The 126836-nt window shown below is 47.8% G+C and overlaps 49 protein-coding genes across 49 annotated transcripts in view; 25 read left to right on the forward strand and 24 right to left on the reverse strand.

Moving 5' to 3' along the window:
• Positions 1–50: 50 nt before the first annotated feature.
• BDV27DRAFT_145030 (putative RING finger domain protein) lies at positions 51–576 on the forward strand (the record flags this gene model as incomplete). The annotated part of the gene is made up of 2 exons (XM_032070348.1): positions 51–274; positions 393–576. 2 exons carry the CDS (start codon positions 51–53, stop codon positions 574–576), a joined length of 408 nt encoding a protein of 135 aa, XP_031927779.1.
• Positions 577–818: 242 nt separating this feature from the next.
• BDV27DRAFT_157552 (putative C6 transcription factor) lies at positions 819–2790 on the reverse strand (the record flags this gene model as incomplete). The annotated part of the gene is made up of 4 exons (XM_032072529.1): positions 819–1187; positions 1248–1539; positions 1602–2025; positions 2082–2790. 4 exons carry the CDS (start codon positions 2788–2790, stop codon positions 819–821), a joined length of 1794 nt encoding a protein of 597 aa, XP_031927780.1.
• Positions 2791–3294: 504 nt separating this feature from the next.
• Positions 3295–5686, reverse strand: BDV27DRAFT_111277 (major facilitator superfamily domain-containing protein). Its single transcript, XM_032064535.1, has 8 exons — positions 5200–5686; positions 5099–5129; positions 4807–5001; positions 4580–4745; positions 4425–4526; positions 4238–4367; positions 4077–4189; positions 3295–4015 (listed from the first exon to the last, which is right to left on the reverse strand). Exons 1-8 carry the CDS (start codon positions 5408–5410, stop codon positions 3455–3457), a joined length of 1509 nt encoding a protein of 502 aa, XP_031927781.1. The 5' UTR covers positions 5411–5686; the 3' UTR covers positions 3295–3454.
• Positions 5687–5979: 293 nt separating this feature from the next.
• Positions 5980–7253, forward strand: BDV27DRAFT_172148 (phytanoyl-CoA dioxygenase family protein; the record flags this gene model as incomplete). Its single annotated transcript, XM_032075778.1, has 4 exons — positions 5980–6405; positions 6469–6643; positions 6717–6935; positions 6994–7253. The coding sequence occupies exons 1-4, from the start codon at positions 6232–6234 to the stop codon at positions 7251–7253; spliced, it is 828 nt and encodes a 275-aa protein (XP_031927782.1). The 5' UTR covers positions 5980–6231.
• A 388-nt stretch (positions 7254–7641) lies between these two features.
• Positions 7642–8563, forward strand: BDV27DRAFT_111316 (HD domain-containing protein). The gene is made up of 3 exons (XM_032064536.1): positions 7642–7824; positions 7915–8128; positions 8246–8563. The coding sequence occupies exons 1-3, from the start codon at positions 7686–7688 to the stop codon at positions 8499–8501; spliced, it is 609 nt and encodes a 202-aa protein (XP_031927783.1). The 5' UTR covers positions 7642–7685; the 3' UTR covers positions 8502–8563.
• Positions 8564–9109: 546 nt separating this feature from the next.
• On the reverse strand, positions 9110–11277 carry cdcA (phosphoprotein phosphatase CDC14). The gene is made up of 3 exons (XM_032064537.1): positions 11143–11277; positions 10499–11036; positions 9110–10448 (listed from the first exon to the last, which is right to left on the reverse strand). The coding sequence occupies exons 1-3, from the start codon at positions 11189–11191 to the stop codon at positions 9203–9205; spliced, it is 1833 nt and encodes a 610-aa protein (XP_031927784.1). The 5' UTR covers positions 11192–11277; the 3' UTR covers positions 9110–9202.
• A 2210-nt stretch (positions 11278–13487) lies between these two features.
• Positions 13488–14907, forward strand: BDV27DRAFT_128002 (uncharacterized protein). Its single transcript, XM_032066889.1, has 5 exons — positions 13488–14160; positions 14223–14435; positions 14487–14558; positions 14615–14665; positions 14715–14907. Exons 1-5 carry the CDS (start codon positions 13977–13979, stop codon positions 14753–14755), a joined length of 561 nt encoding a protein of 186 aa, XP_031927785.1. The 5' UTR covers positions 13488–13976; the 3' UTR covers positions 14756–14907.
• A 666-nt stretch (positions 14908–15573) lies between these two features.
• Positions 15574–16255, forward strand: BDV27DRAFT_128003 (CTAG/PCC1 family protein). The gene is made up of 2 exons (XM_032066890.1): positions 15574–15733; positions 15806–16255. The coding sequence occupies exons 1-2, from the start codon at positions 15690–15692 to the stop codon at positions 16098–16100; spliced, it is 339 nt and encodes a 112-aa protein (XP_031927786.1). The 5' UTR covers positions 15574–15689; the 3' UTR covers positions 16101–16255.
• Positions 16256–17696: 1441 nt separating this feature from the next.
• BDV27DRAFT_172150 (ergosterol biosynthesis ERG4/ERG24 family-domain-containing protein) lies at positions 17697–19393 on the forward strand (the record flags this gene model as incomplete). Its single annotated transcript, XM_032075779.1, has 5 exons — positions 17697–18315; positions 18421–18535; positions 18594–18745; positions 18783–19088; positions 19158–19393. The coding sequence occupies 5 exons, from the start codon at positions 17697–17699 to the stop codon at positions 19391–19393; spliced, it is 1428 nt and encodes a 475-aa protein (XP_031927787.1).
• An 864-nt stretch (positions 19394–20257) lies between these two features.
• Positions 20258–21543, reverse strand: BDV27DRAFT_172151 (uncharacterized protein; the record flags this gene model as incomplete). The annotated part of the gene is made up of 2 exons (XM_032075780.1): positions 20897–21543; positions 20258–20826 (listed from the first exon to the last, which is right to left on the reverse strand). Exons 1-2 carry the CDS (start codon positions 21441–21443, stop codon positions 20258–20260), a joined length of 1116 nt encoding a protein of 371 aa, XP_031927788.1. The 5' UTR covers positions 21444–21543.
• Positions 21544–23136: 1593 nt separating this feature from the next.
• BDV27DRAFT_157560 (uncharacterized protein) lies at positions 23137–23503 on the forward strand (the record flags this gene model as incomplete). Its single annotated transcript, XM_032072530.1, has 2 exons — positions 23137–23221; positions 23280–23503. The coding sequence occupies 2 exons, from the start codon at positions 23137–23139 to the stop codon at positions 23501–23503; spliced, it is 309 nt and encodes a 102-aa protein (XP_031927789.1).
• Positions 23504–23761: 258 nt separating this feature from the next.
• Positions 23762–24521, reverse strand: BDV27DRAFT_157561 (uncharacterized protein; the record flags this gene model as incomplete). Its single annotated transcript, XM_032072531.1, has 2 exons — positions 23762–24060; positions 24227–24521. The coding sequence occupies 2 exons, from the start codon at positions 24519–24521 to the stop codon at positions 23762–23764; spliced, it is 594 nt and encodes a 197-aa protein (XP_031927790.1).
• A 2901-nt stretch (positions 24522–27422) lies between these two features.
• On the forward strand, positions 27423–28772 carry BDV27DRAFT_172153 (epoxide hydrolase; the record flags this gene model as incomplete). Its single annotated transcript, XM_032075781.1, has 5 exons — positions 27423–27656; positions 27717–27787; positions 27821–28409; positions 28451–28579; positions 28613–28772. The coding sequence occupies exons 1-5, from the start codon at positions 27463–27465 to the stop codon at positions 28770–28772; spliced, it is 1143 nt and encodes a 380-aa protein (XP_031927791.1). The 5' UTR covers positions 27423–27462.
• A 97-nt stretch (positions 28773–28869) lies between these two features.
• BDV27DRAFT_157564 (formyl transferase) lies at positions 28870–29793 on the reverse strand (the record flags this gene model as incomplete). The annotated part of the gene is made up of 1 exon (XM_032072532.1): positions 28870–29793. The coding sequence occupies one exon, from the start codon at positions 29791–29793 to the stop codon at positions 28870–28872; it is 924 nt and encodes a 307-aa protein (XP_031927792.1).
• Positions 29794–30148: 355 nt separating this feature from the next.
• BDV27DRAFT_172158 (UDP-glucuronic acid decarboxylase family protein) lies at positions 30149–31383 on the forward strand (the record flags this gene model as incomplete). The annotated part of the gene is made up of 4 exons (XM_032075782.1): positions 30149–30202; positions 30257–30396; positions 30467–30657; positions 30731–31383. 4 exons carry the CDS (start codon positions 30149–30151, stop codon positions 31366–31368), a joined length of 1023 nt encoding a protein of 340 aa, XP_031927793.1. The 3' UTR covers positions 31369–31383.
• A 35-nt stretch (positions 31384–31418) lies between these two features.
• On the reverse strand, positions 31419–32469 carry BDV27DRAFT_128010 (pyridoxal phosphate-dependent transferase). The gene has a single exon (XM_032066891.1). It carries the CDS (start codon positions 32270–32272, stop codon positions 31436–31438), a length of 837 nt encoding a protein of 278 aa, XP_031927794.1. The 5' UTR covers positions 32273–32469; the 3' UTR covers positions 31419–31435.
• Positions 32470–33293: 824 nt separating this feature from the next.
• On the reverse strand, positions 33294–34714 carry BDV27DRAFT_172160 (Alpha/beta hydrolase family-domain-containing protein; the record flags this gene model as incomplete). The annotated part of the gene is made up of 4 exons (XM_032075783.1): positions 33294–34216; positions 34272–34380; positions 34452–34572; positions 34652–34714. 4 exons carry the CDS (start codon positions 34712–34714, stop codon positions 33418–33420), a joined length of 1092 nt encoding a protein of 363 aa, XP_031927795.1. The 3' UTR covers positions 33294–33417.
• Positions 34715–34910: 196 nt separating this feature from the next.
• Positions 34911–35567, forward strand: BDV27DRAFT_157567 (uncharacterized protein; the record flags this gene model as incomplete). Its single annotated transcript, XM_032072533.1, has 1 exon — positions 34911–35567. One exon carries the CDS (start codon positions 34911–34913, stop codon positions 35565–35567), a length of 657 nt encoding a protein of 218 aa, XP_031927796.1.
• Positions 35568–36782: 1215 nt separating this feature from the next.
• Positions 36783–38271, forward strand: BDV27DRAFT_111365 (uncharacterized protein). The gene is made up of 2 exons (XM_032064539.1): positions 36783–37636; positions 37687–38271. The coding sequence occupies exons 1-2, from the start codon at positions 37047–37049 to the stop codon at positions 38234–38236; spliced, it is 1140 nt and encodes a 379-aa protein (XP_031927797.1). The 5' UTR covers positions 36783–37046; the 3' UTR covers positions 38237–38271.
• Positions 38272–38390: 119 nt separating this feature from the next.
• BDV27DRAFT_145045 (general substrate transporter) lies at positions 38391–40358 on the reverse strand (the record flags this gene model as incomplete). Its single annotated transcript, XM_032070349.1, has 7 exons — positions 38391–38576; positions 38658–39093; positions 39155–39400; positions 39448–39599; positions 39657–39923; positions 40013–40092; positions 40148–40358. The coding sequence occupies 7 exons, from the start codon at positions 40356–40358 to the stop codon at positions 38391–38393; spliced, it is 1578 nt and encodes a 525-aa protein (XP_031927798.1).
• Positions 40359–40735: 377 nt separating this feature from the next.
• BDV27DRAFT_172164 (FMN-dependent dehydrogenase-domain-containing protein) lies at positions 40736–42558 on the forward strand. Its single transcript, XM_032075784.1, has 5 exons — positions 40736–40875; positions 40943–41001; positions 41057–42245; positions 42303–42376; positions 42426–42558. Exons 1-5 carry the CDS (start codon positions 40857–40859, stop codon positions 42525–42527), a joined length of 1443 nt encoding a protein of 480 aa, XP_031927799.1. The 5' UTR covers positions 40736–40856; the 3' UTR covers positions 42528–42558.
• Positions 42559–43155: 597 nt separating this feature from the next.
• BDV27DRAFT_172168 (beta-mannosidase) lies at positions 43156–45978 on the forward strand. Its single transcript, XM_032075785.1, has 4 exons — positions 43156–44343; positions 44398–44831; positions 44881–45116; positions 45190–45978. The coding sequence occupies exons 1-4, from the start codon at positions 43253–43255 to the stop codon at positions 45961–45963; spliced, it is 2535 nt and encodes an 844-aa protein (XP_031927800.1). The 5' UTR covers positions 43156–43252; the 3' UTR covers positions 45964–45978.
• Positions 45979–45993: 15 nt separating this feature from the next.
• BDV27DRAFT_157572 (fungal specific transcription factor domain-containing protein) lies at positions 45994–47921 on the reverse strand (the record flags this gene model as incomplete). Its single annotated transcript, XM_032072534.1, has 2 exons — positions 45994–47791; positions 47911–47921. 2 exons carry the CDS (start codon positions 47919–47921, stop codon positions 45994–45996), a joined length of 1809 nt encoding a protein of 602 aa, XP_031927801.1.
• Positions 47922–49412: 1491 nt separating this feature from the next.
• Positions 49413–50069, forward strand: BDV27DRAFT_157573 (glutathione peroxidase; the record flags this gene model as incomplete). Its single annotated transcript, XM_032072535.1, has 2 exons — positions 49413–49455; positions 49537–50069. The coding sequence occupies 2 exons, from the start codon at positions 49413–49415 to the stop codon at positions 50067–50069; spliced, it is 576 nt and encodes a 191-aa protein (XP_031927802.1).
• Positions 50070–50150: 81 nt separating this feature from the next.
• On the reverse strand, positions 50151–51684 carry BDV27DRAFT_128020 (translin). Its single transcript, XM_032066892.1, has 9 exons — positions 51657–51684; positions 51377–51608; positions 51271–51307; positions 51128–51181; positions 50939–51072; positions 50772–50877; positions 50598–50683; positions 50392–50541; positions 50151–50333 (listed from the first exon to the last, which is right to left on the reverse strand). Exons 2-9 carry the CDS (start codon positions 51440–51442, stop codon positions 50259–50261), a joined length of 708 nt encoding a protein of 235 aa, XP_031927803.1. The 5' UTR covers positions 51443–51608; positions 51657–51684; the 3' UTR covers positions 50151–50258.
• Positions 51685–52584: 900 nt separating this feature from the next.
• Positions 52585–53493, reverse strand: BDV27DRAFT_172170 (DIM1 family thioredoxin-like protein; the record flags this gene model as incomplete). The annotated part of the gene is made up of 5 exons (XM_032075786.1): positions 53234–53493; positions 53143–53176; positions 53041–53088; positions 52668–52910; positions 52585–52610 (listed from the first exon to the last, which is right to left on the reverse strand). The coding sequence occupies exons 1-5, from the start codon at positions 53312–53314 to the stop codon at positions 52585–52587; spliced, it is 432 nt and encodes a 143-aa protein (XP_031927804.1). The 5' UTR covers positions 53315–53493.
• Positions 53494–54041: 548 nt separating this feature from the next.
• BDV27DRAFT_128024 (60S ribosomal protein eL22) lies at positions 54042–55086 on the forward strand. The gene is made up of 4 exons (XM_032066893.1): positions 54042–54130; positions 54283–54318; positions 54387–54583; positions 54644–55086. Exons 1-4 carry the CDS (start codon positions 54116–54118, stop codon positions 54768–54770), a joined length of 375 nt encoding a protein of 124 aa, XP_031927805.1. The 5' UTR covers positions 54042–54115; the 3' UTR covers positions 54771–55086.
• A 90-nt stretch (positions 55087–55176) lies between these two features.
• Positions 55177–57180, reverse strand: rex3 (putative RNA exonuclease Rex3; the record flags this gene model as incomplete). The annotated part of the gene is made up of 1 exon (XM_032075787.1): positions 55177–57180. The coding sequence occupies exon 1, from the start codon at positions 57145–57147 to the stop codon at positions 55177–55179; it is 1971 nt and encodes a 656-aa protein (XP_031927806.1). The 5' UTR covers positions 57148–57180.
• Positions 57181–58385: 1205 nt separating this feature from the next.
• On the forward strand, positions 58386–60185 carry BDV27DRAFT_128026 (lipase ROG1 family protein). The gene has a single exon (XM_032066894.1). It carries the CDS (start codon positions 58564–58566, stop codon positions 59920–59922), a length of 1359 nt encoding a protein of 452 aa, XP_031927807.1. The 5' UTR covers positions 58386–58563; the 3' UTR covers positions 59923–60185.
• A 689-nt stretch (positions 60186–60874) lies between these two features.
• Positions 60875–62636, reverse strand: BDV27DRAFT_111432 (phosphatidyl synthase). The gene is made up of 2 exons (XM_032064540.1): positions 62046–62636; positions 60875–61948 (listed from the first exon to the last, which is right to left on the reverse strand). Exons 1-2 carry the CDS (start codon positions 62411–62413, stop codon positions 60994–60996), a joined length of 1323 nt encoding a protein of 440 aa, XP_031927808.1. The 5' UTR covers positions 62414–62636; the 3' UTR covers positions 60875–60993.
• A 2107-nt stretch (positions 62637–64743) lies between these two features.
• BDV27DRAFT_111441 (uncharacterized protein) lies at positions 64744–67078 on the reverse strand. Its single transcript, XM_032064541.1, has 2 exons — positions 66953–67078; positions 64744–66827 (listed from the first exon to the last, which is right to left on the reverse strand). The coding sequence occupies exon 2, from the start codon at positions 66815–66817 to the stop codon at positions 64751–64753; it is 2067 nt and encodes a 688-aa protein (XP_031927809.1). The 5' UTR covers positions 66818–66827; positions 66953–67078; the 3' UTR covers positions 64744–64750.
• A 2279-nt stretch (positions 67079–69357) lies between these two features.
• On the reverse strand, positions 69358–69740 carry BDV27DRAFT_145056 (YqaE/Pmp3 family membrane protein; the record flags this gene model as incomplete). Its single annotated transcript, XM_032070350.1, has 3 exons — positions 69358–69379; positions 69437–69571; positions 69724–69740. The coding sequence occupies 3 exons, from the start codon at positions 69738–69740 to the stop codon at positions 69358–69360; spliced, it is 174 nt and encodes a 57-aa protein (XP_031927810.1).
• Positions 69741–71559: 1819 nt separating this feature from the next.
• On the forward strand, positions 71560–73713 carry BDV27DRAFT_128034 (uncharacterized protein). Its single transcript, XM_032066895.1, has 2 exons — positions 71560–71998; positions 72050–73713. Exons 1-2 carry the CDS (start codon positions 71777–71779, stop codon positions 73478–73480), a joined length of 1653 nt encoding a protein of 550 aa, XP_031927811.1. The 5' UTR covers positions 71560–71776; the 3' UTR covers positions 73481–73713.
• Positions 73714–75397, forward strand: BDV27DRAFT_128039 (H(+)-transporting V0 sector ATPase subunit c). The gene is made up of 7 exons (XM_032066896.1): positions 73714–73760; positions 73820–73855; positions 73974–73986; positions 74127–74256; positions 74336–74492; positions 74569–74672; positions 74749–75397. Exons 2-7 carry the CDS (start codon positions 73839–73841, stop codon positions 74811–74813), a joined length of 486 nt encoding a protein of 161 aa, XP_031927812.1. The 5' UTR covers positions 73714–73760; positions 73820–73838; the 3' UTR covers positions 74814–75397.
• Positions 75398–75415: 18 nt separating this feature from the next.
• Positions 75416–76984, reverse strand: BDV27DRAFT_128042 (mitochondrial 37S ribosomal protein mS38). The gene is made up of 2 exons (XM_032066897.1): positions 76580–76984; positions 75416–76502 (listed from the first exon to the last, which is right to left on the reverse strand). Exons 1-2 carry the CDS (start codon positions 76938–76940, stop codon positions 75808–75810), a joined length of 1056 nt encoding a protein of 351 aa, XP_031927813.1. The 5' UTR covers positions 76941–76984; the 3' UTR covers positions 75416–75807.
• A 556-nt stretch (positions 76985–77540) lies between these two features.
• BDV27DRAFT_111534 (uncharacterized protein) lies at positions 77541–77900 on the reverse strand. Its single transcript, XM_032064543.1, has one exon. It carries the CDS (start codon positions 77807–77809, stop codon positions 77576–77578), a length of 234 nt encoding a protein of 77 aa, XP_031927814.1. The 5' UTR covers positions 77810–77900; the 3' UTR covers positions 77541–77575.
• BDV27DRAFT_111533 (guanine nucleotide-binding protein subunit alpha) lies at positions 77901–79528 on the reverse strand. Its single transcript, XM_032064542.1, has 6 exons — positions 79473–79528; positions 79198–79375; positions 78962–79146; positions 78707–78870; positions 78397–78655; positions 77901–78334 (listed from the first exon to the last, which is right to left on the reverse strand). The coding sequence occupies exons 2-6, from the start codon at positions 79325–79327 to the stop codon at positions 77993–77995; spliced, it is 1080 nt and encodes a 359-aa protein (XP_031927815.1). The 5' UTR covers positions 79328–79375; positions 79473–79528; the 3' UTR covers positions 77901–77992.
• Positions 79529–85613: 6085 nt separating this feature from the next.
• On the forward strand, positions 85614–88310 carry BDV27DRAFT_145060 (M13 family metallopeptidase; the record flags this gene model as incomplete). Its single annotated transcript, XM_032070351.1, has 6 exons — positions 85614–85657; positions 85715–85941; positions 86005–86492; positions 86561–87662; positions 87732–88132; positions 88233–88310. 6 exons carry the CDS (start codon positions 85614–85616, stop codon positions 88308–88310), a joined length of 2340 nt encoding a protein of 779 aa, XP_031927816.1.
• Positions 88311–91621: 3311 nt separating this feature from the next.
• BDV27DRAFT_111601 (mitotic regulator LTE1) lies at positions 91622–97007 on the forward strand. The gene is made up of 3 exons (XM_032064544.1): positions 91622–92112; positions 92198–96525; positions 96584–97007. The coding sequence occupies exons 1-3, from the start codon at positions 91724–91726 to the stop codon at positions 96829–96831; spliced, it is 4965 nt and encodes a 1654-aa protein (XP_031927817.1). The 5' UTR covers positions 91622–91723; the 3' UTR covers positions 96832–97007.
• Positions 97008–97446: 439 nt separating this feature from the next.
• Positions 97447–100527, forward strand: BDV27DRAFT_128052 (DIL and Ankyrin domain protein). Its single transcript, XM_032066898.1, has 4 exons — positions 97447–97753; positions 97932–98374; positions 98438–98842; positions 98898–100527. Exons 1-4 carry the CDS (start codon positions 97564–97566, stop codon positions 100377–100379), a joined length of 2520 nt encoding a protein of 839 aa, XP_031927818.1. The 5' UTR covers positions 97447–97563; the 3' UTR covers positions 100380–100527.
• A 1306-nt stretch (positions 100528–101833) lies between these two features.
• Positions 101834–104181, forward strand: BDV27DRAFT_111613 (uncharacterized protein). The gene is made up of 2 exons (XM_032064545.1): positions 101834–101900; positions 102309–104181. Exon 2 carries the CDS (start codon positions 102441–102443, stop codon positions 103836–103838), a length of 1398 nt encoding a protein of 465 aa, XP_031927819.1. The 5' UTR covers positions 101834–101900; positions 102309–102440; the 3' UTR covers positions 103839–104181.
• Positions 104182–105475: 1294 nt separating this feature from the next.
• On the reverse strand, positions 105476–107917 carry BDV27DRAFT_145064 (putative TBC domain protein; the record flags this gene model as incomplete). The annotated part of the gene is made up of 1 exon (XM_032070352.1): positions 105476–107917. The coding sequence occupies one exon, from the start codon at positions 107915–107917 to the stop codon at positions 105476–105478; it is 2442 nt and encodes an 813-aa protein (XP_031927820.1).
• Positions 107918–108925: 1008 nt separating this feature from the next.
• Positions 108926–111129, reverse strand: BDV27DRAFT_128058 (Mo25 family protein). The gene is made up of 5 exons (XM_032066899.1): positions 110856–111129; positions 110702–110762; positions 110153–110628; positions 109822–110094; positions 108926–109757 (listed from the first exon to the last, which is right to left on the reverse strand). Exons 1-5 carry the CDS (start codon positions 110961–110963, stop codon positions 109518–109520), a joined length of 1158 nt encoding a protein of 385 aa, XP_031927821.1. The 5' UTR covers positions 110964–111129; the 3' UTR covers positions 108926–109517.
• A 216-nt stretch (positions 111130–111345) lies between these two features.
• On the forward strand, positions 111346–113571 carry BDV27DRAFT_128060 (protein arginine methyltransferase RmtB). Its single transcript, XM_032066900.1, has 4 exons — positions 111346–111724; positions 111870–112277; positions 112348–112585; positions 112643–113571. Exons 1-4 carry the CDS (start codon positions 111490–111492, stop codon positions 113391–113393), a joined length of 1632 nt encoding a protein of 543 aa, XP_031927822.1. The 5' UTR covers positions 111346–111489; the 3' UTR covers positions 113394–113571.
• A 7-nt stretch (positions 113572–113578) lies between these two features.
• BDV27DRAFT_128062 (uncharacterized protein) lies at positions 113579–114797 on the reverse strand. Its single transcript, XM_032066901.1, has 2 exons — positions 114733–114797; positions 113579–114684 (listed from the first exon to the last, which is right to left on the reverse strand). Exons 1-2 carry the CDS (start codon positions 114738–114740, stop codon positions 113610–113612), a joined length of 1083 nt encoding a protein of 360 aa, XP_031927823.1. The 5' UTR covers positions 114741–114797; the 3' UTR covers positions 113579–113609.
• Positions 114798–114975: 178 nt separating this feature from the next.
• Positions 114976–118100, forward strand: BDV27DRAFT_128064 (AAA family ATPase SEC18). The gene is made up of 4 exons (XM_032066902.1): positions 114976–115351; positions 115418–115555; positions 115606–115918; positions 115969–118100. Exons 1-4 carry the CDS (start codon positions 115206–115208, stop codon positions 117850–117852), a joined length of 2481 nt encoding a protein of 826 aa, XP_031927824.1. The 5' UTR covers positions 114976–115205; the 3' UTR covers positions 117853–118100.
• A 103-nt stretch (positions 118101–118203) lies between these two features.
• Positions 118204–118681, forward strand: BDV27DRAFT_145068 (uncharacterized protein; the record flags this gene model as incomplete). The annotated part of the gene is made up of 3 exons (XM_032070353.1): positions 118204–118464; positions 118504–118547; positions 118648–118681. The coding sequence occupies 3 exons, from the start codon at positions 118204–118206 to the stop codon at positions 118679–118681; spliced, it is 339 nt and encodes a 112-aa protein (XP_031927825.1).
• Positions 118682–120468: 1787 nt separating this feature from the next.
• On the reverse strand, positions 120469–121340 carry BDV27DRAFT_145069 (KxDL motif-containing protein; the record flags this gene model as incomplete). The annotated part of the gene is made up of 3 exons (XM_032070354.1): positions 120469–120553; positions 120760–120912; positions 121033–121340. 3 exons carry the CDS (start codon positions 121338–121340, stop codon positions 120469–120471), a joined length of 546 nt encoding a protein of 181 aa, XP_031927826.1.
• A 5080-nt stretch (positions 121341–126420) lies between these two features.
• pkhB (putative sensor histidine kinase/response regulator) overlaps positions 126421–126836 on the reverse strand; it is a gene marked incomplete at both ends in the record, with an annotated part of 5941 nt that continues 5525 nt past the window's right edge. Inside the window, 2 exons of the mRNA XM_032072536.1 lie at positions 126421–126702; positions 126767–126836. The exon at positions 126767–126836 is cut by the window's right edge and continues 44 nt beyond it. Coding sequence (XP_031927827.1) covers positions 126421–126702; positions 126767–126836 — 352 coding nt within the window. The remainder of the gene's footprint in view (positions 126703–126766) is intronic.

Consider the following 126836-nt stretch of genomic DNA (forward strand, 5'->3'; position numbering starts at 1 on the left):
TTTTTTTGATTTTGAGGCTATCATCCTTGTATCTCTTGCATCCCGATATTATGTGCAACCCCAAAACTCATCGCTGGCATTATTCTAGATTTACCATCTTTGTGAACCGCCGTGACCAGCGTCCCTGCTCAAAAAGCAAGAAGAAGAAGAAGGGATCGAGCGACAAGCTGCGCAAATTGGATGCCGTGTCTCCGGCTCGAACTCTAGAAGAATGGCGTTCGAAATCGAAAGGGCCCCTTTTACCCACCGAGGGAGTTGATGGTCAATTTGTGTGGTAAGTCGCACGGCCCGTGTTGTCGTCGCTTTGTCGCTTCGGCCGAGATTTTCTTGCTCCCGAACGCCATTGTCAAAAGAAAGAAACCCAGCCAGCTAACCCACCCGGCCCGTTACAGCGTTGTTTGCCTTGAATCTGTTCTACCGTCTCAGGAGATCCGGGAGCTCAAGTGTCTGCACGTCTTCCACAAGGAATGTCTGGAGAAATGGTATCTGCAGGACCATTTCAATTGTCCGCTCTGTCACAGAGCGTACTATTTTCAGGAAACGCATCCGAGTAATGACTTTGTATGGATGGTATGATTGATGTCTGTTGATGCTCGTGCTCTTTAACTTTGCTTGTTCTTATTATGCGGCGTTTCGGGTAGGTCGAGATGTTTTAGGTTGGCTCGGTTTTGATCGGATGGCTGTTGTCTTTTCTTACTCTTTGTTTACCGCATGGTCTCGTTGCCGAGATTACTATACAATGGTCTCAGGTAGTTGCGACTCTCCTCCAATTACCGACGCTGAAATGTGATACCCTAGCGAATGAGCTCCGAGTCCAACTAGTTCTTTGCAAGACCAAAGCCGTCGGTGGAAGACAGGAAATCAGTGCTGAAGTCCCAGTTACTCGGATTATACCAATCCAGGAAGCTGTCCAGGCCAGAGGTCACATCGTTGAAGACATCGCGCTGGATAGGCTGTGGGTCAATGATCTGGTCCAGAATATGGGACAGTTTCTTCTCGGCTTCCTTGCAGGTCTGGTAGTTACCATATGTTGGACGCGGAACCCACGACAGACATGATAGAAATACACTTAGATTGCGAATGATCTCCGCGCGAGGCAACATGACAGAGTGCGGGCCGATTTCTTGGGTTTGATGAAGAAGTTCAAGGGTCAGAACACTGGCACTGGGCACTCCGTAGTACAATATCTAAGGTGTGGAAATTAGCATCTAGGAGAGGATCTTGTGAGGTGGGCGATCTAAGCATACCAGCCAGGAATAGTGTCTGTTCAAGTCCATGGATGTCTCACATTCGGAGCCTATCCTGATAACGATTGATAGGGCCTCCCGCGATGTGTGGATCAACGCTTCTTGCCCTGTACTCGTGCGTTTCACCAGGACCCTCTGCAGGAGGAATATCGTGTAGAGGTAATCGAGATACAAATGGAGACTGGGAAAAGCCGAAGCGTATGATTCCACATCCTCGTTCTGGCCATGGACGTCGTATCGAATGAAAGCTGGTGCAGCTTCCAACGTGGCTCGCGCTTTCTCGATAATTTGGCTATGCTCGATTAGCGGACAATGACTTCGTTGTGCCGAATTCACATAGGGTTCCTCTCTCACTTGGACTTTTGGACCAGGTCCCAATCATCGCATGTTCCCAATGCTATCTCGAGAGCTTGGTCCCTATACACAGAAAAGATGAACCGAAGACGTATCATGCTCGCCCTGTAGTTTTGCCGTTGGGTGTTCCAGCCGTCCATATTTAGGCTTGAAATGGCACTAGTGAGCTCTTCACCCCCTGCCACTAGTAGATCCTCTTGTATGTCCATGGGAGGCGTCAGCGAGCAGTACCGATAGTTTATAAATGGCGGTCGCCCCACGAAGGTGGCTATCGCCTTATCCGCATAGAAGGCAGCAGCGAAGCATATCCTCCTCCACTGTCGAAGAAAGAATGGGCAATCGTCAACCTGCGAGTTCTCTTGATGAAAGCCAGCGGCATATACTGTAGCTGACAAGTCGCCCAGCCGGCGCCAGGCTTGATAGCCTAATTCCATCATTATTAGCGTTGCCCTGCTTCAATCGGAGAAGAGGTGAGCATACTTGTGTCGCCAAAATGCTGAGTTTTCAACATGACATCGTTATACTGAGTAAAGCCTAGTAATTCGTTGATTGAAGATGCCTGGTCACAGAAGTTGAGACAGATGCTGCTTGCCTCCACAATCTGAGCGCGCAGTCTCTCACGAGCTTCACTGCTCGGCGCGACTTGGACAAGGTCCGGGTCATTGTCCGAGGTAGACATCAAGGATATCCCAGAGATGGACAGAACGATCCCGAGAGACTCCCATCGAAGGTTCTTACCCGTGAATGAAGCACAATACTCATGGACACTCATCGAGCTATGCGTGATTAGTGGCCTTGAAGTATTCTGAGATATCTGATAGACCAAAGCCTGGAACTGGGCTTCAATATCGCTTCCAATGACCAGATTGTCAAAGGTACTCCGGAGAGACTCTATGATAGCGTCAATAATAACCATCGGAACTACAACCATTGCTTTCTTGGAGTAGAGTTTTCGGACCAAAACATCATAGATCGGCAAGTCATAAATAAGTTTCAACAGCTCTACTCCAGCCCTAAGACGGTCTGGGTCAACAGCCCTAACAGGGGTGCCTGTCACCGTACTATTATCTATCTCAAACGGTAGATCACTGCGATGCTCCGTGAGGATGGCCGAGTAACTGGTCGCCCCTAGATAGCCAGGAAGCTCGGGGGTTGGCTCTAGGTTTGCGCCGAGTCGGATACTTTCCATCGTCAATGATGGACTCGAGATACTGTAAACGAGTCAATATGCGCTCGGTGGCTTTCTCAATTCTCGGAATATGGCTGGAAATGGGAGCTCTTACTTCGATCCCGGTTGACTAGTTACACTAGTTAAACCCCTCGACGCTTTGATCGGACTGGTCCGATTTGAGGCCACCCCCTTTGTCATTGGAGCAGGATGGTAGAAACATTTGGCAGTGATCTTTTTTGTGGTACATCTACCACAGACTGGTCTTGCATGATCGCACCGCAGTTTTGCTTTGCGACACGGTTCACAAGACTGGAGTGTGCCATTGCGGCGAACTGCGGGGCCTCGAGTCGGTCGCTCCGCCATTTGATATCTCCACCGAGAACCATCCACGAGACACCGATGAGATTAATTGCGCTTATTCTTCATGCGCCTGTTGTTATTCCGCTGTTCTTTTAATGATAAGGATCCTCTGCGATTTCGGGATTGATTCATGTGAAGTCCGAGGTGGTCTCCGATAAAAGGAAGCCAATTAATAAACCTAACTGGAAATAGTTAGATCAGTGCCTCCCATTCGGGTACAGCGTCATTGCAGTGCCCTAAAAGCTGGTATCACTTTAAACTTGTGAGGAAATCTAAACGGTGTATTCGCATGCTAATCTAATGACTTTTATATATGATCAAATTAATGACCACTCTTCCTCTCTACCTGCAAGGCCTCGTCGCCATAGTGGCTAACGTCATATCCGTTCTCCTCTAAGTATGCCTTGAACTTGGCATCCTCATCCTCCAACTCTCGAGACATATCCGGAATCAGGAACCATGCGATGAGGCCCCCGACCACCGTAAAAGCAGAGGCAATCAAAAACACCGCTTGCTGGCCCTTTGCAGTGGTATCGAACGAGTTCTGAATGGGAGTAAAAACTTCCGTTCCAATAGACGCACCAGCCTTGCCCACGGCGGCAGCAAATCCCAGAAAGTGGCCACGGAGAGGGGTGGGAAAGGACTCGGCAGCACAAAGAAACGTAGATACACCGGGGCCCATTTCACCCAAGGCCATGAAAATGCCGTACATCACCACGAACAGCGGGAACACGCTTTGGATCGGGTGAAGCGCACCGCCAAGGATGAAGCCCCAGATGGCCCATAGCATAAAACCAAGAGTCATGTTTTGCTTGCGACCAATTTTGTCCATGAGGTACCCGCCAAGAAGACATCCGGGGAGATAGAAGCAGTTAATCACTGTCTGGAAGGTCATGATTATGAGTTACTAGTTCAATGTATATGCTACAGATAGGGAGACTCACTCCATAACCGATGTTTTGGACAGTCGAGTTGTCTGTCATCAATTGCTGGATAATGGTGGACGAGAAGATTCCGAACGGGTAGGTGACGAAGTCGTAGCAGAACCACGCCAGGGCTACAAAGTCAACGCTTGAACAGATAATCGAGTGATGTGGGGACTCACAAGTTCCGAGCATCGGCTTCCAATATCTTTTGAGAATAAGCCCATAGGGATACCTAGATCTAATGCTGTGTTTCCGGTACTGAGTCGAATTGATCATGCGAATCCGAAAGAAGCAGATAACAAGGGGAAGCTATTAATTTATGTGAGCATTTCGTAGTAAAAAGAGAAGCGTATCGAAGTGACGTACCACAAATCCAATCCCAAAGGATACACGCCATACGCCAGCTCTAGTCTCTTGACCATAGCAAGCGAGAACAATAAGCGCTACAATGCCAGCAGAGACAAAGCCCTACGGCCATGTGTTAGTACTTCCTTCGTGCTATAAGTAGTATTTCTGCATACCAGGTCCACGGCAAAATTTGTAGTTGAGGCAACCAAGAACCCTCGGTTTTTCCGAAGTTTCGTTGTCTCGTCCGCTGCCTCCGTTGCGCTCGTTGCGCAAACGGGATACTCGCCGCCGGCTCCAAAGCCAGCCACACCACGGGCAATGATCATCATCCAGAACATTCTAAATACCTGTAAGCAGTGACTTCAACATGCTAGAAAGGCGTGGAAAAGTGGGCACTTACCCAAGCTCGGACTTCCCGTGCGCAGCTGCTGCCAATGCAATACCCAGAACTAAGAACGTAGTGGCCATTACCACACCCGTTCTTCGCCCCAGGCGATCAATGAGAACACCAAAGAAGATCATTCCAAAGATTTCTCCTATGAGAAACGAGTTCGATAGTCGACCTTTGATTGTTGGAGACATGCCATCTTTGTATCTACCGTATACCAAGAAACTAGTCAGCGGGAGACATCTTGGCTGCAAAGCTTGTGTAGCTTTTGTAGCTTGTATAGCTTGTATAAAGGGGTACAAACAAGACCGAGAACAAGGGTTCCATATATCCAACTGTAAGATTCAAGAGGTGCCATCGATCAGTAAATTATTTTTGATCAGGCTTTGGTGGTAGTGTACTTACTGATCTGGGCATTATATCCGTCGCTAAAGAGAGCCAGACCCGAGATGATCACATTCAGAACCCCGGAACTTTTGCTTGATTGACCAACTTCGACATCCTCGCTGCTCTCAATTGTGTTTTCTCGTCCTTGTAAGCCTGCCCAATTGCTCACTGTGACATCGGCATCCTTGATCATTGAAGAATCGGCCGGAGAACTTTCTACCGAGGCCATGGTGGGAATTGATTGACGCGGTGAGGCCGTTTATCGTGCCGTCAATGCAGGGGGAAGACGACAACAAAAGAACACAGAAACTTTCCCAGCCATTTTATTCCACGTCGAACAATCTTCTATATAACATCGACATTGATGGAGAACCCTGCATATGGAGGATCAAACGATCGGAATGGAAATGCCCTTTCTTTGGCCAATCAGGGGGTTTAGGTATTGCACGGGCATGCATATTGTCGTGACCTTGATAGACATCAATTGAGTTTCCACCGGTTGTGGTCTATGTTGAAAAGTCTAGATATGCAACTCTGGAGGAAGTCAGTCAAGATTGACATGTAGAAGGACGACAAGAGGGGCACGTGCCTTGGTGCCTGGGGAGTGGAGGCGGCAGAGGTGTCTCAAGGTGTCGGCAACTACCGCGACACTAACGTCTAAGCGAAGGGTCCCATAACCAACCGTCATCCTGTCGTTCGAGGCACATGGACACTTCTAAGTGTTATCACTGGCTGATTCAATGTAGTAATACAATGCAACAGTTCCCTCCAGTCCTTGATATTCAACGATGATCTCTCCATCTGTACGCAATCCCATCTCCCAACGCTGTAACATTCCCCGCTCTGCTCTCGTAAACTATTATCCTACGATGTGTCACGATACCAATTTTAGACCCGGCATTAGTAGCCTGCTTGGGAGGTAGTGGCATACTGCAGGACTTATTTAGTTGGTGATCCCAATCGCTTTCAGGGAAAATATCATGTGCCTCTCCTCTATCTGACACAAAAGAGAAAATAAATTGTCCGACCAGAGCTTGACTTATCTACACCATGGAGAACAACTACTTCCCTTTGACTGAGGATCAAATTCAATCCTATAATGAAAAGGGCTACTTGGTGATCCAGGGGTTCTTCAACGCTCCGGAAACCAAGCTTCTCCAGCAGTGGACTCAGGAAGTCCATGACCTGCCCCGCACTCCAGACGCTTCATATATGCCATACGAGGTGAGCTATCTCTTAAAGCGAACAACGAAACACAAAAAGCGCAGGACTAAGGGAGGAGGATAGGAAGTAAATGCACAAGGCAAACGAGTCCTCTGTCGCACAGAGAACTACGCCAATAGCCATGCTGGCTTTAACAGCTTTCTGCGGGGCCAACGCATGTTGAGTGTTCTCGAACAGCTGGCTACCGAGCCAATGCTACTCTTCAAAGAGAAGATCAACTACAAACTCGCAGGAAGTGGTACGTGTCGAGACCTACGTAGCTCTCAGAGCCCCTTTGGCACCCGAGGTTAATCGTTAACGCACCCACTCAGGTGGCTTTTCTCCTCACATCGATGCCAACGCCTATACCCATGTCAAGAACATCAAGCATTTGACTGTCCTCGCTGCAGTGGACGATATGACCCCCGAAAATGGTGGTTTGGACGTTGTAGATGGCAGTCATCGTACCGAGATCAAACTGGGAGAAGATCGTTGTATAGATCCTGCTTGGGTCGAAAGCCAAAAGTGGACATCTTGCACCCTTCAGCCAGGTTAGTGCTACCAATGGTACCTATATGTCAAGTCGAGACATCTATTAACGCAGCCCAGGTGACATTATGGTGTTCGGATCCTATCTTGCCCATCGCAGTGGTGCTAATACGAGCTCTAAAGACCGTCGGGCGATATATGCCACTTATAACTGCAAGGCTGAGGGCGATCTCCACGATTCGTACTATGAAGACCGGAGGAAGCTCTGGCCCGCTACCCACATGCGGAAGGAAGGAGAAAAGTACGAAGAGGGACGACTTCGGTATGGATATGGCTCTCCAATGCTGACTATTGAAGGCCAACCACAACCGGTAGCGTAGATTAAAAAAAAATAAAATAAAATAAAATAAACCTCGTACTTGTGCAATTTAGTTGGGGTGATAATAGTGTAAATAATCTTGAAGTTATAAATAAGGCCAGGGGACAAGCTAGGGAGGATAACAGTCTAAATACTATTTTTGAGCGACGGTATTAAAGTCGTGGAATTCATCCGATGCTTTCTGAATCCTCCCACCACAAGTGAAGAAATAATATTACCCATGCCCAGATCAAACCAATTAAGCCAGAAGAAAGAAAATCCAGTATATAGTGTTCCTTTTCCACGGAATAGATCAATGCCACACGTGGGGTTAACTTTTGTCATCTCCGACTATTTAAAGCGATCATCCCCTCCTTCTCACGGTTCTCCCAACCCTTCTCCAACTTTACCCTCAATTTCCCAGAACAAACATTCCCTTCTCAAAATCCTCAAAATGGCCACTCAATCACCCAAAGAAAAGGCAGAATACCTAGTCAGTTCACTCGAACAACACGGCCAAGGCGACTACATAGGCGAATCAATCAGCCAACTAGAACACTGTCTCCAAGCAGCCCACAATGCACAGAAATCCGGTCAGTTAGATCACCAACCAGCCAACCAAACCATCAATCAATCAATCAATTAATTAATTAATCAACCGACTAACACTCCACGGGCGCCAGGGGCAAGAAACGAGCTCATAATCGCAGCTCTCCTCCACGACATCGGCCAAATCATACCCCTTGAATCCACCAAAGAAGTAAGGATGAATTTAAACAACAGCGCCGAAAACGTGGGTCGCGTAGGCCATGAGAGAATCGGGTCGGAATTCTTGCGCTCTCTGGGATTTAACCCGAGTGTATGTCAATTAGTTGAAAGTCATGTTGCGGCAAAAAGGTATCCTATCCCCAAACTCCCCCCGCCCCCACTACTCCATACCTTGTTCTCTCGGGTTGTTGTTAGGGCTTCTTTGTATGTATGCGTATGCGTGAGGAACTAAGATACAATGGGCAGATACCTCACGGCGGTCAATAACTCGTATTATGATTCCCTGTCATCGGCTTCTAAGAAATCGCTCGAGTTTCAGGGGGGTCCGTTTAAAGGAGCAGAGCTCTCTGCTTTTGACCAGGATCCGCTGCGTGATGAGATGGTCGCGCTGCGGCTTTGGGACGATGCTGCTAAGGTTCCAGGAATTGAGGATTCCACGCCTCGTGCACGGGAATATTTGAGTTTGATAACGGCGCATTTGGAGGACCAAGTGGTAGCGTAGAGTCTGGCCTGATTGAAAACCATCACAAACTAAGTCGCACTTCATACACTGCACCGTTTATCCGATACCTGCCTCTATGGCCCGTTTTATATAACCTTGGAGCTAGAAGAACAAGTTTGCTTTGACATCCGAGGTAGTTGCACCCTAGTTCAAAGTATGGCACCCGTATTAGGGCTTACTTGTGTGTTTTCTCATGGCAACACAGCTACCAACTATCGTACACTACTACTTCTCGACGGTTGGAATCGTCATCAACTGAATTTGTCATGCCGACGTAGGTCGTATACGTACAGAGACATACAATGCAATCAGACAAGATACTGCTGTCCACGCTTGCGAAAGAACAATGCAAGTGTATAGGCACTGGTGCTAGCCACAAGATTCCACATCAATACCAACTTCTAAATCCTCCAACATCAGAATACCCCCGGACGCCGAAACACAGACCCAGACCCATCGATTTTAAACCAGAAAACCAGAAGACACCCACAAGCCGAGGATCATCAAAGACCTGAAACACATGAACAAGGAAAGAAGAATAATGAATATGCGAATGGGTAGTAGGAGGCACATGCAATATGCACTATTATAGTCCAGCAGAAGCAATACACTGGACTCAAAGTAAGATGAGTCAAATAAAATGTAACAGAAGAAGGATATCTTGAAGGGGTAAGGAAGACAAAAAAAGACTGCAGTGTTACTTATTTCACACGAGTCGGGCTGCCGGCACTGCCGACTCGGCCACTAGCCTTGCGGACGCCTCTGGTCTCGCTCCGGCTGTCTGTAACACGCCGAGGGCTGGTGCGGACCTTGGCAACGGATACCCCAGTTTTAGAGCTCATTGGAGTCTTCGGTGCAGCATATGCAGCGTCGCCCCAGTTTTCTCTATCCTCATGAATGCCATCATTCAATGTGTAGCTAGTGGTCAATGTTGCCGAATAGCTAACAGACCGCGGGCTTGGGGATGCCACTGGTGACTTCGATGAACGCTTTGCAAGCATGCGAAGTTGAATCTCCTCTTCACTCTCACTGCTGTCGCTGCTAAGCCGCTGGCTTCTGTGCGCTGAGTGTTCTCTAGCTTTCGCATCCTTGTCAACTACTATGCTGCCAGATGTCGTCCGGGCGTAGGGGTGGTGGCGGGAGTCTTTCCTGTGCGATTTCCTAGGCTGACCAGGTGTTGGGGCCGGGAGATTCTCGTCGTGCTGTGTTCCGGCAGCCTCATTGTGATCTATTTCACCCAGTGCAGCGCGCTTCGAATGACCGTTATTTGGAGGTGTAGCGACAGGGCCGTTGTTCGCACGCTGCTTGGTGGATGGACGGCCGGGTGTGACCGGAGCTGTCTGCATTTGGGCCAACTTCTCCTTCATGCTATCCTCAAACCACCATTCACGGAATGCGCCTTGGTTCAAATGCAGCCAGTGTTGTTGTGGGCCGACCACCATACCGGGTCGCATGAACCTCATGAACGCGATGATCTCATTGGCAGTAAATCCATATCGGTAGATAAGATATGCACCAATCAGACAGCCCGTCCGGCCAAGGCCAGCTTTGCAGTGGACGGCAATTCCCTTCTTCTTCACCGTGATCATATCATGGGCCATTTTGATAAATCGTCGGACCAATGGCAGAGGAGGACAAGTACCGTCTTCAAAGATCATATCGATGTGAGTAATGCCCAAGGCCGTGAAGTATGAAGGCGAGTATAATTCCGAATTCAATCGCACAACTAGTCCTATGTCTCGTGACGCGAAATGGGCCAGCACATTTTTGAAAGGAAGAGGTAATTTGGATGCTTGGACTTGGGACACTGTTGAAGGCAATGCGGCGTATTCGGGGGTATTAGGAGGGATCGGGGCAATCGGTTCGTGCTGAGGCGAAGCAAAGGCCAAGAAGTGAGGTGTTATCCAGTTGAAGTCACCCATGTCGACACGTTCGTATTTCTCATACCTGGTGCTTTGTCAATAAAGCTTCTTATACTGTGGTCAAACGAAACATACTCTTCAAGACTGAACTCCCTCAAGCCACACAGTGTCTGCTCCTTTGCTTTCCATACTCCATAAACCACATCTTGGATAGTCAAAGTGAAATCTGCCTGACTGTACCCGGCATCTCGGAATGGCATATAAGGAGGATCAGCCTGTGCAATCGGAGCGAGGGCCAAATGAGGCGGCCACGATTGAATGAGGACCATGTAGCAAGCAACAAGACATGCCGCATTGGCACGACTCCGAGCGTCCGGCTTCGAGTAGAACACCACTGGGCGGTCGCCATTGGCAGGGTCGCCCAGGATCTCATGGAAATGGACCGCAAACCGGTAGAGGTGACCTATGTGGAGCGGACCAAAGTCTGCATGGAAAGAGTTGTAAAGCAAGGTATCATCGACTGTGAAATACACGGGGCTTCGCCTCTTCCTACTGGGGGTGTTCGGCTGAGCTCTCGCGGAGCGCTTGCTTGGAGACTTAGGTTGCTCGGAAGGATATGGAAACGGAGTTCTCGCATCCGGTGCATCATCATAGGAAGCCAAGTAAAGACGATCTGTTTGTCAGGCAGTTAGCATGCGGGTTTTGATCTCCAGCATTGGATGTTTTGATCATTGCAAGAAGTCGTTCTAAATATGATAGACACAGGCAATCGCACTTACCTTGAATATACTCAATAATCTGGCCGTAATCACCAATGTTTCCGGCCATTTTGTAAACAACAATGCGTTACCAAAACAAATGGCTAACAACAATATGGGCAATAAACAATCAATAGGGGGCGAACAGAAAGTAAGGCGTCTCTAAAGGGAAACTCTCCTGCAATTGCAAGATAATCGTGGCCTGGTCAACCGAGTCGATAAATCAAAACAAGTGATCTAAGCTAAACGATCATGATCCGGACTGTTGCCACTCGGGATAGACAAAGAATATTGATAAACCACGGGGCGTGGATAGAGTAAGGATACAGGCAATACGGCCTGAGTAGGATCGGGGGATCGAGGAGACCTATAAAGGAGCTCTTGATGGGGGGTAGAGAGAGGGGGGAAGGATGGAGCTGAAGAGGAGAAAAAGGTGATGAACTGCCGCACGAGAGAAGACCTCGAGGCCGATGAGACCGTTTAAGGAAATGCGATGCACGCTTAGTGGCCGCTGTTATGTTGTGATGGCCCCAGAGCAGTTTAGCGTCGGCCGTTGACACGACAACGGTTGTTGCCTCAGGCGAACGCCACAACTGTCAAAACAATGCCTTATGTAAGCCACCAGTCAACCACCCCCACTCAGACAAACAACACAAACGTCAGCCATCGCCCAAGTTCCCCCCCATGTTCCTTCCCCTCAGTGTTTTGTTGTTGAGAGGTGTCACCACATACGAATGATTTTGTTTGTTGTGTGTACGCCACAAGCTCCAAGCCCCAAGCCCTCACTCATCCTTGCTATCGAAAACATCCACGTTCTGTGGGCGCCTCTGCATCGTGACTTTTTTATTTTTCCTTCCCTGAGCATGGTGACTTGCGATTTCTAGTTTTCGTCTGCCCTCTTCATGGTTACGTTTTTATGGACCATTTGAAAATTTACATCAACCACAAGTAGGGGGAGCCCATTATAAGTTAAAAACTGACCCTATCGAACCATGAAAGGGGCTTTCCTCCACGGAGCGTTCTAACTCAAGACAACAGAACAGCCCTGTCAGGGCGATAGTGAACGAGCAATACGTTCCAGACTAATAGTCTTTTTGGTTCGCCGGAAATTTAACGGGCATATTGTGAATTTTCCTCTCTATCTTGAGTTGGAAATTGTAACCTAAGGTATTCGCCTTCGGGCTAGTCATTTGATATATCCTGCCCATCCCCATGTCATGAAAGAGGCTATACCCGACAGTACTACATTACTTGTACCCTTTTAAGTGTATTGTGAAATGGATCAGGTTATATAGCGCCTCTGGTCCTTGGATATCTTGAATCGCGAGTTCATTACGTATATATTTTTACAGTATATACGTGTAGGTGGAGCAGTCGGTGCTCGAAAATGTGGCAATAGCAATTTCACTGTCACGGTAGTACTACGTTTGTAAAGTTCCGATAGTACGAACAGAATATTTGGTTTGACCCAAGGAATGCTTTCAGGAGAATATACTCCGTATTGTCTCCCTCGTGTCTGTCAAGCATTTCCACCCTGAAGAATACTTAAAAATAGTGGGTCCACCCAGAATGGGAAGGTAATCTGCGGGCAATGACCGAAATTCGAGCTTCACACGAGCGATGATCAGTGGAGGGTAAAAAAGACGCAATTTGGTAACCACTGCGCACTGGATTGCTTACTGTGTAGAATTTGCCGTTCCATGAAAACTGATAAGTGGATCTGATCGGCAGGGGCGGGGGATTACCAATTTGCTGTATGTTAGAAGTAACGTTGTCCCGCTACCCTATGTAGACCATTCGATGAACGGAGTGCAGAGTATAATCAAGTGTGGTTCACTGCTCGACCTCGAACCCAAGTTCAACACGAGCAGAGTATTTGTGAAAATTAAAGAATTGCCCCTAATTCTCCGACAAGCCACAAGTGAAATGAATGCCATGTTTGTGGCCTGGTAGGACGCCAACTCGCGAGCAGTGGCGACGGCAAAGAAACGACGATCTTCCAGCTAAGACACGACTACCAACGGTTAAGGTTTGAGTTATTAGGCTTGAGTGACGTTTAATTGGATCCGGGGTATGTGCTCGTTTTTTTTTCTACGAACTGACGGCTACTGATAGGTGCTCTCGTGCGCAACAGTCACGCCTCTGTAGGTTAATCAGGGCTGAGACAGTGTGGTTGAAGATGGGACTTACTATCTATTGGAAATGGGCTTTGGTCACAGTCCACTTCAGTTAATAATGGGTTACAGACCCAAAAATTAATACTGAATACTCTACCGGCGTCTATGGATGTCGGACTATTGAAGTTATTATCGTCGAGCAAAAGACTTGTGGACTCATTGCCGGGCACTTGATAGTTCAACCCATCATGACCTCAATCTTGTGCCTTGAAGTCTATCCTTAGTGCTTGGCCAAGGAGTCTAGTATTTCTCGCAGCGGAGAAAAGGACGGCCTTTGCACCAATTGGACGCCTTCCCCCGTCATCGAAGTTTACTGGCGTTGTTGCCCATGGGGACCCAATCAGCTTACACAAGGGACTGCAGTAAAAAGGTTGAACGCAAGACTATCCACGTCGATCATCATTTGATTCAACAAGTTCGTAAATTAAACTAACGGAATCTGATAGTCGCAATTTGAAGTACCTGTGCAACAAGCCCCTGATCCATGGAGTGAACAGGCAGTATATAATCATGCTTGAGTCCCCTGCTCCAGGACCTTCTCTTTGCCCATCAGACAAGCTCACTCAATTCAGTCATTCCTTTACCAAGCCTGCTCTTCAGCGTCCACTCTTTCACCACGTCAAAGACACACAAGTCATTCTTTATCTCTCATCAAATTACCAATTTTAACTCGCCAAAATGAAGTTCACCGGATTTATTGCCTCTCTTGCTGCTGTCAGCGCTGCCTCCGCTGCTGCCATTCCTACTGCTTCTCTCCAGCCCACCTTAAACCAACTTTCTGGTGTCCTTGTCAATATTGACGGTGTCCTTGGTGGCGTCCTCGGTGATGCGGACGTTTCTAACCTTGTTCAGGTTCAGGACGGTGTGTTGTGAACCTTTTGGTCATGTTTTGCCTCGCATAGAAGCTAACTCTAGTGTCATCAGCTCTCAAGGAGATCCAGAGCGAGCTGAGCAAGCTCACCAGTCCCGTCTGCCAGCGCAGCGTTGTTGGCAATGAGGTCGACACCGTTAACAGTGTTGCTTCCCCTGTGGTTTCCACTGCTAGCGGTGCCGTCCAGCCTGTGGTTGGCACTGTCAACTCAGCTGTCGGCACCGTTGAGGGTACTGTTGGCAGCACCCTTCCCGGCATCACCAGCGGTACGCATTGCTTTCAATCCTGGAATTTACAATAACTAATATGGATAATAGCCCTTGGTGCTAAGCGTCAGGTTGGACAGCTCGGTGGCGTTGCGACGAACCTGGTCAGCCAGATTCAGGACGGTAAGCTACTGCCCTTGTTCAGGTTACGAAAATCGCGTTAGCTGAGTAATTTTTAGGAACCCTCACCGATGCTGCTGTCGAGCAGATCCTTGAGTCCATCCAGGCCGGTAAGTCCAATCTTAAGCAGCTCTTGAAGCTCTACTAATCACGTCCTAGGCAACCTCTCTCTGGTCGACAGCATCCTTGGTGCTCTGTAAAGAAACAGACTCAGGAATTTATGCTTTCTCTCACGAATGTCATGGAACCTATCTGCAAAACGGTTGAAGTGAAGCTCCTGCCGGGGAAACCCACGGAAAACGGCAATATGAGAGTACAGCGATGTTGTGAACCTGACTGAACGGCGGCATGGACAACAGGGAGTGAGAGGAGATTTTTGTACATACAGTATAGTGAAGGCTTTAGTCCATAATTCATAATACCATATCTTGAATCAGATACATCCATGAAGACACCAATCGATCATCACGTATGATGCCTTTTGAAGAACGGAAGAATCCTCATTTCGGCTTTCAGTTATGGCTAGCGAACATATCGACTTCGATGCCCATTCAATATTCACCCGCGATTTGGCCACCCTGATCTTTCATACTCTCGGCATAGATATGATAAAAATTTTGATGAGGTCACTTGGTGTTTTTTTTTTTTTTTTTTTCACTTCAATTGGCGTAGCAGCGATGTACTAGGTAGACGAAAGTAGACGCTACGGAATATGGAGCCCTCGACACTAAATATATATCTTCGTTCATGTTTACCCTAGATAGAGTTGTTAAGCAAGATGCTCCATGCTATACTAGGCTATTGACAGTGTTGAATAAAAGCTGGAATAAGAAGCTTGTAGGCTTAAGTATCACTCCTAGACTGATGTCTTTAATCAAAAAGACTTATTAATTATCAGCCTGCCTAGGAATATGTGGAATTGAATTTTAATATTTGACCGCGTCGAGATTGAAGGTGCTGACTCATCCAAGGTCCCAAACACCCCACTTTTTGCTTCCATTGAATTCACATCCATTTCTTTGCTTCGGTGCACGCTATCGGTGGTCTGCTGTTTTATACTCTACATTTGACTTCGTTAGTCTTTTTGTTCTTTTCATCTCCGACATCGAATCTAACTAGAATCGATCCGGCATCATGGCCTCCACTGAATCAACGAACACCGAATTTCCCTACACCTTGTAAGTTCACTCACAATACCCCTCCTTCACTCCAATTTACGCACAGAAGGTCTAATATATCATGCACAACAGGACAATCTCTCTCCCCCTCCCCTCGAACCGCCTTGCAACATCCGCTCTTCGCGCCATTGAAGTCGACACTGAACTCTCCCCCTTCGTCCGACGCGACATGGCGGTAACCACGCCGAAGGAAATTCAAGCGGATACCGAAGAGGCAAAGACCGTACTCGAAACTACCTACCGTGCAACCACCAACCGGATGCTGCGGGTGGCTGTAAACGGGTTCATGGAGAGCCTTGGGGTCGTACTTGGGGTAATGGAGGAGTTGGATGTGGATGTACTAGAAGCGGAAGGAGTTGAAAAATGATCCCAAGTCACAAGGGGTAACATATACGTCCGGCTTGGCTGGAAAACGGATACAATTTGTGCAACACCTTATGATTTTGGCGTCTGCCTTGTCAGACAGCAAAGAACACCGGAATCACTATCGGCTAGACGCACTCTCCACGACGCACGAGTGTGTGTGTGTGTGTGTGTGTGGGTACTCACCAATGCCATACGATGGGGAACATAGTGTTGACGGGAGGAGGCATGACGTCCGGGGGTGGACGAGGAATACTAGTGGGTGGATTTTCAGGCCAACCTGGAAGGTCCAGTGAGCATGTTACTGCCAGGGTTTTAACTTGGGGACACAGAACCGGGGATCCTCTTGCAGCATATAGTATCTCCACGGTGCACCACCTATGTTATGGGTATGTGCGCACATCTCCAAGTATGTATATACATACCTGGTTTTCAGGTTGCTCGAATAACCCTGGGATGTCAGTGCCCGTGTTGCCGCGCTGCTCAGCATGGAGAAAGACAATCATATGAGGAAATCACTAGAGAACGGGAGCCAAGACACAATGGGAAAATCATAACAGAAAGTAGGGAACAGCAAAACAGCGGTTGCAAAGGCTGTCCGTCAATTAAAATCTTGCTTTACTGAGTAGCTTTAGTGGACTGTTCTAGGCTACCTAATAAACCCCACACTGCCTAAGAATCTTAAAGTTAATATGGAACTATTTTCCGGAGTACAGCTATTGGAACATATATAATGTGCTGTGGGCACCTGCTCTTAGCACAGACGTGAAAGGACACACCGCCGCTTGAACGTTCATGAAGGAGCACGTATGCCCCTTTCCCAGGTAAGTATATAGATAAATACACTCGAACCCCCTGCTTCGTTACTTCGCTTTGGATCCCTCGTCTGTTAATAGTTTATTAATTGAGTTTAGGCGGTGGAAGTTCAACGCTGTAAGTGCATGCGAGAGGACTTTTAGCCATATGATAAGAGAGATGCTTGAAGTTAGGGTTCGATTGTTACTTTAATAAGGAGTTTGCATAGTTCATGTGAGCTATCACTTGCAGGTGGAGTTTTGTAATCTAGAGATCGAAAAGGATATTATTATATACACATCGGCACTACAGATATCGTGCAGAGGTATGTATGGCGCATCTTGATAATGCAGAGAGGTGGCTAGCTAAAGAGACCTCGCATCGGTAAATTGTTCCCTCGTGAAATTAGGGATCATTGACCAACCACTGATCACCACATGTATGCAGGTCCCTTGCATCTATTTAATCGATACGTTATTGGATACTACTCTCTAAAGGTGGTAGGATTGACAAGTAAGATCGGCAGCATGACTGATCTACGTACCGTATACTACAGATCAGATTGATAAATTGTCAATGCGGCCAGCTCTCGTCCATCTTGCCAACACACAACCAGTTTGCTTGAGATATATACCCATTTCTTCCTCACCTGTTATCAGTTTGCCTAGCGCAGCTTGACGTGTTTTGTTATTTATGCTGATCAATTCTAATTTCCCTTCAACACCTTTCCCCACGTGGCTCACACTCGACTGCAAAAGAAGCCCTTTTTTTTTTTTTTTTTTTTTTGGTTTGTTTTTGGTTAAAGATGCTCCAAAAACGAGCATTATCCGCGACTAGGGTCAGCAGCAAACCACATCTCTATTTACAAGCCGATGGAAAACAGCAGAAAACAGGAAACAGTTTTTGGGGTCGTCGCAGTCATGTTTCTGCTTTTTCTGGCCTCCTCAGTTTGTTATTTGTAATTGTTACCTCTCTTTTCGTGCTCTTTCTTTGCGTCTGCCTCGAGCATTTTGATGGCTCTTTACGGCAGGGCTTGTTTGAGCTACTAGTACACTCATCCCCGACAACCCTTTTTCAACGCTATCTTCCTGAGATATCCCATGGCCATGTGATGGCATATGCAAGCTGGATAATGTTTCAGGCACTGTTGTACTCCCTTCTCCCAGGGAAGACCGTCTATGGGCCACCAACACCGGGAGGCAATACGCTGCCCTACCGGATGAACGGACTGTTGTCCTGGGGTATCACAGTTGGTGCAGTCTTCCTGGCCGCTTGTATAGGAGGTGCTGAGATAGTGGCAAGCTTAGCTCAAAATTGGGCAGCGGTGTTAGCGGCAGCGAACGTCTATGGGCTGGCGGTGCCAGCTCTGGCTGTGGCGAAGGGTTATATATGGCCGACCTTTGAGAGTGACCGGAGGTTTAGCGGTTCGTATATACTATTCCCGTCGGAGTGTATAGGCTTTATTATAGTCTTCTATATGATGTTTTGAGAATGGGGCTTAATGGGAATTTTTTGGCTAACGAATTCAGGGTCCATCTTTCATGATTTTATGGTTGGAGTTGAACTGAATCCCCGACTGGGTCGGCACTGGGATCTGAAGATGTTCCAAGTTGGCCGTCTAGGAATGAACTCATGGGTGGTGATGTAGGAATGCTCCCCTTGCGATTGGTATAATATAGGAAATGTGGACTCACCCAAGCAGCGACCTATCTTTCATGGCCCAACAATACCTCCGTTACGGCACAATCTCTAACTCGATGCTGATTGTGATCATTCTCCATGCCATATACGTCGTTGACTTTTTTATTAACGAGGACTGGCAAGTTCTCTTACTACACGCACTGAGCGCATTGAGTTCTAACGTCCCCGTTCAGGTACCTTGCGACCATAGATATTGCCCATGACCACTTCGGTTTCACCCTAGCCTGGGGCACTGCCGTTTGGTTACCCATGATCTATACTGTGCAAGCTCAGTACTTGGCATTACATCCAGTTGACCTCTCTTCATTAACATTCAGTGCAATCCTTATAATAGGTGTCTTGAGCTATGTGCTATTTCGTCTCGCCAACCACCAGAAACATCATTTCCGACAAACGAAGAGCAACTGTCAGATTGCCGGCAGCAAGCCTCGCATTGTCAGGGCTCAGTATACTACAGCGAAGGGGAAAGTCCATGAGACATTTTTGCTGTGCTCTGGTATGTAGAGTTCCCCTCTATGACATGCTTTACTTGACTTGTTCAAAAGCACGACTAACTGGGAGGTAGGTTGCTGGGGGATCGTGCGCCATCCCAACTATGTTGGTGACATTGTTTTCTCTTTCTGCACATGCGTGTGCTGTGGATGGTCGCATGTTCTACCATATATGTATTTTATTTACATGACTGTACTGCTGGTCCATAGGTGCCATCGTGATGAGAAGCGATGCTCAGCTAAGTATGGGTCACAGTGGGAGGAGTATAAGCGGATGGTGCGGTGGAGGATGATACCCGGCTTATTCTGAACTCTTTGTATTCTAAAGCGTTTATGGAGCAGGTTCGAGTTACAGAAGGCCATGGCATCTATTCGAGTATTATAGGGTGAATCGAAGCAGACTAGTATATACTATTACTTTGAACTTAGACAGTCAAAAGGGACTCATAAGAGCCAGGCTTCTAGAAGCGCGATAGAAAATACAACCGTGATTGGAATCAATACTACTCAATGCCGGTTAAATCTCCCTCAGATACCGATTGTGATGCTCTTGATATCCAAATATTCTTCAAGAGCTGCGATTCCACCTTCCCCGACCCAGTCCACTCTCTTGGATTCCTCCGAACGGTTGCTCCGCCGCGCTGACGAGCCCAGTGCGAGCACCCACCATGCCCACCTGAAGTGCCTCGCTCACTCGAAATACACGGGAAATGTCCTCCGTGTAGAAATATGCCGCCAGCCCAACGTCTGATTCGTTAGCCATTTGGATAGCTTGTTCCTCGGTTCCGAAGGGGTCATTCATGCCTCTTACTTGGTAACATATTTCCCTAACACACACTTGTCTGGTTGCTTATTGAGTGAGTGAGCCTTAGAGTACCCTTGCTATGGCGTATTTGTGTTTTATTTTTGTCCTTCTCTCGAGAACAATACTTGCTCAGAACTACTTGGACAAGATACATCTCGGTAAGCTCTGGGTTGTGAAGAGTAACAAGGCCAAAGGGGAAAAAGACTAAAATAGCAAGCATGGAGATTTCAGGGAGTCAATGTACCATAAGTTGGAACTGAGAATAAATGTCATAAACAAGCTAATCTCTGGATAACGGCAGTAGTCCCTGATATTCCAAGCTTTCTATCAACCTTCGTTATGAAGGATTGTTCCCTCCGCTATATTACTTTAAACGGCGCGGCCAAGCTGCCAAGGTGCTGTAAAAGAGACCCCCAACTTCTTCGCTGCATTGATAACCCAATCTGCTTCTCGAAGAAATTGACGTCCTAGCAGCACAGCGTCAGCCTCTGGTTGTGAGCCTGTCAGCTGCGTAATCAGCCCGACGGCTCCAACCAGTGTGCTTTGTCCAGCCTGTCGAATTTCCTTTCGGATCTTGCTGGCAAGGTCAATCTGATAGTGGGTATGCGGTTCGATAACCTGGTCCTTGTGATTACCGCCGGAGCTCACATCAAGAAAATCAATCCCCAACTCAGGAAGCAATTTAGCAAGTGCAATTGATGAAGGCAGATCCCAAAACTCAGGAACTTTGCCATCAAGCCATTCCGTAGCACTAATCCGCAGAAATAGAGGCATATCAGCAGGAATCACGGCCCGAATGGCCGCAGCAATTTCGCGCAGAATCCGTGTCCGATTTTCAAATGAGCCACCACCGTATTTATCGGTCCGCTGGTTGGTAACGGGGCTCAGAAACTGGCTGATCAAATAGCCATGGGCTCCATGGATCTCGATCGCATCCACTCCAGCCAGGACAGACAGCTTAGCGCTCTTGGCGAATGCCCCCCACGAGCTCCTCTACCTCGGCGGTACTAAGCTCTCGCGGGGCCCAGAATCCATCTCCCGGAGCCCATATGTGCTCAGCACCTCCAGACGGACCTACAACATTGTCGGGCCATCCACCGACACTTTCCTCGACCCGCAGACTGCGCTTTCCTGCCTCTTTTGCAACCCAGGGCGCCGTAGTGCTGGCCTTCCGACCCGCATGAGCGAGTTGAATAGCGATTTTGGCTCCCTGGCTGTGAACAAAATCTACAACGCGTTTTAGTCCCTGGAATTGCTCCGACTCAGTACCCTCCTGCCAGAGCCCGCTGTCGTTAGGGGAGATCCGGCCATTGGGCTGGACAGCGGTTGCCTCGATAATAATCAGCCCTGCGCCTTTCAGGGCTAGGTGGCCGAGGTGAGCGATATGGTAGTTGGTTAGGGCACCGACGAAGGGAGAGGACGGGTCGGATTGTGCTGAGTACATGCACATAGGCGCGACCATGATCCGGTTCTTCAATATGAGACCCCGGATCTTTGAGGGGGCGGAATAGAGTGGGGGTATCGGGATTCCTGGGGTCTTTGGCTGCCCCGCCATTGTTGGCGGGTGTGAAGTAGGGAATCCCCTTATATGGAATCACTTGTGGTGCCATGTTTGATTAAGATATATCGTGAGGCGACTGGAATGGCGGGATGTGTATTTCTATGGGATATATTACTGTTCTTTTGATATGTAGGTATGGTAGACTAGTTTAGATAAACTAAAACACATGTCCATCACGACATAATAGAGGTTTACTAATCATCGGTCCAAACAGTGCCCTAATCGGGGTATTGATGATGTGCCAAGAATTTGGTGATGTTGAGAATCAGTAACAGATCTTGCGTCTGTGCCATCCCTGGTTTTCAAGGTCACTTGATAATATCGGAGACTCAGTCTCCGGAAGATCGTCTGGCTCATATCACATTCCTTCGCCAAGTTCATGTGTCAAGACAAAACTGGTAGGGCGGAGGTTCGGCGAGTCTGGGTCTGCGTACCCCAATTTGGGGAACCTGTAGCTATGACAGCCCTAGACATATGTTGAATTGCTGAACAACAGGGTCTCAAGAGAGATCTCCTTTCTATGACCAAAGATAGCTAATCGATCAGGACAGAAACTCGAACTGTCAAGCTTGGCTAGCATGATTCTAATGGACCGGGCTACTCCGCTTGTATAATTCATATTGAAATAATTATACACCATTTAGCAACTATCTGGAGATGACTTGGCTCAAGCGACTTACTTGATTAGTAACAGAATAGAATTTCAAGTTACACTGAGTATTGCCTGCTCGATTCCTGCTCTACGTTTTCTTTGTGAAATGAATAGAATGGAAATGCGCCCCGACCGGTTATGTCGGATGGTAAAAGAAAGCAAAAATGAAGCCCTGGGCCAGTTCTTCCAGTGGCAAGAATTTACACTATCTTAGGTCTCTTCGGTTGTTGAATGTAAAACAGATCGTTCTTGACCCCGCATTCTCCAAAGTCTAGATGGCTGTATATAGTCATAGCAGATTGCTCTTGGGAATTGCTTTACGTTTGCTCAACAGCACTTTAGTCTATATGACCCATGGCGTCCAATGCTAGCACAACCCAGCCCAAAATAATCGCTCGCTAATGTCTACCGTGTCGCAATAGAAAGATCCGTTGTGATAATGCAAGACCTCGATGCGGAGCATGTATAAGCCAAAAGCGAGAATGCACATGTCATCTGGAAGCTCCCAGGAAAAGGTAGGCATCTTTGGAGTTGGTGGCTGTCAGCCTTGAGTGACCATTCTTGCAATGTCAATATAGGCCTACAATTGCCCAACTCAATGAGCTGCGGCGGGAAAGAACTACTTTTAAGTCGTTCATCTCTCAACTCAAATGAGCGTCGCCTGAAGAACGTGACAAATTGCTTTTGACCATACCAGTGGAGGGAACACGCTTGGACGGACAGGTGGTCGATAAAGAGCAAGTTGAGAAGGCTACTAGTGTAGACAAGGAAGGGAAAGGTGTCACTGGTGTCTGAGAGAGGTGCAGTAGCTTCCTTGATGAGATAGATTCCGAAGATGAAGATGTTGATGTTGCACCGATATCATGCATCGCGCAATCCTATAAGGCGGCCTGTGGGCTGTGTAAAGCGCCATATATCCTAAGCTATGCCATCTACGTTGCATGTACTATACACGTACGGAACGCTACTGGGGAAACGACTAGCAACTGTGAGCACAAGTCCCAACTGATCTCCAGTCTGAGCTGTCTTGAGGCCATGTGTGATGCAAATCCTGGTGTCAACCGGCCTTTGAATATCATCAAGCAACTGGTTTCAGTAAACAATATTGATCTCAAAACCGGTAAGGAGTCGTACTTTGCGACGTAGACTGTGGTACACATTCGCTGATAAATACACAGATTCGGCCACTAATACGCAATCAGTTGATGCCTTCGATCTGGATCTGATATTCACCACCTTTCCAAGGGGCCGCAACGGTCAGATTTCGGGGGTAGATGATTCAAGCGAGACGTCTGAGATTGGCGGTAATCTAGATCCACTATTTGGTCCCATGGATTGCCCCCCTGTGCCGTTTGTTGATGCTTCTCTTACTAAAGATTTCCTCGAAGATCCGATCATATAAAGTACCTACAGCCATGGGGATGATACAGTGTCCACTGTTTTGTTTTATTCATTCTTCCCTTTTCCCTTTATTCTTCTTCTCTTTGACGTTTGTTTATTACGAACAGTTCATTGTCACTCAAATCAAAACGTATGTTTGTTATGGTTACAAGATTAACGTCCAAATCTCAAGCCAAGTGCTTCTTGACACATCTCCTCCAAAAGCCCCCTTTCTCATGTGACAGAAGCCTTTCTCTTCTTGGTCTCACTTTTCTTAATATTAGCCGCGAAACCTCGAATCGTTCTTCGCCAGCCACTCGCTATCATGAGCCAAGATGACTTCAACATGGAAACTTTCCTTCAACGTCCGGGCCAGGGAGATATGCTCCTCAGAAATATGTTTATCCTCATGGGCACACTTAGCGATTCCAGTCCGTTCATCCTCGTACACAGCTGTATGGGCCATACCGGCCAGAATAGCGCAATCATGCGTAGTATCCCAAGTCAAATAAACCCTTTCATCAAGTCCCGCACGGACAAGAAGATTCAAATGTCCCGACGGATGGCCAGGCGCATTGACTAAATGAACAGATCCATCACCCGAACCAATCATGCGCCGCTGATATGGGTCCTAATCGAGTCCAGTAATTTCGATCATCTCCATACGGAAGTTCAATGACACGACCAAAGGGAAATCCCCTGGAATCATAATGCGAATACCCATTTTCGGGCTATGTCTCTGCACCGCAGATGAAACGTTTTGCTCCCGGTCCGATGATCAATTTGGTCCCTGGTCCCAGCCGGGACGGATCGCCGGTGTGATCGTAGTGGAGGTGGGAGAATATGACCGTGTCGATATCGGAATCGGGGTTAATGTTCGCTTCTTGGAGGCTACTGAAAACTTCTTGTGGTATTTCAGCGCGGACGAGTCTTTGCATTCGTTCGTATAATGCTGGTGGATAGTTGTGGGTGTCTTGTCTGATGCCAAGGTCGAAGACGATGTTTGTATTGGATGGCTTGTGAGAGATGAGCCATGACATTGAGGGTACTCGGCGGATTTGATCTTTGGGTGCTCCTTGGACGAAAAGATGCATTGGGAGGTACAGGTATCCTGCTTCTAATCTTCGCAGAGTGACAGGTTGGACTTGTGGGTCGAATCCATGAGTTTAATTCAGTGGATAGTGGGTTCATGTTAGCTGTGGAAGGCTTAAATAATGAATCTTGCGTTGGTACGTACTCTCAGGACACTGGGAATACTGAACTATGAATATTAAATCCTCGGAGAGGGGGTGTTTCCTCCCCTTTAACTTGGGGCCCGAAGTCTTTCGCTCCGAAGGGTGCTGCTTCTGATCAGGGGATAGAGAAACCTGGCCAGCGCTTCAAATCAGAGGTCTATGTTGAGTACGTGATTCATTTCAGTGTATCCGTACAAAGATAATCTAAACCTCACTACAAGCCCCACTTTGGCAGCCATTACTGACCAGATGTGATGGAGGATTTAGCTTGTCCTCGCTCCACCAAACTGTCAAACACTGTCTTCTGCTTTTCATCCACAAAGTCTGGAAACATGGGATGAACAGCGCCTTGTCCAAAGGCATAATTTGGCCCAATCTCAAAACAATTACCGCTGAATGTCACCTTAACGTCCAGGATATGCTCACAGGTTTCCACCACGCCTGAAACCGGGGTCAAAAGGCCCTCTTGGTCGAGGCTATCATAGAACTGGCCGGTAGAGAAGTTGATCCGCAAAACATTAGAGTTTAATGAGTTGAGCGTGATACCTTCAGCAGGCAATGCCTTGCCCCAGGAACGTACTATGCCAGTAATAGCATGTTTTGAGGCCATATAAATTGGAAGACCAGGACAACAGTAGATGCCACAGACCGATCCCGCTATGATCACTGCGATTGTCAACATTCGGCCCGTGGTATTTTTCACATTAAACGGAGACGCTACCTTTGCCACGGAAGCCATGGGCATCACGGTCTTGCCGTCGGAATTGCTGGACTGCCAGGGAAATCGTATATAACGTGCCAGTTACATTCACATCGATTGCGTTGAGATCAGGTTTCTCAAAGCCTGCATTACTATTTCGATGAACTGGCATCCACTGGTTCTCACCAATGCCTGCTTTAGCTACGACGTAATCCACCCGGCCAAAGGTGTCGACTGCTTTCTGGAATGCATCGGCTTGGGATAGCCAGTTCGTGACATCAACGGTAGTCGAGTATCCAATCAGTTCTTTTGCAAGGACTTCGGCACCGGCGGTATCCTTGTCTGCGACTATGACCTTGATGCCTTTCGCAGCGAGAGCGGTTGCAATGACCTTGCCTAGTCCGGAGGCACCGCCGGTGATGTACGCACACTCAGAAGTTATGGTGCGATATTAAGAGAATGGCTGCTGTCCTAAAGCTAGCTGTTGAAACACAAAAGTATGAGAAGGTTCTAGGGTAATCCCGGTGAGGCGCTGATGTAACATAACTGAAATTCAACGAAAACTAGGCGGAGATCCGCGTCTCATAGACAAGATCATTCCTAAGAACTTCAATGTTGGTCGTCGACGACCGACACCAGGCAATGGCTACCTCGAAGCTCTGGTCGGTGAGAAAACCACAGTCTTTACTGAAACCGTTGGTTCCATTACCCCCAATGGTTTCAAAGATCTCGCCGGAAACGAATATGAATGTGACGTGATTATCTGTGCTACTGGGTTCGACACGTCCTATCGGCCCCAATACCCCGTGGTTGGGCTAAATGTTATTGCTTTATCTGATCGCTGGGCTGAGCTTCCCGAGTCATACATTGCAGCTCCCAGTGTGCCAAACTACTTTATGTTCACGGGCCCCTTCACACCTGTTGCACAAGGAGCTATTTTACCGATCCTTACTGCCATGAGCAGCTAGTTTCTTCAGGTTATTGAAAAGATGTACAGCCAGCATATTCGCCGTATAACGCCGAGGGAGGATGTGATTGCACACTTCATGAAACATGCCCGTGCTTACCTTCCCCGGACGTGCTGGGCAGATCCCTGTGCCAGTTGGTTCAAGCAAGGCAGCCTGGATGGACCAGTGGTGATGTGGCCCGGGTCGCGTCTGGCATTCTTCGAGGCAGTCAAGACTCCCCAGTGGGAGGACTATGATATCCAATACCACTCGGGGAATCGCTTCGGATTCCTGGGAAGCGGATTTGCGCCCTACGAGCTTGGTGAACAAGGTGAAAGCTCCCCTTATCTCAATGGTGATTTTGTACCTACTCGACATGAGCACGAGCTTCGAGAGATGATTGCAAAAGAAAAGGCCAGGGGTTCTACGAAAGCGATACTGTAGCAACTTTGCGCCAAAGTATCCCATATGTTGAAATGGACGCTGGAAGATGACCTGTTTATCCGGATTTTGTTATGTTAATCGAGACCTGAGCCGCTTTTCTAGATGCTTTAAGCTCTGGATCAGTATACGTAGAACGTAGATATTAGACCCCCAACCGGGTATGAATTAGGCATATCCGCCATAACTACCATAGCCGCGAGTTGTGGTCAGCGCTACCTGCCTATGTAGACAGGACACAACTTTAGCCAGAATTCCGAACAGGGGTCGAAGATTCCGGCACTCCTATTGCAGGGAGGTCTGCGATATGCTACCCACGTTTCCGGTATGTATCAGTAGTTCCTGGTCTAGAGATCCCACATGCCCTGGGGATAGTGTGATGGGAGGAGATGAAGTTGTGGAACCTAGGCTCCGGTTGAGAGAAGCCCATGTCTTGGGTCCTAGTATACCGTAGGTTTAAGGTATAACCCTTCCGTTACAGCAGGATTGCACGATGATCATCCTCCGAGGCGTCTTACAAATCAAGTTATGCTGACCAGATTCCTGAAGTATAAGTCTACCCTTTAAGGATCCATCCATCCGTTGATTCTCTATCGCCCTCATCACTTTCACATAGCCCATACTTCCGATAGCGCCTACCACCCACGCTCTATATATCATGAGCACCATCGATCCTTTCTCTATAAACGTTCCAACGGACCAAATCAGTGATATAAAAGGTCGCCTCGCAAATGCTCGGCTTCCGAATGAGTTAGACGAAGCAGGGTGGGACCTTGGGACTCCCGTCAATGAAGTGCGCCCACTCGCCACTTACTGGCGTGACCATTTCGACTGGAAGGCCACAGAAGCCAGGTTGAACCAACTACCCCATTTCACGACGAAGATATAGGTCGATGGTTTTGACCCGTTGAGGATCTATTTTATGCATCAGCCTTCTTCAATCTCCGATGTTATTCCGTTGTTATACGTACATGGATGGCCAGGTTCATTTCTGGAAGGAACTAAGATCATCCAAGCTCATTCAGGCGATGGTATTGCCGACCCAGCCTTCCATGTGGTCGGGATCTCGTTGCCCAACTTTGGTTTCAGCGAAGGGCCAAGTAGAAGGGGCTTCGGTCTGGAGCAATACGCAGAGACCTGCCATAAGCTCATGCAAAGGTTGGGTTATCAGGAATATGTGACCCAAAACGGCGATTGGGGATACTACATCACTCGTACGATGGCACTTTTGTATCCCCAGTATTGCAAGGTCACTCATATCAACTTCGACTACGGGGGAGGACCTCTGGGCTTCTGGAAGTATCCTTTGCTTGCAATTGAGCATGCCGTGACTCCCTACACGGAGCGAGAGAAAAAGGGCATGGAGCGTCGCAAGTGGTTCATTGAGGAGAGCTCCGGATACCGGGCTATGCAAGCGACCAAACCTACCACTGTTAGCTATGCCTTGACGGATAGTCCGGTCGCTCTGTTGGCATGGATTTATGAAAAGCTTCATGATTGGTCTGACCATTATCCTTGGTCGGAAGAGGAAGTGTGTACATGGATCAGCATCTACTGGTTCAGCACCGCTCTGTGCCGTGAGTACTTCGCTCCTAACTCAATATCGTCCCAAGTGAACTTGACACAGCATACTGACGAACTACAAGGGGCGCTTCCCTGCGGATTTACTATAGAGCAACGCATACGTGGAAAGACAGTGTCCCAAACAAGGTGACCCGCGCCCGTACAGGGGAATGGATTGATTCGGTCAAGATAGGATACAGTCATCTGCCCATGTAATTGCGAATCAGTCCAAGTACCTGGGGGAGAAAGCTAGGACCAATTGTCTTCGATCGGCAAAAGGACCGGAGTGGCCATTATTTTGCCTGGGAAGCGCCGGAGTCATTCATTGAAGATCTACGAGATATGTTCTGTAGAGGCGGAGGCGCCTATGGGGCTGTCTCCGGTCGAAATGGATATCTAGAGTAGGCTTTTGTGCAAGCTGACTGGGGACTTGCGTCGTGTCATTCTTTCTTCCCCTCATTGTGTAGACTACGCCACATGGCATGACCTTATTGGGTAGTGTTTAAGGAAGTGGGTATGAAGAGCCGAAGATCTTCGCAAATGTCTCCTGGTCCAACACTCGACCTTCCAACTCTGCATGGATAATGCGCAGGACCCCTCCATCGCAAGCTGTTGCGAGCAAGCGACCTCCTTCCTGCCGCAGACTAGGCTGAGCGGTAGAGTTAGGGCTATCCGCTACCACCAATGTGCGCCAAATGGTTATTCGTCCTCTCGCCGTGTCCATGAACGCCCCAGGGTACGGATTTGTCACAGCTCGCACAAGATTGTGAATCTGTTGTGCCCCCATTCTTTCCCAATCGATCAATCCGTCCTGTGGTTTGCGTCCGCCAAAGTAGGACCCGGATCTGAGATCCATCTTTCTCGCTACCACCGTCCCACTCACTATCTCGGGTAAGGTTTGGCAGAGAACCAACTCTGCCGCGACTAAGACCTTGGAAAAGACCTCTGAGGCCGTATCATTGGGCAAGATAGGCACCGCCATCTGCCCCACAATATCGCCTGCGTCGGGCTTTCTCACCATTTCGTGGAGGGTGGCACCCGTCTGGGATTCACCGTGCACGAGAGCCCAGTTGACGGGGGCACGTCCACGATAGTGAGGCAACAGGGAGCCATGCATATTGTAACTTCCACGGCGCGCGGTCTCCAGTACCGGCACACTCAGAATCTGGCGGTAGTAGAAAGAGAAAATAAAATCGGGGTTCAGCGATCGTAGACGCGTAATCATATCTTCTGTATTTGGACTGTCGGGGGTAACCACGGGGATTCCATGTAGGCTCGCGAGGTTCGATACACTATCGAACCAGATATTCTCGTCCTCATCATCTGAATGAGTAACCACCAGCTTTACCTCGATCTTTTGTGCAAGTAGAACCGATAGGCACCTCACACCTACGTTGTGATACCCGAAAACGACCGCGGAGACCATTGCCAGCTTGTTGGGGACTTTGGGCAGTTATAGAGAGATACGTGGAAGAATATCGGTGTGGGTTCTCTTGCGGGGAATGATGTTGTTGCTGGAACCGAGGTTTGTTATACTGAAAGATCCTTCCTAAAATTCAAGAGACCGCCCTTCTCAGCTGATTCAGACTAATTTCTACTAGTCAGTTATTTTATGCGATTAGCGAAGCAATCAAAATACTAGGTTCTGAAAGTTCTGGCCAGCTGTGTGGGGCTTAAGCTTTCGCGTATATAACCTACTCCGCGAGATCCCAACGTAGATCACTCTCATTTCTTTTCAGCAAAACAGTAGCAGAGTACTTTGGGTCCAAAATTGACTAAAAATGCCTGGCCAAGATTTACCAGAAGATAAAAAACTCAAGATCCTGGTTGCTGGGGTATGCCTTGCGGAAAGAATATACGAAAATTACTTAATATACTGATGTTAGTAGGCGGCCGGGTTCTTAGGGTCACATCTTGTAGACCTTCTGCTAGAGAAAGGTCATGAGGTAATTGGCCTGGACAACTTCCAAACGGGCTTTCCCAACAACCTAAAACATTTGGTGTCTAGTACCAAATTTACCCTTGTCCGGTATGTGAGCTATACAGCAAGTGGAGACCTGGGTTGTAAAAGGGTTATGATACTGACTCGCTTTGAACAGCCATGATGTGCGAGCTCCCTTACCAGAATTGCCTATCGTGGACCAGATATATCACCTTGCTTGTCCGGCGAGCCCTATTCAGTACCAGAAAGACCATATTGGCACACTAGATACCTGCTACCGAGGGACGAAAAGTCTGCTAGAATTCGCAACAAAACGCAAGATCCGAATTCTATTCACAAGCACGTCTGGTTCGTAACGTGCTGCCACCATATACCTCTAATGACAAAGAACAACTACTGATTGGAACTACCGGTTCCGCAGAAGTCTACGGAGATCCCAAGGTCTGTCCCCAACCGGAGACGTACTGGGGGAACGTGAATCCGTTTGGTCCCCGATCTTGCTATGATGAAGGCAAACGAGTCGGGGAGGCTCTGATGTATGGATATCGGGAACAGCATGGGACTGATACTCGGATTGCCCGTATTTTCAACACGTACGGACCGCGAATGGCTGCCTCGGATGGAAGAGTCGTTTCTTCATTCATTGCGAGCGCGTTATCGGGACAACCAATCCAGGTGACTGGCGACGGATCGGCGACACGTTCATTCCAATATGTTAGTGACTGCGCGAACGGCCTTTATAAGTTGATGAATAGCAATTACGCGAAAGGACCGGTGAACATAGGCAACGATAACGAGAATACCATACTACAGTTAGCGGAAATGGTTGCGGAGCTAGTAGCGAACATTACTACTCAGCAACCCAAGGTCAGTATTAAATTCCTTCCATCGCCAGTGGATGATCCTACTACTCGACGACCGGACAATTCTCTAGCGCTGAAAGAACTGGGGTGGAAACCGATCATATCTCTCGAACAGGGCCTAAGACACACCATTCAGTGGCATATTGAGGAAATGAACAAAATGAACCGTGGTGGCCACCGTGTAGTGCGGCTGTAATACTACGCTCATGGGGTTATGTTTGGAGGAAAAGAGATAGAAAGAGCACACTCAATTCGCTGCGTCTTTATATATGGGTCAATCGTCTCATAAAATACCACTTGATTGTTTCAATCACCTTCCGTGCTTGCTCCATAGTCATCGTATAGAAGATCGGAAGGCGAACTAACCTCTCACTTTCCCGAGTCGCAAAGTCCTGTCGGTCAAGGACGTGCCGACCTTGGGCGCCGGGGACCGTCGAGTGTAAAGGGCTGTAATGGGCGAGAACTGTTATTCCTGCCTCTTTCATCGCGGTAATGAAATCTCTCCGCTGCTCTCCATCCTTTACTCTAATAAAGAATATATGTGCATTGTGTTGGCAGTAAGATGGTACCAAAGGGAGAGCAATGGGTACTTCATTGCCTAGCTTAGATAATTCCCCGTAGTAGAAATTCCATATCTCCAAACGTTGGTTTTGTATCCGATCAGACGCTTCCAGCTGGCCCCAAAGGTAGGCCGCCTGTATCTCGCTGAGGGTATAGCTCGCCCCAGCCTGCTGCCAGGTATAGTGGGCGACTTCCCCTCGCAGGAACCTTTGGCGGTTGGTGCCTTTATCTTTGATAATTTCCGCTTGCTCGACAAGGCCAGGGTCATTAATGAGTATCGCGCCACCTTGTCCGCCTGCTGTCACATTCTTGCTCTCATGGAAGCTGAAACACCCGATGTGACCAATTGTGCCCAGCGCACGACCTTTGTAGGTTGAGAACAAACCCTGCGCCGCGTCTTCCACAACATAGATCCCGCGTTTGTTGGCGATGTGCAAAAGAGCGTCCATGTCGCAAGCGACACCGGCATAGTGAACCGGGACGATTGCACGGGTCTTGTCAGTGATCGCATCCTGGAGCTTTTCCATGTCCATGTTCATGGTCTCGGGCACAATGTCCACAAACACCAGCGAGGCCCCACGAAGTAGGAAGGCATTTGCGGTAGAAACATAGGTATAGCTAGGGACAATGACTTCATCTCCCGGTTGGATGTTCAGGACCAATGCCGCCAAATCGAGGGCGGCCGTGCCAGACGGAGTCAGGAATACTTTGGCGGCTGGTAATTTCTTTTCCAGCCAGTTTTGACATAAGACGGTGTATTCTCCATCACCACTGAGGGTGCCTTTCCGCACCGCTTGCTCAACATATTGGAGCTCTGAGCCAGCTAAAGTAGGAACGCTGAACGGTATCATTATGGGAAAATAGTATTAGCAACAGATTGTAAGCATGGTGTTCAACCACTAACGAAGCTCAATCAAGTCTGTACGGAGGGGGATCTTTGGCGCTAGTAAGCTTGGCAAGTATGGTCCTGTAAGCATCTTTACGAAAGAGATTTTTATCCATATTTCTTTGCATTGGCTGGACGATCTCTCACTACTACTACTTAGTACTGAAGTCAGTAATAGGAAACGCGGTGTGCTTTCCGCGTGACCCAATATGGAATCCACCATAAAATTTATTGCCAAATCTGCAAGTGTCACATTAGGTGTCATATCGATTTCTCTTTTATTTCTCACTAGTTCAACCGGGGAGTTCAATAAACTCATTGCATTCTATGAGTTAACCTCAGCTGATTACCATGGCTTCATCAATATATAATCATCTGCAACCGGTTTGATTGTTCAAAATCCAAGTATTGAAGAGTCTGTTCATTTCAACCCACCCGAACTAATACAACATACATTCCACGTTTTGAATAAGCAAGATGAAACATTTCATCGTCCTTTTATTCATGATATTCATTGTATCATTGGCCAATCCTATCCCTCAGGATGGAGATATTGAACCGCCTGAACCTGAAACTCCCTGCCCGGCTGGCTGGCTGCCGAACGGATAGGATGATATTCTTGGTTCTCAAAATCATCTGGTTGGACCTTTTTTTTTTTTTTTTTTTTTCCGGGAATTATGAATGTTTTTAAAAATATAAATGAACAAATGAACAGTGTACTAAGCTGTTACTGCGATAAATCTTGTTATAGTGCACATTTCCACGTTGACATTCTTACTTCGAGGGAATCTTATGTCTCTATATCCTTGGTTTCCCAGCCACGGAACCAATGTTTTCTTTCCATTTATCGTCAACTACAATTTTGTCCGCCCGAGGCTTTGCGTTCCATTCTTGAATGAATTCGTGTTGGTCGGTCTCCCATCTAGTCAACTCGAAGTGGGAGAAAGAAGCACTTACTCGAGCACACTCCCATACATTCTCCATGGGAACCAAATGTCCTGTGGGGAGTACAACCTCCTTGACCCTTCCTCGATGCGTCCCTCCACTGCCTCCAACACCGGATCCGGTCATTTCTAACCTCTCCCGGCGGACTGGTGTTGTGGAGATCTCGGATCGCTCTCCAAAGATACACAGCACACTAGGTCGTAGCTGGGGGAGACGGTGGAACAAAAAGACAGGTCTGTAGAATGGATGCCCTTCCTCTCGATCTTCCGGGCGCATTTCCCTCCGCCATTCTCCCTCTCGAAGGCCAACCTTTCCATCTTGGTAGGTTGGCCATAGGTAGGTATATAGCTCCTGGGCCTTTGTGGTTGTTAAGGACACCGGTGTTGTACCGTGATTTTCATAGCGCGGATACAACTCAGTCGGTAGGTCTCGAAGTTCGTATTCCACAAAATCGTCAAACGCGTGTGCGTCGAAATCCTTGAACACTTTGTTAGCCCGGAACCTATTGATTGCATCTTCGCGGGATGGCCAGAGATCACGCCTGTAGGTTGAACCCAAGGCGTATTTCTTGCTGGGATTCTCTCTCCGGAGAGGGGGTTCAATAAGGATAAGAGATTGGAAGAGCGACGGATGTATCAATGCAAGATGAGCACTGGGCTATGTCAATTGTCGGTGCATAGGAACATCTAAAGGATAAGGTGACATACAGCTGCACTCCGCCCATACTGTGGCCAACGCCAATGATCGGGTGAGGCATATCACTCTGGTATCGGTGAATCAAGCCGAGCAAATCTCTCGCATGGTCCATCCAACTCGCTGGCCTATGTTAACCGAAAGAAAATAATCGTGTTCAGAATAGGAGTACGAACGATCATCGCCCTATATACGCTCATTCAATACTCCACTTTGCCCTTGATGGCTGACGTCTGCGATCCAGATGCTTCGAATTCTCCTTTTAAGAGCACTCATCTCTTCGTAAACATCATCCCACAAGGGCTCGTATACTTCCTGTTCAATCATTCAGTTGACCCTCCTAGTTTCTAAATCAAAGATGTCCGAACCTTTGGGAAGCTATTCGCATGGGCACGCCAGGCCTTTCCCGGATGTGGTGACAGGGCACCGTATGCTCAACGACGTTGAAATGCAACATTCTTTGTAGTGAGTCTTTGGCCCGTGCAAGTGTCTGTCTCATTGCTCAAGGATACCAAAAACTGGAATACAATACAGTTCACTCAGGAAACTTTACTTAAGAGTACCCATGCTATATAGTCGGAACATACTGTCCACACTGGCGCTACAACAATCAACATCTAGATGCCTCCTTTGCTCAAGCGGCGAAGAATGCAATGGAGGCCGGGTTTGATGGGGTTGAGCTCCACGGGGCGAATGGATATTTGATCGACCAATTCATTCAAGATACATGTAACAGGCGAACCGACGAATGGGGAGGAAACATTGAGAACAGGTCACGTTTCTGCTTTGAAGTTGCGAAAGCAGTTTCCGAAGCAATCGGACCTGATCGAACGGCGGTCCGTCTCTCACATTTCAGTGAATTCCAAGGGATGCGTACGGGAGACCCGATTCCTCAATTTACGCATCTCATCTCCCAGCTAAGTTCGCTCGGTCTTGCGTATCTACATCTTATTGAACCACGGGTTTCAGGAAATGCCGATAAAGCAACGCGCGAGGACGAAAGTCTAGACTTCGCCATTAAGGCATGGGGAAGAACAAGCCCTATTATTCTTGCTGGGGGCTATTCATTGGAAAAGGCTAATCAGGCAATTGGGTCCAAATTGAAGGATGAAAACGTTGCATTCGCCTTCGGGAGACATTTTATCTCTAATCCCGATCTCCCTTTCAGGCTGGCTAACAGCCTACCTTTGACACAGTATGAGCGAGCCACTTTTTATAAAGTTGGAAGCCCTGACGGCTATATCGACTATCCGTTCAGCAGATTTTGGGCAGATCAGTTAGGTGCAGGTCAAACAACCATATTTAAATAGTCGACAATGCAAGAGAGGACACGGGTGTTGAAAAGAAGTGGACTACTATATGTGTCTAGGCAAGAAACTACACACTTTTTTCATGGATATTTCAATCAGTATACTTTTGCTCTCAGATCCTTGAGGTTGTCGTTGATATCTGATGTGGGCCAAACGGGTCCTTCCGTGCGGGTAGATGTTGTAGCGTACGGGGTAAAAGACCCTAGTTGAAGATCGATAGACCGCGGAAACACAGCACCATCGGAGACTGACTGTCCGATTGACGACAATGCTGCTTATTCTCTTCAGAGCCCGACATACGCCCTAGACCAGACATATTCTACGAAGATCTGCGGGGTACAATTGGGGCAAGGAATCAAGAATGGCTCGGCGCGATGCAGAGTTAGCGTGTCATCGTGTCATCCACGATGAACGCATGCATTCGGCGTGTTACTCCCCGCCGAGAAAGACCACTGTAGAGATGGAAATCGGCCAATGCAAGGAGGGCCAGAGTGGGACACCAAAGAAAAGCCGCAAGGATGAGACCATTGCCCTTATAAGAGAATCATAGTCAAAGACGGAGGTATAGTACGTCCCGTTCTTCACTTGTTCAGAGGGGTCGAAACCACGATAATATAAGCCATATTTTGACAATCAACAAAACACCATGCTTAAAACTATAGATGTGGAAACGGTACTCACAATCCCGAATCTATCAATTGCCTTAGTAAGCTTGGTGGCCCTCTACTATCTCGTCCCATATTTCAGATTATGGAGGCTTCGCGACATTCCGGCCCCCGGTGTGGCGGCATTTTCTAATCTCTGGCTGCTCCTTCAATCCCGTCGAGGCAATCGAGCAGTGGTTCTCGATAAACTTCATAAGCATGGGAAAATGATTCGCGTAGCGCCTAGGCACATTTCTATTGCCGACGAGAATGCAACTATTAAGCCAATAGGAGACATTCTGATACACTTAGCGTGTTTTATAAACATCACCTAAATACTCCGTACAACTTGGAGTAATAAGTATACATCCTATACAGAGGCCGTGGGTCACTGTGTCACGTGGCATTGGATCAATAGCATTTTAAGCTTCCACATATTCAAGCCTTGTTATTGGCCTCCATTCACGAGTCTATGACCCACCTGGCGATGACTTTCCGTGCACAGCCTCCGTACAGTACGCTGTACCTGTTCTGTAAGCCTTACAGAAACCGACATAGAAAATGGGCGTACCTTGTAATCATACGGCCATATATGGAGATAAACAGATTATTGGAAGCTGAAGAGTGTACTGAGTAAAATCAAGTCATGGGTCATTAGCTTTTAGACCTGTCACGGTGGGTCACGTTAACAATCCCTTCTATTGCTCAGTATAAAGAAACGCGTCCGCATCACCCCGTTCCCCAAGCAACTCCTTTTCATTCAACCAACTTCTCTCCTTTTTGGTTTCTTTTTTCCTTTCAGTCATCATCAATTCTATTCCTACTACAATCTATCATGCCTAACAAGGGTCCCAAAAGCGATAAGAACAGCAACGGCACGTCGTCGCAGCCACAGCCACAGCCGCGAAGCAACCGCTGGTCAAAGCACTGCGTCTCTGCCAACCTGGACGCCCACTATTCTTGGTTCGTGACAAGTGACTATGATCATGCCTTTTCGTATGTCTGCTTTTGCCCACCCACTAGTGAGGTCGAAGATGAAGACGAAGAATGGGAGACAGAGGACAGTGCAGATGATGAGCCTGAGGACTCAGTAGAGGATGCCAACCCCAACCCCAACCCCAAATGCGATGGCGGCAAAAAATGCCTTTGCCACAAACTTGCCTCAGACCATCCCGAATATCCTTGGGTGGCCACGCGCGCAGGCGTGCGGAAGTTCACAAACCAGCACGTTCATGCGGATATACGCTGCCCGGATGTTTTCGATATGGATGTATTCAACGACTTCACAGGCTATGGTCTTGTAGAGGTCGCGCAAAACCTGGTCCTTGATTTCGTAGAGGCCGAAGGCGACTGGAAAGAGCAGTGGGCCGTTTGTGAGGCTGTGGGTATCGCCATCTTCGGTGATATGTTCATTCCTTTAGCATAGTACGTTAAGAATCCCCGTTTCTATGGAGAGTCTCTGCTGACAGGTATAGCGTTGACGATGGAGATCTTGCAGACGATACATTCTGTCTGTTTTTAGCTATGTTTCTCACTATGCTTACCAAACTAGAGTCCCAGGGACTTCTTGGCCCTGGCTCGGAAATCAAGAACCTCGGAATGGTTATGGCGTTGTACTTGTGCACAACTTCCGACATACGCGCCTACGGTATTTGCGAAGGAAATGATGATAAGACGAACAAGATTGCAGCATTCTATAACTCGGACGAAAAGATTCTAGCCTATGCTAAGAAATACAACATTGAGCTGCGCGGTCCGTGCAACCTCGACAGTTATGTTAAAGACTTGGATCAAGTCGAATTACCACCTGCTAAAGACGACCCTTGGGGCTGGGCTGCTGTCCTCAAGCAGTATGAGAAACTCCACGGACGGGAGAGAAAGAAGCCTAAGATTGGAGGAATACAATATGACATCACGGCGATGAGCAGTGCAGAACGCAGGGAGAGCAGCTACAACGGTAAAGACCCTCTGAAAAAGTCAGAGATCGACAAAATCAAGCAGGGCATGTTTTTTCAACTGGTCTAGGATCGACAATGATAACTGGCCAGGCAAATGCCCGGACTACTCGATATGTACATTTCAAGCTATCCAATACATTGGCTTGTTTTCTCTAGCGATGACCAGGAGGACCGGTCTATAAAGTCAATAAACTCGTAATTTTCACGTCATTGCAATATGTTTACCGATCTTCATCACGGCGATGTCGCGATGGAACTTTGAGACTCGCCTTGCGAGGATTTGGGGCTTCAAACACTTCCTCCAGTTCTTCTAGGGTACGACCCTTGGTCTCAACAAAGAAGAAGTAGATGACAACAAACTCAAAGCAATCCCAGAAAACAAAAAAGACATAGAACCAGTACCCGATCTATGATTATTTACCATTGTTAGCTGTTGTCTTTGACGCAAGGGCAGCCTGGTTGTATAGCCAGGGGTATTATGAACTTACGTCTGCCAGAGCAATCGGTGCCGCGAAGGTATTGACAAAGCCCGCAGCACCAGCCGTGAGTTTGAATGTTCCCATGCCCTTGGCCCGCATATCGTTTGACATGACTTCACCGGGATAGATAGGTTGCATGGATGTGAAAGCGAACGCAAATACAACACCGAATATGTAAATAAAAGCGATCGAAGCTGACGATGCCGTTGTGCTGCCACTTTGAAGGAAGACAGCAGCTGTTGCTGCCGTGACTGCCAAACAGATGACCATCCCAGCTGTTGAACCAAGAAACATTTTCCGGCGGCCAACAATATCGTGGAAACGCGTGCCAATCGTGGCAGCGATCCATCCAGTCAACGCATAGATAATGTTGAGCAGGAGCTGAGTATCAGTATTTGTAACTCCAACATTTTTCAGCAGCGTTGGAAGGTAGTACGAGATGACGCTTTGTATGGAAAGTTAGTCGTCTTTCTCTCTTATCAATAAGCACATATGAGGTGACTGACTTATTTCCCGAGAATTGTCCGAACCAGCTAAAGACCAGATTGAGCATGAGACGGTACCGGCGAGAACGGGACTTGACAAGCACGGAAAGATCAAAGAAGTTACGCCAGTGCGTAATACCTTCTTGTTGCAAATTATCTCTCATCTCGTTCATCTCAAGCACCACAATTGGGTGTGAAGCGTCGCCGTTGGCATGATACTTTACGATGAAGGCTTGGGCCTCCTCATGGCGATCCTTTGCGATGAGCCTATACGATTTTAGTGTTCGCCTTTTCTTCAGAGAGGGAGGACCAACCAACGGGGCGATTCTGGGACAAACCAGATACCCAAGCAGACAATTCCAGGGCATACCATCTGGAGCCAGAGTGGAAGGCGCCAGTCCAGATGGCTACGGTGTGCCAAGTGTAGATGGGCACCATACACGGATGAAGTTGCGAGTATTGAGCCCTAGTAAGACAATCAGAGGGTCTTCTTTTCAGAATGGGAACTGAATCACTAGCATACAACATAATAAAGTGTGTTGTACATTCCAGCTACGCTTCCACGATACTGGGGAGGGGCAAGCTCGACGAGCAACAAGGGAGAAGCAGTATGAGCGCAAGTCGCAAAGAACGACAGCAGGAATCTCCCCCCAATGAAGACGCTTAGCTTCTCCGCAGTACTGGTGACAACTGTGGCGACGCAGACCCCGAGACAGCCAATGAAGATATGCGTTCGTCGCCCGCGCCAATCTGCCATCCAGATGAAAAGTGCACCTGCCATCTGGCCAATCTAATAGAGTCTGGTCAGTCTTTCAACCTGTCTCCTCTATAGGCAGTTACTCGCACCTGGAATATGGAGAAAACGATTCCAGTGCTCACAGAGCCCTCGTTCGGAAGATTATAATACTCAGTATAGTTCGGAAGAGCATTAATAGAGCCCATGAGACTCGTGTCGTAGCCTGAACCAAGCATCAGCTACCTGTCATGAGTGACCATCGGAGTCAAGATACTTACCATTCATAGTAGAGCACAGAAAAACCAAAGCAGACATGAGATATAATTTTCTATACCCCGAACCCCATGGATCTGGTCGGTTTCTTTCAATAACTTCTGCCAGGGTAAGGGGATCTCCTTGAACTTTTCCATTTGACAGACCAGCTGATTCAAGATGCTCAGGTTCTGGTGGTGCCATATTAAGGTCCTTACTCCTTCTTTTCTCAGTCATACTATCAGATCGCAAGATTTGGTGCAAGTCAAACCGAGCTGTGCAACTAATAATATGTCCCAATGGTATTCCAAAGCCTGTTTTATATAGTACCCCGATACCTAGGATACCTCCCCACGGGGAAGCCTCTGCCAAGAAGTTAGGACCGCCCGTTGACAGACCGTCTATCCCCACATTTTCCAATCTCTTCGCATTACTTTACTACGAATAGTATAAGAGCTAGTGGGTTTTAATCCAGTTGGTTGGAGTTTAGTCCGGAAGACAAGATTAAATACCTCCCGGTAACACCGATTACTAGTGCTATAACAAGTCTGTCTGACACTGGGCAGTGGGGGTCTCGTTGAGATATTTACCCTGTCAGAAGCGTGGGGGCACCAGGTTTCTTCTCAGGCATTGCGAGCAATACTAGAGACGTTGCAGGACCAGCTTGCCTTGACGGCTAACGCCGTGTCAGATCAAACTCATTAGCTGCCTTGTTAGGTCCTTCAAGTCTTCACTATGATAGAGCGCTCGGAAGGTAAGCCATTGAATCAATCTATGCCAGGCGGGAAAGTATGAGGGCAAAAGATACTAACGTGACTGAGTCGCCAAACACGATTCCGCCGATAGTTGCTGGGTTGTCCTCTACGGCAAAGTATACGACGTGAGTAGAATCTGATAGCTTTCTTAACAGGGTGCATTGCAATTAACAAATCTAGGTCACTAGCTTTCTCGGAAATCATCCCGGCGGCTCTGCTGCTATCCTAGCCCTGGCTGGGAAAGATGCAACAGAGGAGTATGATACCATACATCCCCCAGGTCTATTGGAAGATCACCTTACTCCTCAGGCATGTTTGGGCATATTATCCGCATCCGCACCAGAGGCTGCAGAGCCAACAAGCGTTTCCAAACAGACAGCATCTAAAGAGGCTTCCGAAGACGCACCACTATCATCGCTGTTGAACCTCGCCGAGATCGAACGAGTTGCCAAGAGGAAACTCAGCCCTAAGGGCTGGGCATATTACTCCTCTGCAACGGACGACAGCATCACAAAAGCGCACAACAATCTCATATACCGTTCGATCCTACTAAGACCACGAGTACTCATTAACTGTCTCGAATGCGATCTTTCCACCCGTTTCCTCGGCCTCAAGCTCGGGCTACCGATCTACATATCCCCAGCAGCAATGGCTCGTCTCGCCCACTCACAGGGTGAAGCCGGCATTGCAGCAGCCTGCCAAAAGTTCGGGGCAATGCAACTGATCTCCCACAACGCCTCGATGACCACACAGCAAATTGTCGCAAACGCCCATCCAGACCAAGTCTTCGGCTGGCAACTGTATTGCCTAAAAGACGTGAAGCGTAGCGAGAAGCGGATCGCCGAAATCAACTCAATCAAAGAAATCAAATTCATCTGTCTCACGCTTGACGCTCCATTTCCCGGTAAACGTGAGGTCGAGGAGCGACAAAAGATGGAAGAACTGCGCGCCGTTGGTGCAGCTTCGTCGCCTCAGGTCTGGGGAACTGATGCCTCACTCACGTGGGAGAAGACGCTCAATTGGCTCAGGATGCATACATCCCTGCCGATTGTTCTGAAGGGTATTCAAACATATGAGGACGCTATCCTCGCTGCAAAACATGCGCCCCAGGTCCGGGGTATTGTACTTTCGAACCACGGTGGCCGGGCATTGGACACCGTGTCGACTCATGTACATGTCCTACTGGAGATTCGGCGCTTCTGTCCGGAGGTCTTTGGTCGATTGGATGTCATTGTTGACGGCGGCATCCAAAGAGGGACAGATGTCGTCAAGGCTCTAGCGCTTGGTGCTAAGGCTGTGGGGATTGGAAGAGCAGCTTTGTATGGTCTTGCAGCTGGTGGGCAAGAGGGTGTCGAAAGGACATTGCAGAGTGGGTTTATCACAAGTGCTGAACATATACCGAGCTTATCATAACTGATTTGTACAGTCCTCGCCGACGAAACAGCCACTGCTATGAGACTTCTCGGTGTTCAACGTATTGATCAGCTGTCACTCCAGCATGTGAGTTGGGAATATCCTGACCATTATATTTTAACTAATTTCAATCCAGGTAAATACTCGACTCGTGGGCTCACAGACCTTCGACTCAGGAAGCTCGATGTCGAATCCAGAGTCAGTGGAAATGGCTTTTCCTGCCCACGCTAAGATGTGAGCTCTAATGCTTTAGATATGCATGGTAGAACCCATAAATTTCGGTCATATAGTTCAGATAAACACATAAATGCAAATTTACCATATCCAACTACCGTATATCGAGTTTTCCTAGTATCTAAACTTCCAAAATTTGTAGCAGGACTTGTAGCCTTTCGTTTGGTACCCTAGAAACCAGTTCAAATCGTACCTATCTACACCCACAATCAGTCAAAGCCGACCCAACCACTGTGATCCCTCTAACGCCCATGCATACTACACGCTTGATTAGTGCCTATTGAATAAATTACGCACTAAGCGTACCGCCCCGGTATCATGATGCGCGAATATAAAACTCCGTGTCTGATACAGTATGGGTCATGCATAGGGGATGATCCACTAAACCGTTTTCGACACGCGGTTTTGAAATACCGTGTGCCAGCCATGTCGACATGGGATTTGGGGTTGGTGTCGTAGTACCTTAACATAGTGAGATATGTCTTATTGGCTGTAAAAGGCCAAGATTCTTATGATTTGGCAGCTATGGCCGATTGGATTTTGCGGGGTCAATCTAGTAGAGCGGGGTTTCAATATGGGTATACAACTTCTTGATGTTTATGAGGTTTTTTTTTTTTTTTTTTTTGTCTTTTGCCTCCGTTATGTTTTCTATTGAATATTCCACAAATAATTTTACTGGGACTAGTGTTGCCGCTGTTGCAAGCCTTGGTTGGTAAGTAAACGATAACAATGTCCGGCTTCAAGTCTCTCGAGCTCTCGCAGGGCTGGCAATTCCGGGATGCCAGCGATAGCAGTCCAGAAGCATGGCGTAGCGTTCCCAACGTGCCAACTGTTGTACACCTCGACCTCATCGAGCACGGTGTGATACCTGACCCGTTCGTTGGGATGAATGAGCTTCAGGTGCAGTGGGTTGGCGAGCGAGACTGGATATATCGGATCGAGTTTGTACCACCAAAGCTTGAGGCCGGTCAACGATGTGATCTCCTCTTCGAAGGCCTAGATACTATCGCGACTGCCAAATTGAACGGTGAACTCATCCTAAAGAGCGATAATATGTTTATTCCCCATCGACTTAATATCACAAAACATTTGATGCCGGGGTCTGGCAACGTCATGACGCTTGATATCTTGTTTGAGTCTGCTCTGTTGTGTGGGCGGGAGCGTGTTAAGCAACATCCCGAGCACCGGTTTATTACACATCAAACTGAAGCCGGGCGGAGCTCGGTCCGGAAGGCTGGGTATCATTGGGGCTGGGATTGGGGTCCTATTTTGATGACGGCTGGGCCGTGGAGACCAGTTCGGTTGGAGATCTATACAGCTAGGGTTGAAGACGTATGGGTTGAGAGCGAAGTAAGCCAGGATTTGAAGTTATGTCGAGGTCGTCTTAAGGCGCAAATTTCTGGGAGCTCAGGATGTAGTATTTATTTCAAGATTCTGCTCCTGAGTAGGGTGCTCTTTGAATCTGAAGTAAATGCTACTGGGGATGGTTTTGCAGAGACAGAATTCGTGATCGAAAGCCCAGCATTATGGTATCCGCGTGGATATGGCCGGCAGGACCTACATGAAATCTGTGTCAAGCTCATTGACAACAATCATGAGGTACAACATGAGGTCTCAAAGTTGACCGGGTTCAGGAGTGTAGAGCTTGTTCAAGAGAAAGACCAACACGGCCAATCCTTCTTTTTCAGGATTAATGGTATTGACACTTTTGCCGGCGGCTCATGCTGGATACCTGGGGATAGCTTCCTTCCTCGAATGACTCCTGACAAGTACAGGAAATGGCTCGAATTGTTGCTAGAGGGGAATCAGAATATGATCCGGTAAGTCCTTTACATCGTCACCCGGAAGCCTAGCTGGCATTGACAAGCTCTCAGCATCTGGGGCGGCGGGATCTTCGAACCCTCCGCCTTTTATTCCATTTGTGACGAGCTCGGGATCCTAGTCTGGCAAGACTTTATGTTTGCATGCGCCTCGTATCCTACCTATCCATCCTTTTTGTCGTCCATCGAGGAAGAAGCGCGTGTAAATGTCAAACGTCTCCGTCATCATCCTTCCATCGTGATCTACGCAGGAAGTAATGAAGACTACCAAATTCAAGAAAAATACCATCTCGACTATAACTTCGAGACTGATAAAGATCCGCAGTCATGGCTCAAGTCAACATTTCCTGCCAGGTATATCTATGAGGACCTATTGCCGAAGGTTGTAGAGGAAGAATCACACGCTACACCGTACCACCCAACGAGCCCCTGGGGGGGAGGAAAGCATTCAGCAGATCCAACAATAGGAGATATCCATCAGTGGAACAGTCTGTCGCAACTCCCCGACAATAGAAGTCTTCGCTAATGTCAACACAGTCTGGCACGGAACAATGCTGCCTTATCAAAACTTCCCGGAAGTTGGCGGACGGTTTGTCAGTGAATTTGGAATGGAAGCATTCCCGCATCGAGCGACAATCGAGAAATTTATTGAAGATGAAGACGAGATGTACCCTCAATCTCTCACCATGGACTTCCACAACAAGGCCAGAGACCACGAGCGACGACTCGGCACTTATATCCTTGAGAATTTCCGAGTCAAATCAGATTTTCAGGTGGGTGGATGGAGGTTTTCTACCTCGATGTTAAATCAAGCGCTACAAAGGGCTAATCGCACCTGATTATAAGTCATACGTACATCTCTCTCAAATTGCTCAATCCGACGCTATGAAGTTTGCGTATCAGGGCTGGCGCCGGCAATGGGGCCACAGTCGCCTCTGTGGTGGAGCCTTGGTTTGGCAACTAAACGACTGTTGGCCGACGACCTCGTGGGCGGTGGTAGACTATTATTTGCGAAAGAAGCCCGCATTCTATGTCATATCGCGGACTCTGAAGCCAATTGCAGTTGGTGTTTCCAGGGCTCACAAGGAATGGACATCTGGACATGCCAAGCCTGCAGAGTCAACGAGATATGAGCTTTGGGCTGTGACCAGCCATCTGAAGCCGATACGCGCTATGTTAAGCTTACGCTTCATATCAATCCAAACGGGTGCAGATGTGCAGCCAGAAGTTTCGTACGAGGTTGTTCTCGTTCCCAATGGTACAACAGAAGTAGCAAGTGGTGATTTGAGTTTGAAAGAGACCGATGCATTTGTGCTGACCGCAACCCTCAGTGTTGATGGTCAGATCATTAGTCGAGACATGGATTGGCCACAGCCCTACAAGTACCTCTCCTTTCGAGACAGGGGTTTAGAGGTCAAATATCTTCCTGCAGAGAATGTGCTGTCCATCACAGCAAGAAAGCCAGTCAAGGGTCTGGTCTTTGAGGAGACTGATGGTATTTGGCTACAAGATAACGGGGTCGACATAGTCCCTGGCTATGAGCAAATAATCGCCGTCCGTGGAATCCGCAGTTCCTCTAATATCCCATGTTGGACGTACATTGGACACGACAGCCTGTGAAATCCATAATTGGTTGCCGAATATAGATAGTCAATCTTCCACATTAGGGGTAGAAGTCTTCTCCCAGTCTATTAGAGATTCCCATTCGTAGTCATATTCAAAGCCTCCTGCGGCGAGATTCCAAAATTCCATATCCATTTCCCCAAACGGTGGTAGAGTCCCCCTACTCACCTCGAGTCCTGTTACATTCTTGCTGGCTTCGTAAATGCTTTCAACCACATCATGTGATCGTCTAGCAGCTGCATTCCAGGGTATAAATGACTTGAAAGCTGCAAGAGCCTGCTCAATTTCGGAGTGACAAGGCGCTAATTCCGATCTACATGGAAAGGCAAGTAACATCATCAACGGGACAAGGCAGGATTGGTAGAGATACCAGGTACTGCCCCATACCCAAAATGAGTCGGGTCGCATACAGCAAACAATGTTCCGAATAGCCTCGAGACTAAGTCTTTGACAATTGACGATAGCTTCTCTATCATCTCCTGTCAAATCTTCGAATTGCGTCTTATCTTGCACATGTCGTAGAAGTACAGACCGGAGTAAAAGCATCCGGACGTTCATATACCGATTCCGCATGTAGTCTCTGACGACAATAAAATCATCTGGGCAGTTTTCATGCGAGATGGCCGTTAAAGCCTCTTCGTGCCAGCCTCTGAGAGCAGTGTCAAAATCATTGATTTCACCAGTCGTAGGTGGATCTGATTGGGCCAGTCGTCTTTGGATTTCAGTGGCCAATTTGCAAAACTCCACATTCGCTCTGAATGCGGTGATGATGATATCTCGATGGCTTTGATTCTTGCCATATTTCGGAAGCGATACATCCATCGTATCTGGATCCCATCTGCCAAATGTTGGCCGTCCGAGTGTCATGGACGCCCAGGTATCCAGACAAAAGAGGCTCCACCACGTGCGCCGTCGGGCTTCTCTACTTGCAAAATGGCTTTCCAAGCTCTCTTCAGGATTTTTTAGCTCTATGGGCCCCTTATGGAGACCAAGTGCGGTTGCCATTCGGAATGCGGCGCCTAGAACGGCACTGGCCATATTTGGCGTATTTCGATAGTGTAGATAGTACCCTCCCAAAAGACACAGAGCTTGCAGGCTCTCAATAGAAGCGGATCCAAAACTCTCAAGCCCGATGTGCTGTCGTACAGATGCATAAAATGCATGACTACGTCGGCTTCCTTCCTCGCTAGCAGCGATTGATCCCACCACGAGTACCATGCTACGGAGAGCAAGCCAACCAGCATCTTTCCGAACCCCACTGCTGTATTCTCTGCGGAACTGTGTCTCATCGATCATTGGGGTAATGGAATTGGCAGTCTTGAAATACGCATCTATGCAGGCTACCTCATCGATCATGCTAACTGGCGCTGATCCAATGGTTTCACGAGGTCCTCGCGGATGCGGATATGATTGGTGCTGAAATTCCAAACGACATCTCTTCTGGTATAATTTCGTTCTCACGGTGGGCCATCGCTCAACCAGGAGGCGTAGGATAAACCTGACTGATAATATCCCTAGACTGGTCTGCTGTCGATCGAATGAGAGTGACAAGCCATTGACATCATCGTAGACATTCGATGTTCCCTTAGACAGCTTCCGATTTTCCTCAAGCTGCCGGTCCTCATCGCTGTGGTCGCTCTCCCTGATCACTGTAGTATTAAGCTCAGTAGCGGTGGCGATATCCCGCGTCGGTCCTTCGGCTACGATGACTTGCAATAGTTCTTCTCGAGAGAGACAAATGAGGGCGTCTAAGGAATAAGAAGGGAAGAGCTTCTGCAAGATAATCCGCTGATGGTTCACAGTCCGGGTTAACTCTTCAGCTGACCTTGACCGAAGTCAGTATAGATAAGATTAAGACTGATGAAGCAGTGTACTTGACAGAAACAGTATGTCTTTTTGAACGGTGCGGGAATTCGCACCGTCCTTCTACTCTGTACCACTTACAGTTCCCACATGGAAGCTCACCATCACAGCGAATCTTCCGTCGGCGACACTCCACGCAAGATCGATTAACCTTTGGCTGAGAGCGGGTATTTTTTCTGAGATTTGAGCCTTGTGTGGCAGACTGCTGAACGAAGTCGCTGAGATTATGAAACATATTGTTCTGCTAGCTGAAGAGATGTATCTTTTTGAGATGCTATTTAGATGGTAGTGGGCATGTATTGTGAAAGAGTCGGCGAATTGCAATGGCAGCTGCCAAGATTGTTTTAACTGTAATTGGCAGGTGATCTGATTACTGGAGTACTAGTATGCTTGAGGTAAGTACCTACGCCTGGACTATCAACTCATCTATCGATATCACTAAGTCTCTGCTGTTGGTGTTAACTGTGATATCAAAAGTTGCTACAGTTTATAATATCTGTTAAAACCAGCTCAGCTCCACCGCATCTCATATATCCTCAGTTGATGGAATGGTTTTCCATTCATTATTGAATGCCGTCTATTTGTATTGTTTTACTTTTCTGACTCGCGGATGAAAAGACACCAGCCAGTTAACTGTAGAATTGTTCCTATTTTCTCCATAGCCCTGGATGGGGGTTGACGACGACAGCTACTACTATCTTACTAGTAGTTGTATACCTGAGGAAGGCCAGTCGGATGTCTGCCTCAAATGCCGAGCTACTACTCCAGGAGAGCGAGTTTCCAGAACAGTCCATGTCTCGATAAATGTGTAATACGTACACCTTAACTATACAGGGGATTATGAACGATGTTCGTGTCATTTGAGAGTGCATAAGCTCCTGGTGCTCCTCAGCATGTGAGCCAAAAAGAGTATATACACCTCTTGGCGTTGTTCCTCACCCCGAGGCCCGTTGCCCGAGGCTAGTAGATCGTCTGGGTTGGTGTGGGCTGTTTCATGTATTTGGAATTCTGGAAAAGAGATGAGACCCGCAAGCCATGCTTTTCTGATCAACTTTAATCAATTCTTATTTTATGCGCACAAGATCACTAATCAGCGACGAGATTCCTATTTCCGACCCCACAAGAACCCACGGGTCAAATGATGGGGAGTCGATTACAGATTTCATAGCGCCTTCAACAGGTCTGGACTGAGAAAGATGACAAAGATGACCAATTCGGTTAGCCGGAAGATGCATTTCCGTTGACGAAGTGTACCAAACGGGCAAATCACCCGCAGTACGATGATGACATGCCGGCTCGGCGCCGTGCTTGCTCCGTCACGCCCCTCACGTACTTCCTCAAAACCTCATGATCGGTGTATAAAACCACACCATTCCTACCCTCGGAGCATGCGATCAACCTTATCGTTTGCGTCTATCGTCTTACGTGCTTTATCATCCCAGAAACCACCAATCTACTTCCTCGCGCATATAACCAGCCCTGTCGCAAGGTCGCCGCGCAGTTATTCTTCTTCGGCGCTCTCAAGCTCCGCTAAGCTACTCAATCATCAACAACCTCGTTTAAGCGCATTTCATACAAACACCATGGCTTCCGCAACCACCTTCTTCGACTTTGAGCCAGTCGACAGTACGTTTCTGCTGATAATCTCCTTGTCGATCTCCTTGTATCACATATGGGACTCCTGCTAACAGACCTCTCCTCCAATAGAGAAAGGCTCTCCTTTCCCACTCACCCCGCTTAAGGGCAAAACCATCCTTGTCGTCAATACTGCCTCCAAGTGCGGCTTCACTCCCCAGTTCGAAGGCCTCGAGAAACTCTACCAGAAGCTCAAGGAAAAGTACCCTGAAGACTTTACTGTCCTCGGATTCCCTTGCAACCAGTTCGGCGGCCAGGATCCCGGTTCCAACGATCAGATTCAACATTTCTGCCAGCTGAACTACGGTGTTACGTTCCCCGTTTTGGGCAAGCTGGATGTGAACGGAAATGAGGCCTCACCCCTGTGGACCTGGATGAAGGAGCAGCAACCCGGTCTGCTGGGCCTGAAGCGCATCAAGTGGAACTTCGAAAAGTTCCTGATCTCGCCCGAGGGCAAGGTTGTCGGTCGCTGGGCCAGTACCACCAAGCCCGAGTCGCTCGAGGACACCATCGTTAAGGAGATTGAGAAGTCACAGAAGAATGGAACTGCAGCTTCGACTCAGGCTAAGGAAGGAGAGTCTGCTGAGCAGGCTAAATTGTCGTAATCTAGTTTTTCAGAGATTGGGAGTCTATATGTTATACCATGCTTTGTTACATGTATCTTAATAGTGCTCGTTGTATGATTTTTTTTCCTTCGGGGCACTTCCAGCCCACTATCATGAGGCTAATGTCATGAGATTATAAATTAATCGCCATTATGCATTAATCCACGTATGATTTTGTTCGTTCACAAACTAAGCGTTATCACTGCCCTTCGGGATCAGGTTCCGCAAAGAAAGGTCGTACACAACATCCTCTACCTTCTTGACCTGCACGGAGGTGTCAGCATTATTCCAACCCATACTTTCCGATAATGGATAAACTTACACTGTATTTAATCCCATCACTCCTCTTGCGCAGGATATCGTTCTTCAAGTTCAAGAGCTGGAACCCGGCAAACAGATCCTTTATGAAACTGCCAATCTGCACCGGCCGTGCGTAATCACCAAGAGTGACCGAGTTGACAGCAAGACGAGACTATGATAGTTAGCGCCTTCTAAGACAAGCAGCCAATAGAAAGTAGATGAACAAACCAGTTCCTCAACCATAGAAATCAGAGCGAGCAGATACTCTTCGATCGTGAGATGGAACGCATCTTGTTCCTTAAGGTTGACGGGGACTAAACATCCACATTAGCACCATTTGAGGTAAAGTCATAGGTATCTATCATAGAACAAGGATGGGAACCCCTTATGCAAGGGACATACTATCAAGAAACTTCCCAACTTCCTCAATAGTCAAGAACGACGCGGCACTGTTACTCTTGTACTCCTCAAGCCCGCCCAAGTAGGCACAGAGCTCAATAGACGATACCTGATTCACTTATTAGTCCTCATTACTATATCTCGCTAGGAAGGAGAGGCATGTAACACACCAGATTCTGCAGTTCACGAGTCCACACGCCGTTATATTTATAGAACGGGTGCTTGTCAGCCAAGGCCTTAAGCCGAGTGACTTGCTCTTTCTGGGCGAGAATTTCCTTTGTCGCCTCATCGAGGACAGGTTTCACTTAACTTGTTAGCATATTATTCTTCTTTTTCCCCTTTTCGAGGCAGCTACATACACTGATCTGAGGGGGTGGAATGAGCTCGAGAGAGAATAGCCGTTGTGGAGCGTCCTATTTTAACATGTTAATCGGAGCTCTGAACATACTTTATCCCATTTAATCGAGGGAAACAGAGAGTTTGTGACATTGGTAAGACAGACCATTTCTAGCAAGCGTCTGTACTATCTCATGGAGTTCCTAGGATCGGGTCAGATTTGAGACTAAGTTCCCTGGAGCTCGAAGGGAAAAAAAAGGCTTGGCACGTACATCGCGGACGGCAGCCTCTTCGTCGATCTTGGACTGGAGACTTTCAAAGATGGTGCGGTCGATCATTTTGTTTTTGATTCGTGTTTTTGTTGGGTGGATTTGTTGTTTTATGTTTTTTTGGTGTAGGTGGGATTGATGGCGATAAATGGTTCGACCTTACGTCAGGTAAAAATAAAGTGAAGAGATTGTGGGGCCTGAGGTTGTCCGCGTTGTTGGCCGTAGTTGGATGATTCTCCAGCTTCTATTAACTACAGTCTAGTATTGAAAGGACACAACATACTTATCCAATAGCCATTGTCCAGTCTCCAGAAGATAAGTTACTCCAGGTGGAGCTAAATATCCTACTCAGTTAATCACAGTGTGTGCTGGGACACCTTTGACTGTACTGGTTTCCCAGTAGCGAACGCATGCGATGCAATACACTTATACATCCTGGGAGATGTTGTCCTCATTGCCACTCGGTCTACCAATAAGGATCGTTTCTTTCCTCTGCTTTTCATGTAATCATTCATAGGTTTCATACGTCCTAAGTTAGAATCCAAGATTCTGCATCATTGAATATATCTTTCAATGTATCTAGAGTCACACGACTAGGATTCGCAAGTCCCTACCGGCCCTATAGCGCTAGAGAGCCGAGTCATCCCCGAGCTTAGTCTAAGCCCTCATTACCAGGCTATATTGTCCAGGATCTAACCTTGAGGCTGGGTCCGGGGCCTGCGGCAATAGCCCACAAGAGTAACCGGCTGCGTAGTGCGAACCGAGGACGCTTCGAATAGTATATGTAACTCGCCGCTCGATTACAGAGGTGTCACAGTACATTTGGCCCGCAGTCTATGTGTGCTGGATCCATCGCCTATATTCCACAGAAAAGAACTCCGACTATTGCAAGTGTCATCGCAAACATTTCGGCAGCTATTTAACTATACTATATTCGCCATCAATAACGAATTTGGCATCATTAAGCTGCTAGGGTAGAATACTTACGAAGCAGGACAACATCATACGCAATTCATAAAGTAGATGGAGAACTGGCTGATGTTTGATACACAATATATTGTACGTGGTATCCTATCATCACCATACCAAGATAAGCACAAAGGGATCACGCTTACAATTTAGACCAAGAATATAAATATACGTCATAAACATTTTTCATTATCTAATATTGGACCCGAGAACACAGAGCCCAACCAACGACTGAAGTAAAATCAGTACCGGTACCTCGTCGAGTAATCTATAAATCAATTAGCTCTACATCAATGTAATTACTGGAAAGAAAACTGCAACTCACCCTTCGGGCTAACCACGAGACCTCGTCCCTTCTTGGCACCCTTATAGATTGTCTCAAGAATATCGATCAACTCTTGCTTATCCTCCAGCACCCAGTTCAATTTGTTATTGTTACCGGTACCGAAATCACACATCATGTGTTTGTTCCTATAGAAGAACATGATGGTCATTGGATCGAAAAGTTCGTACATGGTGTTGAACTCGGGGACCTCGTCAATGTCGCAGAGGTAAATCACGGCGAAATCTAGATGGATTGTTAATAGGCATTCGTGGATCTCCAAAGTGCACTTCGTGCGTGGTAGAGCTAGTTTGGAGCTGCTAGAGCGGAAGTTTTTTTTCTTCCTGTGATAGTTGAGTGAGGGTGCCCGACTCACTTTTGACCCGCTCGGCGATTTTGAAAAGAACTTCATCCTGGCGCATGCCTGGAGGACAATTAGAACGTCGTTGTAGCCTGTGCATACAGAGAGGGGACTTACAGTCGACATCGTGGTCGCGGCCAAATCGGATGACCTGTATCCGTACTTATCAGTATGCGCATTTCTCGACACGCGAAGGCTGGGTGCATACAACGAGCCGTTCTTCTTCAGAGAGAATGGCCTGGTCGACGTGCCAAGCGGTGCGCAGGTGCGGAAGGACGACGGAACCCATGGCGACGTTATAGAGTTACTGAGAGTGAAGAGTGAAGTATATCAAAAGTTGAGCACAATGCGAGTGATTTGGGCACGAAATGATATTTAATATCACGTGAGAAACACGCTCTACTGCACGTATCACGAGTGATTGGTTGTATAAGATTTATATAGGTGCAATCCAAGTTTTTTTTTTTGAAAAGGAATCTACTAGAGCCTTCTTCTCCAAGCAGCCGGATATACCGACCAAATTGATGAAAAAGGAGTTCGCGTCTATCGGGGATAGTGTAAGCCCGATGACACTGTGTGGCAAGGCATGCGCAAGCACAGGGGCCCTGCCACGGAGACCAAAAATAAGATTAATCAATGTTGTGTTCCTATGGAACACTTTCAGAGATTAAACTGAAAAGAACAGATACTACACTTGATCTAAGCCAAAAGGCAAAGAGAGCTGGAGAAGAAAAGAAAAAAATTCTAAAGAGCGGGAGGTCGGCGGAGTATTTAAACAAATAGCACAATGGCCCGTGCGGCGCTAGTCAACTAGTGTCTCCATTCCTGGTTAAGCGAGGAAGCAAACGATACAAACCATTAGTAAGACAAACGGTCAGATGACATCCAGATACCCTAATAACAATGTCCAGCCCTAGTATGGCTTCCCAATGCGGATTAGTCACACGCACTCGCCGGTGAGATTATCGAAGGCTCCACTAGCGAGAAGTTTTAGATCTCCATCCCTCTGCAATCTTCGTTCCAGGCGCAGGATACTCATCTCTTTGCGACCAAGACTCCCTCGTCACCAACCCCCCTCAAATCAATCACAATGTCTCCCGCTACTGTATGTTGTCAATCCTGAAACTGCTTTGCTGTTCCCCCTGAGATGGCAGCCAGACGGTATCTTCACATTAGCTTGTGCAGGATATCGTCATGGACTCCCTGGGGATTCGACATTATGGAACAGTAGGCTAATCGCAAACTTCCGGTGAATAGGCTCGTGGTCGTAAGGCCCAGAAGGTTACCCAGAAGGTATGTCAAGGAATCGATTCGCAAGCAAATCAAACAACTCGATGATCGCTAACATACTATCTTTGTAGTATGTCATCAACGCTTCTCAGCCCGTGAGCGACAAGATCTTCGACATCTCCGCTTTCGAGAAGTTCCTTCACGACCGCATCAAGGTCGAGGGCCGTGTCGGCAACCTCGGTGACAAGGTCGTCATCTCCCAGGTCGGTGATGGCAAGATCGAGGTTGTTGCCCACATCCCCTTCTCTGGTCGCTACCTCAAGTACTTGTAAGTTGCCTCGCACCCGTCGCATAATACCCACGACCCGTAATACTGATGGCCATTCAGGACCAAGAAGTACCTCAAGAAGCAGCAGCTCCGTGACTGGCTCCGCGTTGTCGCCACCTCCAAGGGTGTCTACGAGCTCCGCTTCTACAACGTCGCCAGCGAGGAGGCTGACGAGGATGAGGAGTAAATGTCTCCTCTCTCGGATAAAAATTAAAAAAAAAAAATCAGCCAGGCTCGAGTGCGCTCACATCAGGGGGTTTCCAGATTTGGACGGGAGCGATATCTTAATGGGAGTCCGGGCTTTAGGTCAGGTCTGGAGGGTATATAGATGCGGTTGGTCGGGAGCGCATCAACACGGCTCTGCGGCGTGATATGCCCGCCGGGTTGCCTCCACCTGAAAAGGCGGCATTCCATGGCTAGTCTCGTCACATCCCCGTGTTGGTGTAATACTTCTACTCATGACGTTACGACTGGTAGATTTGAATTGATCCATCTATCACCCATTTGTTCCTTGATTCTCGCGTAGTTTGCACAGAAGTTGCGTTTCGTTGGGTATCATATAGTAAAGTCAGCTATGATGTGGCCATCCTAAGTTAACCTAAATCTGAACTAGTCCTCTTCTGCCCGGCTCCAGGTCCAAGTCGCCATATCGGGCCAGTATCTTCTGTTACACCGGGAGGAGGCACAAGTTTATCATCCTGGACAGTCCATCCCTTCGTCTTTAACACCTTCCAGGCTTCTGCGGCCTTGACCCGGACCAAGTCCCCAGTAGCAATCGCATCCTCTTTGGAATCATGCCCACGGTTCCCTCCAGTCTGTATGTGCCTATCAAGGTATTTTCTGGATAGGGTTTTGAGACTCATGCGGTTGGGTAGGCCCGCCCCCACTGGGTACAGTATAACGGTATCAATAACGGTAGGATGGATAATACGACAAACGTTGAGGTCATTGTCAATGGCATGGCCAATTAAAGGCGTCTCGGGCTGTAGCAGCTGGAACAACAAAGTCCTTGCTACTGCAGGAGATTCCACCACCTGTAAGGGCGTTAACTTAGCCACTCCATCCTCGCTGACAGATGCAGTGGTCGGTGCAGCTGAGCCATCATGGGGAGCCGCGTTATTGTAATGTTCGGGGAAAACGCCAGAAAACCGCGAATTGAGGTCGAGGATCTCCCCCATGGGCCTGACAATAACATCGAGGAGCTCCTTGCCCTCGGGCCAACTAACAGCCGTGAGCCGGATCAGCTCCAGCCCCAACGTGGTGTATCCCATCTCACAGTCGAAGCATACCGGTGGAAGGCGGCCCTTGTCTGGCTGCGCTGGAGTCTTTTCAAACTGAAGAATGGACGCTAGTCGTTTAGCCTCCGACACCTTGAAGACATGGGTATCGCCTTTAGTGCATCCAGAAGAAGTCCCCAGGGTCTCATTGCAGCAAGTGTAGTAGGCCTCCTTGTGGCCAGTAATATGATCTGTCCGCTTCTTCGGAGGATAGAACGGCTTGCCAGGGTGGTATGTGCATTGCCCTCCTGTTGTTAACGAACCATCCTCACGGCGGCCAGGAAAGACCTGGAATCGTCCACCACATCGATCACACTTTTCCCATCCTTTAGACTCAATGACCCCTTTCCTTGCGCCCTCAATCTCCTCGTCTGTGGGTAGTTTGGTCACATAGCCATATTGTTCCAATCCTTCAAGAGGCGTGACTAGTCTTCCTGCAATTGCTATTTCCTCTTTGATGCTCAAGCCAGTTGTAAGAACAGCCGGCTTCTGATCTGCTTCACTTGGCGCTGTCTTGTAATATTTCTCATTTAGATAAGCTTTGACATCTTTCACCCAATCCTCTTTGCTCATCTTCGAGAGTTTAACGATGCGGAGTTTGATGACATTGCCGTATACACTGGCATTCCCTTTTGCCGTCTTTTCCTCTTCATCTAGAGCCATTGTGATGAGCTCATTTGGGGTAAGGACTATGTTTTTATCCTTATTTTCTTTGTCCTTCGCTATCTTGTCATTCAATGAGGACATAGCAGCATGAAGCTTCGTCAAAATAGACAGCCGCACGCCATGAGACACCGGCGCTTTGGCCAACATCCTAGGATTCAGACTCTCACGAGGAGCCTTACGTAGCGGAGGTCGTTGCTCCGGTTTTGCAGATGCTGATACATCACGTTTCGCTGTTGAAGGCTCAGCTTTAGAAGGAGGCGGCGAGACGCCCCTGGACATCGACTGAAGGTTTGCAGGATTTTGGCTTGTTGTTTGAGCCTTGGTGATGACCTTCTTTGCCGGTGTAGCTCTTTGATCACTAAGTTTGTACTGAGGCGAAGGTGAAGGCTTGTCTTCCTTCTTGACCCTGTCAGCCTCAGCCGTTACCTGCAGCCTTTGTTTCTTCGGTGACGGAGACTCTTGAGTAGTTGTGGATTCCTTCTCTGACTGCGTACTCATGGCGCTTTTGTCAACCTCTGCGGGTGGGTGGGTGATTTCGTGAGAGAACATGCAAGTCAAGAGAGCGCATTCCTGGCCCTGAGGACAGGGGATATCCCTGAATAAGCCAAGTGGAGCAAACATTGTGGTGATATCAAGGAGGTAGTAGGCCGATCATATATGAAAGAAATGTGAAGTGATGATATTTATGCTCGTATCCTTGAGGCCTTGCTGAGATGTAGCTGGTCACTACAGGAATATGAACATAGATTCCTCAGGCCAATCGCGTGTGCAATTTAGGTGAACAAAATAGAGCTGGTCATTTCCAGCATGTTTTGTTCTTGGGTGTTCTCGGTCTGGCCTAAAATTGGTGGATGAGAAGTTGAGGTAGAACCCTAGCCCTTTCCAAGTTCCAGTCAGCTTCAATGAATTACTGCATCGAAGAAAACCTCAGTGACCTCGTCTGCAAGGAAGACAGAGTATATAGCATATACACCTTCAAGTACAATGAAGTGCATGTTCTAAAGAGCTGTATATGTGGTGAATCGGCGGTCCTTCAAACAAACGATGCAAACGCCGCAAATCTCTTGCCGGATTGGTAAGGCACCAACGCTGATGTATCGCAGCAAGTGACAAGTACATATCGACTGTGAATTTGGAGCTGAGAAGCAACTTCGCATAGTAGAGAATTACTACGCTATGAGATACAGAGGATGAGATGATTGCGAATTGTAGACTGTAATGCTGATCAGAGTATGCTGCTATGTTGCCCGTCATATATATTCTTCATAGTATAGCATAGAAACCCTAGAATCACAAACTCTTATTTACTCCACAAACACAGCAGTAAAACCAAAACAATAGCCATGACTTCTCTTTAGAGTACCCATAAATACCCAGCAAACCTCCAGATTCACCAAGATAACCACCAGTCTTCTATAATGAAGGTGTCAAGGTTGATAAAGCATATTCCCACGTGATTTGCTCGATCTGAAACGCTCTGATTGGCCCAAGCGCCCCGGCGCACGGCATCTGCTGGGGTCGCGCTCGCCGTTGCAATTATCGGCATCCAGCAATCAATCATGATCTGCCCCTGACTAGGCGAAGTAGTAGGGTCTCAGCACCTTGCCATTGATAGACATTTCCTCCTTCTTCTCAACCTATATACAAAAGCCATATACATGAACAGCATTACAAGCAGACCTGTCATAGGGCAGGACCTGAATTAGGCAGACACCTGCTTGGTAATCACTGTAGATAAGCATCTAAAGACGACGGAGCACATCCGTTGATGCTCATCGAAGGAACTCACAACATATACAGTACATAGATATATACAAGTCGTGGGACGTATATAAAACAGAAGAATAACGGTTTGAATCGTGACTAGCAAATTGTCTATGAAATATGGATTCGAGTAATCACAATGAGGGTGCGGACGGGGTTCCCCGGAAAGCCGATCACCTTTGTGTCTTGATCCATGGGTAAGGACATCGGATCGAGTCGACCACCACATCTGCTAACAGATACTATGACAGATTCTGGGGTAACCCCTCTCATATGGACCACCTCGCAGCGTCACTGCGACAGCGATACAGTGAGGACCGCCTCCACGTTCTAGTCACAGAGCGCAACATTGGAAATCTCACGTACGATGGGACCGAAGTCGGCGGCGAGCGAGTGGCCCACGAGATTGAAGAAACGCTGAATGCATTAGCCGACAAAGGATGTCCTATCCGTAAATTGAGTATCGTCGGGTACTCGTTCGGAGGCCTGCTGGCTAGATATGCAATAGGATTACTCGACGCACGAGGGTGGTTCGACAAGCTCGAGCCAGTCAATTTTACAACCTTCGCGTCGCCGCATGTTGGCGTGCGGATCCCCCGAAAGGGCGTCTGGGGCTATATCTGGAATAACGTAGGGCCCCGCCAGGGGTCTATATCCGCGCAGCAGCTGTTCTTGGTTGATTCTTTTGGGGACTCGGGGCGACCGCTGCTTAGCATTTTGGCGGATCCGGATAGTATCTTCGTGCGGGCTCTGGCGAAGTTCAAGAATCGCAGCCTTTATGGGAATGTTGTCAATGATCGCACTACCATCTTCTATACTACCATGCTTTCGATGGTGGATCCCTTTCGTGATCTGGGCGACGCGCAGGTTAACTATGCCAAGGGGTATGAGCCTGTTGTGATCGACCCAGATATGTACTTTCTGCCTTCGGCGGAGCTGAAAGAGACTTTGCCATTGGGATCGCGTGTATGGGGGCAAATAACGAGAATTTTCACCACGGCCTTGTTCTGGGCCTTTGTTGTTCTTTTCTTATCCATCATCCTCCCTCTTTTCTTCCTGCACTCGATCTCCCAGTGGTCCCACAGTCGAGAACGAGTCCGGCTACACGAGGAAGGAGAGAGCGCAACGCTCTTCAGACAATACCGGTTGCCTCACGTCATGGTAAAGGAAATGCAAAGCGCCATAGAAGAAGCCTACGAGGACATCGGGTTCAGCCAGGACCCCGAATACCTCTCCACCACAAGCAAAAGCAGTCCAGCAGATTCAATCAGGCGACGAAACTCCCCCAGCCTGAAAGCTAAAGAAGCTGCAGAGCACAAACCCAGCTCCTCAATCACCATCCAGGAAGCTTCCCCTCAAACACCAAAGCATGACCAACCAAACAGCGCCCGCGAAGCAACAACAGATGATGCCATCAGCAAGAAGAGCCGAGCATATCCCACCCTCGCCCTGACGCCAGCCCAGATCGCCATAATCGAGTCGCTCAACGCCGTGGGATTCCGCAAATACCCGGTCTACATCCATAACCACCGACATAGCCATGCAGCGATCATCGTGCGGGCAGCTAAGCCGGGCTTTGATGAAGGCAAAATAATCACCAAGCATTGGCTCGATACTGAATTTCAGATCTAAACGGGGACCCATCGAAAATGCGGGGTGCGGAAATAGTCGCATAACTGCACCCCATCGAGTCCTCGTATAGGAAACATCGACTGAGTACACGGTTACTAATAAGCGTTCTGAATGGATCGGCCCCCCCGCGCGCCCACGACGACGCCGGTGCGTGTCCGCTTCTCGGCATGAGGGGTCAATGGTTCATCCCCGACAATATTAACCTGCTTTATACGTTACTAGTAGAGCATATCCATGGTTCTCTATATCCAAGCAAAAGGCGCAAGGCTGAACCCACTGCAACGAATACACTCTCCGGTCCAACAGTAGGTAGGACCGGCCCTCCATTAAGGTCCCGGACTATTCTCGCGCTCAGACAAATTCAGACTAGATGACCTCTTCCGCTGAGCTCCCCCTCTTGGAATCGTGACGTCTGCTTGCATATTATAGGCATGATATAATACTATTGAACTTAATATTCGGAGTTGCCTGTTTCGTCTCTCCCGATGTGTGTGAGGCTTCAAACATGACCTCGGCGTTACGGATGCTACAGTGTTTGTAGGAGGCTGATTCGACGTCACGTCAGATGTAGAACATCTGAGTCTCTACGATACCATGAAAGGCGTGCTTATGTAGTGGGGAGAGATGGAGTTGGCTGCCATAGACCAGCTAATATTATTTGTAACTTTAGATTGTTGTCCACAGCATGCTGATAGATCACAGAAGCAGATGATAGATATACTATTCCTAACTCAATCAATCACAAAGTCTATAGGGTCTCACAAATTTGATCGCCGAAATGGCTTTCGTGGTACTGTGAACCTAAACTATCATCCTAGGATCAATGCGCACTGAATGACATCTATCCATGATCTCTGGCAATTCGTGTCTGAGAGGAAGACCGAATCTAATGGTGTTGAAGCAACCAAAGATGAAAGCAGACTGACATGACAGGGAATCATAAAGCATCGTAAAAATGGAAAACAAACTGTGCACAGCACGAAATATAAGAAGTATATAGATGGCATGGGATATCATATGAATGTAAATGTTGATGAACGTAAAATATGAAAGTTTCCTAGTGAAAGGCAATCAATGGTTCTTGGCAGATTCCGAGTCGATACCGGAGTCGACATCATCTGCAATGGCGGACTCGTTGGCCTGCTTGCTGAGTTCACGTTCCATAGCAAACTTGACAGCTCCCAACACATTGTCGGTGATCTTCTTGGGCGGGTAACGGGGAATAGTACCCTCCTGGTAGACACCCGTTTTAACAAGAATTGAGTACCAGTGGGAGTCACTGATCTTGTCAAACTCGTTGGTACCGCGGATATCTGACTCTGGGGTGTCACCGACGAAATAGACGGTGTTCGGAGGACTGTTGATACCATGGGTGTCCTTACGCCACTGGCGAAGGAGTCGGGTGGCGAACTCATATGTTCCCAGTTGAGGTTTACCAAACGCAATCGTATGTAGGTCCTTTCCAGTGACGGCTTTGTAGAGCGCCTCTAGAGAAGCCCTCAGGGCACCCATACCAATACGAGAATGTTCATGAGAGGTGGACCATACAACATCATTGTGAGAAAAGAAAACGGGTGGGCCCTCTTCGAAGGTCTCGGAGCGTGTCCCGAGGCGTCCATTCTTCGACATGAGAACGTCCAAAATGATCTGCTGATCACCGGCCCAGTCTCGGCTGTCAGCAAAAACGAAGATGGCATCAATGTTGGTCTGACTGAAATCTCGGACGCGAGAGTTCTTGTACTCCTCTTCTGTCAAGCTCCGGAATGGAGTAGTGTCGTGCCTCGTCTTGATGATATCCCCGGGGGTAATGACATCCTTGAAACCATAGCCCTCAGCTACAACGCGGCATTTCTCACCTACACCACCAACGACAAGAACGGTATTATACCGCGCCGCCATCTCCCGCATGGGAGTGTGGCCACAAATGAATTGGCCCGGCGAGACCTCCAGTTCGAGTTGCCGGCTTAGATCCAAGCATCGTTCTTCTTCGGTCTTGCCTCCACCATTTGTGACGAAGATATAGGGTCTGGAAGAGAGGTAGGTTTTTAGTTTATGCCATAGCGCTCGATTTCGTCGACAATGTCACTTAATGGAAGGGAACAGTTTGTAAAGGAAATTCTTACATCTTAATTCCATATGGATTGGCTCCATTGATATATTTGAGTGCCTCAATGGCTGCGGGGATCGGTTCCCCTCCCCTGATAAGAACGCCGTCAATGTCAAAGGCCAGCGCAAACTCATCAGTGGTGGTCAAAGGCCCTCGCAGGACGGGAGACGCAACGCGGGGTGACCCCTCATCAGATGAAACCTCATCTTCTAGGTGTTGCTTGGCCATTTCCATTTCCATAGCCGTTTCGTGAGAGTCAGCGGAGGCCATCAAATGCTTGGGAGGAACGACCACATTGGGGCCGCCATAAAGGTCGGCCCGAACAGCGTCCAAGCTGGATAGCCGGCGGACCCTTTGGGCGCCTAGACCGTCGGCGGTCGTCATCTTCGTTCCTATTATTGTGGGTAAAACTACGGGATGACCTCAGATAGTGGAGGTTGTGGAGTGACCTGTGTGGGACCGGCCAGCAGAAGGCGAAACCGTCAACGTCAAAGATCGATCACCACTTCTGTCAACGAGATTGTCTCAAAGCAGAGAAACGGAAACACAGCTCGATAAACAATCCAAGATTTAGGACAATCAATGAACAGAGATTCTACCAAACAATGGAATAAAGAAAAAGAAGAGAAGAGAAGACCGGGATTATGCAGCAGTACCGCGATCGTCCAGACAAGAACAGCAATGGGCTGCACTCTAAGAGTACTTAGTAGAAGGAAGAGGGAGTGATTGACCAAGTGAAGTGGAGAGAGAGGGTCAAGGTTGCGAGGATGAAGCCATTAATATAAAGACAGGGCACAGAGGGTGGAGTGAAGAGCAGCATTGTTTGGTTCATGGTCAATGCAACCCGTGGCTCCTACATCAACCGCTCCTGGACGAATTCCTTTTTAGAAATGGAATCATGCATTAACGTGCTCCAGGAAGAGACTCCACCGAAAGGAAAGTTTACCGGTGCTCTCCGGTCCATTCCAGGCAGCGACGCTGTGATTGATTATTTGTACTGAAGGGATGCCACATTCTGATTTGCTCGACACAATGATCAAGGCGCCCACCGAGTCGTAAACCATAGGACGCCGGTGCTCGATCGCTCGAAGACGGTGGAGTTGATGTGCAGTAGAGGGGTATCAAAGTGGATACGCGCAGGAAGACATCCTGACAATTATCTTCGGATCGTCGTTGATATCATCGAAAAGGAAGATTGGGAGAGTGGCTGTGGTTACGGGGTATGATGTGGTTGTTTTTCTTGTTTGTGTGGTGGTGGTGGTGGTGGTGGTGGCTTTACCCTTTACGTTTCCCGGTACGTTGATTACTTCGATTTACCTTTTGCACTTGCGTGGTGTCTTGTAAAAATGAACCAGAGTCTCTGTACCATGGTACAAGTAAGTACCGTACAGACCGTACTGTGTACTGCGAGTAATACGCACAATGGGAAGGAACGAATGCCTCAGGTATGGTGGAGAAGAACCATGGTCGATATCTTTGGTTGACAGCTGGAGAATATGGAGAATATCGTGAATCTTGGATCCACATCTCTCCACAGCATCGTTGCCAAAATAGAAATACTATGTAGTATGTACATACATACAACGTCCGACTGAACATGACACATTCAAAAGCATTCCGTTCAGCACATGAAGAAAAGTTGGAGGTTTTTTTTTTTTTTTAAAAAAATATATATATATATATATATATTATTATTATTATTATTATTTAATTTTGATTTACTTTTGCGTTTCCTCTCAACTTCCCTCCCCTATCCCCTTCGCTTCTCTTTGTCTCAACCATCCATCTTCAGCAGCCCTCCCTCATGCCCTCGACCCCCTTCTCAGAATGAGGGAATTTTTCATCCCAACAGCCGCCCCTGACGTCACTGCGGGTGTTATCTCCGAGTAAGATGTTTGAAGAGCAGCATGCCGTCAATATCCATTACGGCGATGGCGCAGGCACAGATACCAGGCGACCTATGGGGTGTGATTGCCCAGCCGATGTCCCGAGGCCTAGCGACGAGTCCCATGCGTTCATTGGATCCATCTCCGAGAGATCCTCGTCAGAAAAGCCGCCGCTGCGCTGCAACGTTCTGAAAGAGTTTACAAGGTGTGACCATCAGCCTCAGTCAGCCATTTTCCAAACCTTGCTGCATGTGATCTTGACGGGATGACTTGGTCTTAGCGTCTGTCTGTGTCGGATTGGCACCATCGTCGCTATTATGGCCAAAATGGCTGGTTAACATCCCTAGGTATCCCACAGAGTGGAATGTTGCTTCTTCCTTGCTATTCTCCTCGTTCTCTTCACCGAGAAGGGGGGTTAGGGGTTTTACCACATTCTGCAAGAATGATGGGGCACCGGCACGGTATGTGTGCTTTGCTTTGGGCATCATCTCCGCTATTGTTTGCGATAAGCGAGGTTTTGGCCCCCTCCTCTAGTCTTTGTTATACTCGTCCAAAGTTTATTCAGTAGTCAGAATAAAGAAACAAACAAAGAAAAGTCTGAAGAAAATAAAAGCAGTAAGGTGAGTAGTATACTACAAAGAACCAGTCCATCCTCAATGCTCACCTCTCCAACTAGGTACCTGTCTGAAGGACATACTTTTCCCCTCTATAATTATCAAGAAACGGTATTCTATGAGTATATACATAGTACACGGGCCTTCACCAGGAATTCAGCCACCACATACTTGATGGAAAGAACAAATACAACAAGAAAGAAATAAACAGAAGCTGGCCGTCAATCTACCCGAAGAATTAAATCAGAACCTCTCCTTGATGGTGTCAAATTGCGCTCGGACGATGAACGCCTCTTCTTTGCCATGCGTCCCTGTATTTCCGTTGAGGACCGATCACCAGACAACCTGGACGATCTAGGTCCGGACAGAGAGCTACGGTTATACCCACTCCAGTAATCATCTGGTGAGTAAGGAACAGTCAACTCCTTGGGTTGTGGTTTGCCTCGACGTATTTGCACACGTTTAATATCATCACGCCGCACGATCCTGGGCCTAGACACAATTTCCCGGGCTGGACTAACGGTTCGGGACAACGGCATTCGGGGATACTTTACAGGCGCATTCTCGTCAAAATAGTTTCGTTGCTGGCCTTCATTGTTGGGTGTTCGAATTTCTCGTACAGGAGTGAGTGGTCTGAAGTTTCCAGAGTGTCGAGACGTTCGATGAGGCCCCGAGCTTTCGTTAATATTGATGGTCTCAAATTCGTCACTGGAGCTGTCTAATAAGTTGCCTTTTGTGTCGGCCTCCTGATATGAATGACGAACTGTATTGCGAGATACCGGTGGCTCAGGAAGAGCTCTGGCAAGCCCCATATCGGGGCCCCGCCAGTAATCACCGATATACTCATTGCGCTTCGCGTTATACGGCCGTGGACCAAGGGGCAATGATTTGCCGTATACATCGTTCTGATAAGGGTATTGTACCCCTTCACCAGCACCAACGTAAGCTGGCTGTTTTGGGTGGTGTGGACCAACGTAAAAGCCGGTATCATTCCGCGCTCGAAAGGCGTGAAACAATGCCCGCGGGTTATCAGGAAGCCCTAATCTTGGAGATCGCTTGTACTTCCGGTTATTACTGTATGGAGCTTGCATGTTTGAATATTTCGGATAGGGCTTGTTACCACCTAGGAAACTCCTTGATCTGGTGACATCCTCTTCGAACAATGTGTCACCACTATTAGGCCTCGTGTATTTCTGTTGACTCAGCCTCAATGGTTCTGGGCAGAGAGTGTACGCCGGCTTGTCAGGCAATAGGTCGGAGACTGTCCGCGGGGATGATTGACTGACTGAGGGCTCGGCATCTGAGCTGGAAGATATAGCAAAGCCAATCCTTCCTGGGCTGTGTATCCCCGTGGAACCATAATGGTAGTCGTCATCCGGGCCGGTTACAACGACTGCTGGGTTCTGAGGACCAGCGTGAAATGAAGACATGAGCCTCGAAGTCTCGGTGTCTCCGTGTCCTGCACGGTTTGAGGGGTTGGGACCTGGACTCGGACGTCTTGGAGGTAGTGAGAAATCGGGTGGTTCCGCCATAACACCTCCAATCTCGAAGAAATCTCGGTCCTTTGGTTGCTGATACCGCCGTTTCATTTTCCTGCAGCAGAAAAATACTATAACCCCAAGTATAAAGAATCCCGCAATACCAGAAGACACAGAAACCCCGATAACAGCACCTGCGTTAAGACTACTCTCTTTACCGGCCTCTGCTCCTGATGTTGCATTGTGAGACGTCTGCGAGCTGCTAGCAGTACTTGAGGTACTCTGCTCCGTATCCGTTGCTGATGCCGGACTCTGAAAGGTGGTGAATGTAGTCGATGGATGTCCTGTCTTCGGTAGTGTAGGATCCGCCGAGGTGGTCAAACTAGGATTAGGCGAGTGTGTCTCGGTAGTGGGAGCGCTCGTAGGCGATAGCACAGACACAACTGTGGCAGTTATTGTAGCATGTGTACGAGGCAACGATCCGGATATCGAGTCACAAATGCTGTAGACGCTTGAATTGATCGCCACTTCAATTGAGCAAAACGAGATGCTGCAGCGTAAGGCTGCTTCCCCCAATGTATACCCGCTTTTTGTGTTCGTTTTACACAGACAGCTGATATCGGACACGGACGAGCACGCATTGTTCGGATACTCAGTGTTTACGAAACTCTCAACACAGTCTATAGCACAGTCGGGTACGGTGTCGAGTTGGGATGCCGGGAGTTTTTGGCCATATGCGCCTAGAGCTAGAAGAAGCGAGACTGATGATAGAAATGCGGTGGGTAACTGTTGAAGAAAAGATGATAACATATTGCAGTACCTATTTAGATCCGAACTCATTAGCAAACCGTACAGCTCCAATGCAGACAGAAACTCGAAAGAGATAGAAGGACAGGCCTCTCAAGGAGAGAACGTCATTTAGTCTCATCGATTTCACCAACTTACCATAGCCTCAATATTGCAAGGTGATGTCTGCTTCAGAAGTCATATCCACTTATAGGATACCATGCTAAGGAAGCGGACAAGGTAAGCCGGATGGAACTTAACAGTATACAATCGCAATAGTGGTACAGACACTGTAGGCAAGGTGGTACTACAGAGATGTGAGGTCGGAATTGAAAGAGAAGACATGAAAAAGATCATGATTAAAGCTTAGCGTGGTCAATGCCATATTGTGGTCATCCTACTCCGCGCGGCGTCAAAAAGATCATCGTCTCTCGCCATGGCGCTGAGTGGCCGTGGGCAGAGAAAAGCCTGGATCTGAGACGAACCCCATCAACAACACATCTGTAAGCGCCCTCATGAAACATAAATAACCTTTTGCTTGACTCGAATTCCAGAATAGCCTGTAAAAGGATGCATTAAAGTGGGTAAGCGCTTTGTTTGGGCGAGAGGAACGCAAACAAGCTCGGTACGCGCCGTGTTGGCGCCAATGCTGCAGAGCCTACGAAGCGTGATGTCAGATCATCTGACTCCAAATATAGATGACTTCTCGTATGTAGTAACACGTCTAAGCCTTTGGTGGTAGTTAGGAAGACTGAAAGATAGGGTGACAAATATGAAACAGGGCAATATTTTGTATCTCTTGAATAGTGACTGCAGTCTTTTCAGCGTTCGTTGTTCTTACATCCTAAAGGCTTACACCCTTGGGCTAAAATAACTTCTTATTTCTATTATTTCGAAGACCCTGGTTAAGTTTACATCTAAATCTGTTCTCCACATGCCAGCACGGTCGTAATGGCCCGGTGGCATGGGCTGTACATGCCCGTAGAGCATCAGCATAGTTTGTAACGACATACACCGTGATAGGAGCCTTTCCATACAGCATAGGTGAAAAATTCTTTCACACGTAAGAGTAGAAATGTTCCACACACAGTGAGGCGCTTGTATGCAGTTTTTCGTCATGTCATAGGGTCGTACCTGAAGAATCCTTCGACTTCCTGATTGGGCAATACCCACACAAGCCCGGGACATGGGAGCTAAAGCTTATTTGAACCCTTCTGAGTCGGCCTGGGGCTCTAATCATACCTCCTTATCGTAAGGCTACACTCTAAAGTGATCTATGACTCTGCCTGCTTCTTCCAACCGAGGATTAGACCATAGCATAGTCGCATCTCTCTCATGCTGGACTTACATATGGAGCGGAGCATCCATGCCATGTCATCTATTTTCCGCTAACTGATCTTTAAGGAAGGATGCTGGAGGTCGTTTGGCGTAGCCTGTCTAGCCTTGATTACTGTGAATGGGTCTGATTTGGAGATAAGCTATTGGCTAAGCTAACCCTAGCTTCGAACGAGTTTGGCCTTCTACGCCGGAAGCTTAACTCGGTATGGTATCCCTGGTTTTAAGTGGGTATGCCCTTGTAGAGTACACTCAATTGGCGTATGCTATTTACAAAAGCCTCGTGGCCTATGATTCTGTGTCTGAAAGCGACCGTATACAAGCTCCAATGGCAGTGTTGGCTGGGTCAGATAGGCTGGTGTATTGGTTCTAAAACGTTTTCCCTTCTCTTTTCGATTCCTTTTTCATTTGGAACCTGGAAATGCGTTCAATACGCGAATATATTCGGATGGTATGACCGAACTGAGGCTGACCAGGTTTGTCTCAAAACACTTTGCTGTCACACTTGGTTGTAGATTCATTCAAGATAGCAAAAATTCGATAACAATTCCCAAGAGCCACACTTGCGATGTTTCCAGCGAGGGGGTGCGATAATATCTTACGTTAGGTTCCTGTGGAGTGCGATCTGCGTATCACTTGGTGGGTATTCGGTACTTGAACAAAGTAATAACAAGATATACTATAACATCGGTACCCACTTCTAGACCACCTGGCATGGGAGTCCTCGTTCGTAAGCGGTTTATACCAAGGGCGCTAACAAGAATCTTGTCGGACTTTACGGAAGATGATATTAGCACGATCACAGATCAAAGGTCTTATCAATTGCCATTAATCATTAAAACTAATCTCACTGACAACAGAGCAAAGTAGAAGCCCAGTATCGCAAATGAGCTGGTATCATCCGAAGCGAAGAAAAAAACAGAGCATGATTAACATGAGAATAAAGGGAATTCGGAACAATCCAAAACGCCATCGCAGCGAGCAAGCAGCGTTCCAGACCGCTTAGCGCCGTCGCAGTTGAAGAATGGATACACGGGGGTTGCCAAGTGGTGGGGTTGCATTAGGGTGGCTTGGGCCGGAGCGCCGCGGAACAGTGCTGACAACATCATGGTCGCGAGTACGATCTCAAAAGTTGGTATCTCATGCTATTGGCCGCGAAACGATGCAGTTTTTTTCGACCGGGCGCTGTGAACCAAAACAGGCATGGCGACAGAGATGTGGAGAGCTGTCTAGTACTTGAATATAATGTACCTGCGAACCAGATTAGTACACCATGACATGCAGTTTCAATGCAAGGCAGACACATACAGAGCGTGAATGATACCAGGGATCCAACCGAGGATGGTCAAACAGATGTTGATGAGGAGATCAGCACCGCATCCCCGCTCAAGGAAAACACCCAAGGGAGGGAGGATGATCGCGAAAAGGATCTTGCAGATATCACTAAATTCAGGTTGGTTAGTTGAGCCCCCACTGAAATTTTATTCCCCGTTCTCTTTATAAAGGTATGAAGCGCAACGATGGGATCAGGAAGGGGGTGACTCCGAGAAAGAGTGGACAACAGAGTGTGGTGCCGATGATAGGAGCTCACTTACGAAGCAGTGAAAGGCATGGTGACGAAGGACTGTCAACGAGAAACGTGTAGGTTCTATAGGCAAGGTCGACAGTGGTCGGTGATCAAATTAGCACGAATTGGGTCCGTGATAATAGTAGTAAAATTGTAGTGGGAAGGATGGGGAAGATTTCAGGAGGAAGGCGGGAGAGAAGCGATGGGCTCTTTAAATGATTTAATAGATCATGGGCGGCAAGATAACGTGAGAGCACGTCCGCCCAGAAAAAAAACGCCCCAAGGCAGTACTAATTTTTACTGGGACTCCCGATGGGGCTTGGGACCGGGTTAGGCTAAGTGACTGACTAGGTACTAGTAGACGACTAGGTTAATTGGTTCAGTATGTACTATGGATTTCTTTCTTCTTCGGGGTGGTGATGATCCAGGTAGTAATTTCCCCTTAGTCAAAACCATAAAGAGAAGGTGATGCTTCATCGGTTTTGATTAGCTACGTCATACTTCCACCGTCAACTGTGGCTCAGGGTTCCTTCATCCTTTTTCCCATTGGATGAATCACCCATGATGTGCATTAAGAACTTCCCGCTGCCGAGCCCTCCGATCCAGCTTTCTTGTCGGGTGACTTTTGCGTCGTCGTCGAAGCCATGTACATACTTCCACAGTGGATCTGTGAAAAAGGGTGAAATTTGCAGAATGGAGCGTCCCTTGAGTTCATGGTGGCTTGTTATCCTTGGCAGCACTACCTGATTATACGATCACAGGCAAGGGGATTGGTTTTCTAGTCGCCCAACCGCTATGTCACCATGACTAGTATCCTTTTTTTTTTTTTTTTTTTTGCCCTCTCCATTTTCCCTTTGAATTCTGTTGCCTGGAAAAGCTTGGCGGTTCCAGGCTGACCAGTTTCTTCTCTAATACACCGGAAGTGCCTCCAAAAGAGGCAAAAAAGAAAAACAAAAACAAAAAATAAAAATAAAAATAAAAATCGTCATCATATATTCAGTTGTTTCTATTTTTGTTTTTTGTTTTTTTCAATAAAGCGCCTCAAATTCAGGTCCCTATTTATTGTTGGTTTTTGAGTTATCCTGACGACCATTGACTGATGTCAGGGCTCCATCGAGCACGGGGGTGTAACAAGCAGTGGGCCGCACAGCCCTATGGCCTTACCAGTCAGGCTTAGTATAGTACTCCGTACTGTATGCACATAGTAATAAAGTATAGGCTATATGGCAATGCTAGTATACGTTCTCTGACCTCCACCGCTACAATTACCTAGCGCCGGTATTTCTTGCCAACTGATATCATATCCTGAACGACACTCGGGATTTACTTACACAGTGCTGTCGCTATGCCTCCAACCATGTTGTTTCTGCACTTCTATATAATGATGTACACACTGTATACGTCATGGGAGTGTCAAGTTTACCACAACGCCAATGAGCTTCAATCATACGGATACAAAGAGTGGAAACAAGGGGACGATGCATTACACCACTTGAATGATAGGCTAACAGACCTCCAGCGTTTCAAACGGCGCTTATAACCCCAGCTAGCAGAAAAAGCGAAGAATCAAGTTGAATATGGCCAACTTACTATGTACAAGGAATTCTGCTTTACTTTCTACAAATAGAAAAGCATAGATCAGACTTTAAAAAATAAATTAACAGGCCTCAACTGTGCCAGCATTCTCCACCAAGCCTCATCTTGACAACACCTTGCTGTAGAAAGCCTCTACTGGCATCGGGCAAGAGAAGATGTGGCTTGACTTCCATTAAATTACTTATGCCCTTAATCATAGATTAATTTGCTGAATTTGTGCTTTGTTCATAACCGAAAAGTGATTACATGATCTGTAAAACAGTGATTAAATGGTGGCAGGTAATTAGTAGTAGTCGTAGGGGGAAGCTCGTTCGTCGACTGCCGTCTAGAACTCCAGGTCTTGGCAGCCGACTGACGGTCCGCGGAGGAAACCAGAAAGAAAGGGTTCCCTCAACCTCCATGATCATATTCCCCACGCCTCAGATCACAAAACAGTCTTCCTTATCAGTCAATCCTGGGCGCAATTATCGAACTTCCATGATTCCATGTCGGTGATACTCGGGTCCGGCCCGCCTGCCATCCCAGCACGGCTAGCAATCAAACCACACACTTTTCAACTGATGTCTGGCCGTCGTCAATTGCAGAAGCTGAGCCCGTATCTACGAGAGCGCAGTGTTCCACAGAGATGCTTTGCAACGCAAATAAAAGCGGCCGTGGATGATCATCTTCTTGCTCACACCTGGTTAACGAGGACCCCGGAAGAGATTGTAAGCCTCCCTGGTGTTGCACGAGGGTGCGACTAGCTAAACGTCGAAGAGATCCCAGATGATGTCCTTTCGAGCCTTCCTTCTATACCGCCAACGCTCGCAGGACCCGACCATATTCCTATTCTCCTCTTAACCCCTAGTCTTGCCCAATGGGCCGATACAACCAATTCCTTTTTCGAACAATGCATCAACCGACTTTATCATAAGGCTCCGACATCCGATCCCCCCGAATCCGTACATGCCATTGTCGCAATTGTTGATAAATTGCCCGACACTCCATCGGTCCAGAAAGATATAACCGACAATGGCGCCGTGGCAGAGTCCGAGGGGATCTCCCTCCTATTTGCGAAAACGGCGAACATACAAGGGAGGGCCGCTGCGCCTCGACGCATTAGAAGCTCGGAAACTGAGGAATCAGCTCTCGTATTTTCCTTCCAGACGGGAATTTCGCATGGCTCAGATGATACGACCCTCCGCCGAGCTGTTCATGAGGTCGGACTGCGCCTCGCCAATACATTGTTTATCAATGGCAACGAAAACACTCTATTTGGGACTCGTTGGTCCTATAATCCTTCTTCATCCAGTTTTGCCTTCGATCGATCGGTTGAGCTTTCGCGCTGTCGAATAGCCTCTACTACAAGTTCTGTGCACAACTCATTGGCACTTCCTTTACATCCCATTGGCCAGCGAAGGGAGGTTATCTCCAGCATGGGAAACATCCTCCGTCAACTAGCAAAACATCCAAACGGTACATCGAAGGACCCGATGCCTGCTTCGTCTGAACTAGAGAAAGAGCTGCCACGGTACATTGAAGAACACAATATCGCTGACCGTAGGGTTTCCGTTTGGGCTCTGGTCGAGTCTCCTTCATGCAACCCGCAAGTCGAATCCGATGGCCTTCAGACCAAACTTGTGAGGTCAGTTCAGGCCGGAGGCAAACTTCACCGGGTCATGAGCGGCGGTGGTGGGTGGGGCAAGAAACAGGGCCTCCTTTCGCTTGATTACGAGACCAATTTCTTGGGACCCTGCGGGAGAAATGAATTTACGACGCTGGATAACATATTCTCTCCCTTTTGCGCGAGCACGGCACAGACTGCGCCACCTTCGTTTGAGGGGTTATCTATTGTCGATGACCTGTCGTCCTTGTCACAAGTGGCTAGGGCTGGGGACTACATTCAATTCTATGTTTCTGTCGAGCCAGACCATGCACAAAACAGCCGGCCGGAGCTGCCCGATTCCCGCGAGGGAGCGATCTCGTACCAATTCGGTGTCGTCTATGATAACGAAATGCCCTTAGACCAAGCGGGAAAACGTGCACCGCAAAAGGACTTAAGAGTGAAACCTAACTGCTTTGGAGCACTATCGGAGAAAGCAATGACCTACTCGCAACCAATCGTTCCAACCAGGCCGGAACAAGAGATTGTAGAGTCTGGTACTAAACTTGATATCCCGGGGTGTCGAGTCCACTTAGTCGCCTCATAGAGCTAGAAGGGCCAAAAGGCCACCCGTGCATAGTCACTGAAACAAAAGTGAGAAATACAATTGAAACCGTAGGCATTATCATACAGCAATTCTGTTAGTTTCCATATATGCAACCAGTATACTCCGATGAGCGGTGCCAAGCCGCAGGTCACGTGGCAGCACATGCGGTCCGTCAGCCTCCCCGAAGAGCAACGACCAGCAACCACGGTGTTCGCCTCAACTCCCATCAACAACCGAAGCCTTCGCATCACCGCAACTGTTGTCTACGCGGCACTCACCTGTGTGTACTGTTTCCTCTAACATTCTTTGTACTTTTCTTAATCAATCCTTCTCTTTCAGACCGGTCTAGTCTTTCAAAATGGCCACAGAACTTTGGTACGTAATCTCCTAGTTGACTCCTATCTGGGTCATTCGGTCGCTATGCCATATGCTTCTCCGATGATACAGTGTGCAAAGTAGTCGTTTGTCCTCTGCTAACTTCATATCCGTATAGTCCTGTCTATGCGGTGAGTATCTTCCCAGTTTTCGATGCCGACCATGCTAGAGCTCCAGCTAGCTACGGAACCGCTATCGCCAGCTTCCCCAGTGGTTGACGTACTGTGTTGCCCACTGAAGAAAGCATGACTGATTTTATTTATCGAAATAGCCCTTCTTCGGTGCCCTGGGTTGCACCTCGGCCATCGTCTTCACTTGCTTCGGTGCCGCCTATGGAACCGCTAAGGCCGGTGTCGGTGTTTGTGGAATGGCCGTCCTCAGGCCCGATCTGATCGTCAAGAGTACGTTGGAGCCCGCATTCAGCTCTTCCGACAGGATCGCCGGTTAAGTATCAAAGATTCTAACTGCGGATGGTTATAGACATCGTTCCCATTGTCATGGCGGGTATCATTGGTATCTACGGACTGGTTGTGTCCGTCCTGATCGCGAACGACTTGGCACAGACAGTCCCTCTATACACTGGATTCATTCAGCTGGGAGCAGGTCTCGCTGTCGGTCTGGCTGGTTTGGCAGCTGGGTATGTCTCTTCATTCTTAGTGAATCGGATACAGTCTACTTTTACCAGAGCTAGGAACTAATGGCATGGTGTATAGTTTTGCCATCGGTATTGTCGGTGACGCTGGTGTCCGCGGAACAGCCCAGCAACCCAGGCTCTACGTCGGCATGATTCTTATCCTCATTTTCGCTGAAGTTTTGGGTGGGTTTTTGCCTCATGAATGCATATCCTAGTCTCTTGTTCCAGTTTGTTAATGATTTGTCGCTGCATACAACAGGTCTTTACGGTCTCATCGTTGCCCTTCTCATGAACTCTCGGGCCAAGATCGATGCCAAGTGCTAAGCCATCTTTGGCATTCGTTGTGCGATATCTCCTTAATAATCCTCTTTGCGCAACGGAGTATATTGGTTTAGATTGGTCAACGTGACGTGGTAAACGCCTTGCTCCCCTGAACAAGAACGTTCTCATATTGTCACAGAGCCAAGATAAACGGCGATCGAATTGGGGAAGGAACGTTTGCTTATCTTCAATTGTCAAGAACTATATTCTTACATACAGGCCGAGGCTGTATGGTAGGATGATGTGTGGGTAGTCGTGGTAGATACATTGCATGGCTGAAGCCTGCGCTGTACCTGTACTTTATTGGAGTCGCTGTGGTCCTCGACTGGATCATTTACATTGCAATGCTGACATGCTGTTTATGCGGTTATTTGCTGTTTCTGTTCAAGTTACTACTTGCTTTCAAGATTCGATTCGGGATGTTATCTGTTATTTGGAATCAAAAGACCTCATACTATGATTTTGGTGCATTTCTAGCCCGTGCGTCCGTGCGTCCGTGCGGCTGATATGCTGATATCGTAAATATCTGCTGTCTTAACTTCATATTTTTACATGTACCGCGTTTGGAAATATATTCATTATTCTATAAATTTGCTACACATAAGTTTTCTTATGCTGCAATCGGTGTAACCGTTGACTGAGTTACATTGTATCTAGTAGTACAGGGCGCAATCAGAGCTTTGCGTCGAATAATCACATTAAAAATACAGAGCTATATGTCCATCTTCAACGATCAAACAAAGTGATATAAAAAATAGCTATGTAAATGATACTGTCTATAGAGTGGACAATGCATAGGAGACGTGCAATATTCAAGAATATGAATATACCGTGGGAGCCACAAGGACGGACACGAAGTAAAGCACCGAGGGAATCACTAACCGGTTCAAGTCCGACAAGATGGCTATGTGCAGCTCCAAAATGCCATGAGACTTGAGGGAAGGTGATCGGAAGGGGGCAGTGCAAGAGGAAGGAGGTGGGAATAGGGAGATCCCGATTAAGCCTTGTCAAGTTTGCGACGCAAGGTTCTCGTCTTCCGCAAAAGCTTCTTGTACTTGTGCTTCTTCATCTTCAGCTTACGCCGTCTCTTAGTGCTGATCGCTTGCATGGTACGGTTATTGCGCAGGCGCTCGATGTAGGTGGTTCCAGGCTGGGACGGTACGTCGATGATGGCTTCATTCTCACCGGCGCCAGGAGCGTCCATTTCTGGAGTGCGAACGAAAGGACCCGTATGAGCTTCGTACGTCTTGCGACCATCCGCATGTGTGGACTCGTGGATGGTCAAAACGGTAGAGTAGCTGGTTTCGCGGGGAGAGAAGTTTTCCGACTCCACGGCACCGGCATCTTTCGCTTCATCGAAGGGAACCGGTGGCGGCGGGGGGTGGAATGGACGAAGTCGCCTTGTAAGCTCCTCTACGGAAACCTTCAGCTCTGCCATGTTCATTCCGTCGAGCTGGTTACCCTCCATATCGAAGTGGTTCAGAGAGCCCTCTTGTTCGCCTAGATGATAGGCAGGGTTCTCCATAGAGTTGACGGTAGAAGATAGAGTGAGAATCACATCGTCCGATTCATGTTTCGTGGGTTTCTTCGCGGTGAATATGGCATCAAATGCTTCAGGGCTAGAAGGAGGAGGAACAGTGGTCGAAACGGAGATAGGTCGGTGGATAGAAAAGAATGAAGCTACATGAACATCTGCTCCGCGAGGGAAAAAGTTAGTCAAAAGACAATCTAAGAACCTTATCCGCCTCCTTGGTGCTATCTCTACTCACCATGGGGTTGGAGGTGTTGGGTGGAGGGAACGCTAGGCAGTCTCGAGAAGACCATATGCTGGTTCGACTTGGAACCATTGCGGCCACTGCTATCTTTTCCCCTTCGTCTGGATGCCTTACCCTCGCGCTTTTCGCTTGCATTCACGCCCTTTGTGGGGGTCTGAGAAGAAGCGTCAACTTTTCTGGAACCGTCACTGGGCTTCGAAGAAGAAGATGAGGAGTAACGGCGCTGACGCACATGCTGTGCCGCGCCTAAGAGGGTATTAGAGGAAGCTGGAAGAGCTTGACTGGACGAGCGAGCAATGCCGGTGATGGGAGCAATAGGAGCCCATGCAGCCCGGCGTAACGAAGAGGACAGCATTTTCCGACGTCGAATAGCCCAGAAACTGGGTGACGAGTATGTCGGGAACAACGCCGGTTAGAAGTCGTCTGAGGCGAATTCGAAGTTGAGCCGATCAGGCGGAAGCCTAATCCGGTAAAGCTCGTTCCTCATTAGACACCTGAGGCATGAATAGCACATCGATCATGTGATATAATGATCATTCCACCTCTCCATGAGTTTACTTGTACGGAGTACTAAACGTAATAATGTCGAGGATAATAAACTGACAAAGCATCGGTTTTCAAAGGTAGAATGTGTACCTCTTAAGAGGTGATACGCGTTGAGATGCCGTGGAAGGCTTCGCTGCATTGCATACAACCTAATCAACAAGATATTGCTCATAGCCCGGAAATTATTCCAAAACAACATCCTTTCATCCAGGACAAGTATAAGTATTTATCACCAGGAGGGAGAAAAGAAAACTCTTGCCTACACAGCTGCATTTCAAACAGAAATAGAGTTCTATTTCCTTAAAGACAACGTACCAGTCCCAATAAACACCAAACCAGAAATCCTCACCTATAGACACTTCAGCCCAGACTAGATTGTCAATAATCGTAAGATTGAAACTAGATATTATGAAAACAAAATGCCGAAGCCTTTGCCACAATGTATTACAGTATGAAAAGGACAGAAAAAGCAAGTAGCCATGGAAACTGCCAGACATAATGAATGACGACAGAAGAGAGAATAGAAGAATAGAATGGTATCAATCCGCATGGCGTAGAAAGAAAGAAACTCGTCGCTGAACCGAATAAAAAAGGCACCATGTAGTAGTGTAAGCTTTTCATGCAAGGTTGCAGTAGAACTGTAGCACAGAGTCGACCAAGACCACTTCCTCGATGCATGTATAAAGAAAAGAAAGGGGTAATAAGCGTGAAAAGAATAATTCAAGGCTAAGGAGAGGGCCACAGTATCGTAGAAAGAGAAAACGCTCTGAAAATGCAACGTGAAATGCTGAATGAATAGAACAGCCTCAGGCTTGCGGATATCATCGTGGAAGCCAATCGTTTCTGATAAAACATTGATTATCATAAGATAAGAGTGTGCAGATTCTTCTGGATGATCATGTCCTGCACCGAATCCATGGTTGCTTTCAGCAGTGTTGTATCAGTCGCATTGGTGTAATGGATGTAAATCTCTCGGTCGGGAATGCGATTGATGCCACGGAACCTGTCAGCGAAATATCTTGCAGCAGCATCAAAGTCCGTATTCGAACCGTTGAAATCCGGAAAGTGTCTAGACACAGGGGAGACACTTAGTTTGCCCTTGAAGAGATCGATCTTGTTCAGGAAAAGAATGATGGGCTTGCGCTTGAACCATTCTCCGTTAACCAATGACTCGAACAGCATCATGGCCTCGTGCATTTGGTTCTGTTAACAAGAAACAGCGTTAGATAGATGTGTCAAATCCGGAAGGAGCGCAAGATTCTTACAGCGTTCTGGTCCTCTACTAAGCACTGGTCGTAGCCTGATAAGGCGACCATGAAGAGAAGACACTGCACACCCTCAAAACAATGGATCCACTTCTTCCGCTCAGACCGTTGGCCACCAACATCCATCATTCGGAAGTTCATTTGGCCAAGTTCAAATAGAGTTTCTGTAATTCCTGTGGTTCGTAAACGCGCTTGGAGCATGTCCTGATTGTCGGGGAGCCAGCCAGGCGCGAATATCCGGTCAAGTGAATCAAAGAAGCTATAAGGTCAATAACCGTCTCTATTTTATTGGTACAAAATCGGTACTCACTAATGCAGATTATCGTGAAGAGCAAACTCATGTCCTCTAGCGACAGCCTTTTGCACCCCTGCGTCGTTCCACATGTCCCTCATCGCATCGCGAACCTTGAGGTCGGAGAATGCTTCATCTGAGCCCACGTCAGACTCCAAATTATCTACATAATCCGCAAGTGGCTGTAGATTGGCATCAAAGATTAGTCGATGCTTCAAGCAGGATGCAAATGAGAGAGATGTAGAACAATGGCTGACTCCGATTCTTATTTACCTTTGTCTTCTCTTGCTCAAACTCGATGCTTTCCGTGCGCATGATATCTAGCAAAACCTTGAACGCAATGACAACATTGGAATAGATTACTGCACGCGTTTGACGGCGTTCATCGTCAGGAAACCCCCCGGAATGAATGATGCGCATTTGTTTTATGATTGTTGATTTCCCTGATTCGCCAGCACCTTAAGGTCTGTCAATACAAATCCCTGAAATAGATTTGTCCAGAGACTTACCGAGAAGGAGAATTTTGATGGTCCTATCCATCACCTTTTTATCATTTTTCAGGACCTTGTCTATCCGAGCATTTCGTTGTAAAGCATCCTTGTCCGTTGTGTCAACGGGCTTTGAGCTCATACAACCCATGTTGCCTGTGATTTTCTGTCACTTATAGGAGAACCTTTTTCACGACCTCTGAAGGCGGCAATTAGTTTAAGAACTTGAGCATTGGTGTACACATGGGAGGGGAACAGGCGAAGTCCAATGGCAGCAGGTGAATCAGGGGACACACCTGACAAATGCTCATGACCACTCAAAAGGTGACCTTTAAGACATGCGACGACCACCAACACAGAATACGAGTGGGCAGACTATCTTCGCTGGGAGAGCAACTAACCGATTTGTTGTGATAATAGTATTATTTTATGATGGTGGAATTAAATAGCGAAACAAATGCAAAAAGAAAACACGGAAGTGCCTCTGTTTGCGATCAAATGGGCGAAAGTCAGAACTCCAGCTGAAACAGTTACTCGAGAGGTGGATTCTGGAGTTCCGTTCGTACGACACAGCACCCTGATGTCACGGCAGAATGAGCTGCCGGTTGAAGTCCAGGCGATTGTAGAACCGCTCGACAAATGTGATAATATTGAAAACCACAGCCAGGCTATCCGACAGCAGATGACCCCCGGATGAATTAGAGAGAGAATCCCAGAGGCAGCACAGCTACCCAGTGACGGCAACGACCAACTCCAAGCGCAAAATCGAAAAAGAAATTATGGAATTAGGAGGGTCCTGCGAATTGTTGCCACTAGAAAGTTCAGTCCCAGTCAAAATTGGGTTATGATGGCAAACCGGAGGCTCAACGGGGGAGGTTTGCGAAGATGGGAGTTGAGGTACGAGCTCATGCGACGTCTGCCGAAACCAAATGGGGAACGTCAAAAAGCGCAAAGGAATGTTCTATTCAGTAGTGGTTGATCGACCGCTCTCAAAGCGGGATTTTGATTGCGCCAACGACTCTTAGAGGCGTTGACCTAAGATGAGGACGTTAGTAGCAGTAGATAAGCGACGACGAGGAGAGAGGGGGAGAGTAAAGAGAAAAAAGGCTCCGGATATCAATATAGTAAGATTAATAGCCACAAGTGGTACATCGCTGCCGTGCCACAGAAACCGATTCAGGGAGCGGGAAGAAGGGACACAAGTGGGGTGGGGGTGGGTGGGAGAGAAAGGAAGAGAACACCAGGAGCAGTGTCAGTAGGGAACGAGTAGTATCCGTGGTAATGTCGCGCAATCTGTTAGTTATATTCAATCAATTCCGATCGGAGCAAGAGACAAGAAGGAGTGGACGAGGGGGACCCATTTTCACAGCGCCCGGGTAAGATAACTAGGTCCATTTAGGTACTTTTGGAGTCATCGTCCTGCAGTGGACTTTGGTTAGTTCGTTAGTTCGGTTCTGGAGTTGGGTGGCCCTGGCACTAGAACCAAGAATGTACTCCGTAAATGCTAGATCTCCAGCAGCAGGAGATGCGCGTGGCATGTGTCGTCCGTTAATTCTTTAGTATCCGCAGCATCTCCGTTCTTAGCAAAAGTTAGTGTCATTAGCCTCGGCGGATAACAACCCATTGTTACCTTTAGTACCAGCCAGGCGCCATCTTCGCCTTTCAAAGAGAATTTTGCTTCAACATAGGGAGGGAAAACCAAAAAAAAATAAAAATAAAATAAAAATATATCTATAATAATAATAATTTTTAGGATTGATAATATCAAATAACGTAAAAGTCAAAATTAACATGTGAGTGGCTGTCCCCAAATTCACTCGAAAAGAAAGCCAATTCACAAATACGGCCTGCTTACCTATTGTGAGACCTTAACTCTCCTGGGACTTTCGAAAAAAAAAAAATTTAAAGTGTTCCACCCTTGGACGATTCCTTAGCCTCAAACTCGGTCGCTAACTGCCTTGTAGGTACAGAGTATGCAGCTACTACTATCTACCTTGTAAATAAATACCTACGTATTACCCTGTCGGCACTTTGTTTCCCCCCTCCCCTCCTTCTTGAATGTATCACTAACCATAAACTAAGTTCTGAATCCTGGACATATCCTTTTACTAGTAGTAGTAGTATTGAAATAGTCCTCCCAATACTTGAATTCCTGTCCTGTACAGTACGTTCGAACATACTCCGTACATAACTTGATATGGTGTATTGCATGATGATTACCTAAGGTTTCATCCCTAAAATCTCAGCCGGCATGTTGGTTACGACGTTAACTCTGTCCCTCCTACAATGTACAATGCACATACTCCGGAGCCTAGCCGGAGTCTCCGATCCAAAATTTCCACTGGTTCCCACTCCACTCGTCCCCCCTCGTCCTGCCAGAACCTGCAACCGAACATTGCCACGAGGTACGGATGCGACGCACGGATCGACAGATGTTTGCTAGAATAACAAGGGCTGCTTCTTCGCCGATTCTATTACGGCTGATAAGAACCCTCACTAGTACCCAGCACTATTGATGTGATATTTCATTCCTATTCACTCAGGTTGTGGTATTTGAATTTCCTGACATTCGTATTTTGGATCTTTTTGCCGAGGATATTGAGGAAGGGAAATATGGGGCTGAAAAGAAATGAGCTCGTAAATCAGTTCCCGATAGATCAGAATAATAAAATTGATCAGGAATGATTCGTATGACTGTTTGGAAGATTTCTGGAGTTTGAACCTAAAACTTCATCCACCTCGCTTATAACCAGTGCTCAAAGCGTAACCCAGTTAATTAATTATATGGCAAGATCGCCCCATACAATATATAAACAGGAACAATCGCCGTAAATTATAGAACATACGGAGCAGATGGAAAAGAGGGGCAAAGAAAAAGAAAGTCACGAATCTCAACAAGGACTGCCAATAATACTCGAACACCGTAATGATCATCCTATAAACCTTGGTATTATTGGTGAAAGACATAGTGATCATTGTCTACCTTACGACGATGGTACACACAGCACTCTCTTGTCGAGTCATGCGGGTGGTCCCAGGCCCATGGTAGTAGGGACCAACACCTGCTCTGTGGTATCACTTACTAGTAGTACCGGCGCCCCCCTTCCCCCCTAAAATCATCACCCGACGGATGGTCCTCTCACCTGAAGAAACCATGGAAAGTCTATTGTTCGAATCGCAAACTTTATTCCAAGATCTGTGCCCTACAGCAATGAAAAGTTTGGTAGACGATGATATTCAAAGTTTCAGACATATAAAATAAGAAATACATAAAAGAAGCAATACCTCCTCCCCGAAAGACCCCCTGGGGGGACAACCACGAAAAAAAAGAAAAACCCCCCCAGAACTCCTTGAAATCCGCTTGTGGGTCATCCGGTGCGTCGGATTTCATTCTTCCGGTTTCAGCTTTACGACGAACAGGGCCGCCGCTCCGACACTAAGGCAGGGGGGGCAGTCAAGGTCCGGCCGCCAGGACCCATTCCATCCATCACAATCTTTACGAGTCCCGAGCAAACAATGACTGAGCTCATCTCGAACAGGTAAACAATGCCATGCGTTGCAGACATGTCCGCGGGATCTCGTTTGATGGATCATATTAATAGTCGTTAATGTATTGATGTCTATTCTTGTTTTGCTACCCTTTTGAATTTATATATATATATTTTTTTTTGTCTCACACACTCATTTTTCTTTCTTTTTGATTCTTTGAGTATTCCGTGATCTCGAGTTCAAATCATGTCTGGATTACTAATAGTTCATTGGTTACGGTACTCCGTACAGAGTACATTGTACGAATTAAGTAACCTTACGGGGTCAGCAGCCACGACGGGAACTTGTGACAAGGGTGAATTTATGTGGGCTACATTCTGCAGCACTTCTTATGCCTGTGCTCAGTTGACAATAGGACAACGGGTTATCACTAAACATCATATGCCTGATGCTCTAGCAGGCATGACAATGGAGGAAATCCAATATACATATTAGATGTTTATTCGAATACTATTACACTATGCCTATGCATAAAGCTTATCTCAGCGTTCACTCGAGTCGATTCATAGTTTAGAGGTCAACACTAAAAGCTCTCCAGTGGCATGCAGTTTGACCTGGCCTCCTAGTCTTTCATTTCATTTCTTCCCCTTCTCTCCCCCGCAAATGGAGGAACGTACATACATAAGAAACGGTGCTTACCTAGTACACTATGTAGGCCTTGAGGCATGGGGTGATACTGATCTCTCCTGCATTCATATTAGCTCAATCTAGCACATCTTCTGCAAGTTTGAGGCCTCCCAAGCCCATATTCGACAGGTTAAGTTCATTGCCACTGGCTCTTGCCAATTGTCTTGGATGTGTAACTAAAACTGAAGAACATGACATGATTCCCCCCAAGCCATGTGTTCTTTATTGCCTAAAGGAGCAAATGATCCTCGTCCATGACATGTTTCACTTTCGCAGCCCCACAGCCCAGGCGGAGTGCTTTCACTAAGTTTTCATGACCCTGATCCATGCCATGCCGTCGCCGCCAATGTTATTGACTTCCAACTTCCAAGGCAACCCTCTCGACAGGGCACACCTGTCAGAAGGTATACGATATGTACTGCAAACACATGATGGATCATAATTCTGTGTGTCTCGCGTGGCAGTGGAAGCGCTCAGACTCCAATATCGTCTTAAACCCTAGTCCCTTTCATCCCAGTCGGGAGAGTTCTAGAAACGGCAGTCCACGCCTGCCGGTAATTAGTTTCGTTTGATATTCTTACGGATTGGTGGCTGGCCCGGTTAGAGTTGGGTCTAAATTCTCGCGTGGCTTCTTCCGCTCACGAGCCAAGGCAATATGTTCAGCTACTATAGGTCCACTGTTTCCCCAACCTTTAGCGACTTGGGTGAATCCTAGTTGATACATTCTCCCTTCTACAGCGGAACGCCGGGAAGAAAGCCAAAACAAGGTTATTTGGCTAGTCGCCATGTCTCATCTATATGATAGATTTGTATCCATTGCTGATTGGTATTTAGACAATCTGACATATACCACTGCAAATGTCAACATCAGTACTAGTACTCCTCACAATAAGTAATGACTCTAGAATGCTCCAGAAAATTGAAGAAGAAAATCAGTGAAACAGAAAAAAAAAGAAGAAAAAAAAGAAAATAACTGTTCTACTTTACTGAAGAATTCATGCTCCGTAGATCATTTACCGCTACGGAGATAGGAAACAAGGCCAATAATGTTGGGTATCATTCTAGACCAGTCGCTTTACCAATTTTTTTTTGTCTCTAACCAATCCCAATGATCTCGTCTTCTCCACGGAGCCGTTCTTCATTATTTCATTGGTAAATATACCGTTTTCAATGCCCCATATCCCGAACATTGTGCGAGGCATTTCCGCCTGGTTGCGGAGCTGTTCGTATTTGAACTGGAGTACAAGCACAAACACCCAACTAAATCCGGGATATGATTGCCTTATGTTCTCATGGTAAGTTATTAGTTATTAGTATCTACATTTATATCATAATCGTACTATATTTTACTACTCGCGAGGTTGAAAAGGTGCGTTGTCATATATATATGCCCTCACCCGGCACCGAGCAGCCCTACAGAATACATCATATCTAAGTGGGGACTGGAATTCTTAGCAAAGCCATGCTTTCTCACTGACGTTGGAAAACGATGTTTGTTAGCCTTGGCGTTATGATACATCAGGGTGTATCTTAGACACTGTAAAAGACCGACCAGATTTGGTCAGGGATTCGTACTGTGTATACGTCTTGATTGGCATGGCGAGCTGTGATGACGCCGATGCGCTCATTTCCGAGGTTGTCATGCCCAAATTGGTGTATTCATTCAATTGTTAGCTAGACAGCTCCTGTCATAAACCATCTTTAGGTACTATAGGACATGCAACATTTATAGTAAGAAAGCCTGGCAAACTCGAGTTAATGCCTTCTTTGTTGAGCCAATTTGACATAAGCTTAAAAGGAGTTGTGGGGCGCTCGTTTTATCCAATTAAAAAAGTATCTGTGTTGAAGTCAAGTAGGTGAGGCACATTCGGAAAACTGTTCTTTGAGATCGCGTCAATCGTACTAGATGGGGTTCACTTGAAATTTTCTTTCTTTCTTTCTTTCTTCTTCTTCTTCTTCTTTTTTTTTCTTAACGGTGAATGTTCTTTGTTTTTTTCGTGATGTCCAGCGAAGCAAACATAAATTAACACCTAAGTGTCGGCATTTTTGAACGTAGGATAAAAAGCTGACTCATCAATGATAAACATGTGACGCCATCAATGGATGTGAAACAACAACCATGCCTCCTAATTTATCTCCTTCATTTTGATTGCTTCTCGATGGTGCCAGGCTAGGCATTTATACGAAAATATATTGCGAACTAGTGGGATCTTCATTATCTTATATCATTGAATGTGATTGTGCCCCGTGTGAAAGGTGAGATGCGCGGCCTGCAGGACAGCATGCCCAGCTCCCCCCTTAAAAGGTAAGCAGTCAATCATCTCGTTAGACAGCGGCAGGATGCTTATCATGCATGTACCAGCGATGAGGAGCTTGAAAGTGCCTCCCTCTTGCGAGACGTTTCGACTCCAGAGCTTGAGAAAAGTCGATCGTTTCTTGGATATTCCGAAGATGCCGAAACCCATATTGGAGAGCTTCGGGAGGGCCATGTGAGGAACAATGCATCATGGTTCTCACTCGCCCGCTGTACAATATTTGCAATTCTGTCATTTATTTCAGTCTCTTATTATTTTTGGTTTATAATTCCTAGTACGTCACCGTTACCCTTGCCATATTCCTTACTTTCTCTGACCTAGTGGCTGGTTGTATCAGACGGACCATCTGAAAGCGTTCCTCCGCGTCCTGTGACAACTTCGATTTGCGAGAGCCCCGAATGTGTACACGCCGCATCTGAGATTCTCTATAACCTTGACCCGAATTATGATCAAATTAATCCCTGCACCGATTTCGATCAGTATGTCTGCGGGGGGTGGAGAGAACGGCATGACATGCGCCCTGACCAGGGTGCCATATTTGCTGGAACTATGATGAGTGAAACTGCGCAGACGCGCCTTCGCCACTTGCTTAGCTCCTCAAAACCTTCGGAGCCGGCTGATTCAAACAATTTTGAGAAATTGAAGGCAGCATACACTGCCTGTATGGACGAGACGACAGTCACTAAGTGGGGAAGCAAACCGCTTGATAATATGCTGGCCGAGTTCGAGAAGATATATAGCCGAGATTCAACCTCTCTTAGAGGATCGAATACCGACCTAACAAAAGCAATACTCTACCTCATGGAATCCGGTGTCGAGGCCCTGGTATCCCCGTTTGTTGCTGTGAGTAATCCACGCTCCTTTTTGACTTTGAACCTGCCTTAAATTTATAGTCTGACGATCGTGACCCGGACTCGGTCGCAATATTTGTGAATCCCCTTGGTGAAATCGGACTTCCAGCAAGGGAATACTATAACAATACGGAAACTGTCAAAGAATACACTACAGTAGTGGAGAACGTGCTTGGAGAATTTACCGCTGGTAGCGGGACAAAGTACCACCTGCGTGACGTCGTTGCTTTCGAAGCAAAAATAGCAGATATTACCCCGGACACACAAAGTCAAGAAGATGTGACCAAGTCCTATAACCCGCGGACCATTGAGGAGACACAATCTCTCCTCCCACAGATCTCCATGTCAGACATAATATCAGCTCTGGCACCATCGGGCTATAGAGGTGACCGCTTGATAGTGGGCTCTCCGTCCTATATGGAAGCATTATCATCCATTTTAAGCGATACCCCAAGGGAGGTTATTAATCTTTATTTCAACTGGAAAATTATACAGACCTACGCAGATGAAATAGAAGACGCGAAAACCCAGCCTCTTCGTGAATTTAACAATAGGCTTGCAGGAAAGGACCCGCAGGCCACAGAAGAAAGATGGCGAAAATGCATTAAGTCCCTGGACGATAACCTTGGCTGGACATTGAGCCGATTTTACGTTCTCGATTCATTCTCGGAAGCGTCAAAGGAACTTGGTGATCAGATAGTGTCAGACATCAAGGAGCGTTTCGTGTATACCTTACGTCAGACAAGCTGGATGCCCTCCGAAGTGAGAGATCTGGCGATCAAGAAAGTTGGGAATATTGTTCAGAAGATTGGCTATCCCACGAAAAGCCCTAATGTGATGGATCCAGCAGACGTGGAGAAATACTATCAGCACCTGAAGGTATCCAACGAAACTTTCTTCGAGAATACAGTTGCCGCCGCAAAGTTTGACCTACACAATGAATGGTCGAAGCTAGGAAAGCCGACAGATAAAAATGAATGGAGCATGACTGCGCCCACTGTAAATGCATATTACAACCCTCCTGGCAATGAGATCGTTTTCCCTGCCGGGATTATGCAACCACCAGCATTTTACGGGCCGTCTGCTCCTTTATACCTGGCTTATGGAGCGTTTGGAGCTGTCAGTGGACATGAGCTATCACATGGTAAGTCGCGAGACAACATGTTAAAGTTGGGGCTACTGAGGGACGTATTGACTTACATTGCTGCAATAGCATTTGATTCGACGGGTAGACACTACGACGAGACTGGAAACTATACTGATTGGTGGGATGACAAGACGGTCGACGCGTTCGAAGAACGAGCCCAGTGTTTCGTCGACCAGTACTCGGAATTCACCGCTCCTGAACAGGATTCAGAGCCCCTTCACGTCAACGGACGTCTTACCCTTGGTGAGAATATCGCGGATGCTGGAGGCATTGGTGCGGCATATCACGCTTGGAAAAAGCATGAGCAGGTCTCCCCGGATTCTCAGCTACCTGGTCTTTCGAAGTTTACCAAGGAGCAGCTCTTCTTCATTTCATATGCCAACTGGTGGTGTAGTAAGACTACTGCAGAAGCCGCTCGAAAGGCTATCTACAGCGACCCACATGCCCCCAAACCAGCAAGGATTATTGTGAGTGCTATGGTTTTCTTTTTGCTTCTTCAGTCTTGAATCAGCTTTTGTGATCAAATGGAACATCTCACGAAAGCAGCGCAGCTTACGATCACCACAGGGAACGATGGAAAACTCTCGAGAATTCAAGGAAGCGTTTAACTGCCCGACGAAGAAGCCCGTCTGCAAGCTCTGGTAGCCGAGAAGGACGAAGTAGTGGACTCCATTATCCATCAATGAATGGCGCAATTTTGTGGGAGTAATTATTGATTTATTTTGCAATTCTATCTACGCGTAAAGTATGGGTCACAAGCTTTATTTACGGGCTGATTTCACCGAAAACATCTGGGGTCCTACCAGGTAGGCTTATAACTAGCCGTGGTTGCACCATTTGCCTTGCTGTGTAATACTACTGATAGCCACCGCGCTTTTCTTCGTACCGCCCCTAAAATATATCTTTGCGAGATATGTGCTCGGGACAGGTCAATTGCCTTGCTGGTAGGCTGCCTAAACACGGGCAAAAGAGCACTTCCTTGTTCAAGGCCAACAGAGTTTGACATGAGACAGTAGTCGACTTGAGAGAATCCCCACATACTGTAAGAAAAGGCCTAGCGTTGAGTTGACCGGCTTATATTGGCTTCTTAAGGTTTCGGATCGAAGATCAGATAGCTACTTTTCTCACACCGTCCCGAATTCACAAAAGTACGGAGTATAGCTCACGTTTCTTCTGATCATATGAGCAAGAAGTTGAAGTATATACTCTATCGTGATGCAGTATGCATGCAGATAGTTAACTCACTACAGACTACGCACTAACGGAACGACTGGGAGGTGGGTTCTGACTTTTGACCCATCAACTTTCCCTGATCCGAACTTCACCCTATTCGCCGCCTTCCTTTATGCATCTTGGATAGCTTCTCGTGGCCCCTAATTGGGGTAAATCACTCTCTAAACGTCCAACCGAATTGGGTATATTGATACACTTTAGTAGGTACTGCAAGGCTTCGGCGCCTAACATCCAAATTTTGGCAGTCTAAGCCCTAATGATCAAAGGTCAGTTTGCGGTTAGTTCTCTTTGTCATCTGTTGGGGTTGCCTTCTACTTTAACGATCATTCTTTTGAGAATTATTAATTTTTCTCTTTTGCTTTTTGAGACGTAGTTCCCTAATCAATGAACCGAACGGGTATTTGGTACTGTACAAAGGTACGTACACTCTCATATAGAGGGTCCCGCCCATTATACTCCGTAGATCTATCCATCTCCTTTTCTAAGAATAGAAAGTTCTAGAGGTCTAGCTGCCTGAATAGGAGACATGATTTTTTTTTTCCTGTTTTCCTTTCTTGTTTTCTTTGCAGGGTTTTTTTTTTTTTTTTTAAAAAAAAAAATATCTTTCTTTAGAAAAACTACCCTCGCCTGGTTGTGGAATCATTCCATCCCTTAAATACTGGACGCTAAGGGACGATCGGCCTCGGACCCGCCACAACGGTCAACAGGCTAACCGGAAGAATGATAGTCCAGAGTTGATAGACGGCGTCATTCCCGAGGCTGGTAAAACTCCTGTCATTTTGGGGTCCTGATCTCTCCTTGCTATTGGCACCTAACGGCTTCCGAATACCCCGACCAACGCAAGTGCTAATGTAAGTTGACTGCACGAAGCTTGGACGGATTGGCCAATATGATTTCATGCTGGTTATCATTATTATTATTTATGATCTTTTCTCTTTTCATTTTTCCTTCTAACCACCTCCCCCCCCTTTTTTTTTTTTAAAAAAAAAAAAAAAAAAATCCCCTTTTGCCTTCTATTGTAGCCGAGGAGAATATCTCCTTTTATTTCCTCTCTCCCCTTTCCTTTAAACCCGGTGCAGTTGTTGGGATCTAAGGGGTATTAATAAATAATGTTGGGTAATATCTAGGATGTTGGAAATGGGCTGATCATTCGATGTGCCCAAATTCCCAATTTTCAAGAGGCTCCACATTACTTACTGTCCCTAAATTCCGAGGTTGGAGACTGCACCTCGCGGACTAGCCCTTATTAACACCAGAAGGGAAGGAAAAGAAATATGATACGTAAAGAGAAAAAAAAAAAGTAAAAAAAGCTCTAATATTCCCAAGGTATTGGGTCCAATCATGGAGCTCTTTTCCTTTCTTTTTTCTTCGTTCTATTTTAGCTCCGTAAGGTAGTATTTCTGACGGGCTATTCGATGCTACCTCGCGGGCTATTGAAGTAGACATCAACTATCGGTAAGCCGACCACAGAAAGTCTGAATTGACAGATCGAGGTGTGTCGATAGTTTCAATGTACGAGCATCGTCAGCATTGTAGAATAGGTAGATAAATTTGGGTCCGATCGATTCTTTTGAGTCGGGCCTGAGGGCGCGCCGATGACGAGTCTAATTCTATGAAACCATTTATTATCATGTAATAGATAGTACCACTCACACCCGAGGAACTCTTACTTCAACTAGCAGTAGGTATAGAAAGTCGATAAGAAGTCGAGTGTATGGCATGACAGCCTTTGCTCAGAGATAGACGCGTCGTCGTCTCACGGCTACTTAGTATCCTAACGAGTAGTACCGCGGTTACGATTTGCTGGGGCGAGGTCGTCCCACGATCTGGAATTTGGTTGATCAACACTTCTCAGCTGACCGACTTTTAGAAGAGAACTACTAGTAGGCAATTCAGTAGTTCACGAGTACTCCGCACTTGGTATGGCTAAGATCATCATCAGAGGGTGAAGCCAAGTGGGTGACTTAATATCTGCAATCCCTCGAAAGAGGGACTCCCCTCTCGTTAGTACCGAGTGAACATACTTGCTTTCAGGAAATATACTTTGACTATCAGATCCTCCGCAGAATGCGCCGAAATTCCTTGAAGTGCCTTGCCTCGCCGGTAAATTAGAAAAAAAAAAAAAAGGGAAAGAAAGAAGGAAATATTTCAAAACAACATAAAAGAGGAAGGGCAAAAAAAAAAAAAAGAGAACAAACAGTCCTTTTGGGGCTTCTTCAGTGTATTGTACCAAGTTTCCCAACAAGACTACTTGCTGGATGGTTCCTCTCGGCTGCAGTGGATGGTTCCGCTCTGTTGGAACTCTTTTTAGTACGGAGTACAGTAGTTTTTCACTGGTTAGTGGCCACTAAATCTGTACCTTTAGGCCTCTTTTTCCTCTTTCTCCAACTCCACCGTGCCGCTCCTCCTCCACTCTTTTCATCCCGTTCTTTTTTTAATGATCACTGTTTACGTTGTTCTTACTGGTACTTTTTCTATTGATATTATTGCTCCCTCTTCACTGTACCTACGATTTTCTTTTTCTGGTTGTTTCCCGAATATCTACCACCATCTTCCCTACGACATAGCAAAGAAAGAAAAGAAAATCTCCATGTTCCGTCGCATTTACACGAACGTTTGATCTTTCCAATCGTACTGAGTCTGGTCATGTCGTGTCACAAGAACGGACTGCGATCCCGGCTGAGGCTGTTAATGCTCTCTTATACTATCTAGAATTTTTCGACTCGGTGGATGAAAGGTTCTATTTTTGCTATCCGTAAAGGGAGGGACCCTCTCCTGGTCCTTGGTGAGAGGAGGCGTTTGCTGGGTACACTCCCTTATCCAACATGGAGCCGAATACGTCGCTCGTTGAGTCGCCCGGTGGGAAACCTGGTCATGCTCAAGGCAAATCGATAACAGCTTTACTCGAACGTAACTTCGGTTCGAATACGCAGAGCAGTCCCGAGGACAAGAATGCGACATGCACTTTGCGACGCGCCCACACAGTGGCACAGGGAAACAATGTGGGAGAGAAAATAAAACTGGGCTCGAAGACAGCAAGGGAGAGAATAGCAACCTCGTTTCTACGAGTGAAGGACAGTCATGAATTACTTCGGAAGCGTTCCTCCAAACGACTCGACGCCCCGGCCTCTCCACGCGATACGCCTGCAGCAGCGAGAGAACCGAACCATTTCACGGTTGGAAATGTTGGTCAGAATGGAAAGATTTTCCTGAGGTAAGGCCAGGTTGTAATTCGCCAGGATCCGTGCGACGGGTGTTACAGACTGAACAGAAAACTAATTAGTGCGCTTACCTATTAGACCGATTCGTAACCAGTCTCTCAAGGAACCTCGTCCACAGCCCTTTGCTCCGTCCGACGACCAATCCAAAGACGGGCACGTCCACTCGCGCGGACTCGATGGTCATAGAGTGGACGAACCTTCGCGGTGGTCCAACTCGCAGCTCTCGGAGCTGCGCCCGGAACTCATACCTGAAGAAACGTGCGACGACGGTCAGTCGATCAAAACAGAATCGACGCGATCTGGACCATATCATTCCCTCCGTCGTCCACGTCCCAGAGCGCGCTCCTTTTCAACAATCTCGGAGCAGGGATCAACCTTTCGTGCAGGAGCCAACGGGGAATTCCGTATTTTCATTGATCGATCAGAGGACCGACCCAAGTCTGCAGATGGATCTTTATGCCCAAACCCGGGTACTTCAATACCTCATTACGGCTGGGACTTTTCCCATTATGGTGCCAATGGAAGTACTCCCCTGTACAACTCTATATACTCGAGGGCCTCAGTATCCGACAACTTTCTCGCCGCGCGCTTCTTGCGGGAAAGTTTGAACCCTGGTCCGATCTCTGATGTTTATCTTAGCCAACCAGATAGGCCGTCCTTTGCCGCCTCGATGTTCTCGGGAACACCTGCCATAGAGTTAACCCGGGGCTCTACTGCCACCGACAAACCAATTCTCTACGAGCTAAAGGAGCCCATTGAGCCGTCCATTTTCGAGAATTTGGTTTCGAAGATGGATGATGGTAGGGTAGTTCGGTATGTTCCTCGTACCAAGGACATCAGCGCTGCTACCCCGGCCCGCATCGTCGCGCAGATATCGTCCGAATCTTTCATGGATTATGAATTGGTCTCGGATTTCTTCCTTACCTTTCGTTCCTATCTCTCCGCCAGCTCTCTCCTTGCTCTCCTGCTTGCACGACTGCAGTGGGCAATCAACCGCCTGCAAGACGATGGGAGAATCATTCGTATCCGCACGTTTGCAGCGCTCCGACATTGGATCTTGAATTACTTTGTCGATGATTTTATTCCCGACTATGACCTTCGGGTTCGTTTCTGTGAAACGATCAATAGTATGTATGATAATGTTAAGGCTCGAGAAGGTGGCGGAACGAGTGATCTAAAGATCCTCATCGACCTCAAACGATGCTGGTATGGAAGATGTTCTGCCTACTGGGATTTCCAGGATCAACACATCGCATATCACACCCCAGACTACCTCATTGTTCCGGGCGGTGATGAACAGCTAGCGACAGGCTGTGCTGAAAGCCAACTAAGAATGGTCCGTACTACAAGTAGTCAGGACCGTGAAGGCCGGCCTCGGCCACCACATGTGCGGAATGATTCATCAGCTACAGCCAAGAGTATGCCAGTTTCGGCGGACAGTGACCGGAGTTTTCACGCAACGTCGTGTTCGCTACCGCCTAAATCTCCCAAACGCCTCTCTATGTTAGTTATGGACACCAAAGGTCCACATCCAGTGCCTCTTACGCCTTTGAAGCCAGTAGGGTCTCTGCAGGATCCCCCTGCTTCTTCCCCAGTCACATCGAGGCGCTTTCCCTTTCATAGCCATGCACATAAACGCAGTGGTAGCTTCTCAGATTCTGCGCGAGACGGCAGAGCGCATCCATCTTTGCTCAAGCTCGACTCTCAAGGGCACCTCGCAACCCCGGATACCTTGAACCTCGGTAGCTTAATACGCGGTGAACTATATGCTCCTGCTGAGTCGTATATGACAATGATGGCTCCGCCATCCCCCCCTCTACCGTCGTCTTCTGGCACGGACCGACGAAGCCAGCCTGAGGAGACATCTAAGCCTGCTACTTCGAGTTCTGGCGTTAAGACGATCATTGGGTCAATACGCCGTGCTCTGAATGGCAGAAATGGGGCCCAAGGAACATCTACGCGGAACACCAACGGGCCTTTCGCCCCGTCAACTCGAGGCAAAACGTCGGCTATGCCAACAAATGTCGCGTATGGTTCGGATTATTACCGAGACAGGAAGGCAGCGACCGCGGCCAAGAAACCGACGCGAATTGATATCCTGTGTGATAGGTCGTTGCAACAGTACCACCGTGCTCTTACTGGGTATGTCGATGCCAAAGAAGGTGACCCAGTTCAGGAGGTGGGTGCTCTACGGTCCAGAAGATCCTGGCTCGGACACAGCGTAGATGGCGATGAACATGACCACCTGGTCCTTCGGCCTGACCAAGGCCGAGCTAAAAGCGTATTGACGGGTGGCAGTAAATCTATTGTCATCGTTGATGACACTGGTTTAAGAAATCCTCTCATGTCGGGCGCAGTTGGCCTCGAACAACCCCCCGGCTTTCTGAACGGTGAGAATTCACCTATTACTCCGAGAGCTACTTCTTTCTACCCTCAATCACAAAGATCAACAGTTGCCGGTGATGAATATATGCTGCCCATATATCTTGACGACACGGACACTAGATCACTAAGCAGAGCCTCCCATTTCCTGCGCCCGCCAGGCCTCTTTGCATCACAAAGATCTAGCTCTGTAGGGCGTGGATCGACATCCTGGAAAAGGACGTCACCATCACTCCGTCTTCGCAAATATGCTTCTTTCCAGAGTGGAATATCAAGACAGCGTCTAGCAGTGGTCGCCGAGCCAGATCTTCCGAGTTTAGACCAAGGCTCGCCTGGAAATGTTGAGAAATCGGCTGGTCCGACGCTTCGCAGACGCCCTGGTGGAGATCTACGTCAGATGCGAGATGGCCTTGGCAGTCCATTACGTTCACATCCTGCGTCTTTTGTGTCAGGTACTACCTACCAAAGCTCCACCGCTGATAGCGGAGCTACTCACCTAGCAGATGTTCATTCGAGGCCTCAGACCCATTTAATTCCTCCTAATCCTCGATTCTCACTCCTACAAACACATTCATCCCAGGACCTAAGGCGTTCATTCGAGGCCGCCATTGCGCAGTTTGCGCAAATTCCAGACGACGATGACGGGGGAGTCGAGTCAGCATTGATGAAGCTTGAAGGCAAATGGACAGGAGGGTCCACTGACACTGCTACCGAGCCGCAGCAAAACACCCAGGTCCAAGGTAGCGCACGTGAACGGGAGTTCTACCACACTCCTCATACTCGCACGGGATGGGACACTGGGGTCCATAAGCGCCAAACATTGGCCAGCGAAAGTTCGACTTATTCGCACTTGCGAGGGCGCAGTGTTCCTCGCAGGCCTTATTCCGAGTCGCTCGCAGAGTCGGAAGACTCGTACAGCTCTATACCTCTCCTTGAGCGTGGACTCAGCGATGAATCAATGAAAAAGCCTAGCCAGAGCCGGACCAGTTCACAACAGGCTGCGCCTGGTCGAGTGCAGCCAAGCGACGCTTCAAGTAAATACACATGGGATACAGAATCATCGCACCCTTCCTTCGATATCGTGAAGGAGACCGAGAGTATCAAGCGCATTCCACGAGGGTCAACGTTCCCGGCGCCTCACCGCTTTAGTCACCGTCTCTCAGGCCTTTCTGAGGATTCAGCTGACTTGATCAATTCCCAAGAGGCCGCCGGTCAACGGCTTTCACTTTATACCGACAGTATGAGCCGATCGTCGTTAGGTATACCACGCCATCCTCTCGCGCACCCCCCTACTCCTCCAATGACCATACAACATCGATCTGTGACCTCTTGTGCATCTCCCTTGAATCCTGCTCTTTTTCAGGCCCCACCCTTGACACCGGATCCATCTCCTAGTCGAAACATCGAGCCAGCACACCTGCGAGCAATAAATACACAACACGTCTCTAGCGATGTTCTTTCTCGGTCAGAATGGGACCGTCAATACCGGTATCCCGAACCTGACCATGTACCTTTCATCCTCTCTTGTGAATCCCAAACTCTCGCCCAACAGTTGACGATTATAGAAATGGCTGCACTTAGTGAAATCGACTGGAAGGATCTTGTTGACATGAGATGGAGTAGTGGATCTCCCTCGTCGGTGAGCTGGGTGCAATTTCTCATGGAAGAGGAGCGCCGGGGCATCGATCTTGTGGTGGGACGTTTCAACCTAATGGTGAAATGGATTCTCTCGGAGATAGTTCTCACACGTGATATCCATGAGAGGGCTCGCACTATTACGAAGTTCATCCATACGGCTGCACATGCCAGACGCATGTGTAATTATGCGACCATGCTTCAGATTGCCATTGCGCTATCTTCTACCGACTGCTCTCGGCTCCAAAAGACTTGGGGACTTGTGCCCTCCGAAGATAGAAGTCTCTTAAAAGACATGGAAGTGCTTATACAGCCAGTGCGTAATTTCCATGACCTTCGTGTCGAAATGGAAACAGCAAATGTACAAGGGGGTTGCATTCCCTTTGTTGGTAAGTTTCATCTTGCAGCCCACAGATAGTTTGAGAAAGAAGGCTAACCGGAGAATAGGTCTGTATGTACATGACCTTACATACAACTCTCAAAAGCCGGCACAGGTTGCAGCCCATGATGGAGAGCCTTTGATCAACTTCGAACGCTATCGCACAACCGCCAAGATAGTGAAAAGTCTTCTTCGCTTGATTGATGCTAGTACCAAGTACACATTTGCGCCGGTGCAAGGCATTATCGAACGCTGCCTTTGGATTGCATCGCTCTCAGAAGAGGAAATCCAAACTCATAGCAAGCAGCTTGAGTAATTGATCACCGTTGCCCGGCAAGATTTCACGAGAAATAGATAAAAAGGGAGGAACCAAGCGTCATATTTGATTCCTTCGAAGTATACCCGATATAATATCCACTCATAATACCCAAGCCTTTTGCTTTGTGCGATTGATATTTATTAACGACTTTGTTATTTGTGATCATGAACTGCAAACACATGTACATTATATACTTGCATCGGTCTGCCTGTCCGCCTGTCTTTTTCTTTTTCTCTCTTTTTTGTCCTGCTTTGGTCGTTAAAATTTTGAGGGATTGTTGCTATTTGGGTATTGATCTGATATCGGTTCGGGCCTGAGGTTACTTCTGCGAGCATTAGCGTTGTTGATATGGATCCAATGGGTTGGAAGCATGAGCGTGAAGCGCCTTTTGTTTTGAATTATGGTTCTTATTTCGTCTATATAAATCAAACATTGCCCATTTATCTAAAACATGGCGCCGGAGGCAACTCCGGGTGGAGATGTCTGGGAAATCAGGCATTCCAGAAAGCTGCATGACTGGCCGTGTTGATCTACGTAGTCACTCCTCGGCCAGGAACATCCCAATCTCCTTGCCTCCCGAACCCATTCAGACATTCTCTCGTCCTGAAGAAGGAAGAGGACAATATCTTCTATTGCTACCATTCGCTTCTCCTCCATGGAGCTAGTTCCTCTCTTACGATCCCTTTTCTTCTTTGTTGGTTCTTGAAGCTGGCTTGATTCTCTGTCATTATGGATTCGACCGCGTCCCTCCGCGGGGCTTCGGACGAGCTCGACCGCAACGGTAGTGATCCTGACCTCATTCACACTCACAAAAAGCAACTTTCTCAAGAGCTTCCGGATGATTTACCCAAGTCTTTGGACGACCGTCGTTCTGTCCCCGTGATTCAACCCGAGACTGAGATGTATGATGGTTGGCAAGGTTCGCAACTTCTTCCCCGCTATACGGTCGCGTAGGCTGCAGGAGCTAAAGATAGTTTCCGGGACCACGGAGACTTTCCCACGACTTTATATACAAAGAGCAGCGCGCTACTCCGTTGTGCTCAAACCAAAAGCCCTGAAGACGGAAGAATGCTGACCTCGGTCTCTTCTCACCCTAGGCCAATCCCAGTTTCTCACGACGCCTGTGGCCGCGAAACCGTTGAGTTTCAGTCTCGCCTTGGATGATCACTCGCATGATGACGAACATAGTCTACAGGCCCAGTATGGACGGGGCCTTGCGGCTGCGGTGGATGACGATAACGAGTCGACTACCACGGCTCGACTGGAGGATAGCGATGCTCGGCTGATGGAGATGCTCGCTGCGCAGGCGGCCCACCGCGAAGTAGATTCACTGGGAGCGGATGAAGAAACAATCGCAACGGACGAAAAGCTATCGGAAACAGAGAAGAAGGATATTTTACAACGAAGTTTGAACATGGCTGCGAGCAACGGCGATGTAGAACGTGTGCGCAAGTTGGTACAGGGCAAAGCGAAAGATTATGTGGATGTGAATCTGCCAGATGAGGAGGGAACCGTGCCGTTAATTTATGCCAGTTGCTTTGTATGTAATCTATTCCCTGGTTTCTGCTGTTTATTCAATGCGATTACCGCTGACTGGATCTAGGGGCACCAAGACGTAGTTTCAGCCCTTTTGAGTGCAGGTGCCAATGTTGACCAACAGGATCGCAATCAATGGAGCGCTTTGATGTGGGCCATGACGAACAGGCACAAGACGATTGCGAAGATCCTTCTTGACCACGGAGCGTCGCCGGATATCAAGTCCTCGTCTGGAGGCACTGCGTTTGATTTTGCCCAGCCGGGAAGTGAGATTTCGGAATACCTGCATGAGAATGGCTATCACTTTGGCCCTACTGTGATTGAAGATGATTTTTACGACGCTGGCTTGGCGCACGGGCGGTTCGAGGAGGAACTTGCAGAGACTGAGATGAAAAGAAGGATGATGATGGAAGAGAGTGCTATTAATCTGGAAGTTGATCTATCGAGCCTGGGGCTCGATGAGAAATATGATGTAAGTGTACAGCTTTACCTGCACATGGAGAGGCTGATTCTGAACTGCCTAGCAGGCACTCGATGAGGAAGAGCTGGAAGAAGAACAACAGGAATTTGTCTGGGATCGATGCCTGAACGACCAAATGTTTGTCTTCCAGGAGAGCGAACTAGAGAGGATCTTAGATATAATCATCACCAACATGACCCCGCAGCGATCTCCATCGCAGAAGCCAGTCCCCGCCAACCTCCTTTTCCTCAGTGCCCGGTACGCACATTACCATGCTAGCCCGGAATTACTCGCGAAGCTACTCGTCTCGGCGACGGATAAGATCAACGATGTTGTTGAACGTCATCAATGGGACATGACAATATTGGCATTCTGGATGTCGAACGCCACCTTGCTTTTACATTACCTGAAAAAGGATGGGGGTCTCGTGGAGGCGACTGTGGAGTTCCAATTGCACCTGGCGGAACTTATAAATGAGATATTCATTTTAATCATTCGGGACGCCGAGCGCCGAATGAATAAGGTACTAGACGAGGCGATGCTCGATCATGAGACAATCCCTGGACTAGAGGATGTTCACTTCCAAAACGAGTGGAAGCTTTTCCGCTCCAAGTCCAAGGCCAAAGCCCCCGAGCCCGCCGAGAAGCGCTTCCGACCACCATCCCCGCGGCGACGAGCACAGGTTTCACCGCGAAATATCACGTCCCTGCTGTCTTCTACACTTTTCGTGCTAGACCTTTACGATGTCCACTCTGTCATTATTACTCAAATCCTCTCACAGCTGCTGTACTGGCTGGGAGCGGAGATCTTCAATCGCATTATGACCACCAAACGCTACTTAGCCCGGACCAAGGCCATGCAGATTCGTATGAACGTATCAACTTTGGAAGATTGGGCACGTAACAATAACCGACAGCCTGAGCATTATGAGAATGGGTCTATGACTAGTACTGGCGAAAGCACTATGGACGCCGCCCGCAGACACCTGGCCCCGGTTATCCAGCTATTACAATGGCTGCAGTGCTTCTCGTCTTTAGGAGACGATTTCGAGTCCCTTGTCACCACTTTGCTTCAATTACAGCAACTGACACCAGCCCAGCTTCTTCACGCGGTTAAATCATATCGGCCTGAGGTAGGAGAGAAGGGTCTCACCAAACCAGCGACGAAATTCCTTATTGAACTGCAACGCGATCCTGACCTGCTGTTCCGAGAACAAGCAAAACTTCAAGGGGGCAAAGAGCAAGCGGCGGAGCCAGAGGCAGGGCAGACGGAGGGGCGGCCGCGGACTCCTCGACAAGATCAACCTGATGATCAAGCCTCCGCCGCATCTCCAAGGTCTTTCATGACATCACCGCGTATGGATGAGCGAAATGGAGGCAACGGGATCTTCTTGGACCCATCCCTGACCCTTCCCTTCTCATTACCTACTAGTACCGACATGCTGATCAGTTACGGGGCCGGATGGGGCGGCACCAACCGGGAACGAGCACGCAAGTATATTCCTACCGTGCCTCCAGAGGTGCTGAGTCGGTTCGATCGTGACAGTTGAAGCGAAGATCGTTGTGCTGCCTGACCGTTGTGATATACCCCCGCGCTAGAAGTGATTTTTGTTTAGCGGCATATGAATTCGAGTATATACAATTTAAAAAACATTTTGGCCTTGGCTGCCGCATTTCCCTATGTATCCAGGTTCAAATCTATGGCATAGAAACAACTTGAAAGAAAATTGGGATTGGCAATGATCCAAACCGAAGCAGAAGGGTAGCAAGAAAATGCAATTTTAAATGAGAGGAAACCCTACTGTATGACAGAACCACGGTGAGGTCCCACGCATCTTGTAAGTACATAAGGATAATCATTAGGGTTACTGGATGCGGAGGGGAAACGAGAGGAGAAGGTAGCGTTGGAACATCTATATGAAACGAAAGCCCGGGAAGGGACTGTGGTTTAATATACAGTTGGGGAGACGGGGGGTGGTTCCCCATTACTCGTTTAATGACATTAATTATACTTAGTTAATTGTCTACCACTCCCAGTCTTGGTATGTAGCAGTGATATGTAGTATGTATATACATGCATACATACAATTACCTTGTTTTCGATAGGACCTCTCGTTTCAGGCATGCCGAGGCGGGATTTGTTCATTTTGGAAGCAAATTACCAAACCAAATAAAATAAAAATAATAGGTAATAAAAAATAACTTCCTTCTCTTCGGCAATCCACTCCTTCCAATAGTTGCTTTTTTTTTTCTCTCGCAGTGAAATGGGGAATCCGGTCGGGTTTGAGAAAACTCCCCTCAACTCGTTTTCTTATTAGCCATTGTGAATAGATTGCTTTCCAGGTTAAGCCAAATCGAGCACTTGCAAACGAACTGGCCGCTCCACTTTTCTTCTTTTCTCGGCCCCGATGCTCAAGGCATCAATATTTTCTTTCTCTTTAATGTAAGCTGGACTTCGTTTGACTTTTGACTCTCAGTCTGTGCGGAAAATTGTCCCGTGTGTCTCATCAGTCACTCCCGGAATAGTAGACGATGTCTTACTTGCTCGTATACCGATAAAGCTTTTTTTTTTTTCTTTTTTTTTTTTCCCTTCGAAGAATAATGGATAGGTAGATAGATATCTAGTACTTGACAGACACCAACAGGTACCCAAGCTATCTATCATGTTCTGTCGGACCGACCCGCCCAGAAATCGATAGATGGTATGCATTGCTTACTTGCTTGGTTTGCTCGGAGAATTTGACCCGAAGCCTTTCGATTGGCGATAAGAACGTCTGGACTCGTCGTCATCAACAGCGCCAGTCCTACGCAATGATGCTCTAGTGGCCGGCGCCAGTGCATTGATCCACTTCGCTCACACTTCGGGACAAGGGTGTTATCCGCTTTGGGACACGTATCTACCTTCATCTAAGCTTCCTGCATATATAGATTCCTGTCCATATCAGTTTAGTATCGAATCTGTGCTCGATGAATTCGGCAAATCCTCGCTTCAGGCAGACACTTCGCGCTCCTGAGGCACTCTTGCTCTTTCCTCTTCGAGCTAGTGCCTTGCGGACACTTGGCCTGTTCTGGTAAGTGGCTGTTTTCCTCTTTTGGGGCGGTTCCCTATTTGGGAGATCCGGGGGTTGTTATTCTTTTCTTTTTCCTTTTTTTATCATTGACATGGTTGATCACCTCCTTCTTGGACCTCGACCTCTACTACTTGTACTGCCCCATCCTGCTCTTCCACATCCCCCCTCTCTTTCTTTTGCCTTTCCGATATGCCTTTGGTATACTGCTCTTCCGTCTCTGCATCTCTCTTCCTCCTCCTCATGCATTGATTGCGCAATGGGGCTGTAAACCTGGTCTCTCTCTGTGTTACTTTCTATATCCTATAACACCTTCTCCACCGTGGATCGCCATTCCTTGGACCTGTCTTTGCTCGGGCGTCCTACCGATCCTAATCGAGTATGCTACTCACATTGAAGCCGTCTTCTCAGAACGGGATCAAAGGCACTCATGACTACGCTATCGTTCGTCAGTCTATCCCAACTCCTCGGTCCTCTCCGCCCTCCGCACCTGATCCCACTGCGGCCATTGTAGCTAACAAGAGATCCTCCGGGGACTACTCTATGGAATCTTCCCGTGGTGGCTTGCCGCCTCCCTCGACTCTGGCATTGCCGCCGCCGGATGTCGGCTTCTCCGCCATGAATTCCGTGAATCAACCACTGCCGCGCCCTCCAGCGCAACGGCAGAGCGCCGATGATACCAGTCAGTACTGGCATGCGAAAGCTGAGGAAGACCGGAGAAGGCAAGAGGAAGAACGAACCCGTCAGGAATCTCTGCGTCTAGAGCAGCGGAAGATCGAACAGAGTATGCTTCGAGATTCCTTGCAAGCCGGCGTACCTCCTCATATGATTCCGCTCATCTTCGCGGGCATCAGCCAGAATGGCGTCCCGCAATCAGTCATAGAATGGACCCAACAACATATGACGCAGGCGCCTGCCGGTCCCCGTGCGCCACCACCTTCTGCACCGGCTCTATCTCATCCATCTCAGCGGCGCAGCTTGCACGCCCGCGGAGAATCTCGCTCCATCCCCCCTGGTCCGTATGCGGCTCCACCGCAACAGGTCGTACCTCCACCGGGGATCCTGTTATCACAACCTCTTCCTCCGGGGCCACCACCCGCTCCGCAGCCACTCGGCCGGTCTCCATTACCCAATGGACCAGCGGATCCCCGGGGTCCGCCCATGCCGCGACCCAATCCTGGTGAACTGCTGGCTCGACATCAACCTCCGATTAACTTGAGCAACGTTCATTATGCCCCGGGGTCATCTATCCCGCATGCTCAGCATGTAGGGAGCAAGCCGGATAGTCAACACCGACAATCTCCATCCCTGTACTTTCATCACTGGGTTCCTCCAAGTCAGTCCCAACCGAATACGCCTTCCGGAAGGATCCGACAAGAATCGCCTTTTGCATCGCAAGTCTCTCGTCGCCCAGAGTATCAAAGTTCCCCTGGACGGAAAAGAAAAGACACCGGCCCTCACCAGCCGGCTCCTTTCCCGTCATCACGCCCTACTGAAACAGTTCCCGGTGTTTCTCAAGTCTCCCGACCTGGCTCCCCATTGGGGTCAGTTCCGCATGCCGAACCTTCGGTTCATAGCCGTCAGCACAGCAGCGCATCCGCTATGTATGAGCCCCGTGGCCTAGAACAGTCAGGTTTTGAACGCGGTAGCACAGCTGCGAGTGCAGCTCATCATGCGCAGAGTGTGATACCTCCCACAGAAGACCCGGGTTTAAGAAAGGACTATGACCGAGTAGACGCTCTAGAACGTCGGGGCGAGCCGGCTCCAGCGGAGGGTAGCGTGCAGTACCCACCTGCAGCGTCCCAACTACAGTATTCTTCCAGTATCGGGACTGCACCCCCTGACTCAGATTTGGACAGCAGTCCCGGGCCTTCTCCAACTTCAGGGATACCGCGAGCACCCACCCAGCCTGGTGACCATGGTGCTGCGCCCCCCCGGTAATCATCTGGGGGGTTTGCGCAAACAATCGTCTATTCTATACATACGACCGTGTCGTCCCTATACCAGTTGATTGGTCGACGAAATAGATGACTTTACGAAGCAGTCTACCAAAAGCATGTTCTTGTTTTCAACCAGCCCCCCTCCCTCTGAACCCGACTCTCCTTTTTATTCTCTTTGTTCTCTACCAATGCATCCCACCTTCTACAGTGATCTCACATGTATACCACTCACCCCTCCCGACTGGCTCGCGGAGGCCATTTACATATGACATACTATCTCCTGTATTTACTGGAATCTGTCACCGGCGCTTGAGGTGCGGTGCTAGATGCCCAAGAAAGCAAGAATAAAAAAAATTCAATCAACGATATCATCCACACAAATAACCTTCTCTGACCCTTCTAGAATGTTTCTAGAACCGAGATTTCTAGATTTTTATGTAATAAATACCTGAAACCTCCGTACTCCGGAGTAAGGCCCTCTTTTTTCTTTTTTCTTTTTTTCTTTTTCTTTACAAATACATACTACTCTACTCCATACTTCAGGGGTGGCACTCGGTACTACTTGATACTAGTTTCCTAGCTCCACCCCCTTCTGTATGCAAAGCCGGTCATATAATACCTTTTTTCATATTTTTTTTTGTTTCTTCTAATTTCCTCAATTCGGGCAACAAAATAGAAGAATAGATACACAGACAAATAGATATGGAATTGTTTAGACACACACCGTAGGAGACAAAAGGGAAGGGGTATCAGGGATAACAGTGTTCTTCTTGCTGTGACTTTGATATATAAAACAAAAATGAAAGAAAAGGGAAAAAAGGCAGATAGGCAGAGAGAGAAAAGGACAAATACAGACGTCAGTTCAGGGGAGATAAGAAATGAAACGGAAACAGCGAATGGTGGGACAAGTACGCGTTGTGCAGGGAATGTAATTTGAAGAATGATAACGCAATGAAAGAATGAGACCTTGCAAATGAGTAAACTGTACTGATAAAGGAAATAGGAGTGTAGGAACGAGTTGTGTATGTGACCGAAGACGAAAGTTTTGGTCAAGCTCTTCGTTGTAGGTTTTAATGAGTGAGGGACAATCAAGGGTCGACCGATCGACCGGGGAAGGAGTGCTCTTGGTCGCGTGACGGATGATGTGTTGGTTTGAACGTAGAGTCTCGCGGTATACTGGTTTAGGTTTTTTGATGGGATTGATTGTATTAGGGAAGGGGACCGGGGAAGGGACTCTCTAGGGGGAGGATATATTAGGTGCGTAGTGTGATGGAGGGAGTCCATGTCTTGCTTTTAGCTGTATAGTATGTGTAGCCGGTCCCTGGTGTAGATTCATACGACTTAGAAGTCGTGCGGAGTTCGTGATGTGAAAGCCATTAGAAGCTGTATTAGGGTAAGGAAGGCGTTCGTGGACAAAAAAAAGGTTGAATTTTGTCCGGGATCATCAATAATCGTGCGAGTCAAATCGTCCATCAATGGTTTGGGGGTTTCGAAGCTGGTATAGCCTCGAGATAATTAGGTATTATAATGGAGAGCCGTAAAATAAAATATGGAAGGTAGAAGGCGTTTCTACCATGTCATCACATCACACATCACGTCACAACATCATCGAAACCTTGAATGTTTTGAAACCCGGCCTTATACAAGGGCCTTTTTCCGACGGTGGACTTTCCATTCTGCCTTTGCGACGCGCATGAATAGTTCAACGTCCTTTATCGGAACCCAGCTGGTGAGCACCTTCATGGCGTTCTCAAAATCCGATTCGAGGATAATTTCACGCATGCCATCAATAAGAGCCGCCGATGTTGCATGGAGGACATCCAAGCCCTTGCCAAAGGCACTTGCGTCGGGGCCCTCAGTCTTTACGCCCGGGCCAGCTGTATCCTCAGCGTCGCCAAGGAGCATGAAAACATCCCACACACGCAGCTGGGCTGGGAACGGAATAGAGTAATTGAAGAGAGTGAGATACCAACGTGTACCGTAGGCAGTAGGTGGGATTCCGAGTTCATTCAGTTTCATGGCGACCTCCCCTCCCTCCAGCCACCCTCGTTCAAAGTCGGCCAGAGCCTCCATCAGGCCTTCGAAGCCTGACCGGTATAGCTGCTCTAGTCCTCGTAGCTGCCATAGACGGACGAGCATGATAAAGGCGTGTTCTTCATCATAGTAAGCAAGAAGGGTTGCAGCAAGGGCTGCCATGCCCTGAACATAGCCTGTGTCTGGGAAATACAAAGACATCGCATGTAGCACGCGGAACAGTAGGCGTTGGCCGCCACGATACCGCCGACGAAACATGATATGGCTAGTGATGGTCCTTGGGACATCGATATCGATTTGTACGTCGTCGGGTGACGATACGAACTGGTACTCATTGTAAGCGTCAATGAGCTCCTCCACCGCAGGACTATCGCTGCGCTTTTTGGCGCTCGCCTCTAGAAAGGCGTACCAGGCAGTCGATCTCCATCGGTCAGGTATGCCTTTCCACGTCCGTTCAATGAGCTTGGAGCTCTTTGTGTCAAACTCGAATGTCATGCCACCGCCAGCTCTGCTGCTCTTTGTCGGCCTCGCCATCTTTGTCCATTTGTCTTCCCTTCGCCACTCTCTCTTCCTGGCCGCACGCATAGCAGCTGTGTTTATACCTTGTCCATTGCCATCGACTGGGTGTGTGAGCATGTCGGCGGCCTCGTCTTTGAATCGGCGGTCGCGATTGTGAGGAAGATGATTTGTCGCTTGACGAAATCGTGAAGTTGGCCGTCGCACTGGCGAACTATACGCGCTCTGCGACGACGAAGGGCGGACTGCTGGGGCAGAAATCTTTCGGTTTGGAGACCGGCCCGCAAATGAACGGTTACTCGCCAGAGCAGACGGAGGTCGAATGGAATGTTTCCGACGGGGGCTTTCTGAGGCAAGGAGCAGACTAGTAGAAACCCGTTGGATCGGACTAGGCTCCGTACCATCATTGGAGTTGCTGGTAGGAGAGCGAATGAAACCATATCTATCCACATCTCCCGCCTTAATATTGTGCCAGTACTCAATCCCGCCAGCTAGCTCATTGGGCTCTTTCTTGATGCTCGGGGCAGGCTCTGGACCAACTGAGGACACTATGCTCTTGGTTTCCGTGCCAGACACACTGGCGCCTGAAAAGCGAGAAGTCTCCTCACTTGTCGGACCTGCCTCTTCCCAGAGCACACCGTTCTCCACAGCCAGGGCTCTCGCCACTTCCGAGTCTGTCACGTTATCATCACCTTTCTCATACATCAGCCTGACCCGACGCGACAGCATATCCTCGTCTGCGGAAATAACTCTGCTAGGCATAGCGCTTTGCCTGACACGAAGCGACGGTGGCAGTTTTGAACGCCTTACAGGGGCTTCTAAAAGTTCTGCCTCCGTGCCATTCTGCTCTATTGGAGCAGTGGATGTAGGTATCGGGTCCTTCTCGATGTCTTCCTGCCTATCCCCTGGCTCCTGGGTGTCTTCCTCACCGTCATTTTGTTCTAGCTGCTTCAACCGTTGTCTTGCTTCCTCTTTGATGAGACTGCCGCGCTTAGAGAACCTCATGGACTGCGGCGCAAGGCCGTCGAAAGACGAATTGGGTATATCCAACGATAGTCCGTTGAAGGGAGCCTCTATGGGAGGAACAGGTGGTGGCGAGTCCGAACCTCTTTCCAACTCTGTAGACTTTTTGCCCCATAGTCCGCTAAGTTTACGTTCCGACCACCGAGAACCAGGGCGCGACCCCGGCCGAGAGCCCGGCCGAGAACTAGGACGAGATCCAGCGTCATTGACAACAATGCTAGGAATGGAGCGCAATGAGCGCAGGCTGACAACTGATTTCGCACCATCTGCCCCTAGCATCCTTCCGTCTTTCGTTTGGGGCCGTCCATTCCTATGCGACGAGAGTGGAGGGCGTGATGGGTCTCCGGGATAACTTGACGGTACGTTAACTGCAAGTGATTTTTTTCCAGAGCACAATGGGTAATCGACTGGGGTAGGCAACGAGGCAGATCTGACAGCCAGGGGGGCTTCTGCGGCGACAGTTTCTTCGTAAGGAACGGCGTGAATTGTCGAGCTAGACTCCGACATCACGGCGCCAGGCAACGAAGCGGATCGCTTATCCTCCACCATTATCCTGGCATGACTTGTTCTGTATTTATCCTCGTGACCGCATTGATTTGTGGACTCTTTCCCTTCAACTTCTGCCGTGGGAAGGCGGACGGGGACGAACGGTTGGTTTTCAAGGGAGGGAGGCAGGCGGGGAGGGGAGGCGCTTGAAGGAGGGAGGCAAAGGAATGGACTATTATTCCACGAAGAATCCCGCGCCGGAGATCACCGCTGGCAGTTCAATGGAGTGGTCAAGAAAGTATAAAGGAGGGACACTAGTGAAAGTACATTTCTTGCGCCGTTGAACATGGCCACCCCCAACGACGAGATTAATTTTCCCAATAGGAGACAGAAGAGAAAAGAGAGGAGTTTTGAATTGGGTCGCAATTGACCTGCGGCTCCTCCTCCTTGATTTTGCTTGGCGCGAATGAAAGGACAAGCTTTCCTCGTAACCCTAATTCCCTGGGAGAGGATCGGAAATCAATCTCTGAAATTCAGGCACGGGGAGTAAGGACTGAGCAATGTTCACCTCAAACTAATGAGATCTCATGTCCCTGCCCTGATTTCAAGTTATAAAGAATGATTTAAAGCGCGATCTCTCGTTGAAGCACAAGAAGCCTTCAAGCAGGGATCGCAAAGGGGGGGCCTCTGCGCTCCACACGGGAAGGTTTCCAGATACTAGACTTAATTTTAGGCCACGCAGTTGTGGATCTAGTCATAGTTCTGTGGTGCAGACTTGCGGATATTATTGATAATAATAGAAGTGGTTGTCGTGGGAGACATTCAACGGATATCCACCTTAGTGAAGGATTCTTGCGTGGCATTTGAGCGACAAAGAAAAGAAATTAATTAGAATAAAAAAATACAAAAAAAAGTAAATATAAAAACCAACGAATAAAATCTATATCGCGGTACGATTCCGAAAGAGTTCCGTCTCTCTCTGCTTTAATTCTATTTTTTTTTTCCTTTTCTTATTTTTTTTCTCCTACCCCTTCCGTGCAGATTTGGCTGCGAAGGTTGATCGACTCGGTTGGGAACCCAATGTAGTAGAATGGCAACAAATGAAGGTCACCACACACAAACTATGTTGGGTATCATCCCTTGTTCGTGTGGCTTCAGAATGAAAGAGTTTAAATCCCCAACTATTGCAAATTAACAATCAATTCCTCACTGTCAGCTGCGTTCGTCCCTTGTTGACGCTGATCCACTCCTGGGACTATGAGTATTTACATCCGATATAAATGCAAGGTTTGGATACCTGCCCTGTTTTCTTTTTTACTTGTGAAATTCTTTTCTTTTTGTTTCTTCGTGGTTTGTTTTTTTATCCCCCCATGTCATCTCTATAAGTCCTGATTGCTAGAAACGCCCATAAGTACCGTCATTACTTCCACCCCAAATCGCCAATAATGCTGCAACTCCATGAAGACCAGATACCAGCAGGCCATCATGCGAAAGGGGACGATGCAGAATGTACAGGCCAGCGTACATTGTCCTGCTGCACTTGAACCCCAAATGGTAGTCAAAAGAGGAGGGGCAGAAGAAATGAATGCAAAGGAAACCTCAACTAGTAGTCACATTGCGACTAAGCCACAGTGGCCGTATTGACACCCGGCCGAGATGGTTCGCGCGCCGAGCGTGCCGGATCAATAGGTTCTTTGGGTAAAAGTTCAATTTGGCGGACCAAGAAGCTTTTCTCATCAGTAAACTGATCATCATCGGTGCGATCCTCCAAGAATCTAGGCAAGAATTTCAAAAGCCGGTCTCGATTGTTGATCAGAATGCGTTGCACCGCCACGGACTTATTCGGATTTGCGACAAACACCTGGACCCATTCATTCCCCATTAGAGCACCGCCACTCGAATCAACAACATGACTAGTCACATACCTTAAACACGTGGAACCCCTCATATTGAACCATTTTCCGGTCATCTCGTAATAACTTCATGCAAAGCTTGAGATTTTCCCCGCTTTCGACGTACGCCATCATCACATTATAGTTGGCACGGTCCAGCAGAATTTCCCCAAGTAGTTTGATGCTCTGTCGTTTGGTGACGTATGAGTCAGACTGAACCAGTACACTGTTGAATTTATCGAAGAATCTGTCAAAATTTGTTGCCAAATACCCTGTTACTAAGGATTTGTGTCGAGTCAAAATTTCCTGTAGTGATTGTTACCCCACTGCCACCAGAGTAGACATTGAGAAAAGGGCGACTTACTCTGAAGGTTGTGAAAGCATCCGCGCTTAACTCGAAAGTCCCTCTATCTATCCAGTGGAAAAAATTCCAAAAAATCCCGTTCCCGGTTTGTGGAACACCGGGCTGGACTTCGCTCAGTCTGATGGCCCGCTCCCCATCCTCTGACTGGTCATATAGGATGATCGCCGCAATGACGTCGAATTTCAATGCTTCCCTCAAGATCGTACCGCACGGCATTGCGCTTTGACTGTGTTCATAGCCTTTGCATAGTTCGATAATGACTTCTGGTCGGTTGTGGACAATATAGGAAATAACCGGCGGATCGGCTTGGCTTGGATTACCGGGCTTGAAACGAAGAATATGCGAAAATATGGTCTGGGTATCCTTTCGGGCTTCAAAGGGTAGAATATAGAGGCTTCTCGCAAGTTCGTATAGCAAATCTTCATGGAGAGTAGCCTGAACCAAGGCGTGCACTTGTTCGGGAGACACTTCGATTTCTGTCGGCAGCTTTAATTAGCGAGTCCTAACCTTCTTCGAGGCTATTCTTGCTGCGCTCGCCGAGAAACTTACCTTGAGTTCCTTGAACAATCAATTTCATCTGGCTAAGTTGTTTAGCCAGCTCATCTTCCACCTATTCGGTATTGAGCGTCAGTGAATTTAGGGTCATGTCCATAATCTACTAAAGATGAACACAATGAGTAGAATAGAATGATAATTAGCCAACCTTAGCAACAGTGGGAGGAGCTTCACGCAGCCTCACCAACTGATCCTTGATTGATCGGACAATATCAGAAGGATGTCGGGATCGGCCACGGTTGAAGAAGAAAGCCATTCTTAGAGCAGAGGGGCTAGCTCTCTGGATGAAAGTGCAGGATAGCAACCAACTGGCGCATGCAAGAAAGGTGAGACAACAGAATTGAGGGTCCTCCTAATCAGGTCTAAATCTCAAAAGGTCGGAAGGTCTTTTGTTGTCGATGACGGATTTCTTGTGTTTACGGAGGAGAAAGGCAGCAAGGCGGTGATAGGTGATACTGTTGGCGGGGGAGCTGAAAGCCTCAGGCGCTTATCGCAGTTCTGGGCCCTCGGTCATGTGGATAAACAAAGTACCAAACTCTCCGGGCGGGGCAACCGATGTGCTTTTTTTTTTTTTTTTTTTTGGGTAAAGAGGGGTCCTGGGTTTCCTCTTACAAACTCACGTCCTTTTTCTGAAACTCTCTACTCTTCAGCAGCAGTTTTAATTGTTGTTTTCACAGTATTCAATAAACAATTAGAAATTGTCGTTATATTGCCTCAATTGAACTTTGTGGTTTTTATAATTCTCGTCAATTCATCTGTCTGCCTACCCCGCAATTATCGCCATGTCGGCTTCGATTCCCTCTGACCGTCCCCTAAAGGATGATGACTCCTGCTCTACACATTCTGAGGACTCGGACATCAGCAATGAGGAAGGATGGGAGGACGTTGAGCCCGATGATGAGACCCAGCCAGTGGTTGGCCTGTTCTCTGAGAAAGTCTATCCCGATGTTCTTTCTATGCTACAGGAGACCAAAGACAAGTACAACTTCGACCTGCGAAGGACACAAAAAGAGCTCGGTGTGTACCTAATCGATTGAATTGGTTTATACCGTTTGAGTATTTCTTCCGCTGCTCAGGCCCGGTTGATCTATGTTTGAACGATCACAATATGATTTATGGGCTAACCTTTCCTCCTTTTTCTTTCGTTGCCTTGCGCTTTCAGATCTGGATTTCCTGGGTACTATCAAGTTGGTGAATTACATTCGCTCTCAAGTCAAAGCTGGAAATCTGTCTCCTGACGTGTCTTCCAAATCCAACTTCGAAGACGAGGTCTATCTGAAGCCCGTGCTCGAGGATGATGCTCTCCTGTATAGCTTGGACGACATCGAAGATCAAGACTCGGAGGTTCCCAGTGGTACTGAAGCAGAGAGACGCGTAACTGAACTTCAAGAAGACTTGGAACGTCTGCAGAGTCAGTTCTCTGAGTATAGGATTGCCGTCCAGAAGTCGTTGGAAGAGCAGTTGTCAAAGGAGGATGAAAATCTTGCTTCGTCTGCTTCCTCGACCCAACGATCTGCTAGCAAGGCTGAAGCAATTGATTCAGACTACTTCTCATCCTATTCTTACAATGGTATGCTGGCCCTAATCTAATGTGCAAATATCCAATCGATACGTTTGCTGACAGGATACTTTTCTCAAAGGCATTCACGAATCTATGCTGAAAGACGCTATTCGTACCGATGGTTACCGCGACTTTATTTATCAGAACAAGCATTTGTTCAAGGACAAGGTTGTTCTGGACGTTGGGTGCGGCACGGGAATCTTGTCAATGTTCTGCGCCAAAGCAGGTGCCCGGAAAGTCATTTCGGTGGACAACTCGAACATCATCGATAGGGCAAAGGAGATCATTCACGAGAATGGCTTTGGGGATGTGATTACGTACGTACTTGTATTACTCGCTCGCTAACACCTTGGTACTAACGCTTTGGCTTTCAGGTGCATCCGTGGCAAGATTGAAGAAGTCACTTTGCCCGTTCCGCAGGTCGATATCATCGTATCCGAATGGATGGGTTATTGTCTTCTGTTTGAAGCCATGTTTGATTCCGTCATCTATGCCAGGGATCGTTATCTGGCACCCGGAGGATTGATGGTTCCGTCGCATGCTACACTGCGTGTTGCTCCCTTTGCCGACCCTGACTTCATTGCTTCCCATATCTCCTTTTGGAATGATGTCTACGGTTTCAACATGCGGAGCATGCTCACGGGTATCTACGATGAAGCGCTTGTCCGTAGCGTGCAACCATCAACTATTCCCGGAGACTCTTCCGTCTTCTTACCACTCCCACTGCATACAATCACTATCGATGAACTGTCTTTCTTGAAGGAGTTCCAGGTTACCTTGAAGGAGGACATTGACTCGCTTGATGGCTGGGCTATCTGGTTTGACATATTCTTTATGCCGTCCAGGGATTCCCCTATTTCGGACAATGCCATCCCTTCGGAGATGCAGAAGAAGGGCTTCGTTGCTTTCACTACCGGCCCTGATGGCCCAGAAACTCATTGGCAACAAGGTGTCCTCCTCATCGACCACGGGAAGAAGGAGGCCCTTCCTTTGAAGAAAGGTCAGACGATTACAGGAAAAGTTGGCTACCAAAAGAAATCAAAGGAATCACGGTCTCTGGACATCTCAATCGAATGGAATGTTCAAGAGGGCGCAAAGGGCGCTCAGGAATGGAGTTTGCAGTGAGGGGCTTTGACCAAAAAGTTTTGCTTGCCTTTTGGCCTAACTCGTTCTTTCTGCTACTATACGGCATATAGAAAGTCTCGTTTGATAGATAGCTGTTAGAAACGTAATCCAGCCATTCATATGACATCTGGCGGGTATCACAACTGTAGAAAGCAATAACCAAATAATGGTCGAAAAAAAAAAAAAAAAAAAGAGGAAAACCTCAAATCTGAATCTTCATCTGTGCCCTGTGTCGTATGTTTCTCGACGCGAGCGACTATTATGGTCACTCCGACTACGGCTGCGATCTGGATGATGACGACGATGATGGTAGCGATGATGATGGTAGCGACGATGTGAATATCCATCCGAATGAGAGTTTTTCTTACGCGAGCGATCTCCGCTTGTGTCACGTCCATGGCGATGATGACGATTTGCTCTTCGATCTTCGTCCCGTGAAGCATCGAGCTGGAAATTTTCAAGACTATCTGCCGACTTTGACCTTCGCCTGCGATGGCGCGACCGATGTTTCTCTCTTAATTCCGAGGCTTCCAATTCTCGTCTCCTTTCTTCGTCCCATTTGTTTCTTTCTTGCTCAACCGACTTTAGCTGGCGAACACCTTTCTTCATCGCCGCAAGTGGATCGTTGGCATCGATCCGAGCCTTTTCCCTTTCTCTTCTCATAGGATCCTCATTCCCCCAGACATCTTTCCCGGAAATAGAGTCTGGAGCCATGGCTTCAGTTCCTGAAGATGAATACCAGGGTTTCTGGCCGACAGATTGACGGAACCCTGCCGCATTCGAGAACCGCATTGTGTATTGATCTTCATATGCCTTTTGTCTCTCGGCCGATTCTTTTTCGGCTTCTGGGTTCTTCTCCGTACGCCCATGTGACGGTTGGGAAGGGAACAGGTCAATATGACCAGCACTATCGTAAAGTGGCGCATCGCTAGATCGAGCGGGAGCAAGTTCTTCTCGTTTCGCCAGCGCAATCTGTGCATCCTCTCGGGCAAATCGAATATCGCGGTCCGTATCATTTTCGCCGACTAAACGTCTTCTCTTTCTAGACCTTCCAGTGTCCTCTGCATAACTCTTCCTATCATGTCGGGAGATCGGCGACGGAGATCGTGGGGGAGGTGGTGGGGTCGATGGTCGTTCGCCCCGGAGGATTTGTATTCTTCGTTCGGCATCAACTTCTTGCATACGACGCTCCTGTTCCTCTTCTCGGGCCTGCGCCTGTGCCTCATCGCGACGCACGCGGGCAATATTCTCCGGGTTGTAGACGTTCCATGACTTCTTACCTAGTAGATGACTGAGGTAGTTAGTACAAGAGAGCAAAAAGAGTATGGATAATACTGACAGAGGCATTTTGGGTGAAATGAATAGAATACTCCTTGCTACTAAACCCTAGTAGCATGTGAGAAGCCCGTTGTTGATTGCAAAACAGCGATAAGGAAGGCGGAGAGCAACCATCGGCAGAAACGGAGGTTGGCGGGCCGATAGGGCCAATGAGAACCAAGGAGGTACGGAGCTCAGCCTCTATGATAGAGTCCAGCCTGTCCCCATGCTTTTGTCCCCGCCGCCACTTCTCTACATCCCACTATTATCTCTGCTAATTATTTTAATTGAAGTACTCGCGGCCTAGTACCTATATACTCTGGTGACCAGATTAATATTTTTTGCCGCCTTTTGACGTGAAAGCTGCCGGCAGCGTTGACCTGTGTGCTAATAAGAGCTTCACTTCATCATAATATTTGACTATCTGACGGTCATCACATACCGTCATACGCGCTTTGGTCTTCTACTGGTCTATTCACGATCATATGAAGCAAGATGTTTAACCGCAACAACTTCTCTATGCCTTTCGGCTCCCGGCCCCCTCGCGAAGACGGCCATTCAAGCCCCAACCCGGGCCAGGGACCTCCTCCATATCCACGAAGAGATTACAACACTAACCCTGCGCCTACGGGTGGTGTAGGGTATGAATACCGCCCTCATCCGCCCGACTATGACACTTTAATGACTGACGCTTATAATATTTCAAGGGGATATGGAGCACCGATGGGAAGGCCTAGTCAACAGCCACAAATGCCCCCGAGAGCCCCGGTTGGAGGAAGCTCAGGGAGAACCTGGACCTTGCGCCCCGCGAAGAGCCCCGATAATACTTACACGTTTGGTAACTTGTAAGTTCAGCTCCAAAGGTTTTGGGCGACGTATGGTTGACATGGTTTAGAGTTGCAGTTTCGCCGCAGGATTTCCCGCCTACGCGCGACGGGCTCGACCTTTTCCTTCTTGTGAACGATCTTTATGTATTTTCCGCGCGCCCATATGATGGCTTCCCGCCGGGCCACATCAGCATGTCGGATCCTCAGCGGACGTGGGCTGGAGTTGCATTCACAGACTCTGTCAACGTCCAGATTTACGATCCGTTCAGCCAAGGCGGGCAGGCTTATATCGGTTCCACGGACATTGAAATAGGTTTCGCCGGAAAGAAAAGGGTCGAAACTCCTTACGACCAAGACGAGTTGGGTAGTGCTGTGGTCAAGGTAGCTCCCCAGTAATTTCGAACTAAATTGTGGTAGGCTAACTGAGACAGAATTTTGAAAACCAAATATTTGCTCCGGGTCAGAAGATTTTAATGGACCATAGAAGCATCCCTCTTATACTAACGGTTAAAACCGTTCAACGTGTCGATCTGAGTTCCGAGAAAGCTGATCTCTCCAGCGGTCATGTCGAGACCCACCCCAGCGCCAGAGGAATACTCACAAGGCATTCTCAGATCAACTTCTTCAAGGATGCCCGCACTGGAATCAATCTGAAAGCGTCGAACCGGCGGCCAGCGGCCAACTCTATTATCCAGCCTGACTTTAAATTCGAGAACATGGGTATTGGAGGTCTTGATTCAGAGTTTAGCACAATCTTCCGCCGTGCATTTGCGTCTCGCATTTTCCCTCCAGGCTTAGTTGAGAAGCTAGGTATTCAGCATGTAAAGGGTATGCTACTCTATGGCCCTCCAGGAACTGGTAAAACGTTGATTGCGCGGCAAATTGGCAAGATGTTAAACGCAAGGGAACCAAAGATCATCAACGGTCCTGAAGTGCTGAATAAATATGTCGGCCAGTCAGAGGAAAACATCCGAAAGCTTTTTGCAGATGCAGAGGCTGAGTACAAGGAGAAAGGCGAGGAAAGTGGGCTTCACATCATCATCTTTGATGAGCTTGATGCTGTGTGTAAGCAGCGTGGTAGCGGAGCAGGCGGTGGCACAGGCGTAGGTGATAGTGTGGTGAACCAACTGCTATCAAAGCTCGATGGTGTCGACCAACTTAACAACATTCTCCTTATTGGTATGACCAACAGGAAGGACATGATCGATGACGCGCTATTGAGACCTGGTCGTCTTGAGGTCCATATGGAAATCTCACTCCCGGATGAGAAGGGCCGAGCTCAGATTCTCAAGATTCATACCCAGAAGATGAGAGACAACAACGTGATGGATGTGGACGTTAATCTATCCGAGCTAGCATTGATGACCAAAAACTTTTCGGGTGCCGAGATTGCAGGTCTTGTTAAATCCGCATCCTCATTCGCCTTTTCCCGTCATGTCAAGGTTGGAACGATGGCCGGTATCAGTGATGATGTGGTAAACATGAAAGTCAACCGAGGTGACTTCCACAATGCTCTTGATGAAGTTAAACCTGCGTTTGGTGTGTCAGAGGAGGAACTCTCAAGCCGTATTCAATACGGCATTATCCATTACTCCGATCAGATCAACGAGATTCTAAGAGAGGGTCAGCTCTTTGTGAAGCAAGTTGGGGAATCGACACCTTTGTTCTCCGTCTTGTTACATGGTCCAACCGCATCAGGAAAGACTGCGCTCGCAGCCCGGATTGCCATTGATTCGGGTTTCCCCTTTATCAAGCTGATCAGCCCTGAAGATATGGTCGGCTTTAGCGAAATGGCCAAGGTCCAATATATCAGCAAGATATTCGATGACGCTTACAAGAGCCGTACCAGTGTAGTCGTCGTCGATAACATTGAAAGAATTATCGACTGGGTCCCAATCGGTCCTCGGTTTAGCAATACTGTTTTGCAGACATTAATGGTCTTCTTGAGAAAGCAGCCGACCAAGGAGCGACGATTGTTGGTTCTGGCAACCACAACCCAGAGGGCTGTATTGAAGCAGCTGGATGTGTACAACTCATTTAATTCTGATATCATGGTCCCGAATGTCATGACATGTGTCGAGCTGCAGTACATCATGAAACAGTCGGAGGCGTTTGATGATCAGGAAATTGCCCAGGTGTTAGGAGCGATTGGGGGTATCGACCAGGCCGATAAGGCCCCTGAAGAGAAAGTCATCGGTGTCGGTGTCAAGAAAGTGTTGTTGGGCATTGAGACAGCCAAGCAGGATGCTGACAAGGTTGAACGGTTCGTACGTGTCATCGACAGGGCCATCGAGGAAGAGCGGAGTTTCGATTAAGACCCTCTCTTTCTCTCACACGGCTTATTTCCAGATAAAGCGGATGTCCTTTTAGCTGTTGGATACCCAAGTATGTGCCTGTATGAGTAGTAGAATGGTATTTGTACTTGGCGAGATTGGCAAGAAAACGAAGTACTTAAGATAATGTGACCCTTACCTTGTGTTACTGTGTAATGTATTCCATACATTCACTCGCAATCATCTAAAGCTCAAACCTCACACAAACCAACGAACAAACCACACAGTCTTCTCTTTTACTCTAAACCCGTCTCGAGTCAACATCATCTTCTGACTAAATAAAGCAAGACTAGATCTCACGAGACAAGGCTTAAGAAAACCAGAATCGTCGCCATGTCTTCCCGTTACACGCCCAAGCGCATCCTTAAGAAACAACTCTCCCAGCAGGAACACAGTCTCATGGAGGATTGGGCGCCTGGGAACCTAAACGCGCATCACAACATTGAGACTGATGCCCCCGTCTTAGCAAAACATCAGGCCCCGAGCTCGAAACTTGTTAAACAAGAAGGGTATATAACCCCGAACGGAACTCATCTCTCCGACCACGAACTAGCTAAATTATCACATGGCATTGAAAATTCGGAGTCGAAGTGTGTGACTTACTTTCAGCCTTGCTTCATCGGGGATCCCTAGATGGGTCTCCCATCTATGAAAATGGAATTCACTACGCGCTATTGGTGAGTCCTTCTCTTACAGCCACGCGTTCCTGTTGGTTCTTTTCTTGTTGCACATCGCGGCGCCTGAATAGTTTCAAGCAAATAGAAGCATCAGACTCAGGTTCTACTATGCAATCGTGTCTGTGCCTGCTTAGTTGGGGGCTACTCGAGTTACTCTAGTTTCATCAACGCCGGTGGGGATATCATATTGAGGACTGTAACTTATACAAGGATTGGACTGGCATACTCTTGCAACAATTGTCGCTACCTGGGAATGGGAAGTGCACCCTCCTTGTGGAGATTACCGATCATCAGCAGTAGAGCACGCGTGGTTGGGCAGATAGGGCATGCACTTGCTTGTACATATTTGCAAGGAAACCTTGAAATTCTCCAGTAACGCCAAAAAAAAAAAAATTTTTGCCAGCCTAAGAATTTACTTCGCTTTTGGTTTTCTGAGGGGAACTAGTGTGATGGACTTTCTTTTAACATCCAAATATGGGAACATAGCCTTTGGCCCCTCTGAAACACTGTTGATGCAAGCTCGCGAATTACTGCTCACACTAAAAACTAAAAGCAAAGTAAGAGATCCTTATGTAATTAGCTCCCTCTTTCTCTATTTACTCCTCTTCCTTTTTGTTCCATTACTATGGACAACATCCGTGTTCTAGTTGCCCGGAGTGCTTCGTCAGGGGCACGCACGATATCCTTTGATCAGTCTTTGCGGACGCTGATTTGATTGGAGCCTGACGGCTAAGGTATGAACCCTATTTCTCTTCTTCAGTGCTCTAAACATTCTACCTGCATGGGTTTGCTCTTAACACACATCCACACATCCACACACTCACACACCAGCCAACCGTGACTCCACAACGGACCCGGCTCAATTGAGTTCCTTTCTCTTACATGGGGAAGGTGCTACCCTCTTCAGGCTAGTGGGGAACACGAGGTTTGAACCCCTGCCAAGTACCAGTCACCAGCCTTTCTTGTTGTTGTATACAACGAACTACTACCCGCCGATTACCGCAGGGGTGCAGATAAGCTACAGCACGATCATGTTACATCTATGCATCCAGATGAGCTTAAATTAACGGCCCAATCCCCAGGGGCATACATTCCACGTGTGGCGCAGGGGGGTTGCTGCCCAAAAGCCTTGAGATGTACTAGACCCAGCGCTGGCATTGGCTCCTTCAGGCTGCACGCAGACCCGCAAAAGCGGCAAGAGAAACCGAACTAAAACGGAGGGTGGAGCGGACGAAGGCGGACAGGATGTCCGCTGGCGGAGTGGGTCGGCGGAACAGTGGGAGGTAGGCAGCCTGCCGACTCTCAACAGGCCAACCGAGACACCATCTAGGGAAGGATTTGAGGTCAGTAATTCGTCAGGACATTTCTCCAATCCCTACCCGTCATCCATATGAGCCGTTGCCGCCTTGCGAGTACGTCTTCCCGCCTTTGAACCCCTGGTATGCAACCAGCAATGTGCCAGGGGGCCGTGCCCCAGTCCCCTACAGGCGCCCGCACAGGTTGACTCACATGACCGGAGCTGGGGGGTGATCTTGTGATGTGACCATCTCCATGGGGTTGGATAGGCGCACGTGGATCGGACGAGGGAGCGGGCTCCCTATCGTTCTCCGTGGAGTTAACGACAGCGACTCAAATTTCAAGAAAATCCCGAGTATATTCCATCAAATAATGTCGCTACCGGTTAAACGACGCCAAATATACAACATTGTGAAAGTGAGAAAGACCCCATATATACCATCCCATAAAACTCATTGATCCCAAACAGCTCGATGACGAAATAAGCAAACAAACCTGACCCAAGTTCTGGATTCAATTTTCGCGGAAAGCCGTTACCGCATTAAAACAAATTATCCCCCAATAGCCAAGAAGGAAGAGGAAAGTGAACAAAAGGTGAACATGAGCAGCCGCCCCTGCAATGAGTTCAGTAATCATCGTCATAAGTATACTTCTTCGTCGCCCTTCGGTATTCGTCGGGATGCACAGCCTCAGCTTTTGCCTTCAATGCACTAAGTTTGAAAGCCACATCAGTATTTTGCAAACAAACTTAGCAACGCACATTTAGCCTCGCAGCATCTCGCGCCACTGCTAGTCCGGCACCAGTTTTGCCAAGAACATGACCACCAGCGGAGAGCGGACATCCACTCGGCGGAGCGGAGTCCCATCAAAGCAGGATACACGGGCTCAATGAGGCGGGAAAGACATCAGAACTCACCCCACTCGCTTTTGTGTCCATTCCAGATCCCTTTTAGTCTCCCGGGCTACTTTGATGCCGTCAGAGAAGTTGGCACGTACACCTTGCAGTCGTCGCTGGGCGAGAGCTTGCAATTCAAGAAGTTCACGTTGTTTGGCATTCAGCTGTCCGGAACTGTTTACATTCACCCATTAGCACATCTATACTACTCTCCAGTCTCGGGAAGCATTGCTCTTGCTTAACAAGCAAAGTCACGAGCGGCCTCCGCTCGTTAAGATATCGGGAACTACTCACGCCTGTGCCTGTCTTGCCAACCCTTTATCCAATGGCGTAGGGTCAAACACGTTCTGCATGCGGTCACTCAAGACATCGACAACATCAACACCAGAGTATGATGCAGAACTCGACTCGTAGTCGCCGCTGATGCTCCCAGAGCCGTAGCTGAAGCCGGCGGATGTGCGACTGCCCGCCGTCGTGCTGGTGTCAGATACATCTGGTGGCGATCCTGAAACACGGCTGATAGGATACAGATTGACAGGAGCGGGAGCCTTAGAGGGAACATTGATAGGGAGGGGAGGAGCTTGATAATGCTGAGTCGCCATCGTGATAAGATGTGTTGCTCGAAGAGTCGAAGCGGGCAGAGTATGCAAGACGACAATGGTTTATGGACCAGGCTAAAGGGTAGCCAGAAGAAGCAATCTCCTCACTTGAAGGAAGTATGTGAGTATGGAATATGTCTGACTTCCATCGAATGGTGTAGGGTCAAAGTGGAATAATCTTGTCAAGACCGGTGAGGTGGTGGGAAGAGTAGGGCTGGGAAAGTAAAGAAAGGAAGAAGGAGAGGAAAGAAAGACGGTTGAAAAGATGAGACTTTATATAGCCATCGCCGGAGAGTCTTCCATCCGGCGGAGAAGTCTTTCATGAGGGCCACGACCTGTCTAAGGAGGGGGGGTACGAGTCATTCATTGGGCATTGGACCATCCCGGGAGCCTTTTTTCCCTCGCATCAGGCCTCACTTTCCCAAGACCCCCCAGTTCCCTCCAATCCGGACCCCCCCATTCCGCTCATCTCTCGATTATTGACAGCCCATTCGCTCCTGGTCCCGAATCGACCCCGCTCTGGTGGGAAGGCCAAAACTTAAGGAAGCGATATAGATGGCCGGAGACTGGTCCAGCCCTCGCAAGTCCCTCTCCACTCGGACTCTCTTCCGCGCTCCCGTGGCGATATTTGGGCATTTAGTCATTTTTTTTGGACCAGTTTCCATTTCCCGGTGTCAATTGGAAGATAAGGGACAGCTATAATATATAAAAAGGGAGGTGTTGGGCGGGATTGTTTTGAGATATCACAACTAGTCTATCCTTGGCGGATGAGCGGAATTACTTGCGTGCAGTTTTTCCCACTACCCATTGTTTTTCCCTTTCCTGCAATGATAATTTTCCTCTTCTCACATTCCCTCAGGCATCGTTTTCTACCCATCTTAAATCCTTCTTTGTGAGATTTCCAACCCTGGGGGATTTTTCCCGAGTCTTACTACCCTACTCTTCATTCATTGTGATCGACCATACCGGATGTCACTAATATTAGGAGGCTGGGTGGCTGGGCAACATGGATGCAGAGACTCAGGGCTTTATTCAACAGCAGGGAGATTGTAACAAAAAAAAAGTTGCATGGCTACGGAGTTAACTAATTGCGACTTACCCCATAGTCATTGTCGGCCAACGGTGACTCTCTTCAGCATCTTAGCAAATTTTTTTCCGTGCTGGTTTTGGTTCTGCGTGGTGACTGTCGAAGTCCTTACCGTGACACGTTCCGGTGGTGTCCTGTTTGGCATCAATTGGTTGAACATGTGAGGTCGGGATAGTAAGGGGCAAAGAGTGAGATTCGCGGCATTCGCTCGCTCCGATTGCATGTGCGTGACTTTTTTTTTCTTCTTTTCTTTTCTTTTCTTTTCTTTTTTTTTTTTTTTCCTTCTAACAATGTGGCCTTGGGAACACCCCTGAAAATTTGGCAGCGACTGAAACCTGTTCGGAGAAAGCAGACGCTAATGAAGCCGCAGAAATTTTGTTACAAATTGCCATAGGATCATAATCATGGCATTAAAAATCATTGTGTGCTCCACAAAAAAAAAAAAAAAAAGAAAAGAAAAGAAAAGGGGGAAGGATAAATACGAACAGAAGGAGGGAGTTCACTTGGAATCGATCACGGATTTCGAAATTCCACGATGGCTTCAACTCAGAAACTTAAGATTACCGAAGTGGCATGGTACGACATGGAATGATGCCTGAAAGACATTGGGAACGGTGTGACGAACATACGACGAGAAGAAGCAATGCGTGCCCAGGGACAGAACTGAAACCATCACCGAGAACTGCCTGCCCGTGTGGCCTTTATTGTCTTCACTCCTGCAAAAATCTCTGAAGCAATAAAGCAAATCGGCAGCTAAACGGCGACAAGCGCACTAAACGCCGCCGAACGTGGGAAGCTCCAGGACAAACGGGCCGGAGTGGACCGTTAGCTAGGTGAGCACAGTACACCCACATGGTGACAGGAAGCAATAATTGAACTGAGCTTATGGAGCTTGGGGAAATATCAGGATCAGAACCGCAAGGGAAGGTGGCAATTTGATGCTTTTTATTTATTTGTTTCCAACAGGTGCGGCCTTCCGTGTAGGGCTCCCGAGAGTGGAGGGTATTAAAAGAGGGAAAAAAAAAAGTTAAAAGGGAAAGAAAAGGATGAAGATCATCTCACAAACGACCATGCTGACAGGTGAAATCCGGCAAAAGAAAGCACCAGTCATCCTTCTTCTATGGTGACATCCACAGGTCGTCCGACGGTCTTACTGGCCTCCGATTTCCCGTGGCTCTAATGCAAGTCTCGTCATGGCTCTGCCGTTGTTGCCTTACCAGTTAGGCCGCAGTCCTCGACCCGTTGCCAATCTGTCCGAACACAATGAAGATCCAGAACTTACGCAAGTGAAATGAAGCAGGAACAGAGCTTGCACCTTCAGAGCAGCCCGACCGGATGGCAAGGTGACACGGCGACCCAATATACCATCAATGAGCCGTTGATTGGGTCAACTCGCTTGACATCCTCTTCCCCATTTTCTCTCCCATGATCTCCGCCCTTTTGTCCCTTTTTTGCTCTTTCACTTTTTCTTACTTAGGCGAAAAGGAAAAGAAGAAAAAAAAAAAATAGAATTGCCTACTTCTCATCTTTTTGTCCGTCAAGACTCGGATCACATGGAGCCGATATTTACGGACTACATCATCAACAAGGGAAGTCTGACCATAACCGCTAAGAAACAGCATCTCAGTCTCCCCAGCCCTCTCTGGCTTGCATCACTAGGCTGATGCAAGATGCTCGACATCCGTCTGTGCAGTAAAGTTGACGGTATGCCTTGGTCTAACTGTGTGTGGGCGATGCATCGTGGATTAGGGTCTCTAATCGTGTCGAACTATGGGCCTTCCCCCGTAGCGTGGATTGTGCCCAACGACCAACCGTTCTGTACTAGGGTTTAGACCAGTGAGGAGGGAAAAAGGTACATTGTCTTTTCTCACTAAGAACTCAATACGGTACCCGCTGGTTTCCAATGATCACCCAACTCGACCCTCCAAAGATGTTCGTGGGATGCAGCAAATGTGGGGTTTTCGCCTATCGCTCGTTTGCTTCCCTTCGCTCACCGCCACTAAAATTACAACTCGCTCAAAGGTTTCTCATCAGCCAACCGGCTTTTTGACCCATTGGGCCTCAAGCCCAATATCGGTCCCTTGGTCGCCTTCCTTGGCCCGTTTTGGCCTTTCTAGAACCCAACAAGATTGGACCCAAACTATTCAACAATAGGTCCTCTTGAGGGCCTGTGGGCAGGCCATCCATGCTTATGCCTAACGTGAAGCCTGGGGAAACATTCGCTTGGAGTCGCTTAAGGAGTCGTCGTGTCGTCATCCGTCTTTGGGCCCCTCGATTATTGCTCCTCATCAGCATCGATCTGGTCCTCAGTCGGTTGTGGGAGAACATCGCCTCTCGTGTCATCAATATCGCTCCTTACCCGCTAGGCCGTCAAAGTAAGGTCGCTAAGATCATCTCGCGCTTCGATTCTTACGTCTTGTTTTATGCTTCATTATTGTTGTCATGCATATTGTTCCATTCATTTATATTTCCCCTACTGGCATGTGTTGTCATATGCCAACACCGTTCTGATCAGCCGCATGTCTCCTTACCATCAATTCGGGATGAACAACATTGATACCATTGCAGGTTCAACTAACCCTGAACAGCTTGTCGACTCAGGTCGTACAAAAATAAAAGGCAGTCTGAAGGAGGCACCTGACATGGAACGCATAGAGCTCAGCAAGCCGACAATCTTATACTATCGCCAATGATGACGATCCTCCGACAACAATGGGACGATTACATCACCGTCTCCTGCACTATCAACTGCTCTAAAGCATTCAATAGGCCCATTCTCCTTTATCTTCATAATTGTTTGTCCTGTCACCTGAACTCTATGTAGTTACACAGGCAAGGAATAGATACCTTACTCACTGCCGGAATTCCCTCTCTTTCTTTTCTTTTTTTCTTTTTTATCTTTTGAATTCTCTCACACACCAAACGATTCATCAGCCACATGGAGATGACGTCCAAAAAGCAAGGGACTATCGAACTAACTAACAACAGTACAGGGCGCAGCTCATCTGACATGTATCATTTTGTACACCTCAGTTGATACTAGATACTGATAGGTCTACTGGTGGATACTCCCAGATATGCATATCTGGTTCAATCAGAGATCAAACCTAAAATACATATGTAGGTGGTGTGATCATCTTTTGGACTTAACTAGGTCACACGCTACTGGATTTTTACCAAGCTTGAAAACAGAAAAAGAGAATTTGTCTGATATAATGTAATTAAAGTATATCATATATATGTTGCCATCTGACCAATGACTATCCGAGTCCCGAAGCAAAGTGACAATTCCCTTTCATATCCAAACGGCCCCCAGCCCATGCTAGAACAGGTATCTCAATCCGTGTATGAATTATCTACTAAGAAGGCAAAGGAACAGAAAACATCGGGAAAGGGTAGATAAAAGGAGGGGTGGGGAACGCTCTGTTATCTGCAAATACAATTCCAGAAGTTAAATATCATGCTCATAATATGGTATCGGGAAGAGAAAATAAGAAAAGAAACAAAAGCCAGATATTGGAGGTTTGAAAGAAAAGAAGAAGTAAAGACGATTGAGAATTGCTCAACGAATCCGATAACAGACGCCACGCCACGAACGAGGTCGATGGTCCAAAGAACAACAAACCTATAATTCCGACCCCCGTAATGCTGAAAGGTATCAATCAAACCTGGATGCTCAATGCAGATGCGTAGTGAAAACCCGCGGTTGAAAAAAGAGAAGCGGACAATGAAACAGACTCGAAAACCAAAATTCACGACTCGAAAACATCCAAAGACGCCTTTCCGTCCGACGGCTTGTACCAAGCCAAAACCCCAGCCCAAAATTGAGAAAAAGTAGAACGAATAGCAGGTACATCAGGACACGGTCATAGCAGCCGGGAGGCCATGTACTTCCATTTGGCGCAATACCTGGAGGCTAAATCAGGCCAAAAGAAAGCGCCTGGGACAGACCCTCCGTTGACCGCACAGGATAACTGTAGGAATATAGGAGCTACCTTAATCCTCGCGAAGATTATCCCTCCTGAGACGGTCTCGAAGTAGAAGGAGAGGTCGGCTAGGATCGAGTAGTCCCATCATCATCTTGCCCAGTTCGTTATGTTTGATGGGTTTTGTGACATAGTCGTTGAAGCCAGCGCGTGCAGCGTCTTCAATTTGGTCTGTCATTGCATTGGCAGACAGAGCCATAATGGGTATTTGAGGGTAATGATTCTTTAGTTCCCAGCCACGAATATCACGACAAGTTTCGTATCCGTTTTTCATTGGCATTTGGATATCACACTGTGAAAGATGTTAGTCACAAGAAACCAGCAACACGGGGATAGCAGCAGCCTGTGCAACTTACTATTATAAGAGAGTAGTATCCCGGCTCCTTAGAAAATACCATTTCCGTGCACTCTTGACCATTTGACGCG

This window comes from Aspergillus caelatus (genome assembly GCF_009193585.1).
Source record: "Aspergillus caelatus strain CBS 763.97 unplaced genomic scaffold BDV27scaffold_83, whole genome shotgun sequence".
In the NCBI taxonomy this organism is placed as follows: domain Eukaryota; kingdom Fungi; phylum Ascomycota; class Eurotiomycetes; order Eurotiales; family Aspergillaceae; genus Aspergillus; species Aspergillus caelatus.

What these genes read in the sequence shown, in the direction of transcription:
- BDV27DRAFT_128020 (XM_032066892.1), bottom strand. Translation starts at nt 51,442, where the DNA reads ATGATCGACCGCACCATCTTTGAAAGTCTCCAGTCCAAGATCGACGAA. An exon ending in AAGAGGCTGCCGTCCGCGAT is followed by an intron (nt 51,308 to 51,376) that starts GTACGTGCCAAG and finishes ACCCGATCCTAG; the next exon opens with GAACTCCATGAGATAGTACA. An exon ending in CTCGTGAACTGCAGAATCTG is followed by an intron (nt 50,878 to 50,938) that starts GTGTGTTACATG and finishes TAAGTGAATCAG; the next exon opens with GTATCGTCTATTGAGCTCTG.
- BDV27DRAFT_111365 (XM_032064539.1), top strand. Translation starts at nt 37,047, where the DNA reads ATGCCTAACAAGGGTCCCAAAAGCGATAAGAACAGCAACGGCACGTCG. An exon ending in ATGTTCATTCCTTTAGCATA is followed by an intron (nt 37,637 to 37,686) that starts GTACGTTAAGAA and finishes TGACAGGTATAG; the next exon opens with CGTTGACGATGGAGATCTTG.
- BDV27DRAFT_128034 (XM_032066895.1), top strand. Translation starts at nt 71,777, where the DNA reads ATGTCGGTGATACTCGGGTCCGGCCCGCCTGCCATCCCAGCACGGCTA. An exon ending in CGAGGACCCCGGAAGAGATT is followed by an intron (nt 71,999 to 72,049) that starts GTAAGCCTCCCT and finishes AACGTCGAAGAG; the next exon opens with ATCCCAGATGATGTCCTTTC.
- BDV27DRAFT_111277 (XM_032064535.1), bottom strand. Translation starts at nt 5,410, where the DNA reads ATGGCCTCGGTAGAAAGTTCTCCGGCCGATTCTTCAATGATCAAGGAT. An exon ending in CAAATTTTGCCGTGGACCTG is followed by an intron (nt 4,527 to 4,579) that starts GTATGCAGAAAT and finishes ACATGGCCGTAG; the next exon opens with GGCTTTGTCTCTGCTGGCAT. An exon ending in GAAGCCGATGCTCGGAACTT is followed by an intron (nt 4,190 to 4,237) that starts GTGAGTCCCCAC and finishes TTGACTTTGTAG; the next exon opens with CCCTGGCGTGGTTCTGCTAC.
- BDV27DRAFT_128026 (XM_032066894.1), top strand. Translation starts at nt 58,564, where the DNA reads ATGGACCACCTCGCAGCGTCACTGCGACAGCGATACAGTGAGGACCGC.
- BDV27DRAFT_172164 (XM_032075784.1), top strand. An exon ending in TCTACGGCAAAGTATACGAC is followed by an intron (nt 41,002 to 41,056) that starts GTGAGTAGAATC and finishes TAACAAATCTAG; the next exon opens with GTCACTAGCTTTCTCGGAAA. An exon ending in ATCAGCTGTCACTCCAGCAT is followed by an intron (nt 42,377 to 42,425) that starts GTGAGTTGGGAA and finishes ATTTCAATCCAG; the next exon opens with GTAAATACTCGACTCGTGGG.
- BDV27DRAFT_128064 (XM_032066902.1), top strand. Translation starts at nt 115,206, where the DNA reads ATGTTTAACCGCAACAACTTCTCTATGCCTTTCGGCTCCCGGCCCCCT. An exon ending in GCGCCTACGGGTGGTGTAGG is followed by an intron (nt 115,352 to 115,417) that starts GTATGAATACCG and finishes TAATATTTCAAG; the next exon opens with GGGATATGGAGCACCGATGG. An exon ending in ACTTACACGTTTGGTAACTT is followed by an intron (nt 115,556 to 115,605) that starts GTAAGTTCAGCT and finishes GACATGGTTTAG; the next exon opens with AGTTGCAGTTTCGCCGCAGG.
- BDV27DRAFT_111534 (XM_032064543.1), bottom strand. Translation starts at nt 77,809, where the DNA reads ATGCATCGAGGAAGTGGTCTTGGTCGACTCTGTGCTACAGTTCTACTG.
- BDV27DRAFT_111533 (XM_032064542.1), bottom strand. Translation starts at nt 79,327, where the DNA reads ATGGGTTGTATGAGCTCAAAGCCCGTTGACACAACGGACAAGGATGCT. An exon ending in TTGAGCAAGAGAAGACAAAG is followed by an intron (nt 78,871 to 78,961) that starts GTAAATAAGAAT and finishes GCCAATCTACAG; the next exon opens with CCACTTGCGGATTATGTAGA. An exon ending in CTTCACGATAATCTGCATTA is followed by an intron (nt 78,656 to 78,706) that starts GTGAGTACCGAT and finishes TTGACCTTATAG; the next exon opens with CTTCTTTGATTCACTTGACC.
- BDV27DRAFT_128003 (XM_032066890.1), top strand. Translation starts at nt 15,690, where the DNA reads ATGGCCTCCACTGAATCAACGAACACCGAATTTCCCTACACCTT. An exon ending in ACCGAATTTCCCTACACCTT is followed by an intron (nt 15,734 to 15,805) that starts GTAAGTTCACTC and finishes CATGCACAACAG; the next exon opens with GACAATCTCTCTCCCCCTCC.
- BDV27DRAFT_128024 (XM_032066893.1), top strand. An exon ending in CCCAGAAGGTTACCCAGAAG is followed by an intron (nt 54,319 to 54,386) that starts GTATGTCAAGGA and finishes CTATCTTTGTAG; the next exon opens with TATGTCATCAACGCTTCTCA. An exon ending in GGTCGCTACCTCAAGTACTT is followed by an intron (nt 54,584 to 54,643) that starts GTAAGTTGCCTC and finishes ATGGCCATTCAG; the next exon opens with GACCAAGAAGTACCTCAAGA.
- BDV27DRAFT_111601 (XM_032064544.1), top strand. Translation starts at nt 91,724, where the DNA reads ATGGAGCCGAATACGTCGCTCGTTGAGTCGCCCGGTGGGAAACCTGGT. An exon ending in AATGGAAAGATTTTCCTGAG is followed by an intron (nt 92,113 to 92,197) that starts GTAAGGCCAGGT and finishes CTTACCTATTAG; the next exon opens with ACCGATTCGTAACCAGTCTC. An exon ending in GGGTTGCATTCCCTTTGTTG is followed by an intron (nt 96,526 to 96,583) that starts GTAAGTTTCATC and finishes ACCGGAGAATAG; the next exon opens with GTCTGTATGTACATGACCTT.
- BDV27DRAFT_172168 (XM_032075785.1), top strand. Translation starts at nt 43,253, where the DNA reads ATGTCCGGCTTCAAGTCTCTCGAGCTCTCGCAGGGCTGGCAATTCCGG. An exon ending in GGGAATCAGAATATGATCCG is followed by an intron (nt 44,344 to 44,397) that starts GTAAGTCCTTTA and finishes ACAAGCTCTCAG; the next exon opens with CATCTGGGGCGGCGGGATCT. An exon ending in GAGTCAAATCAGATTTTCAG is followed by an intron (nt 45,117 to 45,189) that starts GTGGGTGGATGG and finishes CCTGATTATAAG; the next exon opens with TCATACGTACATCTCTCTCA.
- BDV27DRAFT_111316 (XM_032064536.1), top strand. Translation starts at nt 7,686, where the DNA reads ATGGCCACTCAATCACCCAAAGAAAAGGCAGAATACCTAGTCAGTTCA. An exon ending in CCACAATGCACAGAAATCCG is followed by an intron (nt 7,825 to 7,914) that starts GTCAGTTAGATC and finishes CACGGGCGCCAG; the next exon opens with GGGCAAGAAACGAGCTCATA. An exon ending in AGTCATGTTGCGGCAAAAAG is followed by an intron (nt 8,129 to 8,245) that starts GTATCCTATCCC and finishes TACAATGGGCAG; the next exon opens with ATACCTCACGGCGGTCAATA.
- BDV27DRAFT_128058 (XM_032066899.1), bottom strand. Translation starts at nt 110,963, where the DNA reads ATGGCTTTCTTCTTCAACCGTGGCCGATCCCGACATCCTTCTGATATT. An exon ending in GATTGTTCAAGGAACTCAAG is followed by an intron (nt 110,629 to 110,701) that starts GTAAGTTTCTCG and finishes AGCTGCCGACAG; the next exon opens with AAATCGAAGTGTCTCCCGAA. An exon ending in ATGCTTTCACAACCTTCAGA is followed by an intron (nt 110,095 to 110,152) that starts GTAAGTCGCCCT and finishes CAATCACTACAG; the next exon opens with GAAATTTTGACTCGACACAA.
- BDV27DRAFT_128060 (XM_032066900.1), top strand. Translation starts at nt 111,490, where the DNA reads ATGTCGGCTTCGATTCCCTCTGACCGTCCCCTAAAGGATGATGACTCC. An exon ending in CTCATCCTATTCTTACAATG is followed by an intron (nt 112,278 to 112,347) that starts GTATGCTGGCCC and finishes CTTTTCTCAAAG; the next exon opens with GCATTCACGAATCTATGCTG. An exon ending in GGCTTTGGGGATGTGATTAC is followed by an intron (nt 112,586 to 112,642) that starts GTACGTACTTGT and finishes TTTGGCTTTCAG; the next exon opens with GTGCATCCGTGGCAAGATTG.
- BDV27DRAFT_128010 (XM_032066891.1), bottom strand. Translation starts at nt 32,272, where the DNA reads ATGAACATGGACATGGAAAAGCTCCAGGATGCGATCACTGACAAGACC.
- BDV27DRAFT_111432 (XM_032064540.1), bottom strand. Translation starts at nt 62,413, where the DNA reads ATGACGACCGCCGACGGTCTAGGCGCCCAAAGGGTCCGCCGGCTATCC. An exon ending in AATCCATATGGAATTAAGAT is followed by an intron (nt 61,949 to 62,045) that starts GTAAGAATTTCC and finishes CCTCTCTTCCAG; the next exon opens with ACCCTATATCTTCGTCACAA.
- cdcA (XM_032064537.1), bottom strand. Translation starts at nt 11,191, where the DNA reads ATGGCCGGAAACATTGGTGATTACGGCCAGATTATTGAGTATATTCAA. An exon ending in GATTATTGAGTATATTCAAG is followed by an intron (nt 11,037 to 11,142) that starts GTAAGTGCGATT and finishes CCTGACAAACAG; the next exon opens with ATCGTCTTTACTTGGCTTCC. An exon ending in AGGGAGTTCAGTCTTGAAGA is followed by an intron (nt 10,449 to 10,498) that starts GTATGTTTCGTT and finishes ACAAAGCACCAG; the next exon opens with GTATGAGAAATACGAACGTG.
- BDV27DRAFT_111613 (XM_032064545.1), top strand. Translation starts at nt 102,441, where the DNA reads ATGGAATCTTCCCGTGGTGGCTTGCCGCCTCCCTCGACTCTGGCATTG.
- BDV27DRAFT_111441 (XM_032064541.1), bottom strand. Translation starts at nt 66,817, where the DNA reads ATGTTATCATCTTTTCTTCAACAGTTACCCACCGCATTTCTATCATCA.
- BDV27DRAFT_128052 (XM_032066898.1), top strand. Translation starts at nt 97,564, where the DNA reads ATGGATTCGACCGCGTCCCTCCGCGGGGCTTCGGACGAGCTCGACCGC. An exon ending in TAATTTATGCCAGTTGCTTT is followed by an intron (nt 98,375 to 98,437) that starts GTATGTAATCTA and finishes GACTGGATCTAG; the next exon opens with GGGCACCAAGACGTAGTTTC. An exon ending in GGCTCGATGAGAAATATGAT is followed by an intron (nt 98,843 to 98,897) that starts GTAAGTGTACAG and finishes ACTGCCTAGCAG; the next exon opens with GCACTCGATGAGGAAGAGCT.
- BDV27DRAFT_128042 (XM_032066897.1), bottom strand. Translation starts at nt 76,940, where the DNA reads ATGCTGTCCTCTTCGTTACGCCGGGCTGCATGGGCTCCTATTGCTCCC. An exon ending in CCAACACCTCCAACCCCATG is followed by an intron (nt 76,503 to 76,579) that starts GTGAGTAGAGAT and finishes CTCGCGGAGCAG; the next exon opens with ATGTTCATGTAGCTTCATTC.
- BDV27DRAFT_128039 (XM_032066896.1), top strand. An exon ending in GCCCGATCTGATCGTCAAGA is followed by an intron (nt 74,257 to 74,335) that starts GTACGTTGGAGC and finishes GGATGGTTATAG; the next exon opens with ACATCGTTCCCATTGTCATG. An exon ending in CTGGCTGGTTTGGCAGCTGG is followed by an intron (nt 74,493 to 74,568) that starts GTATGTCTCTTC and finishes CATGGTGTATAG; the next exon opens with TTTTGCCATCGGTATTGTCG.
- BDV27DRAFT_128002 (XM_032066889.1), top strand. Translation starts at nt 13,977, where the DNA reads ATGAAGTTCACCGGATTTATTGCCTCTCTTGCTGCTGTCAGCGCTGCC. An exon ending in GGTCAGCCAGATTCAGGACG is followed by an intron (nt 14,559 to 14,614) that starts GTAAGCTACTGC and finishes AGTAATTTTTAG; the next exon opens with GAACCCTCACCGATGCTGCT. An exon ending in CCTTGAGTCCATCCAGGCCG is followed by an intron (nt 14,666 to 14,714) that starts GTAAGTCCAATC and finishes ATCACGTCCTAG; the next exon opens with GCAACCTCTCTCTGGTCGAC.